Below are 144,179 nucleotides of genomic sequence, written 5' to 3'. Positions count from 1 at the left end.
CAAAATAATTATTGCTCCCATATGCTCTATTTTATCTATAGCTTCCAGTTTCACAATCTATTCATTTTCTAACTTTAACATTTTGTTGTTGAAGATGGAACATTCTTGCAGAGTTGGCATCAAACATATCCCAGATTTGTTCTCAGTAATTTTCTTAAAAATAATCTCTGGAAGAATGTTTTCATTTGGATACAAATTTGAAATTAATTGTGCATGTAATGCTTCTTTCCAAAGCTCACTTACTTTTCCGATTCTTACATCTTGTAGAATATTTTTATAATCTTCATCCTTTGCCTGTCGCATATTTTGAAGTAGTTCTGCATATTTGAAATTTAACCATATATTAACGTTTCCAATGCTTCCTAGGCACTTCCTGGTATCTTCATGCATGAGCATTTTAAACACTGGTTGTCCTTTCACTGGAGTCAACTGCAGTAGATCTCCAAAAACAATAATGTGTTTCCCTCCAAATAACACATCATACTCTGTTCTAAGGATTTCTTGCATTCTCAAATGCACAGAAGCAAGCATTAGATTTGAGACAATGCTTACTTCATCAATGATAAGAAGTTTCATTTTCTTCAGTACTCTGGAAACTTCAGAAGACGCATCTCCAGAAAGCTTGTGGTATTGCAATTTATTATCATGCTCACCTGGTAGCATCAGTAAACGATGTAAAGTAATCCCTTTAATGTTATGTGCTGCCAGCCCAGTTGGAGCGGTAACAACACAAGACAGCGGTGATTCAGTCCTTTTTTGCAGATAAGTTGCAATTGCTTTAATCAGAAAACGTTTTCCAGTTCCCGCTTCTCCACTCACGTACAGTCAGACAGGCTTAAATTATGTACATGAGCACTCTTTTTTCTCATGACTGAATCCAAGTTCAACCTGTTCTGTGGCTTCGTCATATATCTGTTTCTGCTCAACGTTTAGTTGTTTCACCAAATCTTCTAAGTTAACTACATCCTCTTGAGCTTGTTCCATAGCTCTTTCCACCTCATCCATGGCAGTGCCAGCTTCATTTTGGATAATTGGTCCTCCTAGTGGATCCTGACTCAATGAAGTAGAACTCTGACTGTCTTGAGAACTGTCTCTAGCAATCTCTACAGCAATTGTGGCTTCTTGCTCTATTTCTTTGTTCAACATTTGCAGATAATTTGGAAAAACAGGACATTCTATGGTATCCTTGGTTGCATTAAAAGAATCTTCGTAACAGAGAAAATCTCCAAGTAGTTCCTCTTCTGTACGCCATGGCTTAAAGAGTTGCAAAAGAGCTAAATAGTAAAATTCCCTTTTGTCTGGAGATTCGCAACTCAATTTTCGATGATTAATCAAATGGCCTTTTCTCTGCTTCACTAGACATCCTTCACACCCAATGACAGCATATATTCCATTATTGATATCTTCTGTGATGTTCCTCTTATAACTATAGTTTTGCAGAACTTCATACAAACAACTGTTCTCAAGATGACTTCTATTTGGATAGTATGTATCCAACATGTTTGTCTTCAAAATATCTGTACTGTCTAGTTCTTTCTCCGCCAAATACTCAATTTCTTGTACAGATTTCAAAACTCGGTTTCGTGTTGCAGCAAGACCTAGACTCGCCCAAATGATTGTTTGAGATTTGGCATAGAGACTTGCTGATGATAACCGATCAGAACATTCATATGCTCCAATTTATCGATGCGACAACATCTTCAGACTGAAACTGTATAATTTTTTACTTATACTCTTTTCATGTGAAATGTCCTCCCACATTTCCTTCAGTTCTGTCTTTTCTTTTTTTGTGATGTAAGACGTCACATATCGAGCCACAGCAATAGAGTTGTCAGCAACGAACTGAATATCCATGTTAGCATTCCACATGGACAAAATCACTGGGTTGTAGTCGTTGATGTACTTGGACTCTTCGTTTCTTTTTAAATTGTATGTATTTTTTGGTGATTTCCTCGTCACAGTATGTCGCAGAGAAGACATCAAAATATTTACTCTTCCTTTAGAAATCACTGGTCATGGAAACCCGAAACGACATTTTGTGTAGAACTTGTCCTTGTTTCTGAATTTTTGACGACAGTACTTTCCACAACGATGGGATTGAAAGCGTAAAACTTGTTGCCTTAAACTGTTTTCTTCGATAGTTTTCGGAACAGCACATGTTGAATACTCTTCAAGGAAACTCATCACTGTGTCATCCGAATCTATTCCAAATTTGGGTGCATCTTTAATCCATAACAACATATGTATGTGAGGAGCACCTCTCGCTTGATACTCCTTTCTCCAAAAGAAATCCAAAACCTCTCCAAGGGGAGGATTTTTTTTTGTTGGTAATAAAAGACATCATAGCTTCAAATCTATGATTTAAATATCTGCATACATTCACTAGATCCAAAGAATACAGTTCTCCAGGTGTTTTGAATTCTATATTTTGTATGTTTGCGTTTGCCTCTTGTAGAAATTGAAGAAAGTCGTCCCATGCATACTCAGCACAGCTAAGAGTGAGGAACCATGTAGGAGCTCCTAGGTTTCTTAGCATACATTTCAATTCCCCATGACGACGGAACCAATACTCGTTTGTACCACGCTGACATGCCATGAGATTGATTAGCTGAGATTCCAAAATACTGTCTTGCAGATTGACTTTGTCCTTAAAGTCCCTCACCGAAACATTTTGCAGATGTGGTCCACTTTTCAGTATATGGTTCACTGCATAAGAAAGCCCAGACAAGTCACTTTCATACAGTAGATGAAACAAATACGGAATGCATTTACGAAACCTGGGATCTTCCGCATATAATCTTAAAGTCCGGTATTCAGATGCAGGAATTTGAAGTGGTCGATCGTCATATTGTCCACCTTGACCTGTTGGAAATAACTGTGGAAAACAATGAGCTTCCAAACTTTCTTCCCATACACTAATGGGACTTCCTTTTGCTGCTTTCATTTGAAACAAGTCAATTGCATTCCCCATTACTTCTTTGGAATGCAAAGGATGAACAGTATAATGTTCATATATTTCTTCACTTCTAGACACATCAACTTTTTCAATTTGGCCGGCTGAACAATCACTGTCTTCTTCTGCAACTGTTTCCTCTACTCCAACACATACATGTTTGTAGTACTCATTGTATTTGACCAAATACAACATTGCCTTTTTGACTTTCCTAACATCCACTAAATCTTGCCAGATTTTCTTACTCTTTGTCGGAACCCCGTTAACTAGAATAACCAGAGGTTCCTCTTCCACTTTTTCTACACCAATTGTATCAATATTTTTCTTGAAATCTAGAGGCAAATACACAACTCTTCCCTTTAATCCTCTCTGTAAATCTGAAGGAGGAAATTTCCCTATCTTAGGCTCCATGCGAACAATAGCCTGACAAGGATGCACACATTGAATCAGAATAGACTCATAGGTATTTAAATCCATCAATTCAGAAGGAATGTCTACCAACTCCAGATTATTATGAACAGCTCTAGCAGGCATTCTGATTTCATATAATTTATTATAACAATATTTACAAATAGGTTGATCGGGACCCAAATCAAAACAATTTTCTGCCAAAATCCTTCCACTCATTATTATTTACCTTTTTGCTTTCTACATATAAATCAACTAATCTAGTCTGGTGCTTATAATCAGTTCGTCGACAACCCACACAACTAAAATTTGGCCTTTCACTTGATTTCACCTTAAACTTGGAAATTTCCTGGTCAAACTTTTCTGTACTTAAAATCTGTACATTGTCTTCCACATTACCTTCTTTTACTGTGTCAATTTCTACACTGTCCTCTTTTTCACGAAAATAACAAAACTCAATTTCTTCACAAATATTCTTCACATCTAATTCAGATCCATGCAAAAGAGCACTGTTTAACTGTTTAAGCTGAAGTGCTGGACTTTTTGCATAATACAACATTCTCACTAACTTCCTCATTTTATTATGATGCACTGCTAACATCCTAAAATGATGAAAAACACTCTGACATACTTTTCTAGAAAGACAAGCCAGTGAATGCCCATGCAAACCTGTGTTTTCTCTCACTCTTCAAGGATCTAAGTCTTGCAACATCTTCATTTTCTGTTTTAGACTTTTCTTACTATATGTACGTAAGAAATTACGAAGCAAATTGATTGAATCCTGTCGCACACTACAAATACTACTACACTTCCAAGTGTACACTGGACCCTTAGTACGTCTCCCTAAAACTTCATCAGTTAACACCTCTTCTGCATCTTTAGACACAAGTTTCTCTTTTTCAATCGGACAACCGTCTTTCACCTCATATGCTCGACCACTGGTGTCAACTGCATGCACCAAATCATTCTCCTGGAAGTAACTCTCCTCATTAAAAAATGGCTCACAACTTGAACTATGCATCCATTCTCCAGAAAAAACTTTACAAAAATTAGTCCGATTAATTACTCTTTTGCATCTACTGTTTGATTTGAAAACATCAATTGTCTTGTTAAGTATCCTAATTCTATTGATTACTAAAATAAATAATTTTTTCTTAACTTCAAAAGCCTGACCAACAATCTTCTCTACATTTTTTTTCTTGTAAAAAGCAGCTCTCTGTTTACCTTTCTTAATATTTTTAAAAAAATGTAAAACTACCCTATAGCGAAACATTCGTCTACGAATGTCTCTAAATTGGTTTTGCCTTCTATTCCTATACATACTGTTCTCTCTTGCTCCAGTAGTAAAATTTTTAGGGGGCGTCTCCTTCCTTTTCAAATTTGCTCTCTCCTTCTGTATATTCACATTTCCATTAACATTTTTTTTTTATCTACATATGTTCCAAAAAAAAGACTTAGTTGTCTTACCAGGAGCTTTTTTTGCGTTTTTTGAAGTATTTGTTGTAGTGGAGTGCTTTAATTCCGTTGCTGTTTTTGATTTGTTCCGCTTGGCATCTTTCCTTCTCCTCTGCCTTGAGGGCATATTTCCTTACTATTGAAATCTTGATTTCAATCTGTGGTAAAAAAAAAATAACACATTATAGACCACTATTACCAAACAACAAAGCAATGACAATAAGTAAACGATATAAACACTAGTTTACAACATATCTAAGTTTATACCACAGCAACTATGTAACTAGGAGTAAGACAGAAGAAAGAACTAGAGGAAGTAACACAAAGAGGCAGAGAGAGTCAGACAAAGAAACAGGTAGAGGGAGTAAAACATAGAGAAGGAGTAAGACAGAGAGAGTGTATAATATGTTGTAAGACAGAGAAAAGATGTAATAGGAAGAGGGAGTAAGTCAAAGAAAGGGAGAAAGGGAGTAAGTCAGAAAAAGGGTGTAACAGGGTGGAAGACAGAGAGAGGGTGTAAGAGGATGTAAGACAGAGAGAGGGTGTTAGAAAGGGAGAGGATGTAAAAGAGACTAAAACAGAGAGAGGCTGTAAAAGGGAGAAAGAGAGAGTAAGTTTGAGAGAGGGTGTAAGAGGAAGTAAATCAGAGAGAGGATGTAACAAGGAGTAAGTCAGACAGAGGGTGTAACAGGAAGAGAGGAAGAGAATAAAAAAGTCAGAAAGAGGGAGAGAGGGTGTAAAACAGACAAAAGGTGTAATTGAGTAACTCAGGGAGAGAATGTTACAAAGAGAAAGGTTGTAAGACGGAGTAAATCAGGAAGAGGATGTAAGAGAGAGTATGACTTACAAATTGCTGTAAAAATGAGAGAGAGGAAATAAATTAGAGACAGGGTGTAAGACAAAGTAAGTCAAAGACAGAGTGTAAGAGAGTGTAACACAGAGTCAGGATGTAAAAAGGAATAAGTCAGACAGAGGGTGTTAGAAGGGGACAGGTCGAAAAATAGAGTAAGTCAGGAAGAGAATATAATAGAGACTAATAATTCTTGATAATGCTTGGTAAAGAAATTTGGTGCATAAAGGAATTGTATTTTGTAAATGAGTGAGGTTTCAATAATGTAATCAAATGCTTATACATATGACCTGTGCTCTGTTTTGTAAATGTTATTTAAAAAAAGATTTCGGGCATATGAATTGATTTTACATTATTGACAAGGATTAGATAGTATCTGCATTATTAAAAAAATATATTAGCACATTTCACAATCATGTCACCTGTGTTTCCTCAGATTAGTAAGCAGATTGTGCACACGAGGTGAGGCCTGTCCAGGGGTGCAGAGGAGGTGAGACCTATGTTCAAGAGTGCAATGGACAGGACTCACCTCCTCTGACCCTTGGACAAGCCTCACCTCCTCCGTGCGCCCTGTGAATAGTGAAACATCACTATTTTACAAAATACAATTCCTCTATCTTGCAAATATTGATACCAAGCATTATCAAAAAACATTACACAAACCAACAAGAAAGAAGCTCAATCTGCTTCCTAATCTGAGGTAACACAGGTGACATGATTGTGAAAGGTTGAAATATATTTATTTAATCATGCAGACACTATTTATTCTTTCTCAGAAATATAAAAGCCATTGATTTGCCCCAAAATCGTTTTTTAAATAACATATTAGAAACAGAGCGCAGGTCCTATGTACACGCATTCAATTTCACTACTGCAATCTCATCTTTTCACAAAATACAAATCCTCTATCTTGCAAATGTTGATACCAAGCATTATCAAAAAACATGACACAAACCAACAAGAAAGAAGCTCAATCTACTTCCTAATCTAAGGTGACATCATTGTAAAAGGTTCAAATATATTTATTTAATCATGTAGACACTATTTATTCCTTCTCAAAAATGTAAAAGCCATTCATTTGCCCCAAAATCGTTTTTCACATCACATTTAAGAACCACAGCACAGGTCCTATGTACAAGCATTCCATGTCACTACTGAAACTTCACAATTTTCCAAAATATAATTCCTCTATGCAGCAAAAACTTTTTACCAAGCATTATCAAAAAAAACATTACACAAAGCAACATTAAAAAACCACAATTTGCTTCCAAATCTTCTCCATAGAGTATACAAATCTCTATCTATATTAAATGAATCATTACTCACCTTTACAAATGCTTTGGGAGATTGAGAACTGTGTCAGACACACACACCAATATTTCTTTAGCAGAGCAAAAGGTATGCACTCCAGGCACTGCAACCATGAATGGCACAGAAAACCTCTAATTCTACACAGATATCCCTCATGTTAACCAATTAAAACTCTTCCCTCTCTATTTTCAAACCAACACCCTTCACCCCCTCGGCCCTTTCTACCTGTTACCATAGCAACTCCCTCCTCACTGAGCTCTCAGGGTTAAAAGTTTATTCTACAATGTTGCAAATGAACTCAGCAAGGATGTTTGACCTCTCAATACACCAGCTTATCCGGTGCAATGTTTCTTTAAATGACTTTTTCTTAACCATTCAAATTACTTCTTTCACAGAACAGAACCATGCACCCTAACTTTCAGTTTTCAACTATCTGAATCCTCCAATCATTGCTTGTGATTCAAGAGCACTGAAACTCTTCATTTTTTTTGTAAACTCCTACTGTTCCAACTGCCATTTCATTCCCACACTTCATCTGACTGCACCAGAACCTCCTCTCACCATGTATTCTGTATGGATTATTGGACATAGCTACATCCACTGGGCTCAAAGGTATGCAGCTATCAGAAATGTTCACAACCTTGATTTACCAAATGTAGACATCAAGTGGATTGGCCAAAGAGGATTGAGATGTCATCAATTGATACCATTGGTGAAAACCTTTTACCATCTGCCACACCCTGACCTCATAATTTTGCACTGTGGTGGAAATGACCTAGGCACTTTGACTGGGGTAGGTCTGGAAATGCTTTTAAAGGATACCTTTGGGCAATTGATGACACTTTTTCCACAAACTGCCTTGGTATATTCCAATATATGCCAAAGACAGAAATGGAAGTGGTCCAACCAATTTTGTCCACAATTTGAGAAAGCACGGAAACATGTGAATAAATCTGTTTCTGCTTACATGAGAGACTATGGAATAGGTTCAATATACAACAATAACTTGCGTTACAACATGAAAGATATCTACAGAGGAGATGGTGTGCACTTCTCAGATGAGGGGAATAGAATATTCCTCCTGAATTTAAGACTGTGCATTGGAACCTACTTGTAGGTACCTAAATCAGCCACAGAACCCAAAAGCTCTTTTCAGGGCTACCCTACCTTTGATCACTCAAAATGATTACATTACTCTAACTTTTTTCACTGTTTTTCACCAAAGTACGCTCCCCGGTACACTTTCCAGTGCGCTCCCCGGTACATTTTCCGGTGCGCGTACCGGGCGCTCCCCCCGCAAATTTTTTTTTTTGGGCCTATATGGGCCTCCTAAGCCCCCCTCAGAAAACCTAGGGGGTCAGGGAGTGTCTACCGTGCCCCCTTTTACCCATTCCCAATGTTGTTTATCCTCCATCTTGTGTCTCAATTCTTCCGAAACTCAAGATGGAAGACTCCCGTAGCGCTGCCGGTGCGCGTACCGAGGCCCGCACCGGTAGCGCTCCCAAAAAATGTTGAAAGTTAATTTACATAAAAACCACTGGAGAGACTTACACCAAATATAGGATAGGCCCTACTACATACCAGTCCCTACCATTTCCCAAATTTGGTGGAATTCCATTGAGCCATTTGGGCTGTAGCCCTGTCTAAATATCCTGAGGTAAATTACATGACAAAAACACATATAAAGTGTTAGAATTTACAACCAATTAAAATGTTACTTTCAGTTTCCACTTTTACTTCCCGACATTTGATTGGTTATGTACATGAATATAAATGAAAAATGAGAGGGAAACACGGCCATTTTGACTACAACTACCTGAGGTACATCTTTAAAGGATATTCTCATAAAACTTCAACAGCTTTCTGTAAGGTAAGTTGTTAATTTGTAAGGGGCACTTTAAGTTAATTTGTAAAAACGTATTCTGATAGTTTTTTACTGTCCCTCTGTTATAGTTATAGATTGAGATAGGCTTCTCTGTTATAGTTATGGATTGAGTTAGGCTTCTCTGCTATAATTATGAATTTATTTAGGCTTCATCACATGCACTTTTTTATATTTCTACTTCCTGCCTGATACCATACACTGCCCGAAGATAACTTCACTGTTAAAAACTCAGAAGTACCTGTCTGAACTTAAACCCAACAGTGCCCTAATCCTACTGATATAGTTATTTTTTATGCAATTTACAGCAAGAAAATGAAAGGAAAACAAGACACAAATAATATTTCTTTCAAAATTGTGGTTGCGAAAAATCCTGAGGAAGATATTGATGACTTGGAATGTATGGATCAGTCTCTGGACCAAGAATTTATTGACTGTGTTGAAAGCATAGAATCATGGAATCAAAATGAGGAGATTCCGCATGATCTAATGTTGGAAAGTCTTTTAAATTTTGAAAAATCAGAACAAAAAATGTATATTTAATAATTAAAAATTGTTCGAGACATTATTCTTTTTTATATGTAATTCATGAAATAGTACCAAAATGATCATAATATAAAATGAGACTTATAGTATACTGTGCAACTTTGTTGTGTTACATAGTAATTTTCCTCATAGTTACTTCCTTTCTCCCACTATATTATCTCCAATGTGTATTTGACATCTCTTTTTCATCTCCTGCCTCCATGTTGTTTCTGCTTTCCTGACAGACTATGGTATAGATTCCATATATCACAATAACTTCTGTAACAACATGCACATTATCTACAGAGGAGACGGTCTACATTGAATTGAAGACTCTGCATTGGTACCTACATGTTGGTACTTAAATCACCCACACAACTCTATTCAGAGCTACCCTAACTCTAAGCACTTTAAATTATTATTTTACTGTTTCACTGGGTTTTCCCCATGGTACGCTCCCGGGTACGCTCCCCGGTGCGCGTACCGGGTGCTCCCCCCGCGAAATTCGAAGCCCTTTTATGGCCCCCACGCCAAACCTATGGGGTCAGGGGGGGTCTACCCTGCCCCCTTTTGGTCATTTCCCCCTTTGTTTTTGCCACCTCTTGTGTCTCGATCCTACCGAGACACAAGATGGTGGCTGCTAAGGACTGTTTGGAATGTTGACAGACACCCGAGAGCCAATCAGCTTTCCGCTCGCGAACTCGTGTAGCGCGCGCCCCGGTGCGCGTACCGGGGTGCGCATATAGATGTATATATTTTTTTGAACCTAAATTACTCAAAATGCACTGGAGCACATATCTTGAGACATAGCAAAGGCACATCGGGCTACCACTCCCTACAATTTTGCCAAGTTTGGTGGAAATCCATTCAGCCGTTCGGGCTAAAAGTGAGTCCAACCGCCCTATGGAAATTAACATGGGGAAAACACGTTTTGGAACCCCCCTTTTATCTCGGCCCCCGCTTAACAAATCCCCCCCAAACTTTCAGGGAGTGAAGCTGGCCATTTTCTTTGAGAAATTCAGCCAATTCCGTCCATCAACGCCAAAGTTATTCCCAATAGAATGTTGCGGATTTCCTATGGAAACTAGGTCCTAACTATAACTACCTACTGGCGACCGCCAGTGGGTAATATATATATGTTTTACATTTTTTTTAAATTTTCTTTAAAGTTACATTAATTATTTATTAATTTTAAGTTTATTTAAGTATTTTAAGTTTGTTTAAATTAATTATATTTATTAATATATTACTTTAAAATTACTTTTAAGATATTTAAAAAAATCGATATTTTGGCAGTCTATATTTTTTCCTATCGATATTTTGGAGTCGATATTTTTGTACTTACCTGTTTGTAGATAGGAAGTCGATATTCTGTCATTCTATATTTTTACCTCGATATTTTTGCAAGTCGATATTTTGACGGTCGATATTCTGTCAGGGATCCCTTTTAAACAGAGCTGGTATGCTGCTATTGTGTCTAGGGTTTTTCTAGATACCTGTATGTTAGTATAATTAGGAGAAGTAATGGTGGAAGTTGGATCAAGGAGACCCTCAATTTTAGATAACAATCTGTCAATATGATCTAGTACCCCTCCCCTGACGACTGGGTTTGAAGTCAGAGTTTCCTTCTTCGCCTTCTTTTTTAAAACTTCCTTCGAGCCTCCCTCAGAGATTTTGCGCTTTCCCATTGCAACTCAGTCACACAGCGCACAGAGGAAAAGAGCAAGAAAGACAACACAATCAATAAATTGCCCACGAGGAGGAATAAAAGTTAATCAGAAGGGCACTATCTTGGCACCGTACCTTTTTCTTGTCGTATCAGGTCAAAAACCTCTAGGGCGAGATGCCAGGAGGGTGGCCTAGCCCAGCCGCATCCGGACTATGAGGGGCACCAATGGGCCCGCCAATGGCCCGAGCTTCACCCGGGGACGGCCCACGCAAGTCCCACGGTGCGTGCTGAGAGTTTTGTGCGCCTCCAGGTGCGCTGGTGGGCTCAGAAGAGCCTGGGAGTCTCAGAGTCTGGGAGAGATAGCCCTACCCTGGCCTGACGCCTCGTGTGAAGTGCAGGTACAGGCAGGGCTGGTTCTCACTGGCCCCGGGGCCGCTCTGACAGATTTATGTACCTCCATGGGTGCGGTGAGCTCGGTAGACTGGAGAGTCTGAGAGAAGTATTCCCCCTGTGGCCTGATGTCTCCTGTGAAGTGAAGGTGCAGGCAGGACTGGTTCTCATAACAAACCTCTTATGCATATAAATGATATAGCATGGACACAAAACAGCAATCATTGATATCAAACAGGCGGCGAAAAATCCATGCAGCAGTAGGCCTCGCTCTCCAGGGACTTCATTGTCTAACTAATGCTCTTCCCGGTCTTCAAGGAAGGCTCGGAAAAAGCTACTTTCAATAATAACAGATCTTAGATTTGAGAACCCAGCATGGGAAAGAATTCCAACAGGAGATTTTAACTCAAATCAAAGTTACATCCCTGAGGAAGATGAGCAAATAGCTGAGCAACATGTGTTCTGGTCTGTAACATGACAAATGCCCTAAACAGTAAGGTGAAGGGATTTAAATGGGCAAACATTTTGGCCTTGGAATGCCTAGGCCAGAGAGTACTGAATGGTAGAACTGAAGATGACACTACCTCTCAATGGACTTATCAAGGCACAAATGCACAGTCTATAATAGACTACACAATTCAAACTACCATTACTGAACCTTGTGTGGAAATATATTATCAAATACACAACCCAAAGTGATCACTCATAGCAGCACCTGTAAATAGGAATACACTTTGTAAAGCACCGGGCAGCCCCCACTGAGGTAGGCCACTTAACAACTAACAATCTGAAATGCATACGATGGTCGGCAGATACTCTACCAGAACGAACAACAATAGCAAAAGAGATACTAGAAATAAACATAAATTCCAAAAGTAGTCAAGGAGCAATATGGGCAACTTTTATTACAAATCTGATAAGGCAGGCTCCCAAAAACATGTATGTACGGAAAACAATGAATAAGCATAACTTTAATCTCTCAAAAAAAAGCTTTCACATTAAGAAAATATATCATAAAGGCGGTCAAAAATAAGAGGTCCACTAATGTTGTAAAATGCACCTGGGATCATATAAAAAGTCGTAGGAAGCTATAAAAAAATTAATCTGAGAGGATGAAAAATTGAAACAGAAAATGTTCTGGGCAAAGCTTCTCTTTTGTGCTAAACAAACTGATATTTAAGGAGGGTGATATGCTGGAACCAGCAAATTAAGTATGGGTGAATTTTGCGGATTTGCGGTCCGCGAAATCTCACGAAATGGCAAAAATATCCGCAAGTTCGCGGATTTGCACAAATATATTAGAGTTCTGTTTCTACTGGCTAATCAGTAAGTGCTAGCTCGTTGGGTAAATGTATAGTGCTTTTCCTACACTGCAGCTGCGTAAAGGGCCAGACGAGTTGTCTCCAGTGACCACATGTGTCTGTAACTTTGCCACTGCACCGAAAGGCGCCGAGGTCCCTCGAGTGAGCTGTCCATCATAGTGAGGAAAGGGCGCAAAGACGTTGCATACCCTAGTGTGTGTGGGGCGGGGCCAAACGGGCGGGGCTTCTATGCAAGTTCAATGCCTCCTGTTTATAAAGGGTCAGAGACCGATCAGAGCAGTAGATGAGAAGGAAGCAGTCTCCTAGTCATAGGAAGTACACGGTGATTGGGCTCAAGAAACTCTTGGATGCAAAGACCTCCATCAAGGATACATCTAATTGTAGACGGAAGATATAGGGAGGAAGCACACCTGCCTAGCCTCGACCTTGCTCACCAGTTGTTTGGGCTGATTATAATGCATTACTGAATTTGAGCTTCAACTCGGGCATGTGCAAAAAAAATAAAAAATCCGCACGCGTGTTGATTTGCGGATCTTTCGGCAATATCGCGAGATTCACGGATCGCGGAAATGCCGAAAATCCTCAAATTCTACGAGCGGAACTGATTTTGCGCCCATACTTACAGCAAATTAGAGGCTTAGCTCTTATGGATGTTGACGCCAACTACTATGCATCAATAATCCTGGTGGAACTGGTGGAGTGGTCTAGTTGATCCCTCTGAGCCAAACAGATTTGCATTTAGATTTCTGTAAAGTGTTTGGATGAACAATAAACATACTTGCCAAGGCTATGATAGCAGAAAGGTGCAAACATTTGCAGAGAAAGTTAAAACTTTGTTTTATTAATTTTCAAGCAGCATTTGACCATGTAGATCAAGGTCTGCTGTGGAGTGAATTAAAGAATTTAAGAATTTAGGCCTTCCTGAATCACTATTACGTGCCATAATACAATTGTACACTGGTACATGGATCCGTATAAAAAGAGCAAACGGTACAAAATTGTCAAGGGAAATGCAGACAGAGATGGGTCTAAAGCAAGGCTGTGTATTAGTGCCTCATTTATTCACTCTTTTTATGGCAGACCGCTCACCAAAATTAAATGAAGTAAGTTCTCACCCACCACGCCTGGCCCTATTATCTGTAACTTAACTTTCTTATGCTGATGACGTAGTCCTGCTCAGTCTAACAAGAGCCGGCTTACTAAGATCATTAAATGAGTTATCAACGTATGTCAAGGACAACGCCTTGGAAATCAGCATCATAAAAACAAAAAACATGATTATTGGGAACTGGCTTGGATATCAACACCCTGTTAAGCTGGGAGAAATATCTTTAGGCATAGTCAATAACTACAAATATCTAGGGCTGTAGATAGATGATCAACTAAACATTCAATTTTATAAACAAAGTCTAAAAAAAAAAGAAATGGCCTAATCTACACATTCTGTGCCCTTGCAAAAAGTTAAGGGGCCCATCTTTGAAGCTGCTGCTTGCAGTTATGGGTGCCAAATTACTGCTGACAGTGTCTTATGCAAGCATTCTTTTAAATGGTAAAGATGCATAACTGTTAGGCAGTCTACAAAGGAAAGTGTGCAAAAAAGGTTTTCAATTTACCGCAGAACTCTTCCCCGGCACAGGTGAGATTGGAATTTGGTCTTACGCAACAAGAGATTGGGAGAAGACGTGGTACTATTAAAAACTGGTATAAAATCTGGTTACGTAGAGCCAATGATTTACATGATGCCTTGTGGCGGGCCCAGAAAGAAGATCTGAGTTCAAGTTATGGCAAATTCCTGAAAATAGCCCTGGAGGAAACAAAGACAACAGATCTCTGGGTGTAGAATGCCTCTTTTACTGTCTTTCGTAGGATGCTAAACAAAGTGGCTAAATTTAATCAGTACTAGAAGTCAATTAGCAAAGCGATCTCATGCCTGGATTGTCCTGCAGTCCTACACAACTGCTCATCAGGCAGAATATCTACACACAACATACCCATTACATTTGAAATGAAAACTCATGGCCACAAGGTTTGGGGTTTTACCAAGTTTAGCTGATCAGCCAACATGGAAGTATAATGGTCCCATGACATGCAACTTATATGGTGCAGTGAAGCAAGATTTTATTCATCTGATTTGCTTATGCCCATCTTTAAAAACTATTTAGGTGTTGTTATTGATAAAAGTTATTAACGATAGAGGCATTTGGTCTCGTAGACCGACAATAATTAAAGGCCTGGACCCAAAAGATATTTGAACTGTAAGATGATGACTTTTCTGATATTTTATGAAAAGTTATTAGAGAACAAGGAAAAATATGCTGCAGATTCACTTATGAAATAGCGATTACGGACATTCTTGAATGCTAAGACCTTTTCCCTTGGAGGACCAAGTAGATGCAGCATTAAATGGTACTTTTCGGATGGTGGATTATATAGGTTAAGGATGCTCCTGGGAAATACGCAGTGGGTGTTTGTTAGTCAAAAATTAAGATTGCGGTGCATAAGGGTAGGGAGAGCCACCCTCCTCCCCATTAAGTGGATAACCACTGATAAAACTAAAGTATTAATCCCTTGCACACGCCAATAGTGGATGTTATATATATATCATTAACAGTAACAAAAAACACCCTTAATGCTCCGCTGAAACAGTCACTTTAGTTTAATCTTGAAATCCTTATCCAACACGTGTTTTGTCGTGCTTAATGGTTGTGCGCAGCAACTTCTTCAGGGCTCAGAAACAAACAAGTGTATAGAAGTTGGAAGTAAAATATATCTATCGCTTTACATATGATGTCAGTTACTTTTTTGTGACAGTATGTCTATTGCAAAGAGTGGTCCAAGTCTAATCCTCTAGCCTGAAGATACACATGCTGTTGTTATGAACATATCACCGATGCTGTCAAAATGATTGATAATCCATATGAAATCATTCGCAATGCAAGATAAGTCTATTTCTGGTGATATGTTTTGTGACATTTAATCATTGAACAGTTACTAGTGACTTTTTGAAGGGGAATTTTAGAAAAAACGGCACTCCCTTAATGTTGTCTGAAATTAAGAAAAAAGAAAAAAGACGTGTGGATTCTACACACCTATTTACTTAGGTTATTTCTTGTTTCACTCGTTTTACGTGCATTGTGTGACTAATGTTTGCCAAACATGTGAGTAAAGATCAAGAGTGGCCAGGTCCCGAACAGCCTGGACTTACACAAGCACAGTGGGGGGGGTCAATACTGTCAATCACTCAATTCTAAAACAATTTTTGTCACAATAATCAATGGAAATACAATTTGTAATTCTCCTCATACAATTTAATCATTGCATGATTTTCATATATACTTTTAACTTGAACTAAGGCAACATTGAAGCAGAGTCAAGGGAATGCATTTTAAATCTTGTGATGCAGCATTAGTTATGAAAGTAATTAACAGACAGGTTTTTAACTGAACTAATGTACTTTATATTGGGATTGAAAGTGATAGCAATTGAATTTGTTTTATTAAAATATTAATAGGCATTGGATGACTATGTCAATTTTTTTAATCTTCCAGGTACAAAAGTGATTCGCAGACTGGTTTTAAACAGATTTAAAGCACTTTGGGCCAGATGTAGGTAAATTCTGTTTTGCTAGTCCTTTATAGCGCCTTTTTCCGAATCTCTATGAAGGACTAGCAAAATTGAATGTAGGTAGGAATCGCAAAACTATTTGCGATTCCTTTATATTCCTCTGTTTGCGGATTACAAATTGAGATTCACAATGAAGGAATACCATCCCATTCTTTCCTGTCTGCCAAGAGGCTGATAGGAATGAATACGCAATTAAGTAAGTAAGTTTATTTGCACAGTTAATTAAAACCAATGCAGTACAATTACAAAATATTAATTAAAATAAAACACAATATAAAATGACATATATTTAAAACCAGCATGGCGTAGATGTTGTTGTTCTGTTCATCCTGATTATAAAACGTGTTAGCCTTTCATTTATCGCACAAATATTTAGACAATAGATATACTTTCTGTTCTAAAACAGGTTAAAATCAAATGTTTTTTTTTTTGTTTGTTTTTTGTTTTAAGTCAGTTCAAGGATCAAGTCCGGGCATTTTTTTTCCACTGCCTTTAAAAATTTTACAAGGCTACAGCTCAGCTGAGGGTCCTGAGATGAAAAACAGGTAAGAACTGTGCTCCTTCGTGTGCGTGTCCCATGTCGGATAAAATGGCGTTTCAAAAAAAGTTTCCGCTCCTCTAGCATTTTCTCACAGGAGCATAGCAGATGAAGCATATCTTCTTGCGTGACACCACATAGCCGGCATAGCGTGCCTGCTTTCTTTTTTAGCCAGTGTGGGAGATGCTGAGTGCACGGCAGCAGACCTAGCCTGTACGCTAAGAAGCACATTTTGGTCTTTTTGGCGTAGCCCGGACCAAAATAGTTCTGGGGAGCTTTTGCCGAATATGAGTTCAGAATCATCCAAGTGTGCGTTCTTTTTGAGAAGTCTGCTTTATCTTGGACCCACGACTGTTGTTTAATCGACTTCTTTGCCAGTTTATTAAACGTTTTGTGATCTGTAGAGGAAGCCCAGAGCTGTTCCAGCCCGGTGTTTACAAGAGTTTTTGCTAAGTATTTAGCTGCTGGTGAGGTCGGAGACTGCTCTAACTCCCTCCATAGATATTCGTTCAATGTTCCTTGTGCGTATTTCCTCACTTTGTCCCATACACAAATGTAGGCCCCCTGTCGTGCCAGGAGCTGTTGTTGAATGCCAAACTCCAGCCTGATCTGTGGTGGGAAGGTTCGCTTAGGAAGGCAAAAGATGATTCTATATGCAGCTGTAATTGTGCTGTCAAGTATTGTTGCGTCTCTGCCTCTTAGCACCTCGCTTCCGTAAGTTATTGTAGGCAGCAGTTTTGCACGGATAACTTGTACCAAAGGTGTTAGAGATGGGCCCGAAAGCTTGTTATTCAGTGTTTTTAAGGCGATTGCCAATGCAAGTCCTTTGCCTCTGATGCTAGACCTTTGCACACTGAATCGACCGCCGTTATGGATGAATAGGAATGAATAGGAATGAATAGGATTTGCTCCCGAAATTTGCGAGTAACCAAGAGGCACTCGCAAATTCCGGGTGAAATTTAAAGGGTGGAAGGGTTCCAAATAGAGCGCTGAAATGTGCATGTGTGCACATGTGGCACACATACATGCCCTAAGTGCTTTTTTAAAGGAAATCACTAATTACCACCAACTTGAAATTGATGGTAATTAGCGATTCCTTAAGGCTAAAGTGTACCTTCTTTGTGCTACTTACATTGCATTTAAGGAACCGGAATTTGCGATTCCTTTAATGCAATCGCAATTTTTGCGATTCCATATTTTGCGAGTAGGTTCAATCTTACCTACATTGCTCAAAGCCAAATTGCAAACACAAAGGCTGAAATTCTGCAAATTTTGGTGTTTGCGGTCACTATTTGGCTTCCTACATCTGGCCCTTGATATTGAGAGCGGAAATTATAGCAACACTGTAGACTTTGACCTGAAATTAAATTGTAATAATTTTATGATTTGGAAATAATTGTTATTTGTAAGATTGTAATGGTTTTTATTAACTTTTTGAATTGCATTATCATTTCCCACTTGAGCTTGAATTCCTCATTGATCATGTTTGGCTTTTTTATGCCCTGTCTAAAATAATATAGCAACTTGACTCTGATTACATCATCAATTATGCTGGATGATTTAAGTCTTGTAGATTAATTGTTCTTAAAGTTATTGTGAGTAATATTTTACTAAGAAGATGATATTCATAATGGGATTGCTAGATCATTGACCTGGACTTAATTTTGATGAATATATCACAGTTATGTAATCAAACATTCATTTTCATTTTCTAAAAGCAATCATCTCACATTTTGTGTTCTTTATCTCCAGCAATAAAATAGATTTTGTGGTGTCTTGAAGTGCTAATTATTAATCATTGAAAGCAATCACAGTAAAAGCAAGAATAGTCCCCTTGTGCTGTTTGGTACAGTGAACTGAAGCAAAATGGACTAGAGATCCATCTATCTATCTATCTATCTATCTATCTATCTATCTATCTATCTATCTATCTATCTATCTATCTATCTATCTATCTATCTATCTATCTATCTATCTATCTATCTATCTATCTATCTATCTATCTATCTATCTATCTATCTATCTATCTATCTATCTATCTATCTATCTATCTATCTATCTATCTATCTATCTATCTATCTATCTATCTATCTATCTATCTATCTATCTATCTATCTATCCATCTATCTGTCTATCTATCTAGCAATCTAGCTATCTATCTAATTATTTTATTATTTTCAAATGAAATAATAACCTTAATTTAAAAATAAAAATGTAATGAACATTTACATTTTTTAACACAACAAAAACAATGCTAAATATACTCTACACATAACTTTGAAACACTTTATTCAATATGAAATAAAACAACTTTGTACTGTAGATATCAAATTTTTAACAATTAGTCTTAAAATATATTATTTAGAAATCAAAAATATATATTACAATTGTAATTAATAATTAATTATTAAATCAATGTGCTATCACAATTTAAGTTAATACATTGTATGTACATGAGAATTTGGGTTGTTGCTTTAGAGGGGTGTGAGTCCCTATCACGCAACAGTTACAACACTCGTGAGGGTGAATAATAGTCACTTGACACAAAAGCAATCTGGCTTAACTTAGAGGCAATGTGTATAGTATTTATGCAGCATATAAACAGCAATAAATTAAAAAATAACTCAAGAAAAATCCCACACTAGTTATTTTTTTAAATAGAGTATTTTTAATAAACTGAGATTAAAACAACAAAAATTTCAATCAGTAGAAATGGAGATATTCAAATTTAAAGATGTAGATTAAACTATTACCAAAATTAACCTAAGGGTATCTGGGAGTGCCAGACTGGGACAAAGTCACAAGTTCAGGCTGACTATCATCTCCTTATGTTTGCTTTGTTTACTCTAAGTTGGCAGGGTATGATCAGACATGGGTCCCTTGCTCACCACTTAACCACTGGATTCAAGCTGGCCTGAAATGGGTGAAGCCCGAATCTGGTACTAGGATCCTTTTTTCCAGCCTAGGGAAGACCTGGCTTGGCAGTTTGGGATGGACTGTTCCAATGAGGAACAGGGTCAAAACTGGTTTGCATATGGCTGGGTTTGAACTAAGGGGCAAAGTGAGCTAAAGAATGATGATAGATTAAACCCTGATCTGTGACAGGGGGTGAGTGTCTGAAAAGTTTCAGTGCTCCATCCATCATCTCATTGTGTCTGCTTTGACTATTGCGGAGAGCTGGACATGCATAGGAGTAAGGTAGGTTTCCTGAGGATTGTACCCAATATCCTTCGTGTCCAGGCTACGTGGCATTGCATTCCAAGGCTTTAAGATGTCCAGTGTCAGTTCAAAAGAAGCTGTGTGGGGAGGGTTTGTTGGGCTTTGTTTTATTCAGTGTTGATTCAAAGGAAGCTGGCAGATGTGCAGCAAAGCTTTGTCATGTCACCCTGTGTTGGTTCTGATGTAGGCTGCAGATCTGTACAAAGCTTTCCAGGGTTTTGTGTGCTTCATGCCAGATTTGTTCAAACCTTCCAGCTGACTAAGAGGAGCTCTCTCTGATGCCAGCCAAGGGTTCAGGACCTGGCGTGTCACCACTTGGGAATCAAGAACTCACTCCAGTAGTGGACAGCAGGGGTCAGGCAGAACCTGTTACATGTCAATCAATCAATCAATCAATCCGAGCATTTATATAGCGCTCTACTCACCCGGAGGGTCTCAAGGCGCTGGGGGGGGGGGGGGGGGTCCGCTACTGCTCGAACAGCCAGGTCTTGAGCTGCTTCCTGAAGGCGAGGTGGTCTTGGGTCAGGCGGAGGCGGGTCGAAAGGGAGTTCCAAGTCTTGGCGGCCAGGTAGGAGAAGGACCTTCCTCCTGTGGTGGCTCTTCGGATGCGGGGGACGGCGGCGAGGGCGTGGCTGGTCGATCGAAGCTGGCGTTTGGGAGCATAGAAGTTGAGGCGGCTGTTGAGGTATCCTGGGCCTTGGTTGTGTAGGGCTTTGTGTGCATGGGTGAGGAGCCGGAAGGTGATTCTCTTGTTGACCGGGAGCCAGAGCAGGTCTCTCAGGTGTCCGGAGATGTGGCTGCGGCGGGCGATGTCCAGGATGAGTCGTGCTGAGGTGTTCTGGATCCGCTGGAGTCTCTTCTGGAGTTTGGCGGTGGTTCCGGCGTAGAGGGAGTTGCCGTAGTCCAGACGGCTGGTGACGAGGGCCTGGGTGACTGTATTCCTGGTCTCGGAAGGGATCCATCGGAAGATCTTGCGTAGCATGCGCAGAATGTTGAAGCACGACGAGGAGACGGCGTTGACTTGTCTGGTCATGAAGAGGGAGGAGTCCAGGATGAAGCCCAGGTTGCGTGCGTGGTCTGTTGGTTTGGGTGCGCTGCCCAGGGCGGGGGGCCACCAGGAGTCGTCCCAGGTGGAGGGTGAGGATCCTAGGATGAGGACTTCCGTCTTGTCCGAGTTCAGTTTCAGGCGGCTGTTTGACATCCATTTGGCTACGTCTGTCATCCCTTCGTGTAGGTTGGCTCTGGCGGTGGTGGGGTCGTTGGTGAGGGAAGGATCAGCTGGGTGTCGTCGGCGTAGGAGATGATGTTGAGGTTGTGCTGGCATGCGATGGCTGCGAGGAAACTCATGTAGACGTTGAAGAGTGTTGGGCTGAGCGAGGAGCCTTGAGGAACGCCGCAGATGACTTCGGTGGCCTCCGATCTGAACGGGGGGAGGCGGACTCTCTGTGTCCTTCCGGCGAGGAAGGAGATGATCCACTCCAGTGCCTTCTCCTGGATTCCGACGTTGCTGAGGCGCTGTACTAGGGTATGGTGGCAGACGGTGTCGAAGGCCGCGGAGAGGTCCAGGAGGATGAGGGCCGCCGTTTCTCCGTTGTCGAGCAGGGCTCGGATATCATCGGTAGCTGCGATCAGGGCGGTCTCGGTGCTGTGGTTGGCCCGGAAGCCAGACTGCGAGAGGTCGAGGGAACCGTTCGTCTCGAGGAAGGCGGCCAGTTGCTTGTTGACGGTCTTCTCGATGACTTTAGCCGGAAACGGGAGCAGCGAGATGGGGCGGTAGTTCTTAAGGTCGGTGGGGTAGGCTGATGGTTTCTTGAGTAGAGCGCTGAGTTCGGCGTGCTTCCAGCTCTCCGGGAAGGTGGCGGTGTCGAAGGAGGTGTGGATGATGTCCCGCAGGTGGGGTGCGATGACAGTGTCGGCCTTGTTGAAGACGTGGTGAGGGCAGGGGTCTGTCGGAGATCCGGAGTGGATGGAGTTCATCGTGCGGGTGGTGTCTTCGATGCTGATCGGGGTCCAGGCGCGGAGGGTGGTGGTGGGGGGCGGTGGTTCTGTCGTTGCGTGCGTCGGTTGAGTGCTGAAGCTGTTGTGGATGTCCGCGATCTTGTTGTGGAAGTAGGAGGCGAGGGAGTTGCAGAGGTCTTGCGAAGGGATGATGTCGTTGTTTCCGGCGTTGGGGTTGGAGAGCTCTTTCATGATGTTGAAGAGTTCCTTGCTGTTGTGTGCGTTGTTATCCAGTCGTTCCTTGAATGCGGTTTTCTTGGTGGCGTGGATCAGTTGGTGGTGTTTTTGGGTGGCGAGCTTGAGGGCAGTCATGTTGTCCGGTGTTGGGTCTCTGCGCCAGGTTTTCTCGAGTGCTCTGCAGTTCTTCTTGGAGCTCTTGAGTTCGCCGTTAAACCATGGGGCTTTCTTGCTGCCGGGTCTGCTCGGTGGGGTCTTCAGAGGGGCGAGGTCGTCTGCGCAGTCGCTGATCCATTTCGTGAGGTTGGTGGCCGCTTGGCTGGGGTTCGTTGTGCTGGTGGGCGGGTTCTTGCTCAGGGAAGTCGCGAGCTGGTCAGCTGTGATCTTGTTCCAGCTTCTGCGGGAACCTGTTGCTGGTGGTGGTGGAGCGTGGTCCTTCTGAAGCTGAAGTGGACGCAGCTGTGGTCCGTCCAGTGGAGTCCCGTGGCGTGGCTGAAGGCGATGTCCTTGCTGGAGGAGAAGATCGGGTCGAGTGTGTGTCCGGCGTAGTGGGTGGGGGTGTTCACCAGTTGCTTGAGTCCGAGGTTGGCGAGGTTGTCCATCAGGGTGGTGGTGTTGCGGTCGTTGTTGTTCTCCAGGTGGAAGTTGAGGTCCCCGAGGAGGATGTAGTCAGCGGAGAGGAGGGCGTGCGGGCTGATGAAGTTGGCGATGTCTTCGCTGAATTGTGTGCGTGGTCCCGGGCGTCTGTAGATGAGGGTGCCTCTGAGGGTTGTCTTGGGGTTGATGTGGATCTGGAAGTGCAGGTGTTCGGCGGGTGCGAGGGTGTCGTCGGCGTTGGTCGTGATGCGGATGGTGTTCCTGTGGATGATGGCGATGCCTCCTCCTGTCTGGTTGACGCGGTCCCTCCGGATGATCTTGTAGCCGTCCGGAATGGCGATGGTGATGTCGGGCGCTGAGGAGGCGTTCATCCAGGTTTCTGTGAGGAAGGCAACGTCTGGGGCTGTGGTGTCGAGCAGGTTCCAGAGCTCGACGGCGTGTCTGTGGACGGAGTGGGTGTTGAGCAGGATGCACTTCAGGTGGGTGCTGTTGGTGTTCGGCTTGGTGGGTGGTGGTGTGGCTTGGGTCCGGTTGCAGGTGAACTTGCAGGAGTGGCAGCAGAAGGGTCCGTGGGTGCGTCTCGGTGTGGCTCAGTAGCAACCCGGGGTCCTGTCGGTGTTGAGTGCGTTGAGTTCGGTGGCGTTGTAGAATCGTCGGGTCGGCTTCAGTCGGTGGGGGCCAGGGGTCCTGGCACTGGGCGCGGTCCAGGCGCTGACGGGCGCAGACGGGCTTACCTTTGGCGCACCTTCGGCGCACAATCGGCGCAGATCAGTGCAGCAGACCATCTGGACAGTTGCAGGAATGCCACTCGATCTTGTTGTGTCCTTGTAGCATGTAGCACAGAACAGGAGGTCAGTCAACTGACACTTGGAATTACTCAGGTGGCCAGGGATGAAGGAAACAGGTCCAGCCTTCATTCTCAGACAGCAAGGTAGGCAGCAGGACAGTCCTTGGAACCAGGGAAGTTCTTCTTCTGTAGTATCCACAGGTATAGAAGTGTACTGCATAGTGAGTCAGAGAGCCTTATTTTTATACGCGGTGCCCCTTTTAAAGTGGAGGAAGCGTCTGCAGTTTTCACCTGAAAGAGCTTCTTCCAACTTCCTTTCTTTGTCTGGCCTGGCTCCAAGGGGTCGGGGGTGATATTAGACTAGTGTGAAGTTCTTTGTGAGTATGCTGGGGCAGTGACTTTGGAGTGCACATGTAGTGGTTGGCGCCTCTTCTCTGCCCTTCCTATCTACTGAGGAAGGCCAATTCTGCCAACACCCAGTCCTTCCTTTGTGATACTGTCTGGGTGGTATGTTCCAAGGCCAACAGCCAACTATACCTATTAATGTGGCTAATGATACAGACTGAAGGTTCCACGTGGTTAGAACGAGAAAATGGCAATTTTCTGAAAGCAGCATTTTTAGGATTGTGTCTTAAATTCAGATTTTTCCATTAACACCTTGGGTGCTCATGACGAGCTGAGCTCGTCATGAGGCACAGTGGCGCTGTGCTCATGATGAGCTGAGCTCGTCATGAACGGCGCCGAACTCCCACGCGGGGATAAATCCCCTGCTATGCTGAGCGTTCCATGGAAACAGGCGTGGTCATGACGAGCTCGTCACGAGCACCGCGGTGCCACACGCGGCCCCCCTCACCCCAGCACCGCGGGGGAATTAGCCCTGCGGCGAAGGGGTTAAAGAGGGTCTAAAATCACAATTCAACAGTTCTACCTACTCCCAATTAAAATTTATCAATTATTAAATGTAAAAGGGTTATCCATTGTTTTCCTATGGGAGAGGTAGGCCTTGCAGTAGAGAAAAATGAATTTCACTACCCTAAAAAAAGTTATTTTTTACTACCCAAATATATAAAACTTAAAAGTACATGCCTACGTTTTCAAATACTCTGCACCCTCCCCTAAGGGCTGCTTAGGCCCTACCCTAAGGGTGACATATGTGTATTAAAAAGGAAGGTTTAGGACTGGCAAATGGTTTGTTTGCTAGGTCAAAATGTCAATTTAAATCTACACATATAGGTAGCACTGGCAGGCCTGAGACATGTTTCAAAACCTAAGTTATTGGCACAATCAGTGTTGCAGGCCCACTAGTACCATTTAGTTTACAGACCCTGGGTATGTATATAGTACCAATTCAGTAGGGAATTATACTTAAATTAAACATACTAATTGGGTGTGGGAATGGTGCTCTTGTGTTTGGTAGTTGGTGTGTTAGGATGTGGAAGTAGTGGATTTGCATTTGATGGGGATGGTTGGGATGTGTAATGGGTGGGTTGGGGTGTGCAAGGGGTAGATTGACATTTGCTAGGGTAAGTTGGAGTTTGGTAGGGGCTAGGGCCAGGGTAAAAAGGACATCTTCAATGGGAACAAGGGTAGTTTGTTCGGCATGGAGTTGGGTCTGGGAGGTGAAGGGAATGCCAGTGTCTCATGTGCATGTGTCCATTGAGAGTGTAGGTGCTTGTGGGTCTGGTGTATGACATGCACATATTGGTATGTCTTGCATCATAGGTGTCTGTTGTTTGGATGAGTGTGCGTGTTTGAGTTTTGTGAGTGTGAACTCTAATCTGTGTGTGTGTGAGTGTGGATGAGTGTGCTGTGGAAGTGCTGCATGTGGTTGTGATGATATGGGTGTGATGGTGGCTCTGGTGTCTGTGGAGGTGCTGGGTATGGTTGTGGTGCACATATATGTGGTGGTAGCTGCAGTGTTTGTGGAAGACCTGGTGGTTTCGGTGTATGTGGGTATGTGATGGTAGCTGTGGTGTCTGTGGAGGTGCTGTGTGTGGTTGTGGGGCAGTGGTGGTCAGTGGTGGGCAGTGGTGCATGTATGTGTGGTGGTAGCTGCGGTGTATGTGATTCTGCTGGTGGTACGGGCAGGTTATGTGTTGGTGTGCTGCTTATATGTGTGTGAGTGTGTGCATATAAAGGTGGGAATATGCTTGGGACAGGTCTGGGAATAGGGAATTTGGATGAGGAAGGGGTGGGATGTAGGCCAAAAGATTGGGATGTTGGGAGGCTGAAGACAGTGATTGGGCTCAACCTTGAAAATATCTCTGTAGAAGACATAGCGCTGTGAATGCCTTCCAGGTGAGATACCATTTGTTGCAATTGGCATAGCAAAGCCCTGAATGGCATTTAGTAGCACAGTCTGGCCTACAAAGATGTTCCAGATGAGGTCAATGGCCTCCTCACTCAGCACTCAGCACAACCAGGAGGAGAGGGGCAGGGGATGAGGTGATTGGAGCGAAAGAGGTGCCACCTCTTTTAACTTATGCATGTATACAACATTTTCAGAACACATTTATTTCATTCCCCATGATAGCTCCCATATCATGTATGATCTTGTCTCTTATCCATTATTATGTCTATCCAGGATCTGTTTCACACCTCTGAATGGCTGGCCTTTCTAGTTTAGAATAATGCACTGATGTCACCAAAAAGGATATTAATAAAAAATAAATTTGTACAGTGTGCCCACAAGGCCCTAAAATCAGCATTTTTTCCATTCTCATAAAAAAATATGAAAAAATGCGTGCCAACAAACATTGTAATGTTGTACCAATATTAGCATAAACTGAAAGCAGGTTACATTTGTTTGGCCATTTCACAATAGTAACAATTACTTCAAGTCACTAAAGCTTATGTCAAATATTATAAATGAATTCTGTATTGAATTAGCTTAGCAATGTATCACATACTATGAAGATACTTATGCTGTCGAAGGCAGTCAGAAGCACATATTTGGGTGGATTGACAAATGACTTCTACAGCATAAGTAAATCCATAACCCTTGAAACAATTCCCATACACTCCAGTTCAGAGCAAAACCATGTTCACATTTGACTCCTAAATATCTGTCTTATTTGAAGTTTGTTGTATCTTTGTGACATTGTTTCACTAAATAGTTTGGCTTTCACTGTAGTCAACAAGTTGTAGAACATCACAGTAATCATTATGATTCGTATATAATAATTACTTCAAATGTAAATCACAGCATGCAAAATATTAGACCTCGATGCATTGGCTAATGAGTCATGAGTTTGGCTTGAATCTGAGTTTTCCTGTTGGGATCTTTCTACATTTATGTGTTGGAACTTCCCATCTTTCAAAATCCCTTAAAGTTTCCCATTTTTCCCCATCATTGATTTCACATCTGGACATGACATAGGACATTGAGAAATGGCATTGGGTACGTGTTAGCTTGTCACCAATGTGTACGCATTCCAGTCTGTCTTTCATCAAAAATTGTACGCCTCTCGCAATTAGTTGTCCACAAACATACTGGCTTACTCACACATTTGTGAAGGAGTAAGACATCATCTGCATACAATATGAACCTTGTCAGGCACCAAACCCCGGATGCACAGCATGTGCACATAAATCATCCAATAAAGTTCAACCATTTTTATTCAAGTTTCAATCTGTTTTATTCCAAAGTAATCCCAAAGTCATCCATGATTTTCATTTACACCATTCCATGTTTCTTTACAGTTCAACGAGTGCCCAACAGGCTTTGCTCATATGACACACAGAGGTTCAAGATTATGTATAATCCAACATGAAGAGTTCTTAACCCAACACTTTTTCCCTTCCTCAGGAGTAACTACAACCACATGTTATAGATGTCCCAAGTTTGTACATTTTGCAAGATTTATACAGCTGTGTATTTTAATTGTGCTCCATATTACAGTGCTCGAACTGAGTGATATAAGCAATTTAAATCAGCTAAATACAAAACCATAATCAATTCTCACTACGTGCACTACTTCTGTGCTCCCTGGAGCATTAAAATAAATAGTTTTTGCACTTAATCCCAACAACCCCCTTCAAACAACCCCCAAGCAGACATTTATCTTTGACATAACCCATTTCATCAAGCACGTTACAAAAACCAAATTTAGATAAAGAGATAAATAGCCAACAAAAAAAGATATATACAAAAAATACGTTCAGTTGCCTTAAAAATTAACACACAAAAAACAGGGAAAAAGAAGAATCCAGTAGAAAAAGGTATGGGGATTACAGAGACAAAAAAAGAGCATATACCAAACATCTCATCACATCATCAGGTTGAAAAGAAAAATTCTAGGCAGCCTCAAATCATCAGGTAATTTTCAGGTTAAATAAAAGGGACCATACTCTTAGCATTTTTTCTCGTGTCTTTTTACTTTTGCGAGAATAGACTGCCCTTTCCAGATGGTAGATTGATAATAAACAGGCATACCATTGCTGGAACACCGAAGGAGAGGGATCCAACCAGGCTGTAGTCAGAAAGATCTGGTAAACAGCCATAGCAACAAACATAAAAGGTTGTTTAGCTCTAGGTATTCCATCATCCACCCCCAACAAATTCAACAGAGAAGTTAGAACAATATCAATCTCAAGTTTTTCTACCAATAATTTGTTAATCCCAGCTTTCAGGACTTTCTACTGCAAATTCTTTAAACCTAGAGCATCTTGTCCCATTAACCCCCCCATTTGACAAACTTTCCCGGTGTTGTATACAGATTAAAAGACGTTTTATAGTTTTGGGCCTGTAAATTGGCAGAGATTAAAAACCTATGAGCATCTTCCTAAGACCTTGATAAATCATCTGGTTGGGCGTTAATCTTATCCTCCCAACGCTTTGAGTGTTTTAGCAGATCATCCTGTATTGTATTCTTTAGGGCTTTAAAAAAAGGCCCTATCCTAGTATCATCTTTCATAATCAACTCCATAACTTCTATCTTTTCAAATCTCTTTGTCCACACCGCCATCCTTCATTAGAAAGTCTCTAATTTGTAAAAATGTTAAGAAGTCTTTATGATTAAGATTGACATTTTTTGGGATGTTATCGAAAGCCTTAAATGAATCCTGTTAAAAATAATCCCCCAATGTTTGGACTCCGTGTGCCACCCATCTACCCATAGCTGGGTCTAGGAAAATTTACAGAAGACTTGGATTATTCCAAATCGGGGTATACACACTAAACCTCCCAAGGCCTATTCTTTTGTGCACTGTCCCCAATATACGATAAGCTGCTATTAAAACATTATACTCCAACATTCTCATGGGAGTAAGACATCATGCCACATTGTCACTTTTAACATTAATGAAACTGTATTTCTTATGCTAAACACAATTTGGATATGTTTTGATTCCAAAATATTGCCATCAATTCTGATGTCACTAGTCATTTAGGATCACATGCTCACTCTTGTTTGCGTAGAATCCCAACTTACCAATTTGACGTTTGTTACATCCACTGTGCCATAAGTTCCTAGTAAGCTATGTCATATGTAACAGGGTTATTGTTAAATCATCCAAAACAGTGAAGGAGTATCACACCTGACACAATAAAGACTAATGGCCTGTTGGGTACAACTGTCCCTCGTGACATCAAATAAATTAATGTATATGTGGAGTTTAGACAGCCATGTGTCTGCTCTGAATAGTCCTTTGGTAGTGAACAGTGATCAAGTGGGATCCTTTCCAAAAAATTAAGACAAAACACATGATCATGAACATTGTGCAAAAATTACATGTTCAAGAACTCTTCTTGCACAGTGGACATGGGTCACCCTTAATGCTGATGAGACAAATGCTGGAAGTAACAACAAATTTATCATATGACATTTGAAACTCCAAGAACTTAACCCCTTGTTGCGGCAGTTGGGCCCTAAATTGCCTATCAAGCTCCGGATAAGTCACAGCAAGAATGTGGGATATTGTGGGGGGCGGGGGTGCAGCATGCTGCAGTGAATGCGCTTCCCATGTTGGGAGGACTGCCCAAGATGGACTTTGGTTGACTTTCTGGTCAGCGTCGTAGGTCCTCCCAACTCTTGCTGCAATAGACGCTGCACTGCTACTAAAACCCCAGGGTCCACATCTTCCTGGAAATGGCCTTCCAAATGTTCTGCTTACGATGGACGTTTACCTGTTTGGATAAAAAAATGAAATAAAACACAATGGTTTTGTGACTTTTTATGTGTATGTATTGATGCAACAAACCATTTATACATATATCATTAGCATGCAATATAAAATAGCATACAGAATGTGTATTTTCACATGCTGAGAAAAACAAATAACCCAATACACAGTTTTCTAGTGCCCTGTTAACTTCCCTCATCCCATGTCATGGTCTAAACTCACAAATCCAGGGCTGCAACATCATCTAGGGCAGGGAGCTCTTGTATATTCTGTGATATGACCTACATCAAATCAGTGCAAAAAATTGTGAACTACTGAAGCCTGAACATAATTCTTATGGCACAGTGAATAGTGGCCACAGTGAGTAAGGGGCCTGAAATTTGGACATGACACACTTTGAAATGAGAGTAAAATGAAATGAAGTGTAAGCTCAGGAAGTTAGGTATCTCTCCCTTTCAACTATCATCCATTTAAAAGCATTCAGGGGCATTTTTTAAGCGCACTTCAAAATGTGACCTTGCACAGATATATGTTTGGCACAAATGTACGCCAGCCTCTATTGTTTTTCCCTGTGACTCAGCTCCAGCTTGGCTCATTATTCTGACTAAGCACTGCTCATTGTCAGGGCTTGTTATCTGCAGCCTGATGATCATGATGTCACATGAACAGAGCCTTCTCTTAACATTTAGATGTATAAATGAGCTAATGCCCATCTAATAAATGACCTCAAGGCTGTGTGCTACTTTGAAGATGTCTGGGAGCTACTGGTAGCTATCTATACTAAGCATGGGCGGATTTTGCGGATTGGCAATCCGCGAATTTGCGTATTTACGGATTCGCAATCCGCGAAGATCCGCGAACTCTAGCGGATTTGCGGATTTTTCCGTTTTTTGTGTTGGCGCGTGTTCGCGCCGATTTTGGGACAAGTTCGCAATTGCGAACTTACTTTTCGGCTTGCAACGGCCGCGACTATGTTGTTTCTACGTCTGGTTTATCATCACAGGTTCACAGCACCCTCTGTTTCACCACTGCCACCCTCTGGGACACCCATGCCACCCTCTAGTACATCCTCACTGGCACCTATTAGGTTTATTTATCACTGTAGATTATGGTGGTTGAAAAAAGCAAGCACACCTGCCCTTCTTCAACTGCCATCAATTAATTTGTGTTTCATTAATGTGTCAGTAATTTTGAAAGTTCCAGTCTGGCTGGCACCTGCTTCCTTCCTTATCTGTAATTTGCTTTTTGTTGCAGTGAAATTTTTTTTTCACAGGACCTTTATGGTGCTATTCTATGAGCCTGCTGTTTGGGTCATAGCAGGGTCATAGAATAGTTGCAAACTCTGGAGGGGCCCATCAGGAAGCACTACCTTGAATGTTACTAATGTTAAGTTTGAACTTTTGCACCTGCTCATTGCTTTCAGTTTAGCTAAAATCGTTTTTTCTGCAATTTCGCGCGTTTTTTGGGGCGCGAATCCATGCGCGATCGATTTCGGAAGCCGCGAATACGTGCGAATACAAAATTGTTTTTGTTGCGAAGTGTATGTTCGCGTGATCTTGCGTGTGTTCGCGAGGCGCTTCTAGCTATACGTTTGCCAAGTTACCCTATCGGTCGTACACGGGCGCGGCCATCTTGTTGGCGTGACGTAATTCCGTTTCCGCCCGCTATGTGTAATCTCGCAAAGTGTGCTGCTCGCTAGTACAATTTCGCGCGTACTCGCAAGGAAAATCTCGCGCGAACTTACCCACGCGGTCGTGAACGGGCGCGGCCATCTTGTTTCTCATTCATTGCTATGGTTCTGGGCATGCTTTCTCTATCCTCTCTCAATCTCTGCCATCCTTTGCTTGTTTGAAGTTTTTTTGATCTAATTTTACTTATTATCTAACCCTCTATTTTTCTAGCTCTATATTTTTGTGTTTTCTGCAGCTTTTAGTTACTTTTAAACTACTTTTTTAAACTCTTTTCTTTTCTTCTTCACTATTCTATTTCTTCTTTATCATTTAAGTTTATTTCTGCCCAGACCATGGTAAAGGGAGCCGGGAAGCACCCTGAGAAGGGGAAGGGTCCCGCACCCCGTGCCCGGCTCCCGTGCGGGCGTTTAAGGGGGGAGCAAGTGGTCCCGAGGGAGATCTTCAGCGCGGAGGAAGTGGCGGCACTGATCTTCCACGTCCAGCGCCGCCTCCCCAAGACGATCCTGGGAGGCGGCAAGATCGCGACCGGCTATGGCATCCGGGAGCGCCGCCAGCGGTGGGAGAAGGTGTGCCGGGCCATGTACAAGATCTCTGGGGTCCGGCGCACATATAACCAGGCCACCCACCGCTGGACCGATGTCATGGACCGGGAGCGGGACTTGCTGGACACGCTCGGCGTAGAGGTCCCCGGGCTTGGTGAGTAGTAGTAGTAGTACATTTACTACTCTGTTTTATCCTGCTCTGTTATTTGCAAATCTTTGTTCTTTACCAAGAGCAATAATGCCGCCGATTACATTGAGGTAAATTATATTTCAAAATCTTCTATGCATTTCATTTTCAGGTGCACTGCTCTCCTTCTCAGTAGCCTTGCTTGCTACTATGCTTCTTTGTTTTGTATGTTGTGTTCAGAAGCATTTCATTGGCCTGAGAAATTATGTATGAGTGTACTGTAAAGAAAAGAACTGCGTAATGCTAGACAGTAAGGGTCATATTTTCAATTACCGGCGCATCCCTGCAAAGTAGCAGGGATGCGGCAGTAATTGTGTGCCATGCCACCACCACCCATTGGCCCAAAACGTCACAGAAGCCTTACGCATCTGTGCCGTAAAGGCAGCGCATTGCTGGAGTTGCGTGCCAACGATGGCGCAGCTCCAGCAATGCTCTGGGGTACCCTATCTCCCCAATGATGCATCAAGCCGTACGTCGGCTTCAAGCGCGCAGGGTTTGAGTCATGCATCATTGTCCTAAAAGTGACTGATTGACATCTTGTAGATTTCCCTCAGCCACTTTTAGGATTCGTTCCTGCGCAGGTACGCCCTCCCTTGCGCCGGAACGCCCCCTGATGGCGCAGGGCTTTACAACGTGATGCATCGCCCATATGCCCATATGTGTTTTTTTTTTTAATATATACGCCGCACCAACACCATGGCGAGTCTTTTGTTCTGCCGCTGCGTCAGAAAAGGCACGCAACAATGGAGGAAAATCAGCCGCAACTTCCGCAAGGGACTTATAAATCAGCCCCAACAGACTGAAGTCCAGTCCTTCCTTTAGACAGTCACATGGCTATCAGAAGAAATAGTGGCGGTGGTGGCGGGTGGATTGATAGTTTGAGTATTCACTGATCTGCAAGCAGGATGGACTTTGTCTGTCACGTGTTGCGCACTGCTGCCTGCAGTGCCAGGCCTAGGCAAACCTCTTTAGTAGTCTGTTTTTTGAGTTACATAGGAACTTTCTAAGTCAACGTTCCGCAAATCAGGCAATACGAATAACGTAGTATACCACATGAGATAGATCCCGTGGAATAGTTGTCTATCTATTTGCTATTTTTCCAAAATATGTTGTTATTGTTCTTTTCAAATGTTTGATTTGGTTGAAAAATCTCATCCATGTTTTCTGGTTTTTCTTTCTTTCATGTTGTACATCAGCTCCCCCCAAGGGCAAGAGGACACAGGAGGAGGGTGCTGAGGATGCAGGCCAGGATCGGGCAGGCGAGGGCTCCTTTGCTGGCCCCAGTAAGTTTACATTTTAATAAACAGTACCTATTTTTTCCTAGCGTTCCTCATTCGATTTTTTCTAAATCGTCTTTGATCTTCTTGTAGACTGGATATAAATTCTTATCCTGCCTCGAATATGACTCCCTGTGGTATTACTAGACTATTCTTATTAGTCTGTCTGTGTAGCTAACTAAGATTGGACATTTGGCAATTCCATTGGACTCCCATTATATTCAGCAATACCTCTATGCACTGTCTCCTTACTGACTAGATAGTGTGGCAGAGTCATTCAGCTCCCGAAGTCACCGATTATAGATCCCCAATGATCTCTAGATTATCGTACGCAGGACAAGAGAGTAGTACGGAGTCACAGCACAGTCAAGAAGTGTCAGAGGCACTCATGCTTGCAAAAATTCCAAAACCTTTAGCTCATCCACTCTAGTCTAGAGGAACAAAAACCACAGAGTCTATTTAAGTGTAAAAGCTTTATTAAAAGTAAACACATTTATTAAAATCTACTTTGTCATAAAACTATTTAACTGTAAACGGAAAAGTGGTTATTGCTGACGATTAATTGGACACATTTCTTGTGGTCGAGCCGAACTCTCACCTAGTTTGAACTTGATCCTGGTCGTGTTCTTAGGACTCAGGAGTCAAGCTTCTGTCTGTTAGGAGAAAAAGTGGTGCGTGTTAAAAATCAAAAGCAAGCATTCATCAGTTGTGCATAAAAGTGCAGCAAGACAACAGCCTTCCCTGGAAAATGGGACATTTTTACTATGGAGTAGACAGTCACAAATTATTACATTGTATTCTGTTTTTTTAACATTTCTCCTAGACCAAATATTATATAGTAGTGAGTGGTGTATTCTAACATTCTTAAATGTACTTTGTAGGTGTAACATCTGGTGACGGGGCCAGCGCGGAGGTGGCTGTGTTGGACTTGGACTCGGAGGCCTCTGGGGAGGAGGCGGCGTTAGAAGAGCTGGTGGCCGTTCCTGTGGGGGATCAAACGGTGGTGGCGGAAACAGGTAAGCTATATATTCCTTACTTATTGAGATTGAAGACTGCATAGTGTGCTTTCTGCACGGGTGTATTACAATTACAAATCAACCAGGTAGTAGCCTCCTCGAAATGTACTTCGACTTAGCTGTGAAGTTTTGGGTGAGAAGAATCCCAATATGTTCTTAGACAAACGTGATGGATGGGATGAACGAAAAGCGAAAGAAGGGTGTAAGTAAGTGGGACGCGAACTTGTATGATGGCTGGCAAAGAAGAACGATATGTGTTTGCTTGGACCCAGAGGTGGCTGGGAAGGAAAGAATATGGTATGGTGCATGGCTGGGTCAATGATGAAGCAAGGATGGGTGGAAGGACAGCAGCCTGGGTGGGTGAAACAGAAACTGTATGTGTGCGTATACTTTGACTGAATGGATGCCTGGAGCATGGTATTCTCTGACTCTTACATAGCACATGTGTATCTAGAGAGAGTAGATGGTCGCCAGGTGAAGTAAGTGTTACCTTGAAGAGCATGTACCACCGCACCCGCACGTCCGTCCCAGTGCAGGGAAGGCAAGGAAAAGAAATTGTAAATGTGTCCAATACTACCATGAATAGTAGCAGTACTTTGTATTGCGTTTGCATTCACAGCATATATCTGGTTATTACGGTGGACACTCCGTACCTCTCTTAATAACTTTAGTTTACTTGTAGTACGTCATTCATGTGTGGGTGTATCACTGTTCACTCAATATTAAGCAAAGCACCTAAAGTCATCTCATCTGTCATTAAATACGTCCCATGTGAAGTGATAGATAATCAAATTAGTTAGCTTCTTCAGTTTCCTTTTCTAGTACTCATTTGCACTGTAGGGTGAAAGGTAAATTAATTAAGCAGTAGCCCTTGTAACAGAGTATTCTCAGTGCCACCCGTAATAGAAAAGTAATAGCTTCACCACCTGCATGTACTGGACCGGTACAGTAACGCAAGTCTGTCTCCATCATCATGGTGTGCAACTTTTTTTCTCGGGTGCAACTTCACTGTGCTGTGTCCATGTCATTCTGCCGGCTTGCATAAGATAACGTACCCATTTCCCTAAACAAGAGAGAAGAAGAAGAATAAGACTGGTGTACTGTCATAGTCGACTGTAATGGAAGTCCATAGTGGTCGTAGAATTAGTTCATTAAACTACCACTACTGTTAGAGCAAGGATGCAGAAGTGGGAGGTTACATAGATACTGTCCTCAATAGTTATGTACTGTGCTTTCAATTTGCTACTTGTACTCTGTGACCCAACTTTCGGCTCAATCACTTTGTGTTATTAATAAGGAGCATTGGTTACAGACTATGTCTTTCTTTCTTCATATAGTTGCTCCTTCCAAATCAACAACAAGGAGGGAGCAGGCTAGATTGGCCCGGCAACGGAGGCTGGAGGCCACAGTCGCCGAGTATCGGCGGCTGGTGGCCCTGGAGGAGGAGGAGGACACGCAGTCGAGCGGGGCAACATCTTCGACTGTGACCACTGCATCCTCCTCCGTGACTAAGCCAGCGGGACCGAGCCGGGCTAAGAAAGCCGACCGCCACCGCCAAGCAACCGAAATACCAGCTGCCCCCCACAGGAGCTGCAAGGAACGCCAACGCCGCCTACGAGTCCGCATGTCCAACCTGGAGCAGGAGGTCCTGAGGTATAAGAACTTGGTTAAGGGCCTCCGCTCCGAGCTTGCCACCCTCCGCAAGGAGTATGATGCCCATGCCGCATCATGCACCAGCACCAGCACCCTCCAGTAGTGGAGTGTCCCTTGCCCTTTTTTTATAGACTTTTGGGGGGTGGGATTTGGGAGTTGGGATCGTTTTGGGACGTTTCAGAGACAATCGTTGGGGTTAGGGTGGGTGAGGGAGATTATTTTGTTAGGGCTAAATAAATATATTTTTCAACTTTATCTGACCATACCTGTTTTTTACTGCTTTTCAGTCTGGTGGGTGGGGGGCGGGGGTGTAACAGTAACTTTGTTTTCCTGAACAGTCGTAGGACTTTAGTAGTACAACCGTCAATCTCTTGTCTACTCCGAAATAATACTCCATTATACTACCTCCCACCAAACGCTTATCTTACCTGTAATTTGTGTTAGAAATTAGGGCTAGGCCCAGGGCTGGCTCCAGGTGAAATGGGGATTAACGTTGTCAATCCTGGGCGGGTGACATTTCCTCATTGCGGTGGTACTAGTGGTGTGACACAGTGGCAGTTGCATGCCTATGGAAAAAAAGAAAACGAAACCTTGTTTGTCCTCCTTACTGTAGCATTACAACGGTTACGGTACGATCGAGAAAATAGCAGGTGACAGTACACTAGAACAGTGCCATAATGTAGCCTAACAAATGGTAAAGTATTTGCTTGCAAGTATAACTAGTACTTGCGTTGAATTTATTTGACATTGGCTACTACTACTAGAAGATATAGTACTGAAGCTGAGTAAGTCTAGAAGATATCCTCGTATTCCTTCACCAGCCTGTTGCTGCTATCACCTTATCCTCCCCAGCAAGTGTGTGGAATTATTGATGTCATTTTAGTCAGACATCAAGCAAAACAACACAGCCCGGGGGAAGAGGGTTAGGGTTTGTAAAATGGATGGGAATGGGGGTTTCTTTTTGGGTAGGTTTTGTTGAGAGAAGAAAAAAAAAGCAGAGCATGGACAAACAATAATTGAAGATACAGAGTTTACAGACAATCTTTGGTTACAAACTAAAGGTAAGCACATGCAGTCACACTCATAGAATAAAAGACAACAATGGATACTGTATCTGTATTGCGTATGTTGTTGGAGTTGTCCTGTTGAAATTGGTAAGTAAGTTGCATGCAGCAAACAATTCCTCTTATTGGCGGCACTCCTCCATTCCAGCTGACGCTTCGTCCATCAATGTGGTGGTGACCACTGACAGAAGAGACACCCTGTCCACTGCCTGCCTGGCGGATGTTGACTGAAACCCGGCCTGTAATTATTGAACGGAAAACAGGAAGTGCTATTACAATACCACTGATAAATAAATAAAAGGTATGTACGCTGTGTGGTTCAAAAAGTGACACTTTGATTTCCCTAATAGACAGTACAATATTTTTGAAATTGCGTGCTCTGTCTGAGTCACCTTTTTAAGGATCAATAAGTATGGCCAAAATATTATAGCGGATCTTTCCCCTCAAGGTGGGTGTACTACTGTGTTTTAGAACAAAATTTGACCTTCCCAGCAATGCTCCCACCAAGACCCTTACTAAAGCCAGTCGCAAAAATGTAGAAGAACCCAATCATATCTCCAAAAACGATGCCTAGCAGAAAAATGGTTACAAAACGTACTTTGAAAGTAACAGTAGGCCCAAATACAGACCGTGGATTGTATTCAAACCACTTGCCTGCAAGCAAAAGTATCCATAGCCAGCATCGCTCCAACAGTGCTCTACAACAACAGAACTGCGTTGCAATAGAACCCCCCTAAACACATGCAATCCTGCTGCTAGGGCTAACCCTAACGAACCCTAACTTACAAAAAGTGCCAAAACTGGTGTTTCCTTATGGATTTTGTCCAACAAACTTCTAGCCGGTATTAGACCTTCCCAGGAATGCCCCAGGCAAGACCCGCCAACCCACCCGCAAAAAAACACCCGACACAACACCACCAAACAGCGAAAAAGCTAAATCTCATACTTACAATGTCTCTCGGCCTTCGGTCCAAACGCGGCGCTGTGCAGCTAGGTCGTCATCATCATCAATCATCATAACTCCTGTTTTCCACCACGGATTTCCTGAAAAGCAAATGCAATCAAGATTAGACTGTCGCAGCAGTGCTTCGACAGAGACCCCGGCCGCAACCCACCCACGAACAGCAGGAAGCCCCCCAAAACGCTACATTGAGCAAGATGTCTGAAGAAATGGCAAAAAAAAGGCTTTTCCTTAAAGATTTTGTCCAAAACACTTCTATCCGGCATTAGACCTTCCCAGGAATGCCCCAGCCAAGACCCGCCAACCCACCCGCAAAAAAACACGCGACAACACCCCCAAACAGCGAAAAAGCTAAATCTCATACTTACAATATCTCTCGGCCTTCGGTCCAAAGTAACGCGCTGTGCAGCTAGGTCATCATCAATCATCATAACTCCTGTTTTCCACCACGGATTTCCTGAAAAGCAAATGCAATCAAGATTAGACTGTCGCAGCAGTGCTTCGACAGAGACCCCGGCCGCAACCCACCCACGAACAGCAGGAAGCCCCCCAAAACGCTACATTGAGCAAGATGTCTGAAGAAATGGCAAAAAAAAGGCTGTTCCTTATGGATTTTGTCCAAAACACTTGTATCCGGTATTAGACCTTCCCAGGAATGCCCCAGGCAAGACCCGCCAACCCACCCGCAAAAAAACACCCGACACAACACCCCCAAACAGCGAAAAAGCTAAATCTCACACTTACAATGTCTCTCGGCCTTCGGTCCAAACGCGGCGCTGTGCAGCTAGGTCGTCATCATCATCAATCATCATAACTCCTGTTTTCCACCACGGATTTCCTGAAAAGCAAATGCAATCAAGATTAGACTGTCGCAGCAGTGCTTCGACAGAGACCCCGGCCGCAACCCACCCACGAACAGCAGGAAGCCCCCCAAAACGCTACATTGAGCAAGATGTCTGAAGAAATGGCAAAAAAAAGGCTGTTCCTTATGGATTTTGTCCAAAACACTTCTATCCGGTATTAGACCTTCCCAGGAATGCCCCAGGCAAGACCCGCCGGCGCCAACCCACCCGCAAAAAAACACCCGACAACACCCCCAAACAGCGAAAAAGCTAAATCTCATACTTACAATATCTCTCGGCCTTCGTTCCAAATGCGGCGCTGTTCAGCTAGGTCATCATCATCAATCATCATAACTCCTGTTTTTCACCACGGATTTCCTGAAAAGCAAATGCAATCAAGATTAGACTGTCGCAGCAGTGCTTCGACAGACACCAAAAATTACACACAAACCCCCGGAACCCCGCCAAAGAGCACCTCAAAGGCAAGCAAGTCAGCAAAAACGGCAAGAAATTTCCACCTCATATTTGGTCCAAAACACTTTTGTCCATTATTAGAGCTTCACAGCAATGGGCCCAAAACCGTCAACTCACCCGCAAAGAAGTACAACACCCCCACAAGTGCTGAGTCTTTCTTCATTGTGCGTAATCCAGCACTCTGCTTGGAGGGAAATCGCAGTCTGGAGGAGGAGGATAGAGGAGCATGTTCTTCAGAACTTGTGAACCTGAGGAATGTAGACTGCGGCACCTTCAAATCAATAAGCAAACAAGTGAAGACAGTTCTGATGATGGTCTTGTTTTTGGGATTAGGTGATTAAAGTTTGAATTAAATTAACTGTGCAAAACAAAGAAAGAGAGACACAAAGCACACAGGAATAAAAGTGAATAAGGACGAAAAAGAAAGTTCTTGATTGATTGTCTCATTTTCAGGGCTCGGTGTCAGGGAATAAGAACAAGATTTCGTCATCATACTCTGCGAATTCAGGCTGGATGAGGTCAGTGGCACCGAACAGAGAAAAAATCCCCTCATCTACGTTGCTGTCCTCCTCGTCTTCATGCGGCGTGCTTTCTCGTACTTTGTAATCTGGTGGTATGAGGTGCTGATTCATCTTGATCATTGTCAGCCGCTCCACATTTTTGGGCGAGAGGCGGCTCCGTTTGGGAGTTACAATGCCACCAGCAGCACTGAAAACACGTTCAGAAGACACACTTGCGAGTGGGCAAGACAAATAGTTTATAGCCAGGTTGAAGAGCTGTGGCCACAATTGTTTTTTGCCATGCCAATACTGCAATGGCTCATCATTAAGGAAGACCTCTGTTGAGTCATTCAGATAGTCCTGCACCATCGACTCAAGGTCATCAACTGTTCCTCCACTTTGCTTACTTTTTGCTGTGCCTGTGACATTTTTTCGAGAACCATACCCCATCAAACTTAGCCAATCCTCCTCCCCAGCCACTGTTAGTGTTGTCATTGTGTGTGGTGCAGATGATCCAGTTGCCGGTGTCTTTAACGGCTGAGAGGTCACTTGTGCCCCAGCCACAGGTGCAGAAGTGGATTCTTGTGACTGCGGATGGCCTGCTGATGCTGATGCTGATGTACTGGCTTCTCCTTCAATAACCTGCCATTCTTTTTCAAACCTCTTGGCTGACCAGGCTAACCAATGTTTGTACTTTTGAACATCTGCATCAGCGAAAGGAAAGAATGCGTTGTCTGCCAGCGCCTTTTTGTAGCGTGGATCCAGAATAGTAGCACAAATGTAATGCTGATCTGAGTTGATGTTTTGAAGACGTTCATCACCACGTAGGCGATGTAATAATTTCTCAGACAAAATGAAATGGTTTTTTTTTTTTCATCTTTTGCAAACTCAGAAGAAACCGCCATCAGTTGGTGCTCCAGTATGCACAACAATGGGATAGCTTTTCCCAAATTACAGTCCTCCTGGCTGACTGCACGCGTGAAGAACTCAAAAGGACGAAGCATGTCTGTCAGGCTTTTAACTATGTCCCATTGCGCCTTACTCATCCGCAGGTCCTCCTTCTGAGATGTAGCCTCTGTCAAGAAATAGTGATCGAGTACCGTATACTGCTCATGCAGACGCTCAAGCATGTAGAAGGTTGAGTTCCAACGTGTTGCCACCTCCTGGATGAGTGCTTTCACTGGCATTCCACGTTGAAGTAGCAGTCTCCGCAGATGCTTCCGGGCCTTAAAAGAATGGCTGAAATGGTTGCACATTTTGCGGCAGGTGGCCATTACCTCGAACGCTGGACTCTCTTTATCACTCAAGAATTTTTGAACTACCAGGTTGATACAGTGCGCCAAACACGGCACTCTAACATGGTCACCAAGGAACATGGCCTTAACTACATTGGCGCCATTATCCGTGGAAACATAACCAATCTTGCGTTTTAGGGGGGATAGCATTGTCAAGACCTTTTTGTCAAACTCTTCCAAAAGGTTTTCTGCTGTGTGACTTTTCTCCAAGCCAAACATGGCTAGTGTTGCATGTTTCCGAGCAGCTTTGAAAACTTGGTCCGGGTCAACACCTGCGTTTAGCTTTGCTATAACACCTGAAAAAGAGACCCAGTGTGCAGTGATGCACATGTAATCATCGCCTGGGCCACTGGTCCACATGTCTGTTGTCAGATGTATTGTGTGAACAGCACTCTTCTGCAAAGCTGCCCCAATCGCCTGCAGCACATCTTCATGTAGTGCTGGAACCGCAACTCTGGCAAAATAGAACCGGCTCGGAACCTTCCATTTAGGGCAGAGCGTTGCAACTAATTCAAGAAAACCTACCGCTTCTACAAAAGAAAAAGGTAGAAGGTCCACAGCTAGCATTTTAGCCAGCTTAGTGTTATACAGACGCGTCAGTGGGTGGTTGCGTTCATATGGCACGTCTGAAGTAAGCATTGTTCTAATGTTGGCCTGGACCAAGCATTTACGGGCTGATAATGACTTCGTTGACCCAATTTTGCTCGCTGGTGAACTTTTGTGCGTTGGTGTCTCACTCGCTCCAACACTCTTAGTGTGCCTCACATTGGGTGTGCTGCTGACAGGGGTACTGGGTGTAAGGGAAGTGTTTGACACGTCTTCTTCCTGCTCGTCAACATCAGATGAAACATCAACGTTTCCTTGATTTTGGCCTTTCTTGATCGCAGCTAGGTGCGCAAACCATTGGACAGCGTGCTTTCTCTCAAGATGACCACTCTGGCCGCCGGTACCATAGTTGGTACCTGACTTACCACGACTAACTGCAAGCTTACAAAGGGTACAAATGGCAAACTTTGGATTTTTGGGACAAACAGTAAAGAAGTCCCAAACTGGGGACTTGAAGTGTCTGTGGGACCTGGAGGAGGCGGCGATACTGGTGGTGGTGGTCATGAAGCTAATGCCAGATGAAGTGGAGGATCTGGATTGCCCAACTTTTGTACGTTTTCCACTTTCACCGCCACTAATTAAGGTCGAGGTTGACGCAGGTCTCTTCTTGCCAGAAAGAAATATGGAAGCGGGACGAGTTGGTGTACTACTTAACTCCAATGATTGTGGTGTTTCCACTGCCTCCTCATCGACAACATCATCATCATCATCATCACGCGCAGCAGCTCTTCGGGCTAGGGTCAAAATGTCTGTTTGCTGCATGCCCGCTGAGGCTGCAGTGACCTTTATGATGACTGGGTCGTCGTTGGCAGAGTCTTCATCAGCAGCAGTATCCGCCACTTCTTGTTGAGCCTCATCACACTCCATAAGTCTGAGACTTTGGACGAGCTTCCTTTTACGCTTAAGTACCTTTGTTGGATCATGGTGTGCCTCACTCTCAGACGGCTGTGGTGCTGGTTCCCAAGTTTGATCCGTATCATCAGAAGGAGGTGTGCTTGAAGAGGATGTAGACACCACCCTTGATCTCTTCCTTGCTAGGGTTGTGGAAGACAATGAAGGATCAGCAGGAGGAGTGGCTTCCTCAAATGATACCTCGCCTTGATTGTCGATTTCCTGATGTGCCCCTACTTCGGGAGGAACAACTATTGTGGGCACTTGTGACCCTCCATGCACCTCTGCTTGCGCATCTCCTTGCGCTGCCTCTCCTTCCACATGTACTTGGGCTTGTACTTGCACATGTGATTGTTGTTGCGGCTGTGGTTGTTCAACACTCGTCAGATGAGCTACAACAACCTGTGTTGATTGAGGGACATTGCTGCTGCTTTCTTGCGATGAGCCAACATCACTGGTCGATGGTGATTGAAGAACTATACTGGCTGCCTCTGCAGCACTCAAGGGCTTGGACTTAAGTTGGCGTGGTGGTGGTGGTGGCACTGAGCCCAATGGAGCGGGGGGGTGCTGCCAGCTTGGTCCCCAGCAGATCCCGCTGCTGCTGCTGCAGGCATACTTTTTTTTTTACTCCCAAAAAAAGGGGCGGGCGGCACACCAGTCTCCTTGGTAACTTGCTTCTTCTGCTCCTTACTGGCACCTTTCTTGCTAGAGGAGCTACGGGTTACTTTTTTTGGGGCCATCCTCTTCAGAGCAGGTCAGCAGGCAGCAGTTGCACGAGTTGCAGAGGGTTCTGTGTCCAGACGTGACGTCGCGTGACGTTATGCTGCACACACCGCTGCAGGACTTCTTCCTGGCACTGGTGGTTCTCTTGAGTCTTCTTGTGCACCTAAAAGCAATGGAAGACAGAGGAACATCAGTTCAGTTATACACCCCAAAAAATCGACAAAACACAGAAAAATGAGCACACTCCCATGCCATCCTTGATGTTTACATTGAAGACACCCCACAGAAAGACTACGGACATGCAAGTATGCAACACTCACTACCCCTGGGCATAATGGATGAAAAGTAGGCAAAATAAGTGCAGGCCTCAGACACTGCCTCTCCTCAAAATGGCCCCTTACACCCCAGGCACATGTTGCCTGTACCAGCCAGCACTCAAGATGGCCACCACCACCACCCACATGGCCAGTCCACATCAACAGTACACCCCCAAAAAACAGAAAAACAGCCAGAAATCACCACAATCCAACGCCATCCATGATGTTTACATTAAAGAGAGTGAGACCACACCACAGGCACACTCAGTCCATGCACCACCCACCACCCCTGGGCAAAAGGCCACACCAGCAGCCCCCCAAAAACGACAAAAAACAATAAAATAAGCCCAATCCCAGCCCATCCATGGCCTCAATTATGTTTAAATTCAAGAAGACACCCCACAGAAAGACTAGGCCCATGCAACACTCACCACCCCTGGGCAAAGGGCCCCACCAGCAGGCCCAAAAAAACGACAAAAAACAATAAAATCAGCACAATCCCAGCCCATCCATGGCCTCAATGGTGTTTAAATTCAAGAAGACACCCCTCAGAAACACTAGGCCCATGCAACACTCACTACCCCTGGGCATAATGGATGAAAAGTAGGCAAAATAAGTGCAGGCCTCAGACACTGCCTCTCCTCAAAATGGCCCCTTACACCCCAGGCACATGTTGCCTGTACCAGCCAGCACTCAAGATGGCCACCACCACCACCCACATGGCCAGTCCACATCAACAGTACACCCCCAAAAAACAGAAAAACAGCCAGAAATCACCACAATCCAATGCCATCCATGATGTTTACATTAAAGAGAGTGAGACCACACCACAGGCACACTCAGTCCATGCACCACCACCCCTGGGCAAAAGGCCACACCAGCAGCCCCCCAAAAACGACAAAAAACAATAAAATAAGCACAATCCCAGCCCATCCATGGCCTCTATTATGTTTAAATTCAAGAAGACACCCCACAGAAAGACTAGGCCCATGCAACACTCACCACCCCTGGGCAAAGGGCCCCACCAGCAGGCCCAAAAAAACGACAAAAAACAATAAAATCAGCACAATCCCAGCCCATCCATGGCCTCAATGGTGTTTAAATTCAAGAAGACACCCCTCAGAAACACTAGGCCCATGCAACACTCACTACCCCTGGGCATAATGGATGAAAAGTAGGCAAAATAAGTGCAGGCCTCAGACACTGCCTCTCCTCAAAATGGCCCCTTACACCCCAGGCACATGTTGCCTGTACCAGCCAGCACTCAAGATGGCCACCACCACCACCCACATGGCCAGTCCACATCAACAGTACACCCCCAAAAAACAGAAAAACAGCCAGAAATCACCACAATCCAATGCCATCCATGATGTTTACATTAAAGAGAGTGAGACCACACCACAGGCACACTCAGTCCATGCACCACCACCCCTGGGCAAAAGGCCACACCAGCAGCCCCCCAAAAACGACAAAAAACAATAAAATAAGCACAATCCCAGCCCATCCATGGCCTCTATTATGTTTAAATTCAAGAAGACACCCCACAGAAAGACTAGGCCCATGCAACACTCACCACCCCTGGGCAAAGGGCCCCACCAGCAGGCCCAAAAAAACGACAAAAAACAATAAAATCAGCACAATCCCAGCCCATCCATGGCCTCAATGGTGTTTAAATTCAAGAAGACACCCCTCAAAAACACACTAGGCCCATGCAACACTCACTACCCCTGGGCATAATGGATGAAAAGTAGGCAAAATAAGTGCAGGCCTCAGACACTGCCTCTCCTCAAAATGGCCCCTTACACCCCAAGCACATGTTGCCTGTAGCAGCCAGCACTCAAGATGGCCACCACCACCACCCACATGGCCAGTCCACATCAACAGTACACCCCCAAAAAACAGAAAAACAGCCAGAAATCACCACAATCCAATGCCATCCATGATGTTTACATTAAAGAGAGTGAGACCACACCACAGGCACACTCAGTCCATGCACCACCCACCACCCCTGGGCAAAAGGCCACACCAGCAGCCCCCCAAAAACGACAAAAAACAATAAAATAAGCACAATCCCAGCCCATCCATGGCCTCAATTATGTTTAAATTTAAGAAGACACCCCACAGAAAGACTAGGCCCATGCAACACTCACCACCCCTGGGCAAAGGGCCCCACCAGCAGTCCCAAAAAAAAGACAAAAATCAGCACAATCCCAGCCCATCCATGGCCTAAATGGTGTTTAAATTCAACAAAACAGTTGTATCATGCACCCCTAACCAACCCTGGTCCTACTGGATACTGTGGCTACCCACAATATAATTTATTTAATGTTCTGAAAAAGTTCCAAAATTTTACTTGCAGCAACTGTAATGCCCCAAACAAACTTACTTGTGAAAGTTGATTTCTAATCCAAAAGTGATCCAAAGACAGTCAAAAAGGCCTCAAATCCAAATATCCAGCAGCACCCACAAAAAGTAATCCTTCCAGCTCCAGATCCAAATGAAAGTGACCAGGAGATGGACAAAGCACTGGGAGGAGCCTGCTGGACAGGAACAGGAAGTTGGAGACTGTGGGGCACTTCCTTCCTCCCCCCCCCCAAAATGGACTCCTTGCAAAAAAAAAAGGCCATGCAAATGTCAACCTGAGGAGTGATTCTGATAAAAATCATAATTTTCTGAAGGTTTATCCTGTTTGCTGGTGATTTTCTTGTGCGAAATTGCAAAATCTCTATTTCGCAAGTGCGAGATTGTTCCTTTCCGCCGCAACTACGTGTTCGCAATTGCGAACTCTCGCGAGGTGTGCTGTGCAAGGTGGCAAGCCGCGAGTACGTATTCGCGGGCGACAAACTCCAGCGGGAACACGCAGCAAGATCTAAAATGGCGCGTCACTCGCAAAGAAAAACAACTCGGCAAACGCTAAAATGACGGAAAGTGAACGCCGTGCACCACGCCGCGCGCCGCAACCAAGCAAAAAATCCGCCGCGAGCGGATTCACGGATTTTCGACAAATTCGCGAGCGTTCGCGGATTGCGGATTTGCCGAAAATCCGAAAAATCCGCGAGCGGAGCGGATTTTACGCCCATGCTTAATCTATACACAACAAAGGGATGGGGTGATTTAAGGAGACATTTTTTTTAGGACCAGAGAAGGTTGGCTCCCCCTTCAATTGGCAAAACACACAAAAAAGCCCTCGGATTTAAACTAATAAAGAGAGGAAGAGTCAACACATCCAGAGATACTCTCTTGAGCCCTTGGGGGATTCCCTTTATTAGGACGAAATCCCTCACCCACCATTGGTGGAATGCTTCATCATTGGGATTCTCCTCATGACGGGAAAGCCTAGTCCTATCACAGGTTATAACACCCTCACTAAGAGGGAGAAGCGCAGGGATGTTTTATTCCTAATTTTAGGATATATTAAATCCTGCAATGAGAAGAAGTAAACTTGGTTAGGTAGAGGGTGCAGTGCAGAATAAAATATGTAAACCGTGAGGAAGATGATTTTTAAAACTAGCTACCAAGTACGAAATCTGCCTTTATTAACTGGGGCCATGATTAAAAACAGGACACTGGTAGTAGCTTGTACCTGCAAGTTTTTGACAAAAAAAGGTCTACATGTTTCTGTCTATAGACCCCAAAGTGATGTTGCAGCTTTCGTCACGACCTAAAACTGCTAGTGCTATTTATAAAAACGTATGTATAGTTATAATTGTGAACAAAAGATAGAAGGAAAAAGTAATACAACACCAGTGATCCCTATTTCTTCATTGATGATTCATTATTCATATCCGTAATATGCGGATAGTTAACCGCACCTTAACCCGACATGCAGCTCAGGAAGGGGGCATTGCCCTCACAGTCGGTACTCCGGGCGCCGTATACGGCAACCGGATGGCGAGATTATTATAAATAGCAGTAGCAGTAGCTCAAGAGAGTATCTCTGGATGTGTCAACTCTTCCTCTGTTTATTAGTTTAGACCCAAGGGCTTTTTTGTGTGTTTTAGCAACTGGTAGCTCCCATACAACTGTTTGGGCAGCCCTGATCTAGTATATAATGTGTTTTCCAATTTCCATGATGTGAGTTTTGAATGAGGCAGGTTATTCAAACATATACATAGATATATCTCTACATACACACCAATTAGAATTTCGGGCTTTAAACACACAAAACATACTAATGCTGTTGTTTTTTAAAATGTAAAGTACTTAGAAATCCCCACCATCATTGTCCTCTTTAAGGAACAAATATTATGTCACTTCACATTACTAACTACACTTCACTCAGGAACTAAAAGTGACATTGTAGCATGTGCTAATGGTACAACACATTTAAACACATTTAAGACAGATTTCCAAAAACATTTGTGACATGTAACTTTCCTCTGGTGAGCCATACAGCTCACCATACAGAGAGAGGTCCTCCTGTGCCAGCAACTACAGCTCCTCTGGTGAGAAAACAGGGGCCCTCTCACCTGCTTCACCTGGCATTGTTGTTTCCAGAGGTGACAAACAGAAGCAACAGTGGAGGAGGTCTTGATGGCAGCAGTGTTAGGAGGCAAGTGAGCATTTCTCCTAACTGCTGTGTACATGTATGTGACATACACAATTGTCAGTGTGAATAGACAAAGCCATTCCTCTTTGTACGTTACTTTCACCAACATTAGCCTATGGATGTGTCCATCTGAGAGTTTACCACCCACTATGGGGTTAACTTCTATCACACCCTTCTGTTTCCAAATGTCCTATTGGCGAGGTCAGACACCCACCCTTTTATAAAGTTCAAAATAGTGTGTTCATGACCGATAAGTGCATCACCACCACTCAAAATGAGGGCTAGATTTTTTTACATATTCAAACTTTGATGAACACTCATTCTTTTAAAACTAAACATTTATATGTAGTATGTTACTGTTGCTGAAAAGCGATGTTAGCGCGGTGCTCCTTTGACAGTATTTTTGGAACAAAAAAAGTTAAAAAAATGAATGTGTAAATAATTAATTTGAAGTCTAATTTTTACATAATTGTTTTTATTTTAAATTTACTTAAGGCTATAAATATAATTTGTGACGAATAAAGGACAAGGAGCAAAAGTCTTATTAAATGTAGTATAATCTTGACGTTAGAATTAAATATCAAATATGTTGCTATGGAAAATGTGTATATTTTTCAAATGTTTTACCAATGTAGACAAATGAACCCTGGGAAAGTGAGGAGATGACAGACTCAGGTGTACTGCCCATTTAAAGACCTTGCCACCATTTTTACTTTAATTGACTTATTTATTTACTTATTAATAAAGTTTTATATAGTCCGAACATGACCCAAAGATAGTATCAAAGCACTTCACAAGAGGTCAAGAAGGAAGAAACAGTAAAACAGATTACAAAATCTATAGCAAAACTGGATGGGAAGGACCCAACATAAGGCAGGAGGCCACCACCACGTCAATGCCTCACTAAATAGAAATATACAAGAGCCTAGAAGTCCAGTACTTTATATGGGTATAGCAAATATGGCCTAATCGGGCCAGCTAGTAGAGTACATGAGCCTTAGAGCAAAAAATGTGCTCATTAGTGGCACGTTGACTTCCTTTTTAAATGATATGGTTGAGGGGATCAGTCTGATTTCAGAGGGAAGGGAGTTCCAGATTCTCAGGACAATACCAGTGAAGGCTCTCACAGAAGTTTTCTTTTTTATGGAATTTTTGAGGTTTCATCAGTAAGCCTCTAGAGCTTCTAGAAGATCTACAGTGACCAGATAGCTCCAGTTTTTGAGCCAGGTATGCCAGGGTATATAAGTGTAGGTCTTTATGCAAGCAATTTTTAACTCAACCATACTGGAGCCAGTTTAGGGCCTGTAGATCAGAGGTGATTTGGTTGTATCTTTTAGATTCCGTGATGAGCCTTGCAGCAGAGTTAACGGATGCCCTTAGAGCAGCCAGCATTGATCTAGGTAGGCGGAAGACGGTTGCACTTCCATGGGCCAGCCTGGAAATCACAAGGTTTTGAACAACAGATATGGAGTAATCGATGGGGGAGGAATAGTTTTAATTTCCTTGGAAGTTGGCACCTTTAGTGGCTGTTTCAAGTTCTTGTCAAGGGTTATTCCTAATGATCTTGCAGAATCTTTGATGTGAGGAAGTCAGTTAAGAGCTTTAGTTGCTTCATTCATTCTTTAATATCATAGGACTGTTTGGGTGGGGCGATTAAGAGTACTAATTTCACTATTTGAGTGTTTAGTTTGAAGTGGTTGTTTGTCAGCCAGTTTCGCGTTTTTTGAAGAGTTGTGTTATGAGAACGGACATCTTCAGGGGAAGAGATTTGGGTGTTATCGACATACATGTCATAGTAGACGTTGGATAGATTCAGAATTTAATTTATTGTCTGCACTTACAGGTTAAAAAAGGTGAGTGATATCCTTGAACACTGTGGGACTTCTAGTGTGACAGGTGAGGAATTTGAAAGAGACCTCGATTTGTTGCGACCTGTTGTGGAGGAAAGAGAGTTGAACCAATTCAGGACAGACCCAGATATCCCAATCCTACTTTGCTGTCATTCTAGGAGGCTGTCATGTTTAATTGTGGCAAAGGCTGACGCTACGTCAAGGAGAATTAGCAGGCGTGATTGATTTTGATCCAGCATTGTTAACACATCATCTACTATGTGTGTTAGAGCTTTTTCAGAAGCCAGGTTGGAATAGGTCTAACAGATGGAATTGTTCTATGTGGTTGCCTAGTAGGATGTGAACACGCTTCTCCAGGAGCTACACCATGATCTGAATGTTAGTCATTGGGCAGGTATTGTTTAGGTTCACCTGGTCTGCCATTGGCTTCTTCAAAATAGGAGTTACTTGTCCAGGCTTTAAGCAGTCAGGGATGGAGCCTTGACACAATGAGGTATTACCTGTCTTGGTCCAGATAAGGAGTATTGTCAATTTTAACTCATTGAAGAAATCCGATGCCAGGGTGTTGTTGAAGTGGTTTGAGGGTTTTAGTGCTGTGAGGATTTTGAGAATGTCACTTCCTTCTTAGAATACAAATGAGTTCCACTAGGCATTATTTTTGGAGGATGCTCAGAAAGAGGTGAACGCACAGCTATTCAAAGTGTGGAGAAGTTCAGATGAGGTGAGTCAGGAAGATGCTCCATTGCTGCCATCATTTCAGTTCCAATTTTTTTGTTTGATTCAGAAAGAAGGAAAGATCCTTGCAGTTTGGTTGTAGCTTTGATCCAGTAGGGGAAGGGTTGGATTGTGTATTGGATTGTAGTTTGACCAACTCGTATAGTTTTTTGGGTCCGTTTCGAGTAGTATCTAGCTGATTTCAGAAGAAGTTTGCTTTCTAACTTCTGATGTGTTTGTTATATGTGTGCCTAAGTAATCTGAGCATCTTCAAGTGAAGGAGGGGTGGCACAAGTCTCCACTTATGATCAGCCAGTCTCAGACTGCGTCTTTCTGCATTAACGCTACAATTGTGCCATGGTTTAGAGTCTTTGGTGTACAGTCTTTTTAACTGTAGGTCAGCAATTGAGTCTAGGATGATTGTCATGGTATTGCTGTAATCATCGGTGAGCTCATGGACATCTTACATTTCAACTGGAGGGTCATGAAGTTGTTACTAATGGCTGTCAGATCATTTGGGTTTACATTTCTTAAGCTTCCTTTCCAGTGTTTAGGTTTCTTTAGTTGAGCCTTGTTAGTTATCACCAGTTCTGTGATGAGGAAGGTGATGCAGTGGTGGTCAGTCCAATCACAGGGGACCATAGATTAAAGTAGAATGGCATTGGCTTTAGCCATGATTAGATCTAAGGTCACACCCTTATTGGGTGTAGGACTGTCACACATTTGGATCAGATTGAGGTCATCTAGTAAGGTTTTAAGGCTCTTCACTGCAGAGACATTATGGTAATTTCAATGGAGGTTAAAATCTCCAAGGAAGATCTGGGTGCAGTGTTGTCCTGCGTTGTTTGTGATAATTTCCATAATTTGTTCTTAGAATGTGATGTTATCTCCTGGTGGATGGTAGCGCACACAAAATTTGTTTAATGGCCTGCGGGTTCTTGCAATATCGATGCGTAGGTATTTGCATGAGGACAGAGCAGTGGTTTGGAACTATTTCACTGTGAGACTGATCCGATGTATGCAGGTGATATCTATCCCTGAGCTATGGGATCTAACTAATCTTATGATGTCATGATTGGACGGTACTAATAAATCAAGGATAGGTGTGGAGGAATAATTTAGACATGTTTTGGTCAGAATTAAGAGATCAAGTTTATGTGTAAGGATGAGGTCCACGATGTTCACTGCATGCCTTACTGCTGATCTGCAGTTAAGTAGCATGCATTTAAGGTGAGTTATGGTGTCTGCTGTGATAGTCTGTGTGATGGGAACTCACCTAACGTTAGAGATGTTTACAGCTCTGGAGGTGGGCCTAGGTTTTCTGTCTGGCTTCGCTGGAATGGTTTGGATTTGTTCCAAGTGTCTGTGTTGTCAGAAGATGTGGACATATATGAAATGACAATCAATCAATCAATCAATCAAGTGACTTGTAAAGTGGGACTACTCACCCGCAAGGGTTTTAAGACACTGGGAGGGACTGCTGATCTGTCGAAGGCACTGTGGTTCAGTCGAAGAGCCAGGGCTTGAGGTCCTTCCTGAATTGAGGCAGTGACAGTGATTGCATGAGGTGAAGAGGCATGGTGTTCCAGGTCTTTGCTGTGAGGTAGAAAAAGGAAATTCTTCCGGCCATGGCTTTGCAGGTACATGGGATGGTGGCCAGGGCCAGTTTGGCAGAGCGGAGGTCTCTGGTGGAGGTGTGGAATGCAAGGCAGTGGTTGAGGTATGGTTGCGGCCAGCATGGCTTTTGGGTGGGGGAGGCAGGGGGTAGCACGGGGGTGAATTAAAAAAAAACTTACCTTCCCTGGTCCCGTGTTCTCTCTGCTCCTGACCTGCACTCCTGCTGTCATGCCTCTGGCAGGAACAGGAAGCAGACAGCCTCCCTCCCCTAAGCCAATCACAACGCGGTAATGGCAGTTTTGTTATTGGTAGGGATGGCACCCAGTAAGGCTTCTATAGGGAGTCCATTTTCTCCATGTAGGCTGCATTGCAGCCTACATGGTGAAAGGGCAGTGGGCAAGCCACTCCTCCCCTGCCCTAAAGCAGACCCTCCCAACCCCAATCAAACCCTTTTGCTTTCTTGCAGTGTAGGAAGCAGAAACATAAAATTGTAGTTATTACTCTTTTATGTTTCTGATTCTTGTACTGCGAGAAAGCAGTAGGGTGACGCTCCTCCGCCCTAGCGGAGGAGCCACCCCGGTTGAGGTACGTAGATCCCACATTGTGTAGGGATTTTTAGGTGTGTGTAAGGATGGAGTGATCGTCTCTGTCAAAAAGTGGAACTTTGCACCTGAAGGTCCGAGTGGGGGCCTTGGGATAGGATATGGTTCTTCATCTCAGGTGGGGAGAAGGCGGGATAGTAGAGATCAAGTTTTTGGGGGGAGCCTAGTGCTGTTGTTAGTGGACTGGGCATGATTATGGTCCTATTGCGCCATCACTTGTTCAACAGCTCTAAGGTGATGCTTACTAGTAATTATAATTCTGTCTTGGGTTGTTATAGATCCAGTGAAATGTCACCAAATCTGGAATCCAGAGAGGAGTGAGAGACAATGGTTGTGGATTGGATCAGAGGGCCAGGAGGGGTGTGCCAAGGACTGTGTTGTTTGCATAAACCTGGTCATGGAGAGCCCTCGGAGTGGAGCGCTGATTGGAGATGGGGTAGGTCTTGAGGGTGGAGGTGGAGATGTCAAGGGCTGGCTGAGTAAGAGAGTTGGGGTCATAAAGATTATGATGCTAGCAGGGTTTAGGAGTTCGGATAGTGAGGTTTCCCGAGATTGGGCCATGGGCTGGTTGCGAAAAGGAGTTGGGGTTGTATAGGTCATGATGCTAATAGGGTTTACAGGTTCAGATTCCTATGTTATCCTCAATTGGGGCATGGAGAGTGTCATAAGAAGGACATATGCGTAATTGTAAAGACACATGTGAGCACATCTACATGTGTACATTTAACTTTGTTAACTGGGCCCTATAGTACACTTGTGTACTTACAGTATCCAAACACTGATTTCTATGTAACTGCCACTTTATTTTATCTAGTGTGCTTCTCTTTATGATTTCTGTTGATCTATCTATACTGTTATGCTTTTATGATCAAACGTGTTCATAGAAATGAATGTGTCTGAATTAAACGTGCCTGTGTGCCCTTAAAATGAGAAATACACGTTTCTTACCTATACCAAATGAAAGCAGACCTGCGCTTGATGGCATTATCAAAACACAGCAGCAACAAAATAAAGCTATTGTGCATTTACATATGTAATTTACACTAAGATGTCACTCACATATAATATATACGATGTGCTATTAATACCTGCCTAGGGCTACTTTGTGACTTGACTTTAATGCAGCTAGTTAAGAATATAATTCACAAAATCAATGAATCTCTGCTTGGGTGATTAGACAAATTGAAACATACTTTCAGCAAACCTCTTTTCCATACAGCTCACAGGCATTTCAGCAATCTATGATGAAATTGGTACACGGGCTAATGTCTTTTATTCTCCAAAAATCGTCTCTTTTATCAATGTGAATCCCTTCTAAGATTAACTTTTTCGGTATTTTAGAAGACCGCGAATGTAATCATAGCACATCTAAACAAATATTATTTGTTTTCAGAGGAGCAGTCTGTATCCCTTTCTACAGTCACTTCTAGTTGTAAGTTTTCTTTATCATAAAATAACACCTTGATTCATCTTAAGATGAAATATTGTGTACAATATTTTATTTAATCACAGTCGTCTCATGGGAAATTTCTCATGGGAAATGTTTCATCGCCAAAAGTGTCACAAGTGAATCAAGAAAGACAAAGACAAGTAGCACACATATGCAAGCTTCATTTTACAAACATGCATGCTGTATTTTCTAAATTACTCAGGCATCGTGGATTTAGTTGTATTTGCATTTTTTCACTGCCCTCCTTTCTGCATCTCTTGTGATTTCATGTTTTTCTCATAACTTTCCTTCGCAGCAGCAGCCCCTTGAGCTATTCCTTTCCATTAAAAATATGACATAGTATTACATAGTCTTAACCCTTTATTGTTTTACTTCAATTGAATTTGTAAGCCTGTCTGGATCATGTTAACAAAAGGAATATACATTAACAAAACCGGAGCAAAGCGAATGTTCTGGCTTTGCATGTACAATGTAAAATGTTCAAATCTGGCACAGTCTCTTCCCAGCTAGAGTGAGGGCCTATGGGAGTTCGAGGGGGCAAAGATGAACTAATTCAGAGAAGCAAGCGATATCCATGCCCCTCTGTGTAAGCTGATTTGGATCCGTCGCCATGAGGCATCCACATGGTTTTCAGATGGTTCTACCCAAACCTGAGTGCAAATGGTTTACAGCATAAGACCCTGCTAAAAAGGTTCAATTCCTCTTGCAGTTAAAGTTCTACAAGAAACTTATCTGGGAGGCCAAATCCAAAGATTTTAAACTTTGAAAACAATATTAAGGTAGTTTTTTAAACAGTCTCAGAATTGTCTAACCCTAACCGTCTAAACGTCCCAGTGGCCCCACACAAGCTCAAAGACAGCATTCCTCCTAGCTCCCTGTCAGCACTAACCCTTTGTTAGACAGAAGTCAGCTCGATCTTAACGCCTTCCCTCCAATGGCTATCAATGTTCTGTCAAAGCTGTTAAAGAAGGTAAAATCTGGTTCTTCCGATCATGGCTGACCCTCTCTGATGTAAAAGGCCATTTTTCATAGTTCCCTGAATCAGCAATGGCTATTCTCAACCTATCATGATCAGGGTGCCATCTCTATCATCTTTAACGAGGCAATGGTTCTGCCTCTCTTGAAAAAATGTGGGTCACAACCAGTCTATTTCAAAGAATTACCACCCAACCTCCCTCCTACCTTACCTAGTCAAGATCCTGGAAAGCTCATATCGCTCATCATTTCTGCTCCTTCATTAAAGGCTCATCTTTTTTAGACTCGAACCAGTTGGGCTTCTGGCCCTTTCACTCTACAGAATCTGTAATTCTCTCTGTTGCAGATGATATGAGAGAGGAGGTGGAGAAAGGTCAGTCCCAGGCGTTAGTCGTTCTGGATCTTTTAACAGTCTTAGACATAGTGGACTATGACATTCTTTTTGACTGTGTCAATGATGCTGGGCTGAGGGGTTGTGCCGTGGATTGGATCAACCAGTTTGCCTCTCCCCCTTCTTCTCCTCTAAGGTTAAGCTTAGTTGTAGAGTGCCTGAGGGATCACTGTTATCCCTATCCTTCTCAATCTCTAATTCGCCGGTGGGTAAATGTCTTACAAATGTGGAAAGTAAAAATATACATCTATCCTGTGGATTTGCAGCAAGTATTTAACCTTGTGAATACTTCTGACTCGACAGCATTGTTTCAGAGCATCATTGTCTTCATTCAGGACTGGATGAACAGTCACCAACTAAAGCTGAACTTGAATAAAATAGGTAATGATGGTCAAAAACAAACTGCACTGCTGGAGACCTTCATTTTGGCACCCGGAGTTAGGCCCCCCTCCCACTCCTAAAAAGGTGTTCAAGAGCCTTGGCATTCTTGTCGATGAAGATCTGTCAATGAAACGCCAGATTGCAGCAGTGACCTCTTCCTGTTTCTTTCAGCTCCATAAAATAACAAGCGTTTGCAATGCAATAGGTCTCGCATTCACGCAAGTTTGCCTTTTATTTATGTTTTGGGTTTTAAAACATCAATAAAAGGCATTGTCATTTGCAATACTAATAGCTTAATCTCTCCCAAATGCAAGACCTATTGCATTGCAATAAAGGGCCTTCTCAACTGCTTGTTAGATTGTAAACAACAGAGGAAGAGACCGGCCTGCGACGTCTTCAACGTAGTGATAAATAGTGCAATGGAGAAGATGTGTAAGTGTTGTAAATTAAACAAACACAAAGAGTGAAGTGAGAGTTACATATGATCTGAGCTATAAACACTAACAAAGTGCTCCAGCACCTTTCGCTCAGTGATTATACAGTTCTGGCTCAGGAGGAAGAGCGGGGGGCTATTTCCTGCTCTCTCCATGATTTGAGTGTGCAGTGTGGTATTGTGTTATGTCATTGCTATCTTTGGCCTAATAAAAAACACTCCAGCTGTAGTAGGCTTCACCTCCTGGTGCAGGGTGGGCAGTGCTTTATGGCAGGCATGGAGGGAGGGATGGTCTCGGCTGCAGTTCTGGCCTCGTATAGTGCCCCTGCTATTAATAGTGAGTAAGAGGCGCTGAGGTGATGGTATTCATATTGGTGGAGGTGGTATTGGTGATGGTGGTGGTATTGGTGGTGGTGGTGGTATTGGTGGTAGTTGTGGAATTGGTGGTCGCAGTATTGATATTGGTGGTGTCAGTATTGGTGGTGGTATTGGTGGTGGTAGTACTGTTAGTGGTGGTATTGGTGGTGGTACTGGTTTTGGTGGTGGTGGTGGTATTAGTATTGGTGGTGGTGGTATTGGTGGTGGTATTGGTGGTTGTAATGGAGGTGGTGGTATTTGTGGTGGTATTGGTGGTGGTGGTATTGATGGTGGTGGTATTGATGGTGGTGGTATTTATGGTGGTGGCATTGATGGTGGTATTGGTGGTGGTGGTATTGGCAGAAGTATTGGTTGTATTGGCGGTGGTATTGGTGGTGGTGGTAGTAGTGGTGGTGGTGGTATTGGTTGTGGTATTGGTGGTGGTGTTAATGGTATTGGTGGTGTTGATAGTGGAATTGGCGGTGATGGTGGTATTGGTGGAGGTGATGGCATAGATAGTGGTGGTATTGATGGTGGTGGTGGTATTGGTGGTAGTAGTGGTATTGGTGGTGGTGGTATTGTTAATAAAACAGGCTTTTGAAAACAACCCGGCAGGTGATATGCAACACAGATGTGCTGTTGTCAGCTTCAGCCCATTAGCACAAGATTATGTGCTACCTGGAATTCTCATGACTTAAATCGCTAATCATTTCTAAATCCATTTTCCTTGTGGGGTGGGGGGGTTGGAACAGACGCGAGAGAACGCTGGGTTAAAGTGATTAAAAGCAGGCGCCCATATTACGGGGGCAGCAGTACTGCTTTAAAAAACACAAGCGGTTTCAGCTGAAGCAGTGCATGTCCTGCCTGCACAATGAGAAACTCAATACAGTAAATAGTGCTTACAGACTAAATAACAAGTCCCATGTAACAACTGAAGTAAAAGGGCCAGTCGCAATGGGAGGGTACAAATGAAGACAAGGCCGTACTAAGAAGGGACTAACAAGGCAATTAATGAATCCGAAGGCAGCATTTACGAGAGACATGGAAAAAAGTCAATGAAAAATATGGGAGGAGAATGGGTACGCCTTCTCTACCATACATTACTTGATATTCTACACAGACAAAACAGCTAAATGGCGTAATGTCATTACAAAAAGGCTGTTCATAAAAACGGTAAAAAATATACCACATGGCACAAAAATAACGACCTCAATAACTAAAAGAGGTAATACAGAAGTATGCATTACTATATACAAAACGGGAATAGTCCTGATACAAGAAACTAACAAAGAACTCGAGAAATTTGAGATAACTTTCCAAGCCTTAAAGGAATCCATAGTAGGACCTAATCACCAACAAAATACAGGAAGACCAAATCACCAACAAAACCTGACCCCACCAGATATCACACCCGACAACAACTACCCTGTCACTAGAGATGTCAATTTAACCGACAATCAAATACCTAACTCCGGAGATCTATCTGTAATGGCGATGGCAATACCGGAGAATGAGAATGAAAGGATAGCGGTGTATAATATCATTGAAAACGAAGTGAAGAACCAGACCGTACTGGAAGAACCATTGCCGCCATCACACGTGGCCACTCCAACGGAAGAGGGCAGCTCAGATCAGAGCGAGCCCCCCTATGATGAGAACTACGAAAGGAACATAGTAGAGGCTATACACCTTCCCCAACCTCCTTCGAATACGAGACTAGAGGTCCACGGATCTCTACCCACAAAAACACCCCCTACACCTAACAATATAGGGAACAACGATGACATCCTTAATAGAATCAGGAATCACAACCAACTTATGGAAGAACCATTGCCGCCATCACACGTGGCCACTCCAACTGAAGAGGGTAGCTCAGATCAGAGTGAGCCCCCCTATGATGAGAACTACGAAAGGAACATGGTAGAGGCTATACACCTTCCCCAACTTCCTTCGAATACGAGACTAGAGGCCCACGGATCTTCACCCACAAAAACACCCCCCAAACTTAATAATATAGGAAACAACGATGACACCCTTAATAGAATCCGGAATCACAACCAAATTAAGGATACAACGATAAGATATGTGGCATTGAGAACAGACCACGCACGGAGGAGAGCAAATTACAGAACGCAAACTGCCAGATCTATCTCACTTAAGAAATTACCCCGAACACAGAAAGAAATGAAGGAGCTAAGGAAACTAATAAGCAACATGGCACAAGACTCGATAAAAGTCTCACAGACAATTGAGAAAATCTGGGAGATGACGATAAACACGAATTCCAAGATCACACACATCCAGAATCTAATATTCCGACCCAACCGACCAAACAGGACCAACCCTATTCCAAACGAAGAAGCTCATGCCCTACTTCGATCTTATGAACAACAGGCTTCGAGAAAGGGAGAGATTATCGAAACTGTACCTATTGACCCTAATAGAACGGCCCGAAAGAATGATAGGAAAGCAATCCACCACAACCTACAACATATCCAGGTAAATACAACCGAAATTGAAAATGGAAACAACGTCAACTCACAGAAAACACTGAACTGCCTACTACTTAACTGTCGCTCGGCAAATAAACATGCATCAGACATAGCCGCCCTAATCCTCAACAAAGAAATCGACCTGGCCATCCTCACGGAAACATGGCTCAATGAATCATCCTCCCCTACCATGGATCTGCTAGTACCACCACAATATAACATTGTCAGGTTAGACAGACCAAGGAAAGTGGGAGGAGGTATAGCGTGCATTCACCGCTTAGAGATAGAGGTCAACCAATTCCAATCCGACCCTATAGAATCTTGTGAATACCTTGGTCTTAACATAAGATCACCAAATAACCAAAACTACAACCTACATGCGTTCTACCACCCACCTGGAGATAATGCAAAGTTCACAGAGCATCTCATGGAGATCATAACTGCTAACTCTAACCCAGATGCCAACAACATATTCCTAGGTGACTTTAACCTCCACTGGGACGACGGCAATGACAAAATGGTTAAATCGATCAAAGACTTCCTCAAGGAGCTAAACCTCACTCAAATATGCACCCAGCCCACTCACTCACAAGGAGCGACTTTAGACTGGATAATTTCTAGAAACAAAGAAATCTCAATTACCGCTATAGACCCATGCGACTGGTCTGATCATCACGCTATAACTTTCGTGATACCTACAATGAAAAAGGGCAGGAACATGCAACCGCGCAAGGTCTAAAAACTGATACGAGATACAAAAGAAGCTAATATTGAACTTTTGGTTGAAAGATGTGAGAAAGACCTGAAGCCTCGTAACAACTGGCAGAATGTAAATGAGCTGACTGATCACTACATAACCTCAATCGGTAATATAGTCAATGACACCCTGCCTCAAAAACTGAAAAGAGTCTCGGAAAAACCCCAAAATCCTTGGTTTAATGAGGCTTTGAATGAGGACAGGCGAAAACTGAGAATGGCTGAAAGGAAATGGAGACAACATCCCTCCTCCCCCGAACTGAAGGACCTCAGAAAAACAAGAAAACAATATAACTTAAAGATAACCAACGCCAAAAAACAATTTATAAGGGCTGAACTGGATAATGCCACAAACAGACCTCGAAAACTCTTTGAGATCCTAAAACAACAGTCAAATAAACTAACTAAAACGGCCCAAGAGAACCCAAAAAATCCCATAAGTTGTGAGAAATTCTCCACATTTTTCACGGACAAAACTAAACTGCTAGAAGCTGAGCTCACAAAATCAGCGGCTAACCTCACGACCCTTCCCTCATCTAAAAAGGAGGCGAATGCGACAACGGAAGATCTTCTCACAAAAAACAAGGCAAGCTGGGACACATTTGAACTATACAACCAGGAAAAGATCGCCAAAACGCTAGCGAAACTTAGACCCAACAACCACTACCAAGACCCGCTACCGGCAAAATGTGTAAGAGAAATCAGCCACACTCTAGTTCCAATCTGGACCGAGATAATAAATGCCTCACTAGCACAAGGGACCCTCCCTGACTGCCTAAATGCCTGATGCAACAGACCCGAATAACTATCGACCAGTGACCAACATCCCTTTACTGGCCAAACTTATTGAGAAATGTGTGCAAGGCCAACTGAGTCAACACATCGCTAAGTTCTCACTACTAGATGACTGCCAATCAGGTTTCAGAACAGGACACAGCACTGAAACTGCGATATTACATATTGTTGATGACGCTTTACAAGCCCTTGACCAAAATCATGCGTGCCTACTGATTCTACTAGACTTGTCATCAGCATTTGACACGGTAAATCATGAGATACTGATGACCAGACTACAAGACAGGATGGGTTTATCTGGAAACGTACTGAAGTGGTTTAACTCCTTCCTACAGAACAGGACTCAGCTATTCCTGGTCAACGAAGCAATCTCCTCTCCGTGCCCTAACACAATAGGGGTCCCTCAAGGTTCAACGCTATCCCCAGATCTATTCAACTTGTATGTAGAACCTCTCACAGAGATTCTTCGGAATTCACAGATCTCCTACCACATGTACGCAGACGACACGCAAATATATATGAAGATTGCCTGCAGTGATGACATTGACCTTATGAATGAAACGCTAAAGAGAGCATTGCATTGGCTAACAACCAATCACCTGAAACTGAATGCCAATAAAACAGAATTCCTGTTAATCTCACCGACAAGGAGTCATACAGAGGCAAAGGAATGGGCGAAATTGGTGACTGCGCTTAACTGCACCCCGACCCTAGTTAATTCAGCCAAATCACTAGGAATTACACTAGACAAGAACCTAGACATGAAAGATCACATCCACTCAATGGCCAAGGGCGCCCGCTTCCACTTGAACTATCTAAGGAAACTGAAACCCTTTATCTCTGAAGCAGATCTAAAACTTGCTATCCAATCGCTAGTTATCTCGAGGATCGAATATGGCTGCACTACGTTAGCTGGCCTACCGAAAACATCCACTGCACCACTAAAAGCCTGTCTCAACGCAGCGGCAAGACTCATCACAGGAACGAGGAAATTCGACCACATATCTCCTCACCTGAAGGCACTAAACTGGTTACCCTACGATGCTAGAATTAAAATGAAGATGGCCTGCATCACACATAAAGCGGTCCACTACAACATGCCGAGATATCTAGCCAAGAAAATTAAGATATCGGGAGGTAACAGATTAACTAGAAGCTCTAAAGAGCTGCTATTGCGGCCGGCCTTCTTCCAGAAAAAAAAGACCTATGACCGAGCTTTTTCGGGAGCCGCCCCCAGAGTCTGGAATTCACTCCCTCCTTACATCAGGAAGATTCAAAATATCGCAGCATTTAAAAGGGAACTGAAAAGCCACATGATGAGTAAATACCCTACATAGAGATGCCCACAGACCAGTGGTATGAACATTTCTGCCAAAGAGGACTGGAGTCACCATGAACTATTGGAAGACCAATAAGACAAATGACTGATTCCACTCAAGCCTCGGCTTTACACTCTATTGCTACCTCATTATTAGGTGATATCTGCACTATGTCTCTCACCTGAAGATATTACCCCCACCTTAACCGGTTAATATTTATGATCGATGCATCTAGCTATACCCATTCTACTCTTATTGCTAATTACTCTGATATTGACCTGTTAATAATATACAATCCTACCTCATAGAACTTGACTGTATGACTATGACACAACCTAAACGATATGCACCCCCTAACGCTAACTGCTCAGGCGTTAGGAATATATTTACCTAATCACCCTAGATAGCACATTACCTCCTACCTCCATATTTGTTTTTGCTGCTATAACTGCTACTATAATGTCAACTTTTTAATCTTCTATGTCAATATGTAATCCCCTATCTAATCACCCCAGATAGCATACCGTCTTCTACCTCTATATATGTTTTGCTGCTATAACTGCTACTATAATGTCAATCTGTAATCCCATTTGTTAAGCGCTCTGATACCCACGGGTCTTGTCCGCGCTATATAAAACACTATAAATAAATAAATAAATAAATAAATAAATACATAAATTACTACAGCAGTCTCACAGAGTGAGCAGCGTATGTGCGCTGCCACTAGGATGGACCTAAAAAGGACAGCCAGGACATACCATTTATGTCCTGAAAAATTTGATGGGCAGACAACTTCTTCTGCATGATGTGTTATAAATTGGAACTATGCTCTCATAATTACTTACAATAGGCCTAAACACAAATACTGTGCGAATCTACCGGCCCATCTAATTCATGGAACACTCTCCCTGCCAGCTCTCTCTTATTACAAGAGTTGCAGTATAACAGTAAGATCAGTAACATTCAGAGCTACACCACATACATTCTTAAACCAGGATAAGGCCAACTGACTGTGCTTTTCCCTAACTGACAGGAGTGATGTTTTGGTAGGATTGCCACTTGTATACAAATTAAATCCAAGCACTTTAATCCTTGATCTCCAGTAACCATCATGGTGTTCCCCACAGACCCCCTTCCTCCCCTAGTACATAGTTCTCAATGGTCATCATTGGCTCATATCCACCTATAACCCAAAAAAGCTACATGACAAATACTCTCTTCTGTTTTTGTGTAGATTAATAGCTAAAAGATTGAAAGACATCAGAATAGAGCTATGAGCAGTGTGCTACCTCAGTCAATTTCAACTGACCCCATACAGCAAATGAAGAAACAGTACTAAAATAGGCATACTATAGAAAGTCTAACAGACAACGAATGATTCCAACTTAACCAGAGACTGCAGGTCGCACTACCTACATAGTTTGATCTTCAATTATTACCCTACCATGTTGATCACATAGTAGGACGACGGTCTGACAGTAAATCCAGGGACATTTTTGACACACTCCTGTCCAGCCTCATAATATTGTAAGTGGTCCACTTTAACGCTGCAACCAAAACAGAAACAAGGCTGGAATATCTTTTATAATAACTATAAGTACCACAAAGGTTCATGAACAGCTCATTCTGCCACCATATCTTAAATGTAAAATGGGGATATATCCCTCACAATGCATTCAATGCACCTCACTTGTTAGATCTGCGTCTCCCAACACGATTATTACAGTAAGATATCTGTGTGCTGTCCTGCCAGGTACCAAGCATTAGGGGTGAGACTAATGCATTTTAATAATGGTGTCCGCATCACAATACTAAAATGCATAAGTCGGGCATATTATAGTGCACTTGGACTAACCCCACGAGGCGTGCAAGTGCTCTACAAGGAGCTACAGTGAACTGCGCTGACAGTGAGCATACTGCTGTGTCTTCACACATGAATCAAACTCTGTTAGGGGCACGGCGATTCATCATCACTCACAATCAAGCCAAGTCCCGCTCTGAAAATACCATGGGCCTCATTTATGAAGGCCTTGCGCCGCCGGTGCGTCACTTTTAACATGGGGAAAAGTGACGCACCGGCGGCGCAAGGCTTTCATAAATAAGGCCCCATGTTTTCTTGTCAGCACAGCGAGGTCATGAACATAAACATTATACAATTTGAACCCAGCAGTACCCTGAGATGGACTAGGATGCAGAGCCTTGCATGTTGTTGTTTTCCAACAAGTCGCCTGGCCACTGTGACCACGCAGGGTCTGACTGGCCCCAGAGCAGCTCAGGCAGCAACTTTGTTTTACATCCACTCTTGTCCAGGTTGACGAACTTACAGCAGTTGTACACTGAGCCCTGAGACAACTCTGACTGCCTATGTGACCACGACACCGCAAGCAGTGAGCATCACAAAAACGTCCTCATAAGGACCAGACTAGAGGTAATACAAAGTCAACAAAGCTAGACACCAAAACAGCTGAGGGGAGCCATAAGAGTAAAATAAAACACACAAATACTTTCCAGAATAGAAAGACCAAAAGTCAATTTTGAATCAAACTTCATGACCATTTGCCAAGAGCTTGCAATTTCTCCAGATCTTGCAGATATTGACAAACACAGAGCAGCAGAATTCCAATCACAGCACAGGACGTACCAGTGTCAACAGTACAGCCCTGGGTACTCAAGTCTCCAGAGAGAGCTTGCGGACTAAATGCTCTTAAAGCTACATACTGTTTTCTAACTAAACAAGCCCATGTTGTAAACCGTTAGACACATTAGTGTAACTCAATTTCGCGAGATTCCCTTTCAGAAGCATGACCATATGGCACCACCATATGGCCCTGCGCGCTCCCGAAAGGAAATTGCCAAGATGTGCATGTGTTGCATTCCTTGCAATGCAATACGTGCACGTTTTTGCCCCCAAAGCTGTGGCGATGGCTACAGGTCTCTCCTATGCAACGCATGCACGTTGCATAGGCGAGCCCTAAAAATGATGTCCTGTATCAACTATGCTATCGCCATGCAAAACAAGTAATTTCAATGTTCATATCTGATAGTCCATTGTTACGCAGACCATGTTTCAATACGAGTAGGAAGCGGCCTTGGATGATGTAACCATGTGATAAATAGAGTGGTAAGATCTTTTACGTTGTGAAGTGTCTAGCAAATAAGTGATTTTATATTGTTAACTAAGCAGCTTTATAATATGACCTTTGCTAACAAATAGTATATGAAGTGATTTTACATTGTTTAATATTCAAGGGCCTTTTTACACAGATGTATACTTCAGTAGGGTCTGATCAGTTGATTTTCATTACGAACATTTGCAACATTAGGTTTAAGTTGTCTGTAAATTAAATATGTAAATGTTTACATGTAAAATAACACAATGCATATTATACTTGTGTGCTCTGTAGAGTTCTGAGTTTCAACCCATAACACAGCATGTCATAGGCTACTCTGCCTCACTGCGGTGCAGGTTAAGTGCCAAAGAGGTGTAACATAGAGTTTTGAGATTCAACCCAAACAATAGCAAGTCATAGACTGCTCTGCCTCGATAGGATGAAGGTTAAGGGCCCAAGAGGTATACTAAGCCTTATGTGTAATTTGCTAAAATGGTATAGAAATGTAAGAGTTATATTCAACTTATTCTGCTTCCCAAACTGACCTCTATGTGGGAGCCGTAAATCGATCTGTAGTGTAATTTCAGGAAACTTTTGCTCCATGTGAACCCAACCGTTATTTCCGCGGTTGTGATTGCAGGCTAGGCTGGATTAAACTGTGCAGCCAGGATATAGATTCTACTATTTGGGAAGCCATGGGTCTACCTCAGCTGTGGTTTTCTATAGTGTATCTCTAGCGACTCTGGGAGCGTGAAACTTCCATACAAAGCGGAGAAGAATTTATTGGATTAGTCGATGCTTGATTTGGGAAAGGGAAGAGGTAGGGCTTGACCTAAATAAAGGAGCCTCGACAGAAAGTTTATCTTCACAGAGGTAATCCGATCTAGCTAGGAGATCATCATCTTACCAAATTGGTATATACCCCTGTATAAAGTACCCAGGAAGGGAGGGACATTGCAGTGATACTAATGTAATGTTGTACTCAAAAGAATGATGCCCATGTATCTGATCTGTGCCCATGTGAAGCCATTTTGTTCCAGGGTTACATGTGAATTTTCTACATCTGTTGCTATCCCCATTTTGCAGGATATTGTATAAACGATGAGGAACCCTTAGGCCTTCATAAAGATTACTAGGTCCTCTTTTAACACCAGACTAGAGATCTCAGGTTCAGTAAGGAAGCAGAGAACTCATCCACATTAAATCTGAGTTTGAATTCTTGCATGCCTACATTAAATCATTGATGGATGGACTATTTTTCACCCTTTGGACAAAGTGTTATATTGTTAGGAAGAATATGTGCAGGGATTGGGGGCAGCCCTGCGCGGTGTCTCTCATAATAGGCATGGTGGGAGCTCAGCATTAACTTTCATTTTACTTACTGGCTGTTGGCCAGCGTCATGTGATTAATTCTCAAGCCCAATGGAATACTGTCGAAAGGTTTTGTGACTGAAGAGAGTTGACCTTTTTGAAGGACCTCTCTGCATTTAAAAGTACAATTGGACCTTCAGTGTCTTGGCCCTTTCAACTACTTCAATTAGCATGTGAGGAGTCTAGTGTTGACCCTAGTATAATGGTTTCTAATAAAACCTGCTTATTGTAGTGAGATTAGACCCAACCATACTGTGTGAAGTCAGCAGACTAGTATGGAAGCAAATATCTGTATGTATTTGTTGACAGGTGTGATTGGTCTGTTTCATGGACATGCTGTTAAGCCTTTTCCATGTTTCAGCAGTAAGGTGAGATGAGACTTTGCTGCTAGAAGTGTGATAAGAGGGTGGAAAAGGTTTAAAGAAGGAGGTTGAGATTTCATCTTGGCCCAATTACTTCTGTCGAGGTAAGTAACTGATGGCTATTCTGACCTCCTTTGGAGATCTCTTCTTCATAGGGGAGAAAGTCTTCTCCCTCCAGCAAGCTCTGGCATGTGCCAATATAGTTCTCTTGTGTGTCTCGAGAGAGAGGGTGTCTCCCAAGAAGAGTATTGTGTAGTGTTGGAATTGGGGGTCTCTGGTTGGCGCAGTGCAGCACTGGCGACAAGCAGGGACCCTCTCTTCCAAGTCAGGGCAAAGGATTACTCCCAGAAATAACCCCTGCTCACCCTCTAGGTAGTGTGGCGCAAGCAGTCTAGGCTAAACTCTGGAGTACATAGGGTTAAACATTTGCAGTACCACAACAATCACCACCAACCCACCACACAATGACACCAAACTGTATTTTTAGTAAAAATATATCTTTATATATATATTCAACGTAGGCTTGTAAATACAGTCTTATGCGTAAAAAAATGGTTCCAGTTACTCTTCAATAGGTCACAGTTCTTGTTTTGCTTCTTCTAATGATTCAAAGGTGTTCTTTGGGGCCTTTTGCCCAGTTCTTGCCAAGTGTAGTGCCCCTTAGCGCTTCTGTGCGCTTCCCCACGCCTCTATTCACTTCTGGGGAGGAAATCGGGCCCGGCCTGCCAAAGCTCACGCTTCTCGCTTCTCGCGTGAGCAGCGAAAGGCACGGCCGGGTCTGCTTGCAGAATGAGTCACCCTTCTGTGCGCGACTCGAGGCAGAGGGGGCGCCGGCCACAGGGAGTGTTAGGGGGGGCCTCGGGGGCCAGGAGCAGTGCAAGCCTCTGTCTCAGGGGCGGCTCCTACCGCAGGGCAGCCTGCAGCTGCGGGGCTCCCGGGGCGGCCAAGATCACACAGCGCGGTGCGAGCCTGGATGGCAGGACGCTCGCACCGCGAGGGGGCAAAACACAGTACCTTAGTTACTTTGCTGATTCCTGAAGCGGACGGCTGCAAGGGGAGCTGTCCCATGTCGCGTTGCTTCCCTGGAGGGTGAGGCGAGCTGCGGCTCGAGGCGGAGCAGGTCACGGGTCACCCCGGGCGGCGGTGCTTAATGGGGTCACAGGTCCTTCCTTCGATATCCTCTTCAGCCCTGAAGGAGGCAGCTGGGTGCGACGACAGTGGCAGTACGGTCCCCAAGTGTGGGACGTACCCAGCCAAAGTGCCAATCGCGGGGGTGCCCTTTCAGCGGGGCAGTCAGGCAGGACGCTGATCAGAGGGGGGTGACACAGGGCGGTAGTCCGTGTTTGCTGGGGACTCTACGGCGCTGGGCTCAGTAGATCCCAGGGCTTGGACCGGACGGGTCCTCCTTTGCTTTGTTCTCTTGGCTCAGATGCAGGCGCAGTCACGGTGCTCGGGCCAGCGGCGGGCTGGGCTTCACTTTGTTAGTGCGGTCTGCTTAGTCCACGGTCACGGTGCTCGGGGGGTACAGATGTCCTGGGTCACGAGGATCGTGGCAGGGATGCACAACGCTCTTGGTCTCCTCAATCAGCGCTGCAGCAATAAGCAGCACACACAGCAGTTCCTTGATCAGGGGAGTTAGCGCCCACTGTTCCTGGGGCGCTGGTCAGGGGGCAAGTTCCACAGCAAGCCCGTGGAGATCCTTAGTAGAAGTTTGGCACAAAGTTCAATAAAAGCAAAAGTCTCTTGTAGTCTTTTCTCTCCTCTCCTTCTGCAGCAAGGCACCAGACACAGGCCAGAGACAGCACTCCTCCTTGTAGTCTTCTTCCAGGTCCTTCTCTTCGGGCAGAGTTTCTTCTGTAGCGCAAACAGGATCTAATTTACAAGGAGCAGGGCTCCTACTTTTATACCCAGTTTCTTTTGTTCTTACAGGCCAGGGGGGCCTTTGCCTAACTGCTCTCAGCCCCTGAGCACTTGTTGTGGGTACTTCTGGTTTCTTCATTCAGTGTGAGGGCAGGCAAACACAGGATATTAAAATAAACTTTACTAAAAGAAGTATTTTATTATTCTGAGTTCAGGCATACTAAACATTATTTTCTACCATGTTCCCTGAGCCTGCTGGGATTATAGAGTGTAATAATTCCAGTAGCCGATCTGGCCTAAAGAGAACAGGTAGCCTTACAATAGTGAAAAATGAATTTGGCTGTAATTCACTATTAGGACATGCCACACTCAACAGACCATGTCCTACCTTACACTTACAATGCACCCTGCCCTTGGGCCTACCATAGGGGTGACTAATATGAAGTTAAGGGAAGGTTTAGGGGCTTGCAAGTGTGTGCACTTGCCCAGCCAGCATGACAGTACCAGACTGCACGCAGGTTCTGCAATGGCAGACCTCAGACACATTTTGCTAGGCCGCTTCTGTGGTTGGCACAACCAGTGCTGCAAGCCCACTAGCGGCATTTGTATTTACAAGCCCTGGCACTCCTGGTGCACTTGACTAGGGACTGACAGCAAACCAAATAAGCCAAACATGGACACCAATCAATGGAACAATTTACAACAGGGAGAGCATATGCACTTTAGCACTGGTCAGCAGTGGTAAAGTGCCCAGAGTCATTAAACCAACAAAAACAGGTCAGAGAGAGTATTGGAAGAAGGCAAAAAGTTTAGGGATGACCCTGCCAAGAGGGCCAGGTCCAACACAACCCCCTTCCAGCCAAAACGCAGGGTAGACCAATCACTACCTTGATGGTCTGCACTGCTTTGGGCGATAGAACAAGGACCTGGCCCGCAACTGCAGGGGCAGACTCCAGTTCTACGCCAAACTGAACCTTTTTCAATTCCTCTGGGTATGCTCTCAGGGTCCACAAAGCCAATCCATGGGAAACCCTTCTCTACACCTGTGGACACCACCTGTGCAGCCTTGAACCTTAATTCACTCACAGGTGTGTCCCAACAGGCAGACAGAAAAATGTCACAGTGGCCACTGACAGTAGTCAGGGATGAGACCCAAGCCTTACGCCTCTCAGGGCTCTCAAACCTCTGTGGCCTTAAAGAGTGGGGGGCAGTAACCCCAGGTGCTTGGCACCCTTTGTCCACTCTCCCTCCTGTCAGGTCAGGTATGTCATCCTGGCACTGACCCACAGTCCCAGGTCTGTACCTGGCGGCTGTACCGAAGACTGGGGTGGCCTCTCCCACACCCGGTCCTCCTCCTTGGGGCTCTGTACCCTCCCACCTGGAGTGGTACCCCCTTCCAGAATCGTCAGGGCACCTGGGGCAGGTGACCTGCACAATTCGCCCACCAGTTCAGGGGTGCTATCCTGCAACTGGGGCACCAGGTCAGGGGGGACACCCTGCACCTGGCCCTTAAACCTAGGGTCTAAACCCTCAAGTTGACCCGGGGTCAGAGGCGAGGACTCCCTCCCTCTGCACCCCCTTCCAGAGTGCTGCCCACTCCCAACTGGAGTGGTACCCCTAGAAGCGACATGGGCCAGGACACTGATTACAGTGGTCCCACCCTCCAGGTCAGACAACACCTGAACCTGGCTTCTCAACGCAGGGACCCAACCCTGCAGTTGAACACTTGCCTGGCGCACTAGGACTTCCCGGGGAGCACGCCTGCCCCCCCTGAGGGTGGCACATAACTCATGTGTTGTGCGACAGTCTGCCTGGCGCAGATCTCCCAACCCCTGTCCCTCTGACAGTGCGGGAAGATCCCCTAGGACAGAAGTGGTGTCCCCCTGTTCATTCACTGGGGACGCAGCCCTGCCGGCTGGCCCCTGACCCACTGGTTCTTCCACTGGGGACTCTTTCCCCCTCTCGCCCCTCCTTCTGGACTTCTGCACCCTCCCAACTGGAGTGGTACTGCCAGTCACCAGAACTACTGGAGCCCTGTTTACAGAGCCTCCACGTTCTCTAGCCACTGGGGGATCTCCCTCAGAGGGTGACTCATCCGGACAGCCTAGGCTCCCCACCTGGTGTTCCCTTAAAGAACCATCCAGGCTCTGAGACTGAGGTTGGGCACTACCGGGACAAAACCCATTCTCACTCCTTCCCCTTAAGGACAGGACGTGAGGCACTACACCCCTCTCACTACTACAGGACCTAGCTGGGCTACTCTGCGCCACTTCCACCACTCTGGGCTGGAAGATACCTGAGCCACTCCCCACAGGATCACACCCCAATGCCTCTCCAGACCCTCTAGAATCCACCACAAGGTCTGCCTCCAATGTGAGCTCCCTGGGGTCAGAGAACTCACTCTCAAACAGGTGTTGGCCTAGCTCTGGAAAACTGGGACTTAAAGTATGCTCTCCCACAATTGGATTACACAGCCCCCTAGCAGGGTTAACCAAACTATCCTCCACCTCTCCATCCAGCGCCTCACACACATACTCCACACCATTCTTCTGAGACTGGCCAGACAGTAGAGGACTGTCTCTGTCACACAACCCACACTCTTCAGGGCGGTCCTTACACTCACCCACCAGGACCTCAACCATGGGGGAACCCCTCCCACCACTAGGACCATGAACTCCTACGCCAGCTACCCTATTCCCTTCAGGGACGCTGCGCACTACTGGAGCTGCCTCATGCCCTTGAACCTCCTGGTGTAAGTTAACCCCCTCCAAGTCAGGTGCCATATCTCTAGGTGGGCGCACTATGCTCTCAGCACTGGTTACCTTAATGTTGCTGCCACCATCTGAGCTGGACTCCACCTCCAACTCAGCAAAGCTCAATCTCTGAGCTACACACATTTCTTGTTGCTGGTCTGAAGCCCTCCTGGCCTCAAGCCCCTCGAGCTCCATGTCGAGTTTCCTCATTCTTAAGTCACGGGCAAGCTGTATTTTCATTTCTTCCAGGGCCAACTTCTTGGTTTCTAGCTCCAGTTGCCCATTTATTTCCAGCTCTGCCAACTTCAATTCATGATCTCGGGTTGCCTGTCTGTCCGCCAGCTCCTCTGGCGACAGACCTCGGCCAGAAACACTGCTACCCAATGGGGAGGTTGCACCCCTCCACTCTGGAGTCAGGGGTCCCTCCAGCTGCTGTTCTGCATCCTCAAATTCAATATCCTTTCCAGGGGCATTCCTTGCCTCGACCCAGGCCCTCAGCGCCTTTTGGAACTGCTCCCTTCTGGAGAGTCCGGTCATGGAAATGTTCAAATTTTTGCAGAAGCTCTTGAGCTGTTTCCTGGTGTAGTTTTCTAGTTTCTCCCAATCACAGTCAATAGAAGAAATGGATGCTGCCTTTTCCATTTTCACTGACACAGGCATGACTTCAAAAACACATGGAGATCTCTTCTAGCAAATCATAAATCCAAAAAAAGTCTGTGGCTCAGTTACTGGACTGTAATCACTGTGCAATGGTCAATAATCACTGCATGGACACTGCAAATGTAAATTCGTGATCCTCACCGTTGCGTCCAATGTTGGAATTGGGGGTCTCTGGTTGGCGCAGTGCAGCACTGGCGACAAGCAGGGACCCTCTCTTCCAAGTCAGGGCAAAGGATTACTCCCAGAAATAACCCCTGCTCACCCTCTAGGTAGTGTGGCGCAAGCAGTCTAGGCTAAACTCTGGAGTACATAGGGTTAAACATTTGCAGTACCACAACAATCACCACCAACCCACCACACAATGACACCAAACTGTATTTTTAGTAAAAATATATCTTTATATATATATTCAACGTAGGCTTGTAAATACAGTCTTATGCGTAAAAAAATGGTTCCAGTTACTCTTCAATAGGTCACAGTTCTTGTTTTGCTTCTTCTAATGATTCAAAGGTGTTCTTTGGGGCCTTTTGCCCAGTTCTTGCCAAGTGTAGTGCCCCTTAGCGCTTCTGTGCGCTTCCCCAAGCCTCTATTCACTTCTGGGTAGGAAATCGGGCCCGGCCTACCAAAGCTCACGCTTCTCGCGTCTGCTTGCAGAATGAGTCACCCTTCTGTGCGCGACTCGAGGCAGAGGGGGCGCCGGCCACAGGGAGTGTTAGGGGGGGCCTCGGGGGCCAGGAGCAGTGCGAGCCTCTGTCTCAGGGGCGGCTCCTACCGCAGGGCAGCCTGCAGCTGCGGGGCTCCGGGGCGGCCAAGATCACACAGCGCGGTGCGAGCCTGGATGGCAGGACGCTCGCACCGCGAGGGGGCAAAACACAGTACCTTAGTTACTTTGCTGATTCCTGAAGCGGACGGCTGCAAGGGGAGCTGTCCCACGTCGCGTTGCTTCCCTGGAGGGTGAGGCGAGCTGCGGCTCGAGGCGGAGCAGGTCACGGGTCACCCGGGGCGGCGGTGCTTAATGGGGTCACAGGTCCTTCCTTCGATATCCTCCTCAGCCCTGAAGGAGGCGGCTGGGTGCGGCGACAGTGGCAGTACGGTCCCCAAGTGCGGGACGTACCCAGCCAAAGTGCCAATTGCGGGGGTGCCCTTTCAGCGGGGCAGTCAGGCAGGACGCTGATCAGAGGGGGGTGACACAGGGCGGTAGTCCGTCTTTGCTGGGGACTATACGGCGCTGGGCTCAGTAGATCCCAGGGCTTGGACCGGACGGGTCCTCCTTTGCTTTGTTCTCTTGGCTCAGATGCAGGCGCAGTCACGGTGCTCGGGCCAGCGGCGGGCTGGGCTTCACTTTGTTAGTGCGGTCTGCTTAGTCCACGGTCACGGTGCTCGGGGGTACAGATGTCCTGGGTCACGAGGAGCGTGGCAGGGATGCACAACGCTCTTGGTCTCCTCAATCAGCGCTGCAGCGATAAGCAGCACACACAGCAGTTCCTTGATCAGGGGAGTTAGCGCCCACTGTTCCTGGGGCGCTGGTCAGGGGGCAAGTTCCACAGCAAGCCCTTGGAGATCCTTAGTAGAAGTTTGGCACAAAGTTCAATAAAAGCAAAAGTCTCTTGTAGTCTTTTCTCTCCTCTCCTTCTGCAGCAAGGCACCAGACACAGGCCAGAGACAGCACTCCTCCTTGTAGTCCTCTTCCAGGTCCTTCTCTTCGGGCAGAGTTTCTTCTGTAGCGCAAACAGGATCTAATTTACAAGGAGCAGGGCTCCTACTTTTATACCCAGTTTCTTATGTTCTTACAGGCCAGGGGGGCCTTTGCCTAACTGCTCTCAGCCCCTGAGCACTTGTTGTGGGTACTTCTGGTTTCTTCATTCAGTGTGAGGGCAGGCACATCAGCGGCTCCCCAGGGGGGCGGAGCCATCATTGTGGGGACAGGGGCTGCCAGGAGCACTTTGTTGACAAGCTTCGCCCTTCCTGGGCCAGGCGCAGGCTGAGTCATCAGTCGCTCCCCAGGGGGGCGGAGCCAGCATTGTGGTGGCAGAGCACAGCCTGATGCATAGTTCAGGGAAACTCCCACCTCCCACTAAGGTGTAATCCTGCCATTCACCACCTGTCATCTCCCAGCCCTGTCACTCACACAACCCAGACAGTCAGATACACATCCTAGCAGAGGCGGGCTGAAATGGTTAGGCAAGCAAATGCTAACTTTCTAAAAGTAGCATTTGCAAACACAGGATATTAAAATAAACTTTACTAAAAGAAGTATTTTATTATTCTGAGTTCAGGCATACCAAACATTATTTTCTACCATGTTCCCTGAGCCTGCTGGGATTATAGAGTGTAATAATTCCAGCAGCCCATCTGGCCTAAAGAGAACAGGTAGCCTTACAATAGTGAAAAATGAATTTGGCTGTAATTCACTATTAGGACATGCCACACTCATCAGACCATGTCCTACCTTACACTTACAATGCACCCTGCCCTTGGGCCTACCATAGGGGTGACTAATATGAAGTTAAGGGAAGGTTTAGGGGCTTGCAAGTGTGTGCACTTGCCCAGCCAGCATGACAGTACCAGACTGCACGCAGGTTCTGCAATGGCAGACCTCAGACACATTTTGCTAGGCCGCTTCTGTGGTTGGCACAACCAGTGCTGCAAGCCCACTAGCGGCATTTGTATTTACAAGCCCTGGCACTCCTGGTGCACTTGACTAGGGACTGACAGCAAACCAAATAAGCAAAACATGGACACCAATCAATGTAACAATTTACAACAGGGAGAGCATATGCACTTTAGCACTGGTCAGCAGTGGTAAAGTGCCCAGAGTCATTAAACCAACAAAAACAGGTCAGAGAGAGTATTGGAAGAAGGCAAAAAGTTTAGGGATGACCCTGCCAAGAGGGCAAGGTCCAACATGTAGTAGGTGGTAAAGCAAAGCAGTATATTCTTGGGGCTCATTTATGAAAACTGATGCATCACTGCATAAAAACAGCGATGCGTCACTTTTCACTGCGCCCTCTTTCCGACACCAATGATGCGTCATATTTACAGTATGACGCATCATGGCGCAAGGAGTTACAGATACGTCAGTATTTCTGACGTATCTGTATGGCGCAAAAGTGACGCATTGCTGGAGTGTGTCACAAAAGTGACGCAACTTGAGCAATGTGTCCTTTCACATGGGGCAAGCCCCATGTGAAAGGGGCTGCGTCAGTCTTACGCCTGCTGTGAGGCAGGCGTAAGAAATTGACACATTTGTGTCCTAGAAGTGGCACAGTGAAATCTTATAGAATTCACTGCGTCACTTCTATGACCCATTCTTGCGTCAGAACGCCCCCCCCCCGGCATACATTATACCTGGCGTAGGTGTAATGTGGCGCAGGGGTTTACAAAGTGATGCATCTACCTATATGCGTCACTTTCTACATATGGTGCAACAAGGCACATTTTTTACGCTGCTGGTGCGTCACAAGAAGTGACGCACCGGAGGCGTAAAAGTGATGCACGGCCTCATAAATGAGGCCCTTAGTGTCCAAATGAAATGGGCCCTGCGGATCATGTGTTTTGTGGATGTGATTCCTAGTGCATGCATTGTTTGAGCTTATAGGCTAACTGTCCGCCATTTTCATAATATATTTATTTGTGTAGAGTATCTTTTTTGATGCCTCACACATCATTAATTGCCCTAGTTCACCATGTACTTTGTAGCGTAACACTCTATGTGTATGAAGTGAGTTGTCTTGCTTGTGTTGGGCCTCCAAATGTTTCAGTTCCCTTTCAAGCTCAATCTTCCTCTGTTTTCCTAGTCATTCAATTGTTGTGGTATGGGATCTGAGTTTACCTCTAATGTCTGTTTTGCAGCATCCAATAGGATGCTCTGGCCCACCACTCCATTGCCATTTTCGTGAAAATAATCATCTAGAGATTCTCTTACATGCCCCTTAACCAGGAGGGGTCCCTTAATACTACATCATTTAAGAGCCATGGGCTCTGGGTTGAAGGTAAGGCATTACAGTGTCTAGGCTCAATCACACTGTGGAATGGAGAGAATGTTATTGCCTGTATCAGTTGTGACTATCTAAGATTATAGGGACCAGAAGGACATTGGAATAAAAAGTTGTAGTCTCTGTCCTCTTAAATGTGGGATTCTTGTAAAGTGCACTGTTACTCTACCCGAGTGTCCTGGCGCTGTAGAACGCTGGGGAACCCGTCCTGGTTTTCCCTGTGAGATGGTCCCTTTCTGGGTATCTCCAGGGTGAAACCAGGCATCCCTGGCGTCTGTGGGGGGCCGTTGTAGAGATGAGGCAAGCTTAATGCCCAGAGTTACAGAGTGTGTTCCCTGGTTAGAGTAGGCACTGAGGCGAGAATTATCGAGTCCGTTGACCCTGGTCCAAGACCCTGCCGCGTCGGGAATTGAACCCGGGTCCTGGGCCGTTCTCTGCTTACAGGTCTGCCGCCTCTAACCAGTGAGCCACAACTCTCCACCTCTTGAAGTTGTTTCCTCCCAATGACCCCTATATCTAAGTCTAGGAGGGCTAGGATCAGAAATGGGTGGCCCTTGGACGGGTTGGCCATGCAGGGATGTGTGAGTTTTGAGGTGAACTTTGATATTAAAATCTCATTGGGCAGGTTGTTCATGCAGGGATCTGTCAGTATTGTGGTGAAAGATAATATTAAAAACAACTCTGATGACTATGTTGCCTTTGATTCAATGTGCTATTTATGGCAGTAGATCTTCATAGAACAGATTTTCTCTTCATTGGGAGCCTACAAGTATTTGGTCAAGTCAAGGCTCCCCAGTCTGCCCTGGATTCCTACGAGTTGGTCATGTTTATCTGAATATTTAGATTCTAATTCAAATGGAATACTTCTTCTGAATAATATTGTGCCCCTTTGGTTTTAATTGTGGCTACCACATGTAATTCAGTGGGAAAGCAGGAAACCAGCAGGAGTGTAGCCTGGGGGTGTCCTATACAATCAGATGGGTCTCTTGGAGTAGGCTACGTCTACTTCTTTAGCTTTAAGCCACTGCAACAAGGCTCTTGGTTTGATTGGAAAGGTTAATCCTTGCACATTCTAGTTTTTTTCCCTTTTAGTTGCGGGATATTGAAAGATTTATCTGTATTGTTTCTTCCCTCCCTCCTGCATGAATAAATATTGTGAGGTTAGTGGCTTGTGTGGAGACCAATATGAATTGTCTGCTAGAGCATTCCTTGGCTAAGGCATGTGCATACTGTGGGTGTAAGATGAGTAATACACAGTCTAGTTGACAAATAACTAGAAACATAAAAATTGTAAGTATAAACAAAGACATCAGCTAGCAACAAGATTCCGGCCTGTAGATTTTTAGGGATGAGCTCCAGAACATAGGTGGTGAGCCCAACCTTGAGTGGAAAGGGCAAATAAATCAAAGCTTCACTAATGAACCTCCTTGGAAATGCCTCTTAGGCATATATTGTTGCTTCTCGAGCAATTTTTGATGTTGTCCATCTTATCAGTGAGTTTGTTATTGTAATTTTCTGGGAACAATAATTTGTGCAAGATTTTGTCCGGCTTAAGTGACATGGCCCAATGTCTTTCTTCACTTGAAATATTTAGGTCTTCCTTTGTTGAAAGGTGTGGTCTAGATGCAAGGTGGCTCTATTGATGCCTTGACGAAAAAATTTCCAGGAGTGGTTGGCTATCACTTTTGGTAGCTGTGGCCCATAGATTGATGTCAGAGACAGCTGATGGATTGGTCATGCATGCTGTTTCAATATTCTCCCGGGCCTGGCCCATATCTTCTTTTTGGGCTTATTGCATATTGCAGATGTATGACACTTTGGTGGCATTCATTGTTGCAGCTGCCATGGTGTGGGCTGGTAAGTCTGCACTTATATGAGCTGCAGATTTGTTTGTGACTCCAGAGACTCAGGAGAGATAGCTATAGATGGACCACTTCCTTTTCATCACGGCCACATGGTTTAGTGTATTGTTGCTAGTAGGATTGAGGCAAAATGCTTTTTTCCTGGCTTCTGGTTGTGCTGTGAGGGAAGGAGTGGCTTATTTGACCGACTGGTGCTGTCAGTCTGGATCAGAATGGAACAGAGAGTCCATTATTTGGGAGTTCAGGGCTGTAGCCCCAACAATCCTCAGAAATCTTCCTCCCATTTCAGGCCTCATCACATGCACTCCCATGCTCTCTGGCACTCCTGCACTCCTGCCTGGCTCTTGTTCTGACTCGTGCCCGTCTGGTGGGGCTGTGCTGGTAAATGGAACTTTCATCTCGTCCTATTGCCAATGCATTTATTGTGGTGAGGTGTGACTTGCCCCACTTGGGGATGTATTATCTCTGATACCAGGCTGGAAATACATTGCAGCCCTCTTCACTCTTGGTTTCTTTATTTTACCGCCACCCAGCTGGTGGTCTCCACCCTTAATGCTTCAGTTCTGCATACAAATGGGAAACAAAGAGGCCTGCCTCACTCTCCTGAGCTTTCTCACTGAGATGCAGTGTCCCCACATTGTCAATTCACACATGAACTGCCTCTGCAGGAGCTCATGATACAGATCTCAGGTAGGACACATCTTCCGATTTTCGACGCCCTGGCAATGCTAAGCATTGCTGACTTAAAGAGTCCCCTGTACTTATTAGCATGAGATTGGCCCGAACCTATGACAGGATCCAAAATACACAATGCTTACATTATTCAACTCTCATACCACTGGTCACATATATAAATATGACAGTCAGTGATCAAATCTGGGAAAGGGGAATGGAAGAGGAGAGAAAACAGAGGCAATGAACGAAACCAACTCTGCCTCATCAATCGGGCTGATCAGTGCTGTGTAGGGAATGATGCCCTAAAACACAAAGAGATAACTGAAGTCAGTGGGAAGTTTACCTCACATTTAAGCAGCTCGATCAGGGATTGCCACGGGTCTGATGGACTGGTGAACTTATGAACGTAACCAATAAAATGATATATTTGTCATTAGTGGCATCTTCCACCTGTAGACAAAATGTTAATAAATAATGGATAGGGAACACTTTGAAAGAGACATAAAGAAATGGGTGGGAGCACACTGCTTCACCTCCCAGCACAATTCGCCCCACAGCATTATAGTAAATGCAGTTCATGATACATAGTTACTTGAATATTTACTGTGATGTTCCACCGAAGTTGGTGCAGGTTAGTGTTTTAAATCTCTAGACACATGTTTCTGGATATCATCCGTCATCAGTAGAGATAAAGAACTAATTTAGTCTGGGTTTGCTGAGCAGGCTGCCACAATCCTTTAAGGTCTTAGTACGTCTCACAGGCACTTAGGTGCATCTCCACAAGCTCGTCAGCTCAATGGCTCAAGGGAGCCTTTTCAAACAGAAAGGGGTGGTAGCACTCTGCTTCACCTCCCAGCACATTTTGCACCTTCGTATTAACACCTTAGCTGCTATGGAACGTCCAGCTCCAGTGCTGGACGTTCCATTGCGCAGGTGCAGTTCGAACGTTCAACGGCCGACGGCAGCACTACGGAGGTAGTGGTGCCGTCAGCCGTTGATCGTGCGCAGCACCTAAGGTGTTATGGTAAATTTAGTTCATGCTACATTCTTATTTGCATATTTACTTTAGTGTTCCACCAAAGTTGGTGCCGGTTAGTGTTGTAAATCTCCAGAAAGGTGTTTCTAGATATCATCCGTCATAAGTAGAGATACAAAATAATTTAGTCTGGGTTTGCTGAGCAGGCTGCCACAATCTTTTCAGGTCTCAGTACCTCTCACATGTGCACAGGTGCATCTCCACAAGCTTGTCAGCTCAATGGCTCAAGGGAGCCTTTTTCAAACAGAAAGCAGTGGGAGCATACTGCTTCACCTCCCAGTACAGTTTGCCACTTAGCATTATGGTAAATGCAGTCCACGACTTGAATATTTACTGAAGTTTTCCACTAAAGTTGGTTCAGGTTAGTGCTTTAAATGTCTAGAAACGTGTTTCTGGATATCATCCATCACCAGTAGAGATAAAAACAAATTTAATCTGGGGTAGCTGAGCAGGCTGCCACACTCCTTTCCAGTCTCAGTACCTCTCACAGGTGCATCTCCACAAGCTTGTCAGAGGCATGTAGCAATGGTAAAAGGAAAAAGAGAAAGGATAATGAAGTTATGAAGAAGGAACAAAACTGAAAGACAGACACACAGAAAAAGTGTGCATGAGAGAAGGATAACCAAGAACAAAGCGTGAGAAAAATATAGGTAGAAAGTAAAGAATGAATAGGAGAAGAAAGGAAGGGGGAACGGAAGAACAGTGAACCAAAAAAAAAGGTGGAAATTAGGATACATTGGTGTTGGAATAAATGGATGGAAGAGTGAAAGAATAGAGTAAAACGGTGAGACGATGGAGTGAAACAGTGAAACAATTAATAGCTGTTATGGAAAACAGATGTATGTTATTGGTGTTGTATCACTCGCCAATCACCCATTAGGGTATTAGCATGCAAAGGGGTGAAAGAGTAAAAAAGGATGAGAGATTAATGGAGGTATAAGTAAAAGGATGGGGAAAGGCCAGATAGTACGAGTGAAAGGATGAAGGAAATGGTAAATCAATGGATGTTGGATGGATGGTGGATGGATGGAAAGGTGAAGGGATTGACAAATGAATGGATGAATATATAGAAGGGTGAAATGATTGATAAAAAGTTTGATGGAAGGAGGATGACAACATCAAGGAGAATGTAAGGGTAAAGATCAGGTTTACTCAATTGGCTTGCTTATTGTAGAGGTATGGTTCAAGTTGGGAGTGTCCCTTGACTTAAGTGTTTATCTTTCAGCGAACTGAATGTTTTTTGAATCATGAATTGATATGCCTGAACATTGTCTCGGTGTAATCTACTCTCTGTGTTTCAACATGAACATCTTACGAACTGGACACACAAAATAAGCCAATAAACAATAATGTGCAAATATGTTTATTATGTAGGACTAGATATGAAGGACATTTCCACAATGTAGCTCCTAGCTCCTTTCATAATTTTTACATTAATTTTATACCTAAACATTACATTTCTTTCACATTTTAGCATATAAGTTAAACGTAAATTGGCTTTAAAAGTTTAAATCAAGCCTTAAAAATAACAATGTGGGGGGCGTGACCAAGATGGTGGCCAGGTGAGACGCCTCTCCCTGAAAGTCTGACCTGTATCGCCGTTCCGACATGCCCAAGCTGCTGCATTGCTGGAGCTGGGGGACTGACTTGCATGGCAGATAACCCGGCGCACTACCAGATACCATCGCGAGATAATTCAAGGGAACTTGCCCTGAATTGTGTCAATAGACCTTCCTCGCTGAAGCTGGGCCTAGAATAATGTGGTGCGGCCTGCTGGGCTTCCTGGATCCTCATCCTTCATTTGCTTCACCCCCGGAGGGAGTTGAGCCACACCGGTCTGAGCCAGCTAGCCTGGGTGGGGTGCAGAGCCTCCCGCTTGGATTGGGGCTTCACAGAAGAGGCGCCGTGCAGCACCAACGACCTACAATCTTGGGGTTTCCTGCAAATGCCTGTTCAAAGCTGGGGGGCGCGGTGGAGCAGACATACCTTGTGGCGCTAGGGCCCTATCCAGAGTCAATGGTTTTGGACCTTGGACTTGTGGGGCGGTATTGGGGGCAGAAGAGCTTTAGGATCCCCCTCACGCTGATTACCATTGGCAGACTCACTGATGGGCTGCAGCAGTCTGGCTTGGGTGTTGTCAGGGTGAGGCTTACCCGATGGGACACCTTGGCTGCTATCACAAATTGATGGCCCTGCCTCCCTGTGCATCTGGATCACTCATTTCGGTGATCGGGAGTTGTGGCAGGGTACTGCCAGGGGCCTGGCCCCGGTGCTAAGACAACTGATTGGTGGGCAGAACGACGCGGCCCTCCCCATGTTTGCTGAGTAGTGGGGGACCCACAGATATTGGGACTGGGAAGACTTCCATTTGGACCTCCATAGCTGTCTTACAGTGGCTAATGCTGTGGCTGGGGGTCCCCGGACGCTCTTCCCTGCCCAACCATGGGAGTGCTACCGCCATGAGGGGGAGCCCATAGGTCAAAGGCTACAAGGGTTGCTCATATGCAGATATATGCCTCCCCACCACCCGGATGGATTCAGCCGGCGACCACTGTACTGCTCGCGTGTCGAGGCGGCTCTTCTGTTACTCAGCTGACAGTGCCTATAGAAGCAGTCACCCTTTGAGTGACCAGGCACCAAGACCCCGGACTGGTTTCCCAGGGTCATACTACATAGAGCGGACAGCGAGGCACTGGTCAGTGGGCATACAGCATTTATCAGCAGTGGTACTGGTGTGGGCCCTAACGACTACAACGCCATCGCCACAAGTAAAGGGAAGAAGGATCGCTCTGTGAAGGAGATCCTACTCAAGACCCCAAATTCTCACACAGATGGATCCTCCACAGCTTATAATGCGATGACAATGCTGCATGCCAACAACCCAATGGCCCCTCTTACCCACTCATTTAAAGAAGCCCCATTTGCCTTCTTGCGGTAAGACCTTCAAACTGTGAAAAAGGAGCTCTTTTACAAACTTAAAGAGACGTGACGGGATGTGGATGCCATCGGTGACAGAGTGGACATGCTTGAAGTTCATCAATCGAGCTGGGATCCTGCTTCTACATGATCAAAACCTAGACTTGCAGTCCCTTATGAACGTTTTGGAAAACCGTTTGTGTTGCAATAACATCCACTTCAAAGGGGTATCGGCTAGAGCAGAATGTTCAGATATGCCTCCTTTGTCATGGATCTTTTCCGCTTAATACTAGAAGATATTTCTGATTTTGAAATTAAACTGGATCGTACTCACTGAGTGGGATGTAACAAATAAGCAGCCATACCTCCTTTTGACATCTTTACTTGTGTCTACGATTTTCAGCCGAAGGATGCCATCCTTCAGCAGTCATGGGATAAAGGACCAATGCAGTTTCAAGGATACAAGTCAACTGTATACCTACTTTATGCTGGGGGCTAGGGTGGAGCGGACATACCTTTTGGTGCTAGGGCCCTATCCAGAGCCACTGGTGCTGGACCTTGGATTTGTGGGCTGTATTGGGGCAGAAGAGCTTTAGAATCCCCCTCCCCCTGCTTACCATTGGCAGACTAACTGATGGGCTGCAGCAGCCTGGCTTGGGTGGGGTCAGGCTGAGGCTTACCCGACGGGACACCTCAGCTGCTTTTACAAATTGCTGGCCCTGCCTCCCTGTGCCTCTGGACCACTCATTTCAGTGATCGGGAGCTGTGGCAGGATACTACCTGGGGCCTGGCCCCCACGCCCAGACAACTGATTGGTGGGCAGAACAAAGCAGCCCTCCCTATGTTTGCTGAGTAGTGGGGGACCCACTGCTATTGGGACTGGGGAAGCTTTCAGTTGGGCCTCCGTAGCTGTCTTACAGTGGCTGATGCTGTGGCTGGGGGTCCCCGGATGCTCTTTCCTGCCCAACCATGGGACTGCTACTGCAATGAGGGAGAACCCATAGGTCAGCGGCTACAAGGGTTCCTCATATCCAGATGTGTGCCTCCCCACCACATGTGGTGCTGTGCCTGTCATGCATGCACCTTGTTGTCTCAGGAGTGTTGTAAAGGCTCGACGCTAAGCACCCTGCTTCACCCCTATCACTCCCGGGAGTCAGAAGATAACACCAACACCCAGGAGGTCCCCAGGGGGAAAACAAGGGAACAAAACAAGGGTAGATGGGGAGAAACAGCACTCTGCAATCTTCACCCGGGACAAATTCAGGTCAAGCTTTTCTAATCAGGAACTGCATGAAGACAAAGCAGAAATTAGTATAAAACCCTTCCCCACGCTGTTCTCAAATAACTTGTCTGTGACCCAATGGTATACCTTCAGATTGTAGAGTGTATGCAGGTTTCTGGGAGGTATTGGTGCTGAATGGATCAGAATAAATAACAGAAGAATGGATATGTCTGGTTCCTGAAAGTAGGAAGAAACGATAATAAACAGCACGACTTCTATATGACAAACAACAAATTATCTCTCAAGCGCTTACCTATAAGTACCAGGCTTGTAGACATAAAATAATGGAGGCCGCTTCATGTGTCGGTGCAATACCCTGTTAAATGTCACAAGGTCGGAACACCGAAACACACTAAGATAGCAATACGAAAAACTGCCACAGGCGGTCTTAGGAGAAATGCGGTGTGCACACCATGCAAGCGATAGAAATCTCGCTCGCTACAAGTAAGAAATACGGAAAGCTAAGAAATCATACAAGAAGCTAAATGGTTTCTTTACTCACGAAATGGACGTATCAGAAACGCTGAAAAACCACGAGAAGGGAGGTCCCACCACTAGCTCCTCGGACGAACACCACACCGTGACCCGGAACGAATGCTCGAACGCTAGCTAATCGCGAAGCGTTTTCGGGAGCCTGAGGCGGGTCTAAATGTCCTGATTTGTCCTATTGCGCATGCGCGGCTCCCAGCGCATGCGTCCTAAAGGTGTCATCCTGTGTTTGCCAACCATTAGAGATTGCCAACCCCATACTTTGGATCGGCTGTTGTTTGGTATACATTGGATCAGCGGTGGAGCATGAGCAGGCATGACAGTGCCATTTGCAAGCCCCACCATATGCTCTGCTGAAGATTTGAGCAGCTATCTAGTTGGTGAGCTACGAGGTGCACCCGGATGGAATCAGCCAGTAACCACTGGATTGCTCGCGTGTCGAGGCGGCTCTCCTGTTACTAAGCTGACAGCGCCATTAGAACCAGTCACCCTTTGAGTGACCAGGCACAAAGATCCAGGGTCATACTACATAGAGCAGACAGCAAGGGACTAGTTAGTGGGTATGCAGCATTTATCAGCAGTGGTCCTAGTGGGGGAACTAACGACTACGATGCCATGGCCACGAGTAAAGGGAAGAAGGATCGCTCTGTGAAGGTGATGCTTCTCAAGACCCCAAGTTCTTACACAGATGGCTCCTCAACAGACTAGAAGGCGATAACATTGCTGTAAGCCAACATCCCCAAGGCCCCTCTTACCCACTCATTTAAAGAAGCCCTATTTGCCTCCTTGCAGTAAGACCTTCAGACTTTGAAAATGGAGCTCTTTTACCAACTTAAAAATACGGGATGTGGATGCCCTCGTTGACAGAGAGGACATGCTTGAAATTAATCAATCGAGTCGGAATGAGGAAATTGACTCCAACAAAAGATCCTGCGTCTACAGGATCAACACCTAGACTTGCAGGCCCATATCAAGGCTTTGGAAAACTGCTCATGTTGCAATAACATCCACATCAAACGGGTATCGGCTAGAGCAGAATGTTCGGATATGCCTCCTTTGTCATGGTCTTTTCCGCTTAATTTTAGAAGATCTTTCTGATTTTGAAATTAACCTGGATTGTACTCACTGAGTGGGATGTAACAGATCAGCAACCATACCTCTTTTGGACACCCTTACATGTGTCCTCGATTTTCAGCTGAAGGAGGGCATCCTTTAGGAATCATGGGATAAAGGACCAATACAGTTTCGAGGACACAAGTCAACTTTATACCAAGACTTGGCCGTACCTACAAAAACGCAGAGCATTCCGACCGATCACCTCCCACATTCGATCCATTGGAGTGTTACTTATGGGGCTACCCCTTTCGACCAAACTTTTGTCTAAATGTTGAACTCCATTAGCTGCAGTCACTCAAGGAGGCCTGTCAGTTGCTGGCTATAAAAGCAGACTCTCCAGAGCGGCCCGATCTGCTCGACTGGATCGCACAAACCGCTAGGCTCGAAAATGAAGTCCCATCAGGCAGTCTCCTACAGTGCTCCATCAAGAGACAATGCCCAAAGAAGAACAAACAGTCCTGGAGTCGCTGACAGAAGACTAGGAATAGCCAGTGTTGGCCTGATATATACCACAATTCTTTGCCTTTACTCTCTGCCTATGCTTTTCTCCTTTCCCTCTCTCCTGTCTTGGGGCGGGTAGTGGTCCCAGGTTGGTGCAGGGAGTGGGGTGTGATGCCCACTGTATTCCTCCTATCTCTGCTTTCTCCATAGAGCCCTTCACCCAGGACATTAACAATAATCATTATAAGTAATTTTTTCTATTGGGGTGGTTAACTTCCACCCACTCTTGGGTCCCTTCTTGCATTATTCTCTTCACAAAGTATTCATTAGATAACAATCTCCCTCTTGCTGCTGATGTTATCTCGGGCAACTAAGCCCCAATTCTCCCATGCAGCCTCATTAAATAGACTACACCACTGTTCCCCTAATGACAAGGTATCTTTTGATCATCACCCTTAATGTGAAAGGACTCAATTACCCAATTAAGAGACATGCCATACTCTCATACTTGGAACACTCAGTGCCCACGTATGTCTCCTTCAAGAGATACACCTTCTCATACATGTCACTCACAGGCTTTGCTCCAGAGTGTTTACCAACAAATCTTCTCATCCCTCTCTAGTAAAACTGCAGGAGTGGCTATTCTCATCTCGTCCAACTTTCCTGGGAAAGTGGGTCCTAACCAAGCTAATATTAGGGGGAGACTGTTGGCCTACTCAGTCTTAATAGGTGCACATAGCTTTATTCCAATTACTGTGTATGCCCCTAATGACGTACAAGAACCTTTTTTCCATCGGCCTGCAGTGGAGATGACTGGGGCATCAGACCAGTCATTGCTGATGGGGGGATCTTAACCTAGATTTTGATAACAAATTAGATTATTCGGCTCAATGTCAGGGACATTCCGCTCTCTCCTGTTAGAGGGTGCATTAGCTGTGGGATGTAAGTTTGGTAGATATCTGGAGGTCCTTCCATCCTCAATCAAGGGACTATACCTTTTATTCCCACATGCATAAAATATATGATAGGATAGTCTATTTCCTGGGCATTTCAGGGATTTTATGCCAAGCTAAGGCATCCAAGATATTACCACGCCCACTGCCAGATCACACATCAGTAATCCTCATCTTGGCCTTTCCCCTTCCTGCTCACATGTCAATACAAAAATGGTGCTCAATCTCATTGGCAAAGTGCAGCGTTATGACTCAGAGCACATGTTATTAGCAATCGTTCTACAAGGTTCATTGGCAAAACATGGAGGTGACTCTTCAGCACTTTGGGTTCAGGGACAAATTCTGCAAGTGGATCCTTAGCAACTATACACAGCCATCAGCAATGGTTCATACAAATGGACACTCCTCTGCCCCACTCTCATTCTGCAGGGGCCCGAGACAAGGCTGTTTGCACTCCTCCCCACTATTCACTCTAAAATCTATGGGCCAAAGCGTTTGAGATAACCCCCTTATATGAGGTGTCTGGTTTGGAGGGGAGAGACACACCATCAGTCTCCATGCGGTTGACATTGTAGCCACCCTGGAAGATCCCTTGGTCTCTCTCCTGGCTTTCTTAGCCAAACTTGAGTCATTAGCTCAGCATGAAGCTTCAAAGGTAAAATACACAAGTCTCAAGCGCTCAACCTCTCACTTCAAAAGACTACATTGCTGGAGCTACAGACAACCTATCCCATACAATGGGCCAACACATCAGTTCCCTATCTTGGGCTCCAGCTCATGGCTAACACCCAGAGGACAGTATCTCTTAACTACAAAAAGTTACTTCAGCAAATACAATTGGACCTGTGTTGATGGAGGCTAAGTAGTCTCTCTTGGCTAGGCCACATAGCGGCAGTGAAAATTACTGTACTGCCTAAGATATTGTTTCTTTTTCAGGTGTTCCCGGTAGTGCCCCTCACGGGGATACTTCACTTTCTGCAAAAGGAGATCAACCGCTTTGTATGGGTAGACATGAAGCCTCAAATGCATAAGGATCTCAATTACAAACCTACAGGCGAGGGAGACTGGATGTACCAAACCTGCTCAGGTACTACCAAGCCACACAACTTAGGACTCTTGTGAAGTGGTCCCGCTCTGAATATGAAAAGCACTGGCTTTTAATGGACTAGGCTGTTTCAGGGCAGTGCCTTATTACACTGTGGTATGGGCAAATTTCCACTCACCACGGCTGGCCCCATCGCCTATGGTAAATTCTGGGCATGGAACATCAGTCTCTATCCTTACTGAACCATGGGACATCCTTTGCTAATCTTTGGCACCCATTTCTGTCTTTGCTTACTACATATTTTCCTGGGCTCATATGCCTTAAATATCTGCGTCTTTTATGACTAACAGAGCCCCTATCCAACACAGCTTGAGGGAAGACATGGTGGTTGTATACATTTTGATAACTAAGGTATTTTACCCCGGACTTGTATTGCTCAGATTTTTTGATATAATAAAGAAATTTATACCATGAAAATACCAATGTGGATTTCTTGTGTGCTCAGTTTGGGGGAAACATGCCAGTAGCTCACAACAAGTAAATCTGATAATTGCTCAGTCTGACAGGCTTCTTTTGTCCCTACACGCATTCACTCCTGGAAGGATTGAGAGAGACTCATGGGTAATAACTTGCCTTTTTCCCCCACTAAAGCTGCTCATATAGTCTATCTATCCATCTAAGGGTTAAGGAAAACGTACTACTTCATGATCATGAATAACCCTGGTAATGCAACAAGTCATTCAACCATATTTATTTAATATTTATTTTTATATTACTGAAAATTCTACTAGGCTGAAACAATGATAGAGGTCTAGTTAATGAGTTAATTCATATGTGCCAATTTTTACAAGATGCTTATTGACTCTATCATGTGTTATGGACGGGAAGAAGTGAGCAAACCTGTGCTACAGGTGACCTGCCAAGTGATGATTGAAATGAGTTGTGAAAATGGATTCCCTGATCTGGGGCAGGAGGGATTTAAGTTTACTGAGATGTTGTTAAGCTTACTGGATGCTTTAGAGGTTTCTAAACACTGAAACCTATAGTTTTGCTGGTGACTATGACCACTAGTGTTTATATCCTTATTAGAGGTGCATGTGAAACAAAACTGATACAAGAGGGATGGAAGTCAATTTGTTATTTTAAGGTATAAACGTTTTCAATACTTTAAGTCAAGATGGTATACAGTATTCTGTACCTCACAAAGTGATCATTGTATAGAGTAAGTGTTGCTAGGCCCTGCAGTAATATTAATGACATGGGGTTAATCCAAGTAAATGAAGCCATTTCGGTAATTTTGTGTTACTCTATGTTGTGCAATTACCAATGCCCACTAATGTAATCAAGAGTAATTTGGGCAAAAAAATACTACCTCAAAAGTACATTTAGAGAGAGCCAACAGCTGTTTAATCTGCTGTTTATTTTGTGTTGTAGTTAATGCTATTTTCGAAGGACAAAAGGCATAATTGCGTCCATTTTGGATGAAAGGGTGCATCTCACACTAAAAAACTAGCACTCAATGCAGGGAGAAAGGTAGGGTGAAAACCCTACCGCAAGTGCAAATTTAGAAAGTGAGAGCGTCTACTCAAGCTTGCTATTCATGTTCTGTTGTATTTAGCACTATATTTCACCGCAATATGCATACTCGTGTCCATTTTGGATGTGAGAGGGCATTTTTGTGCTAAGAAAATAGCACTAAATGAAAAACTACTCTTCTTGTGTAATTGTGCAGAATATCTATGTAATTTGCATGATTATGCTATGATGAATTATGTGAGTAACACCCACCCCAAAAATGTGCTGCCTTCCATATTGCTCCATTTTCTGTTAAAATACTGATTTACACCTATTTCCATTAAGGGACATGAGACATGTATTAAGTTTTGAAAATAAGTATGTTAATCATGTATAACTCCTTTGTTTGTTAGTTCATCCCTAAAAAAAAGTCTCTTGTTATCAAGTGAACAGGTGCTGGAGTGGGAATCCTTATATCTCAAATGTTGGTAATATCATCATACAAGCCCACCATTGGTTGTATGTAACTTTCTAAGTTGAAAAGGAAAGTGGATAAGGAGCTCTCATTTACAAAAATCTCCATATACAGGGATGACCAATTGGAACTTCACAAGAAACAACAGCGATAATCATAGGGATTTCAAAAGGATTTATCCACAACATTAATCCAAATGCACTCATTAATTTATTAAGTATTCACATTTCAGGCATTATTATTATAGATTTAGATTAAAAAAAAGAGTCAATATTTCAAAATAGGATAACATAGAACATTGGTAAGAATTACAAATAGAATGCAGAATATAAAGAAGTGGGATCCATAAAGGAAAATTCCTATTCTAAATTAAGGAAAGTTCAAATGAGAAAGGCACCTGGGTTGAGTAAGAACGGTAAGGTGTAAGCTTCTGAAAACCAAATGAAGATTTCTGATGAGAGATTAAAAAGCTCAGGCATGAAGCCTTTGCACTCAAATTGTGGAGATTTTTTAGAGGTGAGAAAGATTTTTTGTATTTGAAGTCTGTGAGCATCTCTCTAATTCACAAAGTGTGTGATAGATAGTAGGCAGTCCTGCAATCTGAACATCCCTAATCTAAGGAACAGACACTAACATAATTCAACAAAACTTTAGCTGTAACATTTCAGTTTGTTCCAACTCCTGAGAACCAATCATTTTCAACCAACAGGTATTCTCACATATTACTCAGGCTATGAACTATGAGGCAAACATGACTACTTTCTTGAGTTATTACACTGAAGGCAATCCTGTGGTTCAGACTAGTGGTGGGAAGAATGTTTCATTCTGCCCACATAACTTGGTGGCTCCGGGTTGCTCTTGTAATACAGAATTCTGGGCAAATTCTGCCTATCGCAGTATGGTGGATTTTGTTCCTGCTAGGCTCCGGGAAATGAGAGCTGGTGAGCAAGATTTGGTGTCCCCAGTCTGATTTCCTCATAGAGGCGGTCCAGGGCAGTTGTGAGTGGTCATGGTAAGAGGGTTGGTTCTCATGTAGATTTGCTATTACTCAAGTAGATTTTCTTCTTGAGTGGTAGCAAAATCAACTGGAACAGCTATGCGCTCTTGCGCTGCTCTCCGTACCGGCATTAAATTGCAACGCCAGCAGCACAACATGCATAGTTTCTACCTGTTGGTGGAACACTGTGGAATCTCCCTGAGTTTTTAAGTAAGTTCCTAAAATTCCACAGAATGTAACTGTGAGTTTCCCCCACTCAAAGTTCTGACAGCTCTTCCCATGAGTCTCACTTCCTGGCATCTTCTTCACCTCCCAATGAGAACCACATCATCAGTTGTCTAATTTATAACACATACCTATATACTAGCTAACAGAAGGCTTCTGAAAAAATACAGCATCTGCAGTGGTAAGAAAAGGAAACAAATCTTGTGCAAAACAACAGCGTAAATACATGAACAGGCCTCATAGACTTGCTTATTAAATTGTCATTCAAAAATGTTATTATTATTAGGCTAACTTATTCATTATAAGTGTTTCCTTACATTAGCTAAGTGTGGCCACCTGCCACAAATGAAATTGTTGAATATACACATGAAATTTACTTTGATAACTGACACTTTCTTTAATAAAAAAGTGTTTAACTCGCAAAATGAAGACACAGGCATGAACATTCAGCAGGAATTTTTAAACTGAAATATTTGGTTTTGTACTAATGATCAAACAGGAATTGTTACTTACAATGAACCTGGGGGCATATTATCAAGAACGGCGTTAAAATTATCGCCGCTTTAGTGGCAGAAAACTGCAGCTGAAGCGGCAATAATGGGCTTGATATTAAGCCCATGTGAATTCCCATAGAAGCCCATGTTCACACCAGAACATGGGCTTCTATGGGAATTCACAAGGGCATATTATCAAGCCCATTATTGCCGCTTTAGCGGCAGTTTCCTGCCTCTAAATCGGCGATAATTTTAACGCCGTTCCTAATAATATGCCCATGATTCTCTATGTGGAAATACATCATTTTGGAAACATTCTCTCCAGGAATTACAGGTCTGCTCAAGATAATGCATAATTCAGATATTTGACTTGAACTGCCTAACACCAAATCCCTCAGAGAGCAGTATATATAAATGTAGCAAAATCTTAATATTGGTCTCTTGAATGCTTGAAAATGTCACCCCCATTATGTAAGGACCTTCCTTCAAACACATAGTGACTAGGAACCACATGTACCAAGAATTGAGTACAGGGACCCAAACCTACAGTACAAATTCCTCGATAAAGAGGGCATAGCTGAAGTAAGTGTTGTGCATGACTGCGCAGTGGAGGAGTGGGAGAGAAACTGACACTCACTCATCTCTGTTATGCAGAGTTTGCTCATGTGGGCAACAGGTCTGAAAGTTCCAGCTCCATAACTCTACCGACCACAACCTGCAGGATTTTTTGTGCAATTCCCCCCAATCTCCAGATATCAGAAGAGATAAAGCATTACCAACCTAAAACAGTGTAAAACCTGCCAGATGGATGGTTCTTAACATTAACACATATCAAGAAAATTAAATTGAATGCTCATTTTGAAACTTGTGATCCAGTTAAAGCTGTGTAAATTTCATAATCATTCACTTTATTCCGAATTTATTATAATCAGCAACTTTTCTATAACGAAAGGCCCCATATAAACTTAATAACCATTTTTATATATCAGGTCCTATGACAGATCTTTTTTTCAGAGCTAATAAGGACTTGATCATAAGAGATGGATGCTATTTGCCTCTTGAGGACCTATAATGAAGGAAAAGCCTGTCTAGCAAAAGTAAATCACAATATACAGATATCTCAATGTTCATTAATAATGATAAACTCTGATTACTTATCAAGTTACTTTGACCTAATATTTAAAACATATGAATAGTCAATACACAAGTACATTGGAATTATACATTCTTCATTAATCTTTTATTACAGGTAAATTCACAACAAGCATCACAGTTCATGATAATACATCAAACATTCAATAACAAGTGTGAGGGACAGGGAGAGAGAAAAAAGAATACATCATTGCAATATCATAATGCACATCAGATTTTCACACAAACCTAGATCAAAGAATACTAATGCACAGCGTGCAAAAGTCAGAAACAGTTAACCCTTCAGCCGGGAAGGTGTAGATTGAGCAACATCACCTGCCGATGATGTGGAAGATTATCAGGATAGTCTCACAAGGATAATAGCCAGCTATAGTAGCATAGTGAGTACAGCAGCAAAGGCTCTCTTCTCAAAGAAACAGCTGCTGTCAAATTCCTATCTCACTGTAATAATTATACCCCAAATGTTAAAGTATCAACCCCCCACAGTTGCAATTCTACTGTTCCACAGAATTCCATTGGTCAAATTATTAGGTGATCCACGTCTCAGTCAGTTCATCCTGATTTATGTGTTAGAGTGTTTGTTAAAAATTAATGTCATCATTGCTCTTCAGAAGCAGGAAAAGAAAGTATGATAACTCCATGTCCTCGCACTCGCTTGCACATCAGCTTGCAACATAGTTGACATAATTATTCATAGAAACAAATATTCTAACCATAGGAAGGAAATCCTAGTGATGTGCTAAACACAACTAAACACATAAATCAACATTTCTAGAAATAATGAAGGACAAAGTACATTCTTCTTATGCGTACGTTAGGGAAAGGAAAACTACCCCAGCAGAGTTTGAGGCCTTCATAAAGGAACCAGGAAACCATTATTACTATAATTGGTTTTAATAAAGGATCAATATTTCACTAAACATTTTTCTATAAGCGTTTCTAATATCACTACTTGACATTTCTACGTGCAGGGTTTAAAAAGCGTTTCTCAAGTCTCTCTCTTGTAATTTTTGGTACATGTAAAACATATTCATCATACAATTTCCATGCTCTCAGCACGTTAAAGGTTGCAGCTTTTATTGTACTAATCGTGTTGTGCCTTTTGTGCACATAATCACTTAGATTTTCCCTAACTTAATAATTTTCACACCATTAGTCATTTGCGTTTGTTAATAATACATTTGATCAAGCAAGATTATTTCACAAGAATCATGCTTCATCAATCCCCCATCTAACTGTGACTCAATCTGTCAAACAATCTACAATAATCTGAATACAATCTGATACGTTTCAGAATACACTTGTTCTCATCTATTTCAATCTACCATCCTCTATATCTTTCAATATTTAATTGTAAGCATCCTTTTTATTTTCCATCTTTATTTAACCTCTTTTCCTTTTCCTTGCTCTTCACCTTGTGTCTTTTTATTTACACTTAAAGCATTTATACATCAGTATTACTAATAGTATGACAGAAGCAATAGCAATTATTGGTGTTATTATTCTACCTAGCTAGCTATTGCTCATCGTAAAAATCAGTTACCTACTGAGGAAAAATCGTTACCAAGTTTCTCCCATGCACCATCAATGTTCAATTCTGCTAATTCATTAGGTAAATGTGAAATGTTACTAATATATCCCTCCAAGTCTTGGCTTTTGTCAGGGATATAAGTGCAACATTGTTGACTTTGAGCATACTACAGACTCTGCCCTCTTTTGCCAAAAATACATCAAGAGCAAGTCTATTCTGTTAAACCATAGATCTCATTACAACCATTTCAGGGTCAATCATCTAGAACCCACCAGCAGTGTCCATTGATAAATGATCAACCATTGTAGACAATCTTTTAATCTAATGTGAGTTCAAGCCAAGTCCCACCGAAGGTATTAATGCAGCAAAAATATTTTCTCCTATTTCTGCAGGATAATTCCTCTTCTACTCTTTTCTTTGGTTCCATGTTTTTCACTCATGTTATACATTTTGGGAACTACTATCCCCATATAACAAAACCCATACCAACATTATGGCAGTCTATAATATGTATTTTTACTGCACACATAATAAATTACAGGATAAACTGCATCTGTGCTGTCTCTTAGTCCCCAACCCCCTGTAATTAGGAAGGTATGTTCACAATCACTAGAACCAATTAAATAATTGCTATATTCAGTATTTTGTCTTAGTAAGCAAAGCTTCCCTTTGTGATGCCAGTCTAGATTCATTGTAGCATTTGTCTCACCTTTCTCTTAATCACCTGCCCTATGAGCCCATGGAGATTTGTTAGCCTTTTTTTCTGCAGCTTTTCTCTTAAACTCTTGTTTCCTATTTTTTGCAGTATTTATAAACTCTATTTCTGCTCTGCGTTAACTACAAGTCAGATTATTGTGATGCGCATATACAGTATCTATAGATTTAGTAGTATGGAAAAAGTCTCCCAAGTGATCCGCATTCTTTGCACTACTTACTATATTCATATTCTTCTTGATAGAAATCTCTGAAAACACTAAATCGTTGTTTGAATAAAAAAACATGTTAGTACGCTACACTGCACACTTTACAATCTCTTGCATCCATAGCATCCACGTACTAATAGAGAAGATTTGTAAAAACATTAATAGAATTATCTTGTCTAGTCACTTCCCTCTTAGTTTTGTAATATTAGTCTCTGGATCCACTTTAAGAACCTTCTTCTCACAATGAATGTTTTTAGATAAAGCTAGCATTCCTAATGCAGATGCAAATTGTCTTGCGACTCAAGAAATGTTTTCATGCATTCATCATTAAGATGAATAGGATCTAACACGTCTTTGTGCGTCAGTCTTTTTAAAGGCTTGACTATCAGTGAAAACCAATGATCAACTGCCTACAATATCCAACCATTACCAGGAACATTTGAACTTCTTTTTGTGTCTTTTGTACATTCATTTGCATACTGCTATGAAGGCACCCACCTTATCTCCGGTTGTTCCTTCTTTGATTCTGCCTGTCCCCGAATCTCCCCGAATCTCCCTGAACTCAATCAGAACAGCAAGGAGTTGATTCACTTGCAATCCTGACTGAGCACCGGGGAAATGAGGAATGAGAATGAAAAAGAAGAGAAATAACACTGGAATCCTGGTTGGTGATTTAGACAAATACCGGATCTATTCTGCGTCTTTCTGGGAATGGGAGTGAACTGAAACTCTGACCTTTTCTTTCCTGTGTTCAGGGGTTTCACCTACAAAGGATTGACAGGCATGAATACACAAATCGTATAACAAATAACTTAACATTAATTCTAATTGTACATCTTGGGTTTAACCATACCACTGGAAAGAATCTGGGTTGTAAAAGCACCTCCTGACTTCAGTATTGCAATTATTTGTAGAATGCGGTACTATCCTTGAGTGAACATAAACAGACAATAATATTAATGAGCGTTACATTTGCCTTATCAAATACAACTATTAATATTTTCCTAATCACTCATCATATCTAGAAGGTATCAGGTTATCACTTAAAATGTGAGTTCTTGAAATTAGGAGTTGAACACAAATAAAGATTGTTCTTTAAACTTTGAATGTCTTTTTCAATGACTCTTGAGAGTTTTCACTTGTGTGCTTCTTTCCTTTGTAGCCAGCTGTTTGTTTTACCTTTGTTTTTAATGTCCCATGAAGGCTTTTCCCTTTTGTCAATGTTATATCATTTACCAACAAAAAAAAGAAATGCTTTCTTTTCTTTAATTTGTCTTTAGTCTGTTAGCTGAATACCAAGATGTTGACAGAAGTCTTTACAAGCAATTGATGATTAACTTAAAAAAAAGTCTTACTGAGTGCTGGGACAATTAGCTGACGATTCCTTCTTTCTTTAAATGGTTGCTTAGCAACTATATTGTTGATCTGACCTCACCTCTGTATTTGCAGGAAGAAGGACGAGGGAGGAAGCGGTAGAAGAACCAACCGGAATCCCTGAATGAAGTGCTTCCGGATTGAGCTGTGTTGTTGGATCCTTTTCAGATAACGAGGTGCAGGGTCTTGGAGTCGGTTCCTGACAGAGTCAGGTAAGTGTGGGTTCCAGAAGCAAAGTGCTAAGGCAAGGCGGGCGGGGTTTAAATAGCTACATCGCGCCTGCTCCTGAAGGAGTCTGCAAGTTTCCCAGTTCCTTATTAACATAGCGCATACATTGGCCGGGACTGTTTGAGAGCATGCAGCATGTGCCTGGGAAACGTGCACCAGTTGTTGCTGACTCATGATTCCGTTCATTTGTGGCACAGTAATTCTAACAACAAGCATTGGTACCAGCAAAACAATACTTTGATTAACAAACGTTCTTTACTGTAAAAAAGGTTACATGAAAGCTTTTAAACAATTTGATGAAAGTCTGCAACAACTAGGGAACTTCTGGGGCAACATTATTCTAGAGATCAGAATACATTTTGCTTAAGCTCAGAACTCAGGTTTTTGTAACACTCCCCCCCCCCCCCCAAAGGTCACCTTACTCAGTGGGGTTTGTTAGGGTACAAAGCATGGAATATCCTTACCTAGCGTGGGGCATGCACATGTGCCTCTGGTTCCCGGGAACGTTCTGAGGCATCATAACCTTTCCAATCGACTAGGTAATGCAAACGGCCATGTATGCATTTTGAATCCATTATGTGATTTACTTCGTACTCAATGTGATCTCCTACTATTATTGGTGGGGGTGGATTGTCCTGTCGGGTGGAAGGATCATGTGGCTTCAGTAAAGAAACATGAAACACTGGGTGGATTGCAAAATCTTTAGGTAAAGTTAATCTAATAGAGATGGGATTCAAGACTTTTTCAACTTGGTAAGATTCTAATTTCTTTGGGCCGTCCAACTGAATGTTGCTTGTTGATAACCAAACAAGATCTCCTATCTTATACAGGGTGCTGGATTTCTATGTTTATCAACTGTCAATTTCATCTTGAGTTTATTTTTGGCTAAACTTTGCTTGGCCTTTTCCTGTAATGCTTCTAAGGTAAGTAACCTATCTTTATCTGTCGGCATAGTGTCAAAAGAATTTGGAAGGATAGTTGGAAGACTACGTGGGTTCAAAACACTACTAAAAAAGAAAGGTGAACAACCCAGACCAGTGTGGTAACTATTGTTGTACGAGAACTCTGCTAGGGGCAAGACTTCATCCCAATTAGCTGATACTGTAGATGTCAGACAGCGTAGACTTTGTTCTAAATACTGGTTAACATTCTCTGTCTGGCCGTCAGTCTGTGGATGATATGCAAAGGATAGTGCAATTTAAATTCCTAAAATTTAACATAATTGATGCCAACATTTTGACACACAAGACTTTTTTGTCTTTTTCGCAACCACATTTCTTCAATACCTGATTGAAGATTGAGGGGCTCTCTATATACCCTTGAGGAACTCGCCACCATGCCAAAACACGGTGTCCGAACCGGAACACAAATAAATATTGACTATCTGGATGCAAAGGTATCGAGAAAAATGCTTGGCACAGATCTATTACTGAAAACATTCTGCTTCCTAAGGAATCACAGCCGAATGTGGCACTATTGAATAACAAGGTATTACTATCTGATTAATTTTACGGAAATCCTGCACTATCCTATATTTGCCATTAGGTTTGTGGATACCCATAATTGGTGAATTGCATGGACTCCCTAGAATCCCTTTTAGGATACCTTGTTCAATCAACATCTCAATTACTGGTATTACTCCTGCAATTGTTTCAGGACTCATTTTGTAAGCTGGTGTCTTTGTAAATACTGCATGTGGTTTAATTGTAATCTGAATTGGGGCTACTCCCTTCATCAATCCAATATCTTTTCCTGAAAAATCTCACACATCAGACAACACTGTATCTCTCAATTCAACAGGCAGATTATTCTCTGTAAATAGAGGCTATAAATCATTCACATCAATTACCTGACTTGCCATTTTAAAAACCATGTCTGCATCTTGAATATGAAATGCTATTCCATCTGGTGTACAATAGATAGAGCAATTCATCTTACACAACAAATCCCTTCCTAATAGATTAATTGGACTTGTGTCACACACCACAAATTAGTGTAAATCTTGAAATCATCCAATGTGTCCTTTCATTGGTTTAGCTACTGTGGTCTTCATTTTTTTTTTAAACTCCTACTACTTGGATACTTTCTCCCGAGAAGGGGAGGTTGGAAATGTCCACAGTTCTCACAGTGGAACAGATAGCACCAGTATCTACAAGATTCGTAATTGAATTTCTGTCAACCTCGCCATTCACATAAGGACCAGACTGATCTACCTGTAAGGATGCGCCATGTTCGCACTCGTCCTTCCCTCTCAGGGACCCTCATTGAGATGTATCTGAATAATTTTCTTCCCACTGCATCAAATATTGTGAATACACCTGCACATTTAAAATTATTGTACTTCATAAGATTCATGCCATTTACTCCTGTATCTCCTGTGTTTACCTGTAGACTTCTACACTTGCGCTTCCAATGCCCCAATTGTCCACACACATGGCAAGGAAACTTCTTTTTTAATTCAACTCTATTACCTCTAACTCTCCCTTGTGGAATCTGTACAATTTGAGTCACAGTATTTCCAGTTGACACTACACCTCTCGTACCAGTAGAAGTCTGACCATTTCCTTGGTAAGCTTCTGTAAAATCTGTATTTAAATATCCTTCTTTCATTGCCACTTTCATCTGAACCAACATTAGTTTCTCCTTTAACTTTTTAGGTCTCATTTCAATGTCATCACCACAATACTTTGCATAACGAAGAGTTTCATCAATCGTCCTATTGCCAACAAATTAAATGCTGCTGAATCATAGCACTAATTTCTGGTCTTAATCCGTACACAAATCTATACACAAAACGTCCCATATCTTTCTCAGTGATGTTTTCAATACCACTGTAATGTTTAAACACCTGTATGAGCCTTTCATAATTTGCATGAACTGACTCTCCACTCTTGAGTAGTTCTGTCTATCCTCACCCAATCAGTTTCTTTTTGGTGAAATCTTCCCTTTCAAATAGGTGGTAACCTAATTATATTTTTTTCATATCTTCTTCAGATGGTGCTCCAGTTTTTGAATCTCTTGGATATTCTTCTTTTGGTCAATCTATAGCAATTTTAAACTCAACCCACAAGTCAGCTGGAACTACAATATCAAACAAGCCATCTAAATCCGTCCACAAAACACTTGAAAGCTTCACAAACCTTTCTACTTGTCATTACCACATTACCATTCCACTGGCTTTTTCTCTCAATCTTGGGTAATCATTAATAAATGAAAATATATATCCTGCCTTGACCTTGGGGGATGGACAACCCCTCCTCCTGGCACTTCTCTCACAGGATATATTGTTGAATCAGTTATTTCTGTTCCTTTCTCTCTTACAGGATACAATTGTAAAGCCAATGAAGTCTCTGTTGTATCTTCCTTATTTTTAGCCCATCTTCCTATCCATCAATCTAACTCACCCCATCATTTTATTGTGCTAATTAACTCTTTAATCTGCAAACGTTTTCTTGAAACATTCAAACCTCCAAATCCTTTGCACTGAATTCTAATATATATGTGTTTTGTAGGGCTTCCGACTCCTCAAAGTCAACTCCATACGTTTGTGCAATTTCAGCAAATTTCTCATGTAAGTGTCTCGCTTTCCTTGTGAAATTTGTACACATAAAAAGCAATTCTTCATCCTGATGCTTAACTAAGCGATCTGGGCTGATTGTACCAATAATCAGTTCTTCCAAATCTACTTTTAACTTACTCACATCTATGCTTCAACTATTAATCGGCACACTGCAACTAGGAGCTATTTCTTTTCTCCACTCATCTAATTATTCTGGAGATGGACCAAATGATTTCTGAGCATTTTCACCTGTTTCACTTCTTGACCCTCCAGATGTAGGTGTCACTTTTTTCTCAATCTATAACTATCACTTTGGATATATATATATATTGAAGGCTAATCGTAGCTGAAATGCGTAGGCTGTTCTTTTTTGCACTTTTGCACATGGTGTATTAAATTAATCAGTAAACTTATCTGAACAACTGCTGTGGTGCCGTGACTTCCGCCGAGGAGAGGGCGAGAGGAATCCAAGGAATATATTACCTACCAGTAGGTAGTTATAGTTACGACCTAGCTACCATAGGAAATCCGCAACATTCTATTGGGAATAACTTTGGCGCCGGTTGAGGAATTTGCGTGTTTTTTCCAAAATTTAGGCCAGCTCCGCTCCGCTCCTTCCCTGAAAGTTTCGGGGGGATTCGTGAAGTGGGGGCAGAGAAAAAAAGGGGGTCCCAAAACGTGTTTTCCCCATGTTAATTTCCATAGGACGAATAAACAAGGCTACAGCCCGAACCGCTGAACGGAATTACACCAAACTTTGCAAAATTGTAGGGACTGGTATGCAGAAGTGCCTTTTCTATATTTGGTGAAAATTGCTCATGTGGTTTTTTCGAAAATTAACTTCAAAAACACATATATATCTAGCACTTACCGGTACACATACCGGGGAGCGCACCAGGCGTGCTACGGTAGTGCGCGAGCAGAAAGCTGATTGGCTCTCGGATGTCTGTCAACATTCTAAACAGTCTGGAGAGTCCGCCATCTTGTGTCTCGGTAGAATCGAGACACAAGAGGTGAAAATAAAAAGGGGGAAATGATTAAAAGGGGGCAGGGTAGACACCTATTGACCCCCTAGGTTTTCTGAGGGGGGCCTAGAAGGACCCTGAAGGGCAAAAAAACCTATTTTTTTTAAAAAATTCGCGGGGTAAGCGCTGGGTGCGTTCCCATGTACGCTTACAGGTACACGTACCCTGAGCGCACCACGGCGAAAAAAAATGTAAAAAATAGAGTAAAAAAATAATTTAGAGTGCTTAGAGGTAGGGTAGCGTAGCTCTGAAAAGAGCTGTTGTGTTATGTGGGTGTTTTTTGTACCTACAAGTAGGTACCGATGCAGAGTCTCAAATTCAAGAGGAAGACTCTATTCCCCTAATCTGTAAAATGTACACCATCTCTCCTATAGATGCCTTGCATGTTGTAACGCAAGTTATTGTGGTATATGGAACCCAGACCATAGTCTCTGAGGAAAGCAGAAACAGATTTATTCACATGTTTCCTTGCTTTCTCAATCTGTGGACAAAATTGGTTGGACCAGTTCCATTTTTGCCTTTGGCATATATTAGAAAATACCAAGGCAGTTTTTGGGAAAAGTGACATCAATTGCCCAAAGATGTCCTTTAAAAGCATTTCCAAACCTACCCCAGTCAAAGTGCCCAGGTCATTGCCACCACAGTGCACAATTATGAGGTCAGGGTGTGGTAGATGCATAAAGGATTTTACCAATGGTATCAATTGGTGACTTCTCAATCCTCTCTGTCCAATCAACACAATGTCCACATTTGGTAAATCAAGGTTGGAAATACCTCTGTTACTTGCATATTTTTCACTCCAGTAGACACAGCTATGACCCACAAACCAGACTTTTGGCATCTGGAAGGTAGATGTGCTTGTATTCAGATGAGTTGTGGAAATGAAATGGCAGTTTGAAAGTAGGAGTTATGAAATAAAAAGTGGTTGAGATTCAGTGCACTTGAAAAACAAGAAATGATTGGTGGTTTCTTAAAATTCTCCACTGAAAATTAGGTTGCATGCTTTTTTTTTTAAAGAAGTCATTTTAATGGTTGAGAAAAAGTAATTGAAAGAAACATTGCACATGATTAGCTACTACTTTGAGAGGTCAAACACCCTTGCTGGATTCTTTTGCAACATAGTATGATGAACTTTTCAACTGTGTGCTGAGTTAGGTGGGAGTTACCATGGTAACAGGGTGAATGAGCACTGGGGGGATGGGTGAATATTATGTGAGTTTCAAAGTGTTGAAATGTAGAACCAATGAAAATGTTAGTTTGGTTTTGAGATAGTGTGGGAAGAATTTTAATTGGTAAGTTCAGGGATATGTCTGAAGAATTACAGGGAATCAGGGCCATTTCTGGTTGCAGTGCTTCAGGTGCATTTGAGAGATTCTGCTTAAGAAAATCTGGTGTGTGTGACTGACACTGTTCTAAATCTTCAAAAGCATTTTTAAAGGTGAGTAATGATTCTTTTAATAAAGATAGACTGCTGTATGCACTGTGGGGAAGATTAAGAAGCATATTGGGCTTCTTTATTCTTGCATTGTGTCTCATGTTTCTATGTAATGCTGGCAAAAAAATAAATGGTTCATATTGGAAATGTATTTTGGAAATGAGACAGGTTTCTGCCTTGTAATGTATTGATCATTTAAATGGGCTGTGCTCTGTGTGTAAAATGATTTACTATGCTATATGTTTTTTGGTAAAATGTAAGATGGTGAGAGATGGTGAGATGGTATGAGCACAGACACACATAGTGGGAGCAGAGACAGACATGATAGATTACATGTAACATCCTGGTCATGTGCCTAAGATCACACCGTGAGTCTAGCTTGATTTTAAATGGATCTGGGTAAATAATTTGCTTAGTTGATGTGTTTAAAAATATGGAAATACATGTATTCTTAAAGTCAGTTAGGCTTTAGCATATGTGCTAGTAGGAAATCTTGGGCAGCATGTCTGTTAGGCCTCTTACTTCACAAATAGGCTCTAAGCTGTGCAATCAAGATCCAGGGTGTGCCGTTGAAATTAAAAAGGAATGTTATGTCTTGCTTATGTATATGTGGTCTGTTTTTTGCCAGTAGACACAGTGAAGTAGTATGAGTAGAGACACACATATTGCATGCAGAGACAGACATGGTAGATTACATGTAACATCCTGGTCATGTGCCTAAGATCACACTGTGAGTCAAGCTTGATTTTACATGGGTCTGGATGAATAATTTGATTAGTTGGTGTGTTTAAAAATATGGAAATACATGTATTTTTAAAGTCAGTTAGGCTTTAGCATATGTACTAGTAGGGAATCTTAGGCAGCATGTCTGTTAGGCCTCTTACTTCACAAATAGGCTCTAAGCTGTGCAATCAAGATCCAGGGTGTGCCGTTGAAATGAAAAAGGAATGTTATGTCTTGCTTATATATATGTGGTCTGTTTTTTGCCAGTAGACACAGTAAAATAGTATGATTAGACACACACATATTGCATGCAGAGACAGACATGGTAGATTACATGTAACATCCTGGTCATGTGCCTAAGATCACACTGTGAGTCAAGCTTGATTTTAAATGGATCTGGGTGAATAATTTGCTTAGTTGATGTGTTTAGAAATATGGAAATACATGTATTTTTAAAGTCAGTTAGGCTTTAGCATATGTACTAGTAGGGAATCTTAGGCAGCATGTCTGTTAGGCCTCTTACTTCACAATTAGGCTCTAAGCTGTGCAATAAAGATCCAGGGTGTGCCGTTGATATGAAAAAGGAATGCTATGTCTTGCTTATATATATGTGGTCTTTTTTTGGCCAGTAGAGACAGTGATATTGTATGAGCAGAGACACACATATTGCATGCAGAGTCAGACATGGTAGATTACATGTAACATCCTGGTCATGTGCCTAAGATCACACTGTGTGTCAAGCTTGATTTTAAATGGATCTAGGTGAATAATTTGCTTAGTTGGTGTGTTTAAAAATATAGAAATACATGTATTTTTAAAGTCAGCTAGGCTTTAGCATATGTACTAGTAGGGAATCTTAGGCAGCATGTCTGTTAGGCCTCTTACTTCACAAATAGGCTCTAAGCTGTGTAATTAAGATCCAGGATGTGCCGTTGAAACGAAAAAGGAATGTTATGTCTTGCTTATATATATATATGTGGTCTGTTTTTTGCCAGTAGACACAGTGAAATAGTATGAGTAGAGACACACATATTGCATGCAGAGACAGACATGGTAGATTACATATAACATCTGGTCATGTGCCTACGATCACACTGTGAGTCAAGCTTGATTTTAAATGGATCTGGGTGAATAATTTGCTTAGTTGATGTGTTTAAAAATATGAAAATAAATGTATTCTTAAAGTCAGTTAGGCTTTAGCATATGTACTAGTAGGATATCTTAGGCAGCATGTCTGTTAGGCCTCTTACTTCACAAATAGGCTCTAATTTGTGTAATCAAGATCCAGGGTGTGCCGTTGAAATGAAAAAGGAATGTTATGTCTTGCTTATATATATGTGGTCTGTTTTTTGCCAGTAGAGACAGTGAAATAGTATGAGCAGAGACACACATTTTGCATGCAGAGACAGACATGGTAGATTACATGTAACATCCTGGTCATGTGCCTAAGATCACACTGTGAGTCAAGCTTGATTTTAAATGGATCTGGTTGAATAATTTGCTTAGTTGACGTGTTTAAAAATATGGGAATACATGTATTCTTAAAGTCAGTTAGGCTTTAGCATAAGTACTAGTAGGGAATCTTAGGCAGCATGTCTGTTAGGCCTCCTACTTCACAAATAGGCTCTAAGCTCTACAATAAAGATCCAGGGTGTGCCGTTAAAATGAAAAAGGAATGTTATGTCTTGCTTATATATAAATGTGGTCTGTTTTTTGCCAGTAGAGACAGTGAAATAGTATGAGCAGAGAAACACATTTTGCATGCAGAGACAGACATGGTAGATTACATGTAACATCCTGGTCATGTGCCTAAGATCAAACTGTGAGTCAAGCTTGATTTTAAATGGCTCTGGGTGAATAATTTGCTTAGTTGATGTGTTTAAAAATATGGAGATACATGTATTCTTGAAGTTAGTTAGGCTTTAGCATATGTACTAGTAAGGAATCTTAGGCAGCATGTCTGGAATGGTTCTGGGTGAATAATTTGATGAGAGTTAGAGAGATGGAAACTGTGAGCAGACACAGGTGATATTATTGAAAAATGTGAAAACATAATTCCTTATTTCATACAGACACTCAGTGTGATCCTTGTCAAAAATGTTAAAGCCATACTTTTTACCATGAAACATTTACCAGAGTGAGACGAGATAAACACAAACAGACAAATGACACATAAAAAAAGAGAGAGAGATGGGGCAGGCACAGAGTGAGGTGACACACAGGAACAGAGTGAGGTGAGACACAGGCACAGAGTACCCTTTTAGCTTAGAGATGCAAACTGTGAGCAGACACAGGTGACATTATTGAAAAATGTGAAAATATAATTCCTTATTTCATACAGACACTCAGTGTGTTCCTTGTCAAAAATGTTAAAGCCATACTTTTTGCCATGAAACATTTACCAGAGTGAGATGAGACACACGCAAACAGACAAATGTCACACAAAAAGAGAGAGAGATCGGGCAGGCACAGAGTGAGATGACACACATGCACAGAGTGAGGTGAGACACAGGCACAGAGTACCCTTTAAGCTTAGAGATGCAAACTGTGAGCAGAACCAGGTGACATTATTGACAAATGTCAAAATATAATTCCTTATTTTATACAGAAACTCAGTGTGATCCTTGTGAAAAATGTTAAAGCCATGCTTTTTACCATAAAACATTTACCAAAATGATATGAGACAGACGCAAACAGACAAATGACACACACAAAGAGAGAGAGATGGGGCAGGCACAGAGTGAGATGACACACAGGCAGAGAGTGAGGTCAGACACAGGCACAAAGTACCCTTTAACCTTAGAAATGCAAACTGTGAGCAGACACAGGTGACATTATTGACAAATGTGAAAATATAATTCCTTATTTCATACAGACACTCATTGTGATCCTTGTAAAAAATGTTAAAGCTATGCTTTTACCATAAAACATTTACCAGAATGAGATGATACAGACGCAAACAGACAAATGACACACACAAAGAGAGAGAGATGGGGCAGGCACAGACTGAGATGAAACACAGGCACAGAGTGAGATGAGACACAGGCACAGAGTGAGATGAGACACAGGCACAGAGTGACATAAGACACAGGCACAAAGTGAGATGGTGCAGGCAGAGAGTAAGATTAATATTGAAACTGTACTGCACTGTTACTGTGACACAGTTGCTGTGGTATAAAGTAACGTATGTTGTAAACTAGTGTTTATATCGTTTACTTATTGCAATTGCTTTTTTTTTATGTTAGACTTTTTTTTAAGAATTCATGAAACACAATGAAAACCAATGTACATGGTTAGAGGAAGGAACACAACATAAAAGACATACAATCAACCATCATTATAAGGGCAGAGGTAATGCAGAAATCGATTTGGCAGCATGCATAAATTAATATCTGATTAAATTGATTCCTTTAAATGTTAATAAACCAGTTACATGCGATATCATATATTTTGAGACGTTTTGAGGGCCGGATTAGCTCACTACACTCTGTTTGCCCGCCAAGCAGCCACTGGTGCCCAAATCTTCAGTCCCAATTCTTTTGTTTTTTTACCCTTAAGATCTTACAGGGCCGCCTCAACATTATGTATTCCTAAGAATCTGGACATCCACATTTAGAAGGTTGGGGCCTCAGTATCTTTCCAGGCAGCTGAGATTAGGATGCAAAGTACGGCGGTGGAGATAAAGACCAGAGCTTCAGTCTCGATGTTTAGATTCAGTTTGCTTTCACATCCTATGATCATGAGTGTTGGGGACAGGGTTATTTTAACATCTAACAGCCCCTCCCAGAATGCCTCAATTTCCTTTTTAATTGATCCAAGTTCCTCACATTGATGAAACATGTGGATGATGTCAGCCGGACCTTTAGAGCATCTGGGACAGTTATGATCCACCCTCTTGCCCCAATCATAGAGCTGGGAAGGACTGTAGTACAGGTTAAATAATGTTTTGAAGTTCTGAGCTCTTAGATTGGAGGAGCGTAAGAATCTTCCATCCATTATAAGGGCTCTATCCAGGTCGATATCTGGATCCTCCAATTTAGAGGCCCACGCTGCCTCGGTTTTACCCATGTCATCCTGCGAACCCTCCACAAACAGCCTATATACTCCATTGATTCTTAAGTCTCCCCTTCAGATAATCCAGTATGTTACACCTCTTGTTTAAAATAATACGAGACCTTCTTGATCTAATTGTGCTGACCATATGAGCATATTTATAATCTTGATTACCCTGGAGGGAGTATCTTTGTTTCAGGTCTTCAAGAGATGTACACTCGTCCCCTACCATAACTTGCCCCAGTGTCAAGATGCCCTGTCGCTCCCAGTGTCTCCAACACCCGTCATTACTTAGGTTAGGAAAGAGACCAGAATTCCAAAGTGGGATTTGATGGTTATATCTAGATATTGACAAGGCTTTCTAAGCTGCAGCCCAGACCTCCCATATCCCTTCAAGTATTTTACATCTTGTTTTTTTGTAATACCTTCTTTCTGTTCTCCTTAGTAATACCCCGGTAGCCTTGCTGCCAAGCAACAATTCAAAGATAGAGGGGATAGCATCATGTTGGTTCGAGGTATTTGCACTATTTCCCACGGGATAGAATAATATAGCCATCTGCGTGAGGAGACAAGACCAATGATAGTATCTAAGACTTGGCAGTCCCAGGCCCCCCCTTTCCTGTGGCAAAGACATGTATTTCATAGATCTTCTGATCTTTCCATATTGCCACAGGAAATTCATGAAGATAGCTTCTATTTCTTGGATAATTTCCCCCCCTATTTTAAAGGGGATCGCACGGAATTTGTATAATACCTTGGGGAACATAGTCATTTTGAAGACATTGGCACGCCCTATTATTGAGAGTGGCAATGTATCCATTCTTTTCAGACTCTCCCTCATTGATTTCATGAGAGGGATACATTTATCTCTACTTATACGCTCCGTCTGTGCGTTGATCGTTACCCCCAGATACACCACGGAATCGACGTATCTGGAGTCTGATTTAATTATATTCTTAGAACACAATACCTGGGTCTTACCCACATTTAAGCGATAACCTGACTGTCTCCCGAATAGGCTAGTGATTGCCACCACTTCACGCATAGCCACGTCGGGTTCGGTAGTGATGACTGCCAGATCATCGGCATACGCCAAGATATTTGTTTGGAAACCTTTCGTGACTACCGGTTTAATTACGGTGTTGTTCATTATCTGGCGTATTAGAGGATCGATATAAAGTGCAAATAGGATGGGTGAGCACGGGCATCCCTGCCTAGTCCCCCTCGTGATATAGATCTTCTCCGAGCTCTCACCCATCATTTGAATCTTAGCAACTGGAGTAGTATACATTGCCTGAATAGCCTTCCGAAACCTTGGACCGAACCCCCTTTCTTCGAACACCCTCCAAAGAAACTGCCATCTGACGCGGTCGAAGGCTTTCTCTGCGTCAAGAAGGATCATTGCAACCCCCCTCCCTGGCAGCATGGATATCGAACAGCATGATAGCTCTTCTAATGTGGCCAGGGAGAGACCAAGGTCCCAATGATCCATCCCAAACGGGCAGCCAAGATCCTAGCGTATAATTTATTATCTGCATATATCAGGGATATCGGCCTGTAGGAGCCGGGGTTTTCCTTTGGCTTATCCTTTTTATGAAACACCACGATGTTGGTACTCATCCAAAACCCCGGAATTATGCCTGTATTTATTATTCCATTAAATAAGTCTAACAGAGGTAGGGATGTTTCATCGCATACATATTTATACAATTCCAGTGGTAGACCATCAGGGCCAGCAGCCTTCCCTGTGGCTAGATCTTGTATGGCCTCCGAAAGTTCGTCCGAGGTGTTGGCTTGTTCTAGAATTTCTCTATCACCCTGGGCTACTTTGGTTCCCTGTCCCGTCCACTCGGTCATTGAGTCCTCAGTAACCGGCTCTTCCTGATACAGTGCTTGATAGTATCTTTGAAAGACATTTATAATTCCATTTGGCTCCTCATAGCTCATACCCTGCTCTTCTATGTGTGTAATGATACTTTTAGACGCAGCTTGTCTAATACGAAGTGCCAATGCTCTACCAGCTTGTTCCCCCGTCTCATACAACCTCCTTCTTTGTGTTTGATCTTCCGCAGCTGCTTTTTTGGCCAATTGTTTTTGTATCTCAGCTTTAATGATACTCACTCTTTCTAGACTTTCTATTCCCTGCCTTCCCTGAGTTATATCTTTCATATGCTGTTCCTCGGTGACTGATAATTTGTTCATTAGTTGTTCCCTCTCTAGATTAAGCCTTTTCCAATTACGAGAAGTATAGCTGGTAGTTTCTCCCCTTAAAGCAGCTTTGTAGCTATCCCAGACAGAATTTCACGAAGCGCTGTATCTATTTGCATCGAAGAAAGCCTGTGACCAATTTTTAATGTGTGCTACATAGGAACTGTCTATTAGGAGCTTCCTATCGAAAGTACAAGGTCTCAGTTTTCTAGCTGGCCTGTTAACATCTATTGTTAATAACAATGGGTTGTGGTTTGATATTAACTTGGGCAATTTACGGATTTCAACAGTACTAATCTTGGTGGCGGTAATCATAAAATAATCTAACTTAGAATATTGCTGAAATGGATGTGAGAAATATGTGAAGCCTGGATTCCCTGGTTCAATGCTCCCCCAAACATCCCTCAGCCCATGTGACTGCATCATCGAGCATACTGCCCGATATTCCCGGGGTTTGCGCCCAGTATATACGGTTCCCCCTACGAAATCTGCTGTAATATTCAAATCCCCACAGACCACTATGGGTGCCGGCCAGCTCGTCAATTCATTCTCCATAATGTCGAAGGTATCAGGGTCATCACTATTGGCCCCATAAATACAGCAGATGGTGATGCCCAGATTCATTTCACATAATGCCCACCTCCCCATAGTATCTGCCTTGAATCGGTTTGCTCCCCCCAGACACGTCTTACTAATGATAGCCACCCCCCTAATAGTAGATGTTTGGGAGGAACACGAAAGAGTCTCAAATCCCTGTAAGTTTAGCCAATGCTTTCTCCCCTAGGGCAGATGGGTCTCCTGCAAACACAAAATATCCATTCGTGTGAATTTAACAAATTCCTCCAGTCTACCTCTTTTTTTCCAGTCATTTAGGCCCCCTATATTCAAAGAGCAAATCCTAAGCTTAGACATACTTCTGCTTTAAATCCTTCCTTATATTCAGCAGGCCATATAACATGCTGAAAACACATTTGAATACATATCTTGTTACGACTACATACCTCAGCCAGATAACAATTGCAATAGTGTCATGAATTCTCCTTTTTGAGTTTACACCCCTCCCCAACACCGCCCAGTCCATCCCAAACCCCCTCCCTGCCATCACCCAATCCCTCCCCCCTACCACCCATTGATACCCTCTCCCCTGCCCCCCCCCAACCCCAACCCCCTTCTGCCCTCCCCCCTTACCTCCCTTTGAGGCATCCTGGGTCCAGCCGGATCCAGGTGTGGGCGTCCGTTTATCGATACGCCTCAGTGCACTCCCCCTCCCCAACCCTGTTTGAACATTATTGTTACAGAGGGAGAAGGTCTATAAGAACAACATAACAGGAATTCTACTCCTATATAATATAATCATATATTGCTTCATATATGATTCTCAAATGGTATTATTCTCCCCATATTTTCCGCATAGATCATTATTAGGGAAGTATATATAGTTCGATCTACTTCCTTAAGAAAAATATTAGTACTTGTTAATGTTCAGAAATTATTTTTTTGCGGTTTCAGAGATTTCTTTAAGATAATGTTCAGCCTGTATTTCGCTGGTGAAACTACGGGTTGATCCCCTGAAAACTATTTTCAGTCGGGCAGGATGCTGTAGAAATACTTTAGCACCGATCTTCTCAAAGGGAGTAAATAACTGCCTCAGCCTCCACCTCCTTTCAACGGTTGCGTGTGCAAAATCTGGTCTTACAAAGAATGTGGTGCCATTAAATTCCCTCTTACTTGTTGTACGGGCCAGGTCACACGAAGTACAAGATTACAAGGCAAGATGGCTTCAGCATGCTTAGTCGCTGACTGAGCACTCTCCTGCACTCCCCTGCTCCGGCTTTCGTAGCCTTGAACGAGAATGAGGAGAACCTGCCTGCCTGCTGGACTGGGCCGGTACTAAGTAGCAGAAACTGAATGGAACGTCTGATGGCGATGGGAAAACTAGCCGTGAGAGGATTGAAGGACTGACATTGACTTGCAGACATTCAGACATTTAGACCGGCTTTCTAGAGCGATGCTACGTGAGGTTACGCGATGGTCACTGCGATTCCTTGTGTGTAGATAAGATGTGAGAAGGCTCAACATCGCTTCTTGCTATTGACTGTGTGCCTTCAACAAGTACTTTAAAAAAAAAACACGATGGTTCATTAAGTGCTCTAGCTGCGTAAGTGAGGGGCTCGTCGTTTGAGTTCAGTGCTGAAATATCGCTTTCATTTGTATGGAGCGTGCAGTGAGCAACAAACTTCCATTAAACTTGCATTAAGCGTCGGATATTAAGCATTCAAAGTTAAAAAGTAAAAGGTAGTGATAGCTTGTCCTCTGAAGGACCTCTACTCCGTTTTGCCGTTCTGCCGCTGCTACCAGGTCTGCTGGGAAGGCTCTGATCTCGGTTTGATCTCCGCTGTGAATCACTTGCTCAGAGATTTTCGGCGGAAGTTTTGGGACCTCAAAAAAAAAAAAACATGGTGAAAACGGACCTTGCGTTACACTATAATGCAAGGGTGGTCTCGGTGAAAAATCCAGGAGCGCTATTCTCAAGGCTTAAGCGTTTCTGCATGAAAGCGGCTGGTGGGGGGAGAAATTAAAGTTGTCCTATCAAGCGCTACGAGTACTGCGACCGTGACTAAAGCACCTATTGAGTTCCCACAACTCGACAGGCAGTGGCCGCAAGTACAAGTACAAGCAAAACAAGCAAAACAAAGTACTATTGACGGCAAGAATAGAATCGGTCCTCTGTGCAAATTGAACTGCAAAATACAAATATATTACCAACTTATCATATTTAGCATTTTGAGTGTATTAGACCTATTATACTTGGCAAACTTAGGTCGGGAATCAGCCGCACCACGATTAGCTCAGTCACTATTAACCGAACAAAACGAGAAAAACAAGCAGATCATAAAGCGAGAAGAGACAGGGAAAATGAATGGAACAGGCACAGGAAAAGAGGAGAGTAGCCAGCGCGATCAGAAGGAGATAGGTGATCAAACATCGGCGCCAGATCTGTCTATGCCCCGTTCAAACACCCTTGATGTCTTGGTAGACCATTGTACCGATGAAAATGATCTTAATGAGAAGGCACTAGATGCACAAGAGGCACAAGAGGCACAAGAGGCAAAAGAAGCGCAAGAGGCGGAAAATGTCTATACATTAAAGTCTATACAACAACGACGAGAGACAAGAGCAACTAAAGCCAAGTAAGCAAACAATAAAGATCAAGAAAAAGACAAAGGGAAAGATAGGGAAAAGATAAGGAGAATGTCAGGATCAGCACTCTGCAGGATTCGGTTGCAGCGATAAGCTCCACCTCCGGACCTCCCAAATACCCTGACTGTATAATCACAGGGTACTCGAGCGATACGGTGAGGGAAAAACCCCAAAAGGGGAAAACCCAGGGAGGGAAAGGAAGGGACAGCAGGGAAAGAAAGCTGTAAAACAAATGAAACAGATTAGTACACTTCCTAAGTCTACTCTCAGTAAAGTCTCACTAGAACAGATTATCACCTGTGCTGATTATGACTCGTTCTCCGAACGACGGCACTCCCCCTTCCATCTTTTCCCTACACAACATAATAAGCACAGTTAATATATATTGCTATGGCAACACACTACACTATGTATGTGCTATTCACACCAGTAACATACCCCCAGCGTGAGATCACTCAAAGTAATGTTTTCTCTACTGCCAATTGAGTCTTGGACAGTGTTCTGCTTCCCAAAAACCGCAGGAAAAGAAAGTGCAAAAACCAGTACAAAATGAGCTGGAGCTTATTTCAATTCAACTGATATAAATTGCGTCATCTATATCCATGAATGCCATATAATCCTCCACAGTTCAAAACAAAACCAAATCCGGTGAGGTGTAGCGCAATGCCACTGCCACCCGCCTTGGCACTTGTAATCCACACCGTGTAGCTAAGTTATTGTCATCTCTTCATGACGGTAATGCGGAGGATACCCCCTGCATTCCGCCACTTGTCTTCAACGCCCCTTCAATCCCGGAGCAAACAAACAACCAGTTCCTCCCTAGCCAGGGAAGGCAAGAAACAAACACTGTTCCAAAAGGAGCCAGGACTGACTGGAATGTCTCCACAACACGAGCGCATGGCGCTTCTTTAAACAAACATGAAAGGCAAGTTAATTATTTTCTTAACGATACCCAAGGCTGTATTTCCAGCGCAGCAGGATTCCTCAAAGCACTCTCTCCTTGAAAACAGCAGGAGAACCGAGAGCAGCCGCAACCGCGGAATCAAAAAGAATTCACTAGCGCCGAGTATCCCGTTCACCTGCGCTAAATCCCATCGAGGGCAAAGGCTCATGGGACTTGTAGTTCCATGCCCATGTCACCTGGGAACTGTAGTCTTTGGCAGGCGCGAGGGCTAATTCCTGACAGAGAAAGAGAGAGGCAACAAAAGGGTCCCGGAGATGGAAACAAATAAAAACAAAGATAAAGATAAAGACAATGACAAGTGACTGGCAAGGAGAAAAAGGGAGACTTTGATGAAAAATCCAAAATAGATAAGAAAGTTGATAAAAATGCACTTAAAGCTAACGGCATAGAACCCGAGAAATTGAAAGAAACGGTGAAGGAGAGATATAGGCAGAAGGATAAAGACTCCGTAGAGACCAAAGAGATGGAACTAATGGTTAAAAAAGCAAAACGGCCACAAACCATCAAAGATCTGAAGGCAAACGCAAAAGCAACCTCGATGGGACAGACAACCACAGTGCAGCCTAGTATTTTAAATATCTTTAGCCCACTATCCAAAATGGGGGTAGATAAAGGTCCAAGTCTAGAGCCAGCAGCCCAGGTTCAGGGCGCAGCGACACAGAGCGGGGAGAGTCAAAAACTTGCTCCTGGAAGCAATACACATTCAGATGAATCTGACGCAGACATTTACAAGACTGGCATCTCGACTTCCAGTGTGTAACCCTGAATCCCGTAATCCTCGAAGAAACTTAAAATCAAAAAAACTAAAAGAAACAATACTGGTCCAAGAAAGTGGGGAGGATTCAACTGGGGACGCCACCCAATATGAAGAAATAGGAGAGGCCCCCGAGCCATCCTTGAAAGATATATTAAGTTCCATAAGGAATCTTCATAAAGCATAAAAACAGATACTCAAAAGAATCACTTAGCCATCCAAAAGCTACAGGGAGCAGTAAACAAGGTCGGCAACACCTGCCTAGCAATATCCGACAGAATGGTATCAGTTGAAACACGAACTGACCATCTGGAGAAGGACGTAACGGATCTTAAAAAAAAAAGAGAAAACGCAAGAAGGCATTATACAGGTCGTAATAACAAAGATAGAGGACCAGGAGAACAGAGCTAGGCGAAATAATCTGCGCTTCCTGGGGCTCCCGGAAGGCGTAGAAGGCAATGATCCTAGGGGGTATATAATTAGATTTCTCAAATCAGCCCTTCCTGAGCTGCAAACCTGGGAATTAGAGAAAGAAGTCCAACGAGCCCATCGTTTCCCCCTGACTCAGTCCAAGCAATCTCATAACCAACCTAAATTTCCAAGGGCAATGTTGGTGTTCTTTGGGAATTTCCTATTGCGGGACACTATTTACTTATTGTAATTGCTATGTAGTATGTTTGAAGTGGTCTATAATATGTTATTTTTTCTTTACCACAGATTGTAATCATCTATAGAAAGATAAAAGAATATGCCATAAAAGGAAAGACGTCAAAAGAAATATAAACAGGATTTATGGTCCAAGAAAACAGAAATACAAGACTCATCCAAAACATAATCTTCAGTGAAAAAAAAGAATGCTCCTGGTAAGCAAACTAAGGACTTTTTAAGGAAGTTAATGAAATGTCAACAAAAAAAAAAGATGTTGTTTCAAAGAAGAATAACCCATCTGGAAATGGAAAGAAAAAACGGTGCCCCTCAAAAAATGTTAGACCTGTAGAAGGAGATGATATTGTCTATAGCAATAGAAGGAGAAATCAATGTATTGAAATTCGTAGATGAATGTTTTATAACAGAATCGTTTCAAATGTATTAAAAAAATGTAAAGATATATCAAAAAAAGAATGCTTTTTACAAGATAAAAAAAGCATAGTGAAGATTGTGGATGAAGCATTTAAAGTGAAAAATAAATTATATTGATTAGTAATCAATAGAATTCGTACACTAGATAAGGTAATCAATGTGTTCAAATCAAAATGTAAGTGGAAAAGAGTAATTAATCGGACTAATTTTTGTGATGTTTTTTCGGGAGAATGGAAACATAGTTCAAGTTGTGAGCCATTTTTTTATGAAGAAAGTTACTTTCAGGATAATGATTTGGCGCATGCAGTTTACACCAGTGGTCGAGCATATGAGGTGAAGGACGGTTGCCCGGTTGAAAAAGAAAAAATTGTGCCTAGAAATACAGAAGAGGTGTTAGCTGATGAAGTTTTAGGGAGATGTCCTAAGGTTCCAGTGTATACTTGGAATTGTAGTAGTATTTGTAGTGTGCGACAGGATTCAATTGATTTGTTTCTCAGTTTCTTACGGACATATACTAAGAAAAGTCTAAAACAAAAAATGAACATTTTACAAGAGTTAGATCCTTGTAGAGTGAGAGAAAAACAGGTTTGCATGGGCATTCACTGGTTTGTCTTTCAAGAAAAGTATGTCAGAGTGTTTTTCACCATTTTAGGATGTTAGCAGTGCATCATAATAAAGTGAGGAAATTAGTTAGAAGGTTGTATTATGCAAAAAGTCCAGCATTTAAGCTAAAACAGTTAAACAGTGCTCTTTTGCATGGCACTGAATTAGATGTGAAGAACATTTGTGAAGAAATTGAGTTTTTGTTACTTTGATGAAAAAGAGGACAGTGCAGAAACTGATACAGTAATAGAAGGTAATGTGGAAGAGAATGTAGAGATTTCAAGTACAGCAAAATTCGACCATGAAATTACAAAGTTTAAGGTCAATTCAAGTGAGAGGCCTAATTTTACTTGTGTGTGTTGTCGACGAACTCATTATAAGAATCAGAGTAGATTAGTTGATTTATATGTAAAAAGTGAAAAAAGGAAAATAATAATGAGTGGAAGGATTTTGCAACTTATTTGTTGGTAGAAAATTGTTTTGATTTGGGTTCTGATCAATGTATTTGTAAATATTGTTATAATAAATTAAATGAAAACAGAATGCCTGCTAGAGCTGTTCATAATAATCTGGAGTTGGTAGACTATCCTTCTGAATTGATGGATTTAAATACCTATGAGTCTATTCTGATTCAATGTGTGCATCCTTTTCAGGCTATTGTTCGTATGGAGCCTAAGACAGGGAAATTGCCTCCTTCAGATTTACAGAGAAGATTAAAGGGAAAAGTTGTTTATTTGCCTCTAGATTTTAAGACAAATATTGATACAATTGGTGTAGAAAAAGTAGAAGAGGAACCTCTGGTTATTCTAGTTAATGGTTTTCTGACAAAGAGTAAGAAAATCTGGCAAGAATTAGTGGACGTTAGGAAAGTCAAAAAGGCAACGTTGTATTTGGTAAAAAATAATCACCACTACAAAAATGTATATGTAGGAGAAGAGGAAACAACTGTAGAAGAGGACAGTGAGTTCTCAGCTGGGCAAATTGAAAAAGTTGATGTCTCTAGAAGTGAAGAAATTTATGAACATTATAGAGTTCATCCATTGCATTCCAAAGAAGTAATGGGTTATGCTATTGACTTGTTTCAAATGAAAGAAGCAAAAGGAAATCCCATTAGTGTATGGGAAGAAAGTTTGGAAGCTCGTTGTTTTCCACAGTTATTTCCAACAGGTCAAGGTGGACGATATGACGACCGACCTGTTCAAATTCCTGCATCTGAATACCGGACTTTAAGATTATTATTATAAGACTTGGCTCTTCAATCAATAAGTTTGTGTGCTGATCAGTGCATCCTAAAGTATCTTACTGCGCCTAGACACCCTAGGGTATTAGCTGCGCATTAAAAATCCCATAAATGAAATTAAATGAAATATGCAGAAGGTCCAAGGTTTCGTCAATGCATTCCATATTTCTTCCATCTACTGTTTGAGAGTGAATTGTCTGGACTTTCTTATGCAGTGAACCATATACTGAAAAGTGGAGTACATCTACAAAATGTTTCGGCAAGGGACTTTATGGATAAAGTGAAACTGCAAGACAGTGTTTTGGAATCTCAGCTAATTAATCTCATGGCATGTCGGCGTGGCACTAACGAGTATTGGTACCGTCGTCATGGGAAATTGAAATGTATGCTAAGAAACTTAGGAACTCCTACATGGTTCCTCACTCTTAGCTGTGCTGAGTATGCTTGGGAAGACTTACTTCAATTTCTACGAGAGGCAAATAAAAACATTGAAAATATTGAATACAAGACACCTAGAGAACTGTGCTCTTTGGATCCAGTTAATGTATGCAGGTATTTCAATTATAGGTTTGAAGCTATGATGTCTTTTATTACAAACAAAAAAAATCCTCCGCTTGGAAAGGTTTTGGATTTCTTTTGGAGAAAGGAGTATCAAGCAAGAGATGCTCCTCACATACATATGCTGCTGTGGAATAAAGATGCACCAAAATTTGGAACAGATTCAGATGAGAAAGTGATGAGTTTCATTGAACAGTATTCTACATGTGCTGTTCCAAAAAGTACAGAAGAAAACAATTTAAGACATCAAGTTTTACGCTTTCAAACCCATCGTTGTGGAAAATATTGTCGTCGAAAATACAAATCCAAGGACAAGTTCTACACAAAATGTCGTTTTGCATTTCCACGTCCAGTAACATCGAAAGGAAGAGTGAACAATTTTATGTCTTCTCTGCGACATACTGTGACAAGAAAATCACCTAAAAATACATACAACCTAAGAAGAAATGAGGAGTCCAAATACATAAATGACTACAACACAGTCATTTTGTCCATGTGGAATGCTAACATGGATATTCAATATGTTGCTGACAACTCTATTGCTGTGGCTCGATATGTGAAGTCTTACATCATAAAATCAGAAAAGACGGAACTGAAGGAAATGTGGGAGGAAATTTCACATGAAAATAGTCTAAGCAAGAAATTATACAGTTACAGTCTGAAGATGTTGTCGCATCGAGAAATTGGAGCGTATGAATGTTCTGATCGGTTATCATCAGCAAGTCTATATACCAAATCGAGAACAATCATTTGGGTGAGTCTAGGTCTTGCTGCAACACGAAACCGAGTTTTGAAATCTGTACAAGAAATAGAGTATTTGGCAGAGAAAGAACCAAACAGTACAGATACTTTGAAGACAAACATGTTGGATACATACTATCCAAATAGAAGTAGTCATCTTGAGAACATTTGTCTCTATGAAGTTCTGAAAACCTATACTTTTAAGAGGAACGTCACAGAAGATATCAATAAAAGTGAATATGCTGTAATTGCATGTGAAGGCTGTCTGGTGAAACAAAGAAAAGGCCATTTGATTAATCATCGAAAATTGAGTTGTGAATCTCCTGACAAAAGGGAATTTTATTACTTAGCTCTTTTGCAACTCTTTAAGCCATAGCCTACAGAAAAGGAACTACTTGGAGATTTTCTTACTTATGAAGATTTGTTCAATGCAACCAAGGATAGCATAGAATGTCCTGTTTTTTCAAATTATCTGCAAATGTTGAACGAGGAAATACAGCAAGAAGTTACAATTGCAACAGAGATTGCTAGAGACAGTTCTCAAGACAGTCAGAGTTCTGCTTCATTGAGTCAGGATCCACAAGGAGGACCAATTATACAAAATGAAGCTGCCACTGCCATGGATGATATAGAAAGAGCCATGGAACAAGCTCAGGAGGATGTAGTTACCTTAGAAGGTTTGGAAAAAGAACTAAACGTTGAGCAGAGACAAATATATGACGAAGTCACAGAACAGATTGAGCATGGTTTATGTCATGAGAAAAAAGAGTGCTCATGTACATCATTTATACCTGTCCGATTGTATGTGAGTGGAGAAGCAGGAACTGGAAAAAAAATTCTGATTAAAGCAATTGCAACTTATCTGCAGAAAAGAACGGAGTCATCGCTGTCTTCTTATCAATGATGAGGTAAGCATGGTATCAAATGTAATGCTTGCTTTTGTGCATTTAAGAATGCAAGAAATTCTTAAAACAGAGTATGATGTGTTATTTGGAGGCAAACACATCATTGTTTTTGGAGATCTACTGCAGCTAACTCCAGTGAAAGGACAACCAGTGTTTAAAATGCTTACACATGAAGATACAAGGAAGTGCCTAGGAAGCATTGGAAATGTTAACATATGGTTAAATTTCAAATATGCAGAACTGCTACAAAATATGCGACAGGCAAAAGATGAAGATTATAAAAATATTCTACAAGATGTAAGAATTGGAAAAGTAAGTGAGCATGGGAAAGTAGCTTTACATGCACGATTAATTTCAAATTTGTTTCCTAACGAAAACATTCTCGCAGAGAATAATTTTAAGAAAATTCCTGAAAACAAATCTGTCATATGCTTCATGCCAACTCTGCAAGAATGTTCAATCTTCAACAACAAAATGTTAAAGTTAGAAAATCAAGAGATTGTGAAACTGGAAGCTATTGATAAAATAGAGCATGAAGGAGCAACTATTATTTTGTCAGAAAAGTTTAAATCAAAATTGGATTCTTTAGAAAAGACAATATCTAAAACCGCTGGTTTGGAAAAGACTCTGTATGCATCTTTAAATTGTCGTATAATTTTACGACGTAATTTACATGTGGAAAGAGGTTTAGTAAATGGAGCAATGGGTCATGTTGTTGATTTTGTGAATTACCGAAATAGAGATGGAATTGAATTTTTAAAAATTCAATTTGATGGCATTGAAGAAGTACAACAAATCAGTCGTTGTTCTGCCCAATTTTTGCTTGTGAAAGATTTATATGTCCGCAGAAAACAGTTTCCTGTTTCTTTGGCATATGCAGTGACTATTCATAAATCTCAAGGTTTAAGTGTAGATAGTGCTTTGGTGAATATTGGAAGTTCTGTGTTCAAGGAGGGTATGGCATATGTTGATTTATCTCAAGTCAGAACTTTATCTGGATTGTACTTGATTGATTTTGATGAGACAAAGATTAGTGCAGATGTAAATTGTGTAAAAGAATATAATAGGTTAAGAAGAGAGTATGCTCTATATTTACCTCAATATCCTCTATTTGAAAAGCGTGTAGTAGGCCGAAAAAGAAGAAATGAGAAAAATTGTAGTGAAGTTGTACTAAAAAGGAAAAAAGTAGATGAACCAGTAATTGTAAGCAGAAAGGAAAAAGATTCAGTTAAAGATGTGGTTGGATTTCAGTTTGAAAGGTCGAGCGCCTTAGCCGTCAGGCCAACCCCTCTCCCCAACAGTTCTGGTGTCAACTGCTATGCTAATGTAGTGGTTAATTTTGGTTAATGGTTGGTTTTTTTCTCCAAACTGTACAAGAACAGATTGTTGAAAATCGGGATCAAAGATTTTGTTCTTTGTTGAATTCTGTGTTTGAGAAACGTAGCAGTGATAGAACAAAAATACAAAGTGTTTCTGAAATTCGAAATGTTTTAGACATATGTTCTGGTCGAAATCAATTTTCACAGAATATTCACCAAGATTGTCAGGAATGTCTAATGTATTTGCTTGTTGTATTGCAAGATGAAGGTGTAGATGTAGAAAATCTTTTTGGCCTTTCTTATAAATGGCAGCATGACTGCGACAATTGTTTCATTTCATGTAGTACTACAATAGACACTGAAAGATTTATATATTTGACTTTACCAGACTGCAAATCAGTGTCTTTTAATAATCTAGTTAGAGAAGCAAATCAAAACATGGTCTGTACTCAATGTAAATCTGCAATGCTATCAACATTAATAATACAATGATATGGACAGTATGTAATTTTAATGTTCCAACGATGTAGACCTGATGGAACTAAATTGACAACTTTAATTAAACATTTTGTGGCTTCTCATTTATCAATTTCAGGAAGAACCTTTGCAACTGCAGCAATTATTTACCATGATGGTCCTTCAACAACATTAGGACATTACACAGCTTTTTTAAAATGTCAAAAAGGCTGGAGTAATTGTAATGATACTCAATTGACTTTCAAACAACGTTTTCCTTCTGACTTACAAAATTCTTACCTAGTGTTCTTACAACCGAAATTTTAGGGAAGGTAATTGACCTATGAAGATTGGAGCAGTTAATAAAACTTAGTCTGCTGTTCAAAATTACTTTGCGAGTGAGAGTGATCAAGATAATAAAAAACTTGTAGTTGTCATAGAGGTAGTGTAAGTGTATCACGTAGTGTGTGATGTGAGTATTACAGGAAATATTAATCATAAGTAAGCCAGAGGTGGAAATATAACTATTGTTTCATAATGTAAAAGATGTTGGAGCTTTTCTTTCAGAATCTCGGGTAAATGGAAGAATAAGAATACTATTGAGTAATTTCCAAAGAAAAGGACTTTCCATATACTATTTGGCCTCGTGGAAAAGTACGTGGATCAAAAGTGAGTTAAGTTATTTTTTTTCTAAATTTTACATTATTTATTGAATCGTTGTATGGGTTTTTTAAACACAATCATTTTGATTGTGTTTTTTTGGCCCGCTGTCATATGATGAGTAGTATTGAAGTTACTGTTTTCAGTGAAATTCAATATATTCTGAGAGCAGCAAAAATAAACCATATAACATGTTGTACAAATTATTTTATATTTTGTATTATCAAATATATATTATTCTCCCCGTGTCTTACGCTCACTCACCTTTTTCAACCCTCTATCACTCCTCTTAACTCACCCTCACTGGCCTTCTCTCACTCTCCCTCACCTCCCTTCCCTTATTACACTTCCCTCACTTATCCTTATTCCCAATTCCTTCACTGCCCTTTCCCTCTCTCTCATCCACCACTTTCCAGCTGTCAGTCACTCTACTTCACTCCCCTTCCCTTCTTTCCTTTCTTTGCTCCCTCACTAATTTCCTTACTGACCTTACTCCACTTCACTCACTCATGCTTTCACTCCTTCTGTCCTCTCACATCCTCACTCCTCTTCCCTCACTCTCTCACTCTTAGCCTCACTCTTTTGGTCCTCTCACTCTCTCACTCCTCTTCTATCATGCTCACTCCCTATAACTCACCCACACTCCCTCACTTACCTTTCTTTGCTCCCTTACTCAGTCCTTTTTTCTCACTTTTTCATTTACTGCCTCTATGTCCTCACTCCCTCAGTCCCCTTGTCTTACAATCACTCGCCTTTATCCACCCTCTATCACTCCTCTTTCCTCAACCTCACTGCCCTTCTCTTAGTCTACTTCACCCCCGTTCCATTACTCCACTTCCCTCAGTTATTTTCATTCCCCATGTTTACTGCCCTTTCCCTAACTCCCCTCCCACTCTCAACTTCTTTCAGTCTCCCTTCTTCACTTTCCATCCCCTCTCTTTCCTTCCTTGGCTGCCTCACTCATTCTTTTTCCTTTACTCACCTTACTCAAATTCTCTCACTCCTTATGTCACTCCCTCTGTCCTCTCACTTCCTCACTCCCCTTCCCTCAGTCCCTCTCTCTTAGCCTTACTTTCTCCTTCAGTCTCTCACTTCTCTTCTGTCTCGCTCACTCTCTATAACTCGCCCACACTCCCTCACTTACCTTTCTTTGCTCTCTCACTCAGTCCCTTTCTGTCACTCTTTCCTTCACTACCTCTATGTCCTCACTCCTTCACTCCCCTTGTCTCATGCTCACTTGCCTTTATCCTCCCTCTGTCTTCCCTCTTTCCTCAACCTCACTGCCCTTCACTCACCCTCCCTCACCCTTGTTCCCTTACTCCGGTTCCCTCAGTTATCCTCTTTCATCATCCTTAACTCCCCTTCCGCTTTCTCTCCTCATGCACTCACCTTTTCCCAGTCCCTTTGCTTCACTTCTCTTCCCCTTCTTTCCTTCCTTTGCTCCCTCAGTCATTCCCCTTTCCTCACTCACCTTACTCCCCTTTACTCACTCTTTCTCTCACTCCCTCTGTTCTCTCATATTCTCACTTGTCTTCCCTCACTCCCTCTCTGTTACCCTCACTCCCATTGTCCCCTCTCTGTCTTACGTCCCTACATTCACCCTCACTCACCTTCCATCCCTCATTGTCATGAATCCACCCTCACTCACTCCTGCTTCCCTGTCACTTGCTCCCCTTTTTTTACTCCCCTTTCTTCCTTTAGTTTTCCTAATGCACATTCCTTTAGTATCTTACTCACCTTCACTTTATTTCTCTCTCCTTCTCTTTTTCTCTGTCACTGAATGTATCCATCTCATTATCCTCTTAGTAATTTGCTCTCCCTCTATTTCTTTTTCACTCTCTCTGACGTTCACCATTCCTTTGTTTTCCTTTCCTTTGTCCTTCACTCCTACTTTATCTCTTACTACCCTTTTATGACTTTTAATCTCCTGCTTTGTCTCTTGTATTGTGAAAAATATATTGTAAATATTATAACTTACTTTTTTTTCTCTTTCACAGATATTAAATGTACTGAAAACATGTAATTAAGTTTACATTACTTATAAGGTAAGTTTGATATACAAAATGTACTTTCTCAGCACTCTTTTCCTTAACCTCACTACTCTTTTCTTACCCACCCACACCCCGTTCCCTTACTGCGTTTCCCTCACTTATTCTCAATCCCCATGTTTACTCCCCTTTTCCTCACTCCCCTCCCACACTCACCTTCTTTCAGACCTTCTGCTTTACTTTCCTTCCTCTCTCTTCCCTTCCTTCGCTCCTTCACTCTTTTCCCTTCCCTTACTCTCCTTACTCCACTTCACTAACTCCTTCTCTTACTCCCTCTGTCCTCTTACTTCTACACTCCCCTTCCCTCATTCTCTCTCTGTTAGCCTCATTCGCTCCGTCCTCTTAGTCTCTCACTCCTCTTCTGTCACGCTCACTCCTTATAACTCAGCCACACTCCCTCACTTATCTTTCTTTGCTCCTCACTCAGTCCGTTTCTGTCACTCTTTCCTTCAGTACCTCTATCCCCTCACTTCCTCACTCCCTTTGTCTTACCCTTACTCACTTTTATCCACCCTCTTTCATCCCTCTTTACTCATGCTCTCTGCCGTTCTTTCACTCCCGTTCTCTTAGTCTGGTTCCCTCACTACCCCTCATTCCCTATCTTTCTCCCCCTTTCCCTTTACTTTCATCCCCCACTCACCTTCTCTCAGTACCTATGCTTCAGTCCTCTTCCCCTCATTCCCCTTTCCTCACTCACCTTACTCCACTTCACTCACTCTTTCTCTCACTACCTCTGTCCTGTCACATCCTCATTCTCCTTCCCTCACTCCCTCTCTCTTAGCTTCACTACCTCCGTCCCCTCACTCTCTCACTCCTCTTCCGTCACACTTACTCCCTATAACTCACCTACACTCCCTCACTTATCTTTCTATGCTCCCTCACTCAGTCCCTTTCTGTCACTCTTTCCTTCACTACCTCTATGTCCTCACTTCCTCAGTCCCCTTGTCTTACCCTCACTCACTTTTATCCACGCTCGATCACCCGTCTTTCCTCAACCTCACTGCCCTTCTCTCACCTTTCCTCACCCCGTTCCCTTAATCCGGTTCCCTCACTACCCCTCATTTACCATCTTTCTCTCCCTTTCCCTTTCCTTTCATCCCCCACTCACCTTCTCTCAGTACCTATGCTTCAGTCCTCTTCCCCTCTATTTCCCTTCCTTCGCTCACTTGCCTTACTCCACTTCACTCAGTCCTTCTATCACTCCCTCTGTCCTGTCACATCCTCATTCTCCTTCCTTCACTTCCTCTCTCTTAGCCTCACTACCTCCGTCCCCTAACTCTCTCAGTCCCCTTCCCTCATGCTTACTCCCTTTAACTCTCCCATACTCCCTCACTTACCTTTCTATGCTCCCTCACTCAGTCCCCTTCTCTCACTCTTTCCTTCACTCCGTCTGTCTCCTCACTGCCTCACTCCCCTTGTCTCACGCTCACTTGCCTTTATCCACCCTCAATCACCAATCTTTCCTCAACCTCACTGCTCTTCTCTTACCCTCACCCCCGTTCCCTTACTCCACTTTCCTCACTTATCCTCATTCCCCATGTTCACTCCCCTTCCCCTCACTCACCTCCCACACTCACCTTCTTTCAGTCCCCCTACTTCACTTCCCTTCCTCTCTCGTCCCTTCCTTTGCTCCCTCACTCATTTTCCTTTCCTCTCTCACTGTACTTCACTTCACTAACTCCTTTAGAATATGTAAAGAATATAGCTCTTTTTGGAGAATTGGAGGTAGTTCTAAAAAGAACTGTTTTATTCTTTTGTATTTTTTATTTTTTTTTGTTACTTTTTCTGAACGTTTTAAATTTTTTTGGTATTTTTTTCAGAACAAAAACAAAACTAGGGAATGCCAAACTGCTCAACAGGAGCAAAAAAAAGGGGAAAAATTAGGGCTGAGGGGCGCAGCGGTGTTCTTCTCTTTTTTGAACAATTAGTAGAATACTCTGCTCCCCATAACAAAGCAGTTCATCACACTGCTTACAACCAATTGTTATGTCAGAAAAAACAGGCTGAATATTAGGTATCATGACTACTGGTCTTCCTCTCACCGATGATGTTGATGCTCCGGTGGAAGTCGAGGGGCCATCTCTTGGGGGATTGCGTTCCAGGTCCCCGGTGCTCTCCCTTGCGAAACTATTTGGGTGCCTCCTCTGTACATGCTGGATCAAGTTGGCATTCCCAAAACTATATTTGCATGTGGGATCTCCACGTGACAAAGTTGTGTCACATATCTTGCAGGTAACTTTTGCTGCATTCACTTTTTTTTGCCCCTCTGGGACACTAAAAAACTTCCAAACAAAGTGCTCTTTCACTTTTCTCTGGGGGTGTCCTCAGGTAGGAATTCTAGATCAGAGTCTGAAGAGGGCTCTCTGGAACCAGACATCTTTCACAAAAAAAAAGTTTTTCCAAGAAGAATGGAGAAGAGGTGTTCTCTGAGCAATTGCAAAGAGGTAGTGAGGGAAATGGGTGGAGACTTTCCATAGTTCTGTAAAAAACTGTTATTAACCAATTCAAAAGTGTTGATATAAGGTCACATGGCTTGACGCGTGCTTACGCTACGCCCTCCGGGGCGCTTACGGGGGCGCTTACGCGGCATGTACAAAGGCGCTTACGGAGGCGCTTCCGGGGGCGCTTACGCGGCGCGAATGAATGACTTGTTGCTCGATTTTCGGAAATGTGTTTAAAGGTCAAAATACGGTGATTAAAAATCAAAAATACAACTTTTGTGAGTATGCCACTAAATGTCTTGCATTATTATTTACTTTAAATACATACATATATTTTTTTCGATCGTGGGAATAGCGCTCACGCTACGTGTACGGCTGCGCTTACCGGTACGCGCTCCCTGAGCGCTCCAGGGTTCAAATATAAAAAAAACAGGAAAAATACATTCAAAAAGTAATATTATAAAAATATAGAAGATTGGAATAATTAGAAATAATATAATAATTTATAGCTATAAAAATTACCTATTAAAAAAACTTAATAATTCACTTAAAAAACCATAGGTTTGACACTCGTTATAGTTAGGAATTAGCATTTAAAAAACCTTTGAAATTCACTAAAAAAACCATAGGTTTCACACCAGTTATAGTTAGCTGAACATTTTACTCATACAAAACCATTGAAATTCCCACGTTATAGTTAGTTGGACTCACTATAACTCACGCGCCCGCAATCCACTGCTGATGATGTCACATATTACATCATTCATGACATGGTCAGTGACATCACTGATTACATCACTGATGACATCACTGATGACATCTCAAATGACATCACTGATGACATCATCCATGTGATAATACGATGCACCTCCTCACACTCTAATCTAACCTTTGATACACCCAGTGTTAAATACAGACTACCATTCCTGAAATTATTGACACACCAATACCAGTAACTACATACGCACTCACTGATTCCTAGGTCTACACACACATCCACTTATTCACCCATACAATCACTCATACATGCAGACACTCATCAATACAACACTATCATATGCACTCATACAGCTATACAGACACTCACACACTGCCACTCATCCATGGAGTTACTCACACACCTAGTCAGTCATGCAAAGAATCAATCCCACTCCCATTTCCTCATCTATACAGTTATACAGACAACACCTCAAATATACAAACATATACTAACACATACTTACTCTCTTTTACAATCACTGATACAAGTACACATTGATCCATACAGCACTTACGCAATCACAGGCTCTCATTTATAGTCATTTATATATGCCAACTCTCACATGCACTGTGTTTTACATATGTACTTACTTGGACATGTAGCACTGAGATATCCATTCACACACCAACACACCCATGCACACAGTCAACCGCCCATACAGTTGTTTCCTCATGCACTCTTGAACCAATACACCAAGTGAATCAACTGCTCACACATCTATACACAGAGTCACACAACTCCCAGCCACCAACACACACACTCAGCCTCACATACAAATACTTGGGAAACCAATCAATAACCCATATAGCCACTCATATAGCTACTGATCAACACATGCAGCAGCTTACACAACAACAGACATAATGATGCACACATTCAGACAATTTACTCACTAACCCATGCATTCAGTAAGACAAATTTAATCACTCACTCATACAGTCAGTCATGCACCTACTAAATCCTTCATCCAGACACTTATACATCCACTCATTCTTCAATATGTAAAACATATTTAAACTTTACAGAAACACACAGTCACTGGATGATGTCATCAGTGATGTCATTTGAGATGTCATCAGTGATGTCATCAGTGATGTCACTGACCATGTAATGAATGATGTAATATGTGACATCATCAGCAGTGGATTGCGGGCGCGCGAGTTATAGTGAGTCCAACTAACTAGAACGATGAAATTTCAATGGTTTTGTATGAGTAAAATGTTCAGCTAACTATAACTGGTGTGAAACCTATGGTTTTTTCAGTGATATTTTCGGGAGAGGGGATACAGTACCAAAACTATAGTTGAAGCTTGCAAGAAGGTAGATGCAGTAACCCGTACGCAACTACTGTACCCAATTAAGAAAGATGCGGAAGTGAGTACTCTGCGATTCATTACTAGCTATTCAGGACAAGCACCAGAAGTACGCAAAATACTGAACAAGCATTGGCATGTACTGCTAACTGACAGCAATCTCGTGAAGCACTTGAATAAGAGTCCCCAGATTACACTTCAAAGATGCAGATCACTGAGGGATGAATTGAGCCCAAATTTGGTAACTTAAGCTGGTAGTACCAGTAGGACCGTGCGGGGGGGGGGGTTCAAAAGATGCAGAAAGTGCAAGGCGTGTAGTAATAGCATGGATTGTACCACCCTGTCAATAATTGGTACCAAAAAGGAGGTAGTAATAAAGAAGAGCTTAACCTGCAATACTACCTATTGCGTGTATGCATTACTTTGCCCATGCAATAAGGCCTATATAGACATTACCATTCACTGTGCCAAGGAACGTGTCTTAGAACATGTTAGGGCCATTAGACACAACAACAGACAATATCCTGTTGCTAGACACTTTTTTGAACATCATTTTCAGAATGAGAAACAGCTGCGGATGGTAGTCATTGATGACGTTCCTGAAAGTGTACGTGGGGCAATAGGAAACTCTTACTCCGCAAATTAGAGTCAAAGTACATCATTGACCTAGAAACAATGATCCCGCTTGGATTAAATTCCAATGAAGAATTGTCTGTACAGCTCCACTAACAGATTATGATCCTGTAAGAAATTTTGTACTAATTCCCAAGTCATTAATGTATATATCTCCTGTGTTTTTGTAAATAGTGTTTTTAACACTTTGTTTAATTTTTTAGGTTTTGGCACATGTTTGTGGTGTGGGCGGTCGATGTAATTGGATGATTATACAACCAACTGGACCATTTGTGATTATATTAATGCTTGTGACCCATCTTGACAGATACGTATATTTTGTAAATAGCCCACTTGGGCAGAATTGTGCATGGTTAACAGATTTTGTTATCGCGCTAATGAGGCAGTATTATTTAGCAAGTGAACTTTAACATTTACACTGGAATCACTAGCGGTTGCGGGCCGATAATGCATTTGAATGTGATTTACAGCGGGAGCCCAACCCAATAAAGTTTTGGGCTTTGAATCAGCCGTGTACAAACCGCGACCATAGAAGACCCTGACATTTTTAGCCAACATGATGTACTTCAGTATGTTGCTGTTGATTACTTAGCCAGTATCATTATTATTATTTGAGGCCTTCGATTTTTGAGGCAGTATGTATTTATTTACATTGTAAATGATTAAGTCACTCTGCCGTATTCATCTGGATGATGGATTTGAGTTGATTATACATTTTGCATTATATGACTTGTTTCACTTGGTATTTTACAGCAATAATATCCATGTTAAAATGGCTGCGCCGTTACATACCATTGTATCATATTTTCTTTCACTGGGTGTATTTTAAGTCCTTCCTTCATGTTTAGCGAGGATGTGTATAAGAATGTGCACACTGGTTTGCTTTCTAGCGTGATCAAGACGGGCACAAGCCTGTACCCAGTCAATCATACAAGAAATATCAGGACATGATGAGATCCGTAGAATGTGTTAAACGGATCAAAACGCCGTCGACAACTATGAGCACCTTGCACACATGGCATGATTTATTTGCCCTTTAAAAGTGTGAAGGTGTCAATATTGTTCTGTTTTATAATCAAAACTGTGCGATTAACAAGTTTACAGAACGTTAAGCTCTCGCCTAAGCCCTTTTGTTTGTTCCCTTTAATTGTTCCCTGTCCTGATATTTCTTGTGTGATTGACTGGGTACAGGCTTGTGCCCTGTCTTGTATATTGTGTGTTATTCATGTTTTACATTGACTGAAAAGTAAAAACCAAGACCTCTGCCTGGCTGGGCATGTCGCTTTCAAATATAGCAACAACTTTGTCGATATTTATTGATTAAGCATTATTATTTGTAAGGGACCACTGTTGCCTTAATAATATTGACTCCCAAGGTCCCTTGCCGACTTCTTTGGGTTCCCTTGCTGTTTTAAAAAAATTCACTCATTACGCGGCACAATATGAAACCTGGACCATTATTGGTGTCTGGTTGGTGTTCCCAAATTTAGTTTCCTGTGTCTGGGAGTTGAAACATCTTCCCAGAATGCTTTCTGACCAATCCCTAGCTGTTTTGTTCAATGTCATGGGCTGTCCTATAGGAAGCTTTTAAAGCCTATCTGTGCAGAATCTGCATAGCAAAACATTCCGGTGTGTTGAGATACATAAGGGGCACATTGTCTCGAATTTCCCTAGAAATTGAGGAAATTTACAGCCATTGCCCTGCTCCTTGCAAAGAGAGAAATCACTATTTTTTGGGGAGAAAGGATCACCCCCATGACTAATGCCTATTTGTGAAGTCTCAAGTATTGCACCACTAATAGTGAACTGTATGCATACCTGCAGCCCCCTACTTCCAGGCCAAAAGACGTATGGCATGCTTTGAAGATCTATCTGTTGCAAAGTATTTTATCCCCTCCGACTACGCAACCTGATGGTATTATCCCCACTAGTGTAGGCTAAATGTACTGCAGCTGATGCTTTGCCACGTTTCTATACCTCTATTTATGCATGCAATGTCTGGACCAAAGCATCCTGTTAGGAATTGATAAAGGGTACCTTTTGTTGTTGGGTTTCTTGTAGGCACCAGAAGGTGGGTGAATATATGTAAATTGCAGGTCTGATTTTATGTGCTATTTTGTACGATACTATCTCCGTTGTTACAAACTAATGTTGTAATCGTCGTTTGGTGTATGTAACTGCAAATTTCCTTCCTTGTGCACATCAACTAAAAAAGGATAAATAAAGTTTTTTTTCTTTTAAATGTTGCAGCTTCTATTTTACTAATCGTGTTGTGCCTTTTGTGCACATATCCACGTACATTTTCAATAAGTTAATAATTTCAGCACCATTAGTCATTGTCTTTTGTTAATAACACATGTATGAGCAGATTTGATCATGCAAGATTATTTTGCAAGAATCATGCTTCATCACTTGCAATATGTACTTTGTCAATTATTGCTAGCTTCTTGTAACATGTCATTAGTTATGGGAGAGTTTTAAGCATACTGTCAATTGAACTGACTTTTATTAAAAGACGTTTTTAACATCATTTCATAAACCGTATTCTCAGTATTTTTTGTGGCTTTTACTTCTGGTCTAATAAGGGAGGAGTTGTGTGACCATGGACTTGTTTTGACAGTAATTTAGCTATGGAAATAAATAATTGTTAGAGGTGGAATAAAAGTCTGAATTAGAATAAAGCATGTTGCGCAACAATCACAAGGCAGAGCACAGATCGGACACAAGAAAATATAAGAAGGCTGTTTGTTTTGTAAGAATGTCCTTTTCCTAATCAATGACTGTGAATATTGCTTCTATCCTAAATATCCGGACTTAAAAAGCTTCTTGCTGATCCACAAAGAGTTGAGCTCTGAGATCCATAATGGAAGAAGTTTGCTGATTCTGTTGGTCCGGCAGAGTGAGGGGTAGGAATACTCCTGATTCTTCGTCGACAAAACTGACACTATACCTTAGTGTCTGCCTCTGCCGGTACACAATGCCGCAAGTTGTTGACACAAATAGGGTTTCGTTGTCGATCTACAGGTACCACTTTTTAGGGTGCTGTATGGGTGGTCTTATTCTCACTTCACGTAGATTCTGACCACCACCAAAAAGTGTAGGTAGATCGAAGTTTGGTCCTGAAGAATTGCCATCTAATAGATAACAGGCAAGAGACATGTTGACCCATTTCACCAGCGTATAACCTCACAAACCTTAGAGTGAGAGCAAGCGCCCTTTTTGGTTTTAGTCCCAGTGGTGGCCACAAGTCATTAAAATTGTTCTGAGTGGACCACTACACCCTGTTTTAATCTCACAACCCTACACATCTTCTTCAACTATACTATTTGAGGGCCCTCACATGCACTGCACCCAAAGGCAATAGGAATAAAGATCTCCGCCAAGAAGGCCTCATCAGAGGTGCCGATCGGGTATTGTAGATCCAACCCGGTAAGGAGCAGACCCGATGATGAAACAAGACACCTAGCTGGCTGGGTGTGAGAGGGTCTTTTTCCGAAAGGAGGAAATTCTTCTCCTGTTTAATAAATGTACTTCTCTATGTAAAACCCTCAGATCTCATACCACTTCCTGCACTACATAATAGGAATGGCATACCACTTCTGTCAATACGTACTATTGGACATGTATGCTGGACCTGGATAAAAAAAGCCCTAGTTACCCTTCCTTTGAATAGTCTGCCATATTTGCCTCATAATGCAAGATCTGTTTCATGATCTGACCATTTAAACTAATAAATTGTTTATAGCTCAAACATGTCAAAAGTTAATAAAAAAATGTGACTTGCGTTGCTGCAGAGCGGATGGCCTATTGCAAAGTTTAGCTGATCCCCTTTCTCACTAATGCATTTGTATGTTACACTGGTAGTACTAAGGCAACATCTTTCCAGAGACAGTTAGTATGTGAACACATGTCAAAATAATACAATATCAGAAAATATACTGCATTACGCTGCAGTCTTTTTTTAATGCATAATTTATTCAACACTGCCCCATAATTATGCCCTCCTTTGCTGCATAATTAATTCCAGTGGCCCCATAGCAGGCAGCACATGTTAAAAGTGCTTCTAAATGAAGCAGCGAGACTGTTAAGTGTCCGAACTTAGTTTAATTTGCATTCAAACCCTGCATTGCCAATCCCATGTCAGTTGCATCTACTACTGATGGAACAAGGCCAATTGAGGTACCTATAGGTGAGGCAGACTGGCCTCAAGGGCAGGGCCGGACATAGCACTGCTGGCGCCCTGTGCATTAATGTTTGTTAGTGCCCCCCAATTATCACCTCTGCCATGGATTCCCTCACTACCACCCTTTAACAGTGCTTCTCAAGTCTCCATAACCACACTCTCTCTCAGATGCATTTAATTTGATTTACAGTGCCACTCATACCATTGTAGGGTGTCAGAGCATTTTACATCACACACATTACACAGAGACAATCAATATGTGTGTAAATCTATAGAAAATGTTACATAAGACTAAGGACTACAAGGTGTAGGAGTCATATGACAACCATACTAGTATGCCATATAGTTTAATAGTGATTGGTCTGGAGAAACACAAACTCAGAATTTAAAACATAATACCATTGTTGGGGGTTCTCTTTAATAATCAGAACTGATTTCTGTTCAAAAGAACACTTTTTGCAACATTAGGATAATCAAAGACTGGGGAAAAAACATAACGCTCTAATTTATACCTTACAGTTTGTATGTGGCTCTTAGATGACAGTTAGTAGCTCACTGTTCTATGTTAGGATTTTGTCTTATAAACTGCAAGTAACAAAAGAATCTCTCTGACAAAAGCAGTAGCCTACTGACCTATTTACATCATGTGCACATTGTGATCTGCATAGTACATGTTCTTTGCAGCAGGCACTTTAACCCTCTGAGCTACCTTTCCATGAGTCAAAACTTCCACTAGACAAAATTCCGATCTCTCTCTAGGAAGAACATTAATCACCAGTCATCAGAACATTTTTATTGTTGCTGAAAATTGCTGGAGGCCAGGAAGGAGGCAGCAATCACTTTTAAAACCATAATATACTTGTGAACATAAAGCCTCCACCCAAAGTCAGCACCCGGTGCGGTCACACCGGTTGCAACATCCTAGAGCTGGCCCTTCTCAAGGGTCCTGTGACCTCAGTGACAGAGTCACTGTTGTTCTAGGATGTGCTGCTTCATACGTCTGTCTGCAAGACAGGAGGTGAACTTCAGTATGGATTGTGGTGGACAAGCCTTGAAGGTTATCCCAAACTTGTCATGCTAGGGCCCACCTGCTGGTGCTAAGAGACATGGGCTTCTAAGGTCTTGCAAAGCCATCTAAGGTCTAGCATGGGATTGTGCTCTCTCAAGAGAGTAGTCTGGTGGACTGGGTATTAAGGCTGAACTGGTTCCCCAGTTCCAAATTCAGCAGCTCTGGCCATAGTGCCACATCCTCTCTCCCACTGAACACCATACTGCCCCACTGAGAAAGACTCACAATGCCTTCAACTACAACCCAATTGTTGCTAGCTATAAACACCTGGATGAGGCTTAATTTAAATTATGCACTAGACATGAGCAATATGCGGCCTACAAAAAAAAAGTAACAAGAACTTGGATAAAAACAAACACGCATAGGAAATGCAAAATTTAGCATACCATGTGAAATGTAAGAAGGAACAACATGGTTACCTTATCGCTTTTACACTCACTATTTAGAAATCAGTGAGTACCTTTGCCTGAAAGGTTAAGGTCATGACTACAGGGCCCTGAAAGAACCAATTTCAACGTCCATTGCTAATATCCTTACAAAACGTAAGCAGCCTGGTAAAAAGACCACAGACTATATTATCAAGCAAGGGCGATACATTATCGCTGCTTTTATCGGCAGGAAACTGCCGCTAAAGCAGCGATAATGTGCTTGAAAATATGCCCTTGTGAATTCCAATAGAAGCCCAGGTTCTGTTGTTGTGTGAGACATCTTTTGCTGGTGAGTGCACGTGCTTGTTTGCGGTGAATTCATAACTAGCTCCATGGCCCCAGCTGTCACCAACCTCATTGGAATGGAAGCAGGTGTGATAGCTTGATGACGCTAGTGCAATTTCTACATATTACACAGTGCTAATTACCACTGTGTATTTATAGTTAGGTGAGAGTTTACATAGTAAGAGGTTTTTTTGCTAATAACTTTGGTGCCCCTTGACGAATCTGCATGCAACTTTGCAACAAAAAAGGTTGTACACCTTGGTCCATGATGGAAAAGAAAATAATTAAACCAATTTTAGTTAGAAAGCCTGCTTTTGTGATTTGGCATAAATCTGTTCTGTATGAAAAAAATAACTCCCTCAATTTTGTATTTACTGCAGTATCATCTGTAAGAAAGGGTTTTTTATTTTACTGCTTAGATTCCACGAATATAGCACCCAGGTGGGCCACACTTTTATCATGAATACAACATTTTAGCACTTGAGTTGTTCATTAGAACGCTTTAGTGAAACTGCCATGTTTCCAAGTCCAGTCATGACTGTCACAACATGATGTTCCTGTTGTGACCAGTCAATCAATGGGAGCCATTTGATACCCACAAGATTGTCCCAAGGTGTCAGGGTGTGCTCACTCTGCCCCTTATTTGCTTTTCTAATTTATTTTGAGGACACAAAGAATTTGTGCCTGAGTCCTGTAATGCCTGCCACATCATATTCTTCATGTTTTTGCCAGAAAATCCAAATTGACCAACCACGCTTAATTTGCCAATCAGAGCATTTCTGGACACTAATGGTTGGGATTTTATCGATGTATCAGTGAGATAATGGATGAGGTATCATTAACTTTTTTCTGGAAGTTAACCTCTCTATGTCCACCCGAGCACCTATTTAAGCACTAATTTCTCAAAAACTGCTGAACAGATTTCCATCAAATTATAAAAATCATGCTTTCTGAGTAAAGTTCTACGTTTCTGCCAAATTTGATGTTATTAACATCAGCCATTTTCTTTAACAGATGGACAATTGAGGGCAGTGGCAGAAAGATACCCAAGCAGGGAAAATTGAAGGGTCAGTGAAAGCACAACAGACGATGGAGAGCAATAGTGAGGGGGTACGGGCATGCACATGGACAAAAGAGGTCAGAGAAAAGGAGGAAAGATCATCAAACTGTTTAAACAGGGCAGGAAGGAGAAGCTGTGGCAGCACAACAAGCAAAGGAGGAGGAAAGGGACACATGCACACCAATATACCATGGATGGCAAGAGGGTTGGAATAGGGGCAAAGACCCGGACAATAAAAGAAGGAAGCAGCAAGGGCAACAAGTGAACCATGCAGGGCAGGTGGGAGGGGATATGTCAGCGGAATAGATAATGCAGGATAGTCAGGATGTGAAGTGGCAACAGAGTGGACCATGGAAGGCAGGAGGGAGGAGCAGTGGCATTACAACGGACCATGAAAGGAATGATAGATTGAGGCAGGTTTGTGGGCTTGGTCAACAAATGGCAAGGAAGTGACCAGGGGCAGCCAGCTAAACACACATCAGGAGGAAGGGGCACTGTCACCACAATGGACAATGGAGAGTAGGAAAGAGGGTACAGGAGCACGCACATGGAAAATGACAATCTAGGGCAGGCAGAAGGGGCAGTAGAAGCACAACATACCATTGAGGGCAACAAGGAGGGAATAAGGGTGCACACATGGACAAGGGAGGGGAAGTAAGAGGGGATGAGGGACCTGACTTGTAAGCTGACCACACAGGGTCAGGTAGGAGGGGGAGTGTCAGCACAACAGTCCATGCATGACAGGCAAGTGTTAGTGACAGAAGAAAAGACCATGATGGACAAGAGGGAGGGGGCCAGGCCATGCAAATGGACCGGGGCGGGGGAGGGACAACATAATGGACCATGGAGGGCAGCAGGGTAGGGATATGGACATTGACTTGGATATTGGAAGGCATGGTAGAGGGGCATGGATAGGTGCACCAAGCTAACTGTGCTGGGAAGGTGGGAAGGACAGTTCAGAACAACAACCGGCACAGGGCAGGCAGGTTGGGCAGTGACAACTCAATGGAACATGGTTTGTAAGAGGGAGGGGACAGCAGGGTGGTGCAGCATGCTATGCTTGGAGGCCAATCAAGAGATCAGTGGCAGGGCCATAAACTGATCAATGGAGGGTAGAAGGGTCAGTGGCGGCTTATCAGACTATGCAGGGTAGGAGGAAAGTGACAGGGGTGTAGACTCAGACAACAGAGCCCAGGGAGAAGGTGGGTAAGGGCAGTAAGCTAATAATGCATGGAAGCACAATGTCCACACATGCCTGGAGTGAGAGGGCAAGCAAATGGACTTGGACTTGGCAATAGAAGGCACTGAGTCAGGGACAGGAGAAGGCAGCTGAATATTTAGGAGAGGTTGGCTCAAGTGAGTGCAGCATAACAGCCCATGCGGTACGGAGAGAGAGGGCACAGAGGAATATACACAGAGAATGAATGGCAGAGTGGAGTTGGCAGGAGCAGGGTCAACAAGATGACCACATGGGTCAGGCTGACAGGGGCAGTAAGCTGAAAATGGTGAATGGATGGTAGGGGCAGCAATCGGACCACAGCGAGCAGGCTGGCATGGACAAGGGCAGTAAAGAAAAGGTGAAGAATGGAATGGTTGAATTAATCTCAGCCACTTGCAATCACTCAGGCCACACCCAAATCCAGTGGAAATAGTTCAGCCCAAACAGCCACGTCCTCCCTGTGTCAAAACACAAGCAAACTCATGGATGGTTTCCGCACATGAAGTCTGTGTCACTGGAAACAAGCTATACTATATTTATTTAATGTACGCTAAAACCTTAATGTTTTTCCTAACATTAATTATACATATAATTCTCATTTTCTGGCCTGTCGTATACGATCAAATCACATTTGTGTAAGTATGTACACAAGTGTTTAATGTAGGGCACTGTTTAGCAATGAAACCTTTGTGAGGTTGTTCAAAATCACATGAATGGAAAAAACTGCATTTCGGAACAAGTGTTCAAATATAGGCACTACATTTGCATATAGTAAAATTTAGAAGGGCATGTATAAGGAAATTCTGATGTGTAAATTATATTCAAAACTCTTATTTACGATTTTCCAGTAAAGCTACAATTTTAAGTATGACACAGCAAGCGTAATGTGGTTGATTCTGGATTGGAGTCAAGTGGAGATAATGCACAGGTATAAATAGCGCCTATTAATCTAGTACGCTCCAAATAGACATCAGTAATGCATGCAAATAAATGCACATATTTCCTTTCTTTAATCTAGCATCATTATTTAGGTGAAAGTTAATATTGTGGCTTGTACTTAAATCTGCAAAAATATACCAGCCTTGATATGGGTAAACCTTCCTAAACTATGTCTGGTCAAAGCTCTATAATGTACCTTTCCATTGGGAAAGCAAAAAAAACCTAAAAAACAAATATAACTGCCACACGACTTGCTCCCGCATGCAGCACATATTACTGGTAACATTGCTTGACACAAAGGGGCATATTCTCACAGACTTATCGCCGAGTTAACTGCACTATATCACTGCCAAAGGGGCGATAAATACATCGCCTTATTCACAAGCTCGTGCAAACAGCCCATATCACCAGTTAACCTACAATAGCAGCCGCAAAAAACATTGCCGCAGAGGACCTCCACAACTATCGCTAATGAGATGCAGGCGTTCCCATGCAAAAAGCTGCGACACCACTCCACAACGTTCTCAACTTCCAGCCAGATCGGCGATGAGAACCCAAAACAGGCAAGAGTGCCACAACAACCACCACCACCCCCTTAATGACCCGCCCAGACCAACACCGAGGCAGCGCAGACAAAGAAAAAGACCCTTAGAAAACGCACCAACCTCACAGACCCAACACCAGAGAATGTCATTGCCCACCACAGGCTCAAAGGGACAATCATCCTCCACATCCTGACCACCATTGCCCACAGGCTGACATTACCAACGCAGCGGACAACCAACATCCCACCTCAGACAATGCTGCTGGCTACGCTGCACCAGTTGGCCCCTGGTACCCTCCAACCAACAACCGCCTGAGTCAGAGGAGTCTCACAGCCAGCCCAATCCAAGTCCCTCACAATGGTTATGGATGACACCATCAGCTTGGTTCCACAGTATCTATACTACCCCCACACTGCACGGGAACATCCACAGGCCAATCAAGGCATCTACACCACGGCTGGCAACCCGTACATGTTATGGGCCAATTGACTGCACACATGTCCTACTTGTGCCCCCTAGCAACACTGCACACAATAACGGCAACAGAAAGCGCATGTATTCCATCCAGGCAATAGCGGAGCACCGGGGAATCTCCACCATTGTTGACGCAAACCACCCAAGCAGTGTGCACGATCCCTACATCTTCCGACAGTACATCACCAACCAGCGATACCAGGCTGCCACCCACGGAAATGCTATGCTCGTTGGCACATAACAAATGTACACAACACACAGCTCACTCCACAATCATGCAACTCACAACTCTGGGGATGCATACATCACAAGCTCACAAACAACATGCCAAACAACATGTCCACCCACCAGACATGACAGCATAACTTACTGTGGGAACCTGGCCCAGCAATGCACAGAAGCCATCAACTACATGGCACCTCAGCCACACAATAGCAGAATGTGGGAAGAGGTGGGCCCAGGCATGTGCGAAGGATGCAAGTGACCCATGAATAGGAATGTACACAATGCAAAGTGTGGCGTGGATGTGCTAGCCAAACTGCAGTATGCAGACCTCGGACTTGTCCATGTTGACATATACCGCTAGTGTTTGAATTGTAGTGGACAGTGGATGCAACAATGTCACCCCAGCCAGTGGGGAAGAGTGCCGAAATGTAGCTTGTTACATTTCCTCCATAAGCATGAGCGGAGTGGGCTGGCCCGGCGTATGCCAGGTCAGCATAGGGCTGTGAATAAAAGGCACGTAACTCTGGGTGTGGTTCTCTTCCGGAATGCCCAACCCATCTGTCAGGGCAGTGCCTCTCACCCCGAGGCTGACAATGTCGCTGTGAGCCATGTTGCCTGCAACCCTGTGCAGCTGCTGCACCCTGGGCTGCTGGGCCCTGAACCAGTCTTGCCCGTCCCTGGGCACCCAGGCCACAATGCCCACCTTCCGACACCAGCTTGTATCGAAGAGGGCCTACCACATGCCGGTGTAAGTTCCACACCGAGGACCCCGACCCTGGAAACCACCCACAACCATCACAGCCTCTGTGAGCAAGGCCCGCAGCACTCTTTTCTCGTTGACTTACTCTACCAGCTGACACACGGACTAGCGGGTCACACATTTGGAACTAAGTCTTGATAACACCATGGCAGTGGAACATTATTTAAGGCAAAGTTTATGTCACTATACTCCCTTCGATGTGGTGCCACCTAGTCTGTGCATAACATTACAATGACACATGTCTGTGGGCCCACACGGACTACTGCCCTCGGGCCACACATCGTTCGGGTAGGTCACACAATTGGAACTGAACATCAATTTTTCAATGGCAGAGTACAAATCATTTCACGCATGTAGAGGTGTAAGAGGAAGACACATTGCAGTCAGGAGGAAAAAAGGATTATCGTTACGGAGGAGATCGAACACTACCAACAACTACCCTGGTGTCACTAACTCTCTGTATCTCCAGCCAATGACCTGTGGCTGTGGGCCATTGCTGAACGCTGCCTCCGGCCTACACTGCAGTCCAGTAGGTCACAGAGTCTTGATTAAGCAATGGCAGAATTCATATCAGTGTACCGGCATCATCACAGACTGCATCTCCTCTCAGCCCCGGTGCCACTAAGTCTAACCCGCGACATTTATAGACAGTCTCTGGTCAAACTTTGGTGGCTTCTGAGTCTAGGGACTAGAGGGTAGTTTTCATCCTCATGTAGCTGATACCGACTTGGTGGTGGCAACAAGGCAGAAGCATTCCACTCCTCCATTTGCTGCCTCTCGACAGCTTCTGCCCTATGCATCATGCCTTGGAGGACACCTTCCAATGTCCCCCGTGAGCCTCCGCCACAGTTGCCTTGGACATCATCAAGGACCCACTCATTCTGCGTGGCCCTACCTCAGTGGACCGCAAGCCACCGCCCCGTGGTGGTGTGCCTGTGCCGGCCACTGTGCATCCGGGGCCACTAACTCTGTGAAGCTCAAGTCATGAACCCTGTTTTAATGAATATTGTATGGCCTCAGAGATGATGGCCTTGGGGTCGTCTATGCCATGTGTCTGTGGCCCTATGCTGTCCACTGCCTCTGGCCTCAACTGTGTTCCACCAGGGCTTACACATCCAATCAAGTCCTGACCAGCCTGGACGTGGCATCACCGCAGGAGGCACACACCATTATTGCCATGACCACCTCCAACCGCCATCAGCTGGAGTCTATACAGTCGTACTGGTAGACTGACAGAGTTCCTCACACTTGTCGCAGATGCCATCATCTGCCTGATACCCTGCTCAGCATTCCACGTGCCACTGACTTAGGGCACCACAACTCATGGACCATTACTGATCGAGTTTTGTGCTGTGGAGAGGTTGCGCAGCAATGTCACCTCAGGCAGTGTGGGAGACCTGGAATGTTGATGAGGAAGATGAGGCAGGTCTAACACATCCCACTGCATCTGCATCAGGAATATCTCGAAGGGACAAAATCCTAGACATTTTATTCACATGAGCGCGCTCAGCTCTGGTGCCCCAACCTCAGTGCACTGCAACTCATGAACACTTCTGTGTGCATATTGGTTGACCTCTGTACTTGCTCCGGCTCCCTACATGTTGCTCATCAGTTGACTCTGTTTTGCTGGTGTTTTCTGTTTCCGTTTCAATGGTTCAAATTGCTGCCAGCACCAACCACTTCATGCGGGCTGGCTTACACTTATACCACACACGTCTAGCACAGGCATCACTGTACATGTCGCCCTGCCAATAAAGGGGTGGGGCGCACGTGCCCATAGCCAGTTCCACTTACTATCTGTGTGTGTCCCTGTGTTCTTGTTGTATGCATGAGGGCCCTGGGCCCTATGACATTACATTGGGCTGTGTACAGCGGACGCAGACATGTAATTGCAGGCAGCGGGTTAGAGCTTGGACATGTAGCTTTGTTGTCACCTACTCAATACATAAGAAGAGTGGACTGGGCCATCGTATGCAGAGCCAACGTTGGTGTGTGACTGATATTTGCGTGCCTCTGGGTGTGTTTCTGTACTGAGAATGTGCATCTGCATGTGTCTCTGTGGCAGTTTGGATCTCCTTTGTGGTGTGTAGATGGTCCCTGAAGGGTATTAAACACCCACATATGTGATCTAGTTCACCATCCATGGGTTTGGACCCCGCCCACACCTGTTTGGCCATCACCTTTTGGCGTTCTGACACCTGGCATTGGAATGCCATATGTGGGTCGGTGAAGTTTTGGGAGCCAGCCGTGCTTGCGGGTGCTTCCTGCTGTGTGGTCTGTTGCAGGGGCTGTGTTTTTCTCTCAGTAGCTTGGCTGCCCTCAACCGTGTGGTGGGTTGCTTGGGATGTCCATGCTCTGTTGTAGGGCATCGGTGTTGAAGGTGTGGTGGTCCTCTCGGGCATCACTGATGTGTGGTATTCTCTGCTCTGCTGGAGGTGTTGTGTGTCCCTTTGCAATGTGAAGGGGAGATGCATGTTGACATTGTGTTGTCATGTATGTTGGCACACTGTTCTTGTTTACATGCAGACTGTATGACAATGTATATTGTGACTGTTTGGGAGGTGCTTTGATTTAGATACAGGACAGTGGACATTTTGACTACGTGATGGATTCGAGGTTGTACGCGTACATTTCCATTTCTCAGTTTGCAGCTCTTGCAGATGTAGTTGGCATGTTTCTGCACCAGTTGTGTCCTCTGTTCTGCAGTGTCTCGTTTGCGCATTGTACCACATTGTCGCAATGCAGATGTGCTGTTCTTGCTATGTGTGTGTGCTGCAGTGCGCCACGGGGATTAGGGACATGATCCAGGGTCATTGTGGTTTGTGCAGTGTGCTTGAGTCCCATTGTGCCTATCTCCCTCCATCTCCCTAGTCCCTGGTCGTTACTCACACTGTTGATGTTGTGTCTGGTTCTACTGAGCTGGGT

The sequence above is a fragment of the Lissotriton helveticus genome, chromosome 4_1, assembly GCF_964261635.1.
Source record: "Lissotriton helveticus chromosome 4_1, aLisHel1.1, whole genome shotgun sequence".
Lineage (NCBI taxonomy): Eukaryota > Metazoa > Chordata > Amphibia > Caudata > Salamandridae > Lissotriton > Lissotriton helveticus.
Note: the sequence above shows the minus strand (reverse complement) of the source record.